General features: G+C 39.3%; 1 protein-coding gene and 2 long non-coding RNA genes across 11 annotated transcripts; 1 reads left to right on the top strand and 2 right to left on the bottom strand.

Moving 5' to 3' along the window:
* Positions 1–22,567: 22,567 nt before the first annotated feature.
* LOC120886347 (uncharacterized) lies at positions 22,568–113,979 on the bottom strand. Of its 2 annotated transcripts, XR_013430071.1 has the most exons (4): positions 113,712–113,979; positions 113,362–113,503; positions 108,906–108,972; positions 22,568–22,703 (listed from the first exon to the last, which is right to left on the bottom strand). It is a non-coding gene; the product is annotated as an uncharacterized LOC120886347 (long non-coding RNA). The 2 variants fall into 2 exon arrangements; XR_005729299.2 differs by lacking the exon at positions 22,568–22,703 and having other exon boundaries at positions 108,700–108,972; positions 113,712–113,977.
* LOC110596973 (uncharacterized) lies at positions 53,447–58,848 on the bottom strand. Its single transcript, XR_002482824.3, has 3 exons — positions 58,733–58,848; positions 56,096–56,183; positions 53,447–55,989 (listed from the first exon to the last, which is right to left on the bottom strand). It is a non-coding gene; the product is annotated as an uncharacterized LOC110596973 (long non-coding RNA).
* On the top strand, positions 58,429–75,008 carry Tmem200c (transmembrane protein 200C). Of its 8 annotated transcripts, none has more exons than XR_005729287.2 (3): positions 59,674–59,811; positions 62,678–64,923; positions 69,788–75,008. XR_005729287.2 is itself a non-coding variant. In XM_040275061.2 (3 exons), the coding sequence occupies exon 3, from the start codon at positions 62,778–62,780 to the stop codon at positions 64,653–64,655; it is 1,878 nt and encodes a 625-aa protein (XP_040130995.2). In that variant the 5' UTR covers positions 59,679–59,811; positions 60,319–60,418; positions 62,681–62,777; the 3' UTR covers positions 64,656–73,434. The 8 variants fall into 8 exon arrangements, 7 of the variants coding, with proteins under 7 accessions (XP_077886478.1, XP_040131001.2, XP_021575809.2 ...); XM_040275061.2 differs by adding an exon at positions 60,319–60,418 and having other exon boundaries at positions 59,679–59,811; positions 62,681–73,434; XM_021720132.3 differs by adding an exon at positions 60,319–60,418 and having other exon boundaries at positions 59,679–59,811; positions 62,678–73,434.
* Positions 113,980–114,210: the final 231 nt, after the last annotated feature.

The raw sequence follows: 114,210 nt of genomic DNA, 5'->3' as shown, positions 1-114,210 counted from the left end.
CTTTTCATCTTCTAAGGTCTTCTTTGAAATTTTTCTTTAGGGTTCTGTAATTTGCATTATATAGATCTTTCACCTCTTTGTTAAGGTGATTCTAAGTATTTTATTTTATTGTATTGAGTCTACTGTGAATGGGGTAGTTTTCCTAATTTCCTTTCTGAGGATTTTTCACTAATATACAGAAATGCCTTTGATTTATGGGTATTGATTTTATATCTTGATATTTTGCTGAAAATTTTTCTGCTGGAACTTTTAGGGTCTTCTAGGTATAGAATCATATCATCAGCAAATAGTGCCAATTTGAGCTCTTCTTCTCCTATGTGTATCCCTTTAATTTCTTTAATTTTTAATGTCTGTCTAATTGCTCTGGCCAGTGTTTCAAGAACTATGTTAAATAGAAGTGGTGAAAGAGGGCATCCCTGTCTTGTTCCAGTTTTTAGAGGGAATGCCGTCAATTTTTCTCCATTTAGAATTATGTTGGCCTGCAGCTTAGCATAGATAGCCTTTATGATGTTGAGATATGTTCCTATTATCCCTAATTTTTCTAGTGTTTTGAACATAAAGGGATGCTGTATTTTGTCAAATACTTTTTCTGTATCTATTGAGATGGTCATATGATTCTCATCTTTAAGTCTATCGATATGATGAATTACATTTATTCATTTCTGTATATTGAACCAACCTTGCATCCCTAGGATGAACCCCACTTGATCAAGGTACACTGTATTTTTGATATGTTTTTGTATTTTATTTGCCAGAATTTTATTGAGAACTTTTACATATATGTTAACTAGAGATATTGGTCTGAAGTTTTCTTTTTTTTTTAATGTGTCTTTGCCTGGTTTAGAAATCAGAGAGAAATTGGCCTCATAGAATGAATTTGGAAGTTCTGCCCCTTTTTCTATTTCCTGAAATAAATTGAAGAGCATTGGTATTAGCTCTTCTTTAAAGGTCTTGTAGAACTCAACTGTGTATCCACCCAGTCCTGGGCTTTTCTTGGTTGGTAGACTTTTGATGGTGTCTGCTATTTTGTCACTTGAAATTGATCTGTTTAAATTGTGTATATCATCCTGATTCAATTTGGGCAAATTATATGACTCTAGAAATTTGTTGATGCCTTTGATATTTTCTATTTTATTGGAGTATGAGTTTTCAAAATAATTTATAATTATCTTCTGTATTTCTGTAGTGTCTATTGTGATATTTCCTTTTTCATCACATATGTTAGTGATTTGAGTTTTCTCTCTCCTCTTCGTTAGCATGGCTAAGGGTCTGTCAATTTTATTTATTTTTTCAAAACCAACTTTTTGTTTTGTCATTTTTTTCAATTGTTTCTTTTGTTTCAGTTTCATTGATTTCAGCTCTGATTTTAATTATTTCCTATCTTCTGCTGCTTTTGGTGTTGGTTTGTTCTTCTTTTTCTAGGGCTTTGAGATGTAATGTTAGGTCATTTATTTGTTGACTTTTTCTTCTTTTAAGGAATGAACTCCATGCAGTGAACTTTCCTCTTAGAACTGCTTTCATAGTGTCCCAGAGATTCTGATATTTTGTGTCTGTGTTCTCATTCATCTCTGATTTTTTTAAATCTCTTCCTTGATGTCTTCTGCAACCCATTGTTCATTCAGTAGAATATTATTTAGTCTCCAGGCATTGGAGTGGATTTTATCTCTTACTTTATCATTGATTTCTAATTTCTTTCCATTATGATCTAATAGAATGCAGGGTAGTATCTCTATTTTTTTATATTTGCTAAGAGTTGCTTTGTGATATAGTATATGGCCTATTTTAGAGAAGGATCCATGTGCTGCTGAGAAGAAACTGTATTCTCTCATTGAAAGATAAAATATTCTATGTATGTCAGTTAAGTCTAAGTTATTGATTATATTATTAAGTTCTATAATTTCTTTGTTCAGCTTTTGTTTGGAAGATATATATAGTGATGTAAGAAGTGTGTTAAAGTCTCCCCAAATTATTGTGTTGTGTCTATTTGACTCTTGAACTTGAGAAGAGTTTGTTTGATGAATGTAGATGCTTCATTGTTTGGGGCATATATATTTATAATTGTTAAGTCTTGTTGGTGTATGATTCTCTTGTTCAGGATGTAGTGTCTTTCTTTATCCTTTTTGATTGACTTTAGTTTGAAGTCTACCTCATTTGATATGAGGATGGAAACCCCTGCTTGCTTCCACAGTCCATATGAGTGGTATGATTTTTCCCAACCCTTCACCTTCAGTCTGTGAATGTCTTTTCCTATGAGATGAATCTCTTGGAGATAGCATATTGTTGGGTCTTTGTTTTGTTGTTGTTGTTTGTTTGTTTGTTTTATCCAATCTGCTAGTCTATGTCTTTTGATTGGTAAGTTTAGGCCATTAACATTCAGGGTTATTATTGAGACATGATTTGTATTCCCAGACATTTTTGTTGATTTGGGGTATTTAACATATAGGGGTGGTCAGTCAACTGGTGTGGTGGAATTGGTCACTCAGCTACCTCAGTCGCTGGAGGGTGGGGGAGTGGGGGGATGTAGAGACACCGAGTCAATACACAGACACCAGGAGCTGGTGAGAGAGCTGGCAGGTGACAACCTCGATCCCCAGGCAAGCTCATTTAATGCAGAAGTGATTACAATTGATATAGAATGCATCTTCCAATCATACATAGGCAAGCAGGTCATACAACAGCTAGAAACCAATCATCTTATGATTAATGTAACTGCACTATGAGGCAGCTCTAAATATTGATATGCAGTGGAAGGCAGTCTGGAAGGATCTTTGTCCTTAGGGGAGGGGGCCTTATGAGTCGGGGGTTTCATGCCTTGAAATACTTAACTCTCGGTTTCCTGGCCTTGTAGCCTAGCAATGCTAAACTCAAGCACTGAGGATGTGGTTTCACTGACAGCTTGCTAGAGCAGAGCACTCCGTCCTGCAGATGTTCCTGTCGGGCCTGTACGAGCGTAGATTTTCCTAGCACTCTGAGCTGCTCATAGCTGCTAGCTGCAAACTGAAAGTTATTCCAACATAACATGACTTGGTTTCTCCCCTGATTATATTTTCCTTTAGTGTAATCCCTCTCTCTGCTGATTTTCATTATTGTTTTTCATCTCCTCTTCTTGGAATATTTTGCTGAGGATGTTCTGTGGTGCAGGTTTTCTAGTTGTCAATTCTTTTAACTTTTGTTTATCATGGAAAGTTTTTATTTCATCCTCAAATCTAAAACTTAATTTTGCTGGATATAAGATTCTTGGTTGGCATCCATTTTCTTTTAGAGCTTGGTATATGTTGTTCCATGATCTCCTGGCTTTGAGGGTCTGGTCTGCTGAGATACGAATTGAATTGGTCTCCCTCTGTATGTGATCTGATTCCTCTTTTTTGTGGCTTTTAAGATTCTATCCTTATTCTGTATGTGAGGCATTTCATTATAATATGCCTTGGTGTATCTGCTGTAATTTTGTACATTTGGTGTCCTGTAAGCCTCTTGTATTTGGTTTTCCAATCTGTTCTTCATGCTTGGGAAATTTTCTGATATTATCTCATTGAAGAGATTGTGCATTCCTTTGGTTTGAAACTCTGTGCCTTCCTCTATCCCAATAACTCTTATATTTGGTCTTTTGATGCTGTTCCATAATTCTTGGATGTTCTGTTCATGGTTTCTAACTATCTTCATTGTGTGATCAACTTTATTTTCCAGATTGTATACTTTGTCTTCATTATCTGACATTCTTTCTTCCAAGTGATCTAGTCTGTTGGTTATGCTTTCTATTGAGTTTTTTATTTGATTACTGTATCCTTCATTTCAAGGATTTCTGTTTTTTTCTCAGAGTCTCTGTCTCTCTCTCTTGAAGTAATCTTTTGCTACCTGTATTAGCTCTCTTATTTTTTTTGTTGGAGTGATCAATTTTTGCCTGTATTTGCTCATTTAGGTCATTCTTTAATTCACAGATTATTTTAATTATGAACCTCTGAACTCCTTGTCTGATATGTTATCAACTTTGCTGTCCATGGGTTCTGTTATTATAGTGTCCTGGTTTGTTTGAGGCAGTTTCCTCCCTTGTTTTTTCATGTTGTCTATGTGTCTTCCTTTCTTGCAGTGTGGATCTGAGATAATACATTTTCTTCCCTATATTCTTGCAGTATCCCAGATTATCTGTACCTCACCTTGATGTTGGGCTTCCAGACCCTGCTGATGTCTCTGAATGGATGCTACTACATCCTGGACCTGGGTCCTGTGCAAGTCAGTATGCATAGATCTGGGCCAGGCCTGGACTCCAGTGGTAGTCTGCTGGTCAGAAGAGGTGGTCCTATGCCAGAGGCTGGGCTCTGGTAGGTGCCTGCAAGAGGAAGGGTAGACCTGCACAGGCCTGTGTGGGTAGATCTGGGCCTCTGGGCTTGACCTCCTGCAGTAGTCTGTAGTAGTCTGCGGTCTGGTGACAATGGTCATAGGCCCTGCTTTGGCGGGTGTCCACCCTGCCAGTGGGTAGACTGGGCCTATTGTGAACCTGGGTCCCATCTGGGATGGTGTGGGCGGTCCTGCAGTAGTCTGCTCAAGACCTGACTTTCAACATGGTCCTGTCAATGAAATAATTTGTTGTGAATAAAGCTAGATCCATATTAGCCAAACTCTTCCTGGTATTTTATCTCATGGCAAGGCACTGAGGGCCAATGTGATCTGTGATAATGTGGATGTGACCAGAATCTGCATGGCCTAACCCAAACCAAGCAGAGTCCTCACTTGGATGAGGATGTGAACAAGGGAGAAGGTTCTGCCATGATTGTTATGCCAAACTTGGGATATCTACCCAAATACTTTTGGTTTAATCTACGTGGAATAAATATGTATTTAGGTGCTTGAGGGTAGGTGATAAGAAGAAAATCTAGTTTATAGAAATAACTCTATTAGGCAAAATATTACTTATTTAATGTTTTAGTTAGCTTTTTCACAGCTGTGACTAAAAGAACTGACAAGAAGAATTAGAAGAGGAAAAGTTTATTTTGACCCTCACAGTTGCAGAGGCCAGTCCCTGGACAGCCAGTTCCATTTGCTCTGAACCTGAAATGAGGCAGAACGTCAAGGTGGAAGAGTGTGGTGGAGGAGAGCAGCTCAAAACATGGCCACCAGAAAGCAAAGAGAGCTCCACTCATCATAACTAAAATACAAAACCCCAAAGGCATGCCCTAAATGACCCACCTCCTCCAGCTACACCCCACCTACCTATAGTTACCACCCAGCTAATCCTACCAGTGGATTAACAGGCTGATTAGTTTATGGCTCTCATAACCCAATCATTTCACCTCTAAACTTCCTTGCATTGTCTCACACATGAGCTTTTGGGAGATACCTTTTGCCTAAACCATAACACTTAATAATTAACACAATCCATTCACCAAACCTTTATTGAACATCTACTTCTGTGAGTCACTATGTTCATCATACGAGCACGAACAATTACATAGGAATGTCTGATCTTTGCATATGCAATGAACATCTATTTGCCCTATGAAATATAACCCTGTGACTTGGGATTAGTCCAAGGAAGGAGGATTGCAAGTTGAAGGCCAGCCTGGGCAACTTAGTAAGACCTTGTCTCAGAATACCTACTTCATGTATAATCAGAGAAGTGAAAAATTGTGCTCTATTTGTGTACAATGAATCAAAGGGCATTCTCCTGTCATGTATAACTGATTAGAACAAATAAATTTAAAATTTAAAAAAGAATATCACCAACCTCAAAATATAAATAAATAAATAGGGCTAGGGAAATAGCTCCGGGGTAAAGCATCCTGTCTTCAATTCCCAGGACTACAATAAATAAATAATAATAAATGAACAAAAAGTCAGAATTAACAATATGTTTCCTAAACTGTGAAAAGCCTTTAACAGATGATCACAGACACTTTGCTAAGGTATTTTAGAAGTTGTGATATGTTTGAGTCACATCAGGCTTCCTAATCCTTCTGATTATATCCCACAAAAAGATCACAACCCAGAAAACATTCACATATTTGTTCAATTGTTGTGGGTTTATTTATCTTTTCTTTTTCGGTGTGTGTGTTTTTGTTTTACTTGATATTGTGCCCAACCCATTCCAATGATTTCATGACCAATGGGTTATGACCGAGTTTGAAAGCTCCTTTCTGAGCTCTTGGCAGCAGGGCCTCTCAGTCCCTGACTGTAAGGAAAGTGACCACGACACTCAGAGCAACCAAGAGATCTTTATTGCAGCAGTGCAACAGAGGAGAAGAGAGAGAGGGAGAAGGGGAGAGAGAGAGAGAGAGAGAGAGAGAGAGAGAGAGAGAGAGAAGAGAGCACGTGTGCAAAGGAGACAGAGCAAGAGAGAAGAGAGAGAGGGGCCTGGCAGGAGCGAGTTTTTATAGCCCAAATCTAATGGGGTCTCTGGGTCTGCAAGCTGCCTTGTTGGCACACAGGGGGTTAAGTGCTCGGCCTTTGGAGGGTGGGGGGACAAAGCTCTTAGCCTTGAGCGGGGGAGCTTGGGCGTTTGGGCTTGAAACAAACAGGTAATAAAGAACCAGACAGAGGGTTTGAGTGGCCAAGTCATCCTGCAGCTAACTTTGTTTGGCATGCCCTGCAGACAGCTTACTCAGCCTGTCCTGCACCTAACACTGACTACACGTTGGAATCACTGTGAGCTTTTTAAAAATGCTGACGTCGGAGCCCTAACCCAGACAACTTGTGCCAGAACCTGCAGGAGAAGCCTAAGTACTTAATGGTGATTTTTTTGTTGTTGTTGTTATTCTATGTTTAAATCCTCTCTATGTCTTTAAAGTGTTGTGAAGATTAAGAATTATTACATGATTTAAATATTCTTTTAAAATCACTACACCTTTAATCGTATAAGCGATATATATACCTAATAAATATCTTAATAAATTTTTTTCTTCAATTATGAAATAAAAAATAGATTATAACATAGAAAGTAAATCTCTGGGTTCTCCCTTTATCCCACACTTCTACCATCTGAAGGTAAACATAAACATCTCATGTGCCTTCCCCCAAATTGTTGGATAGGTACAGAAATCTATTTAGTTACACTAGATTTATGTTTTTGGATAATTTTAATAGAGTGTCCAGTTATATAAAGCTCTCTTGGTATTCTGAGGAGGATTACATTAGGTTTATGAATTGTAGGGGGAAATGGTATGTTTACTTATCTTTCTATCTAATAATTTGTTAGATCTTTGTATTAATTCATTTTTATTCTTTCTGTCCTTCAAGAAGTATAATAGGATTTTTTAATAGGTTCCACATATTTCTTATTAGATTTATATCTGGGTGTTTTATGTTTTTATTATATTAGAAGTGAGATAATGTGCTCCATTATATTTCATAGCTAAATACTACTTGTTAATTGAAAAGCCACTGCATGTGGGTATTAACTTTGAAACTAGTCCTCCTAACTGCATTATCTTCTGTTTCTAGTGGGATTTCCCCAATTGATTCTTTCAAATCTTTTCTAAGTGAACATCTATACTGTTTAAAGATAGGAATAATTTTGTCACCTCAGTTGAAGTACCAATGCCTCACTTATTCTCTTATCTAATTGCATTGACCAGTAAGTACGTTCAGAACAACAAATTTCAATTTGAAAGCTTACAGAAAGCAACATATATTATTATGTCGATGCTTTATAGCTAAGAATCATGTGTATAAAATATTCAGGCTTGTGAAGAATGAAAAAAAAAACCAGAAAACTTGAGAGAATGACTTTTGATAGTTTTCTTCAATTGCTTTCTTTCTTTAGAAGTCTTTCAATTATAAGGAAAATTTTATTCCCCCCGTGTTTGTTAATATCACAGTTAAGATTGTGTCATGAATATTCATAACAGATTTTTGCCCATACTCTTTTGCTGTCACTGTCATGTTTAATTTCAGTGTTTTGTAGCTTTTCAAAAAATAACTTAGAATTTGTTATTCTTTTTATTCTTTGGAATGGTTTAAATAAAGTTGAAAGCATTCCTTGAATCCAATTCACATAATTCAAATTAGACATCTGATCTTGCTGTGTTTTAAGCTTCTGACAAGTTCCTAATATCTCTCCACAATAATTTATCTTTTTTAGTAGAGCTCCCCAGAAAAATGCAGGACATTTGATTAAATTTTAATATCAGAAGATGAACTCATACATTTTTAGTATAAGTATGTCTCAAGTATTGTTTGGGTCATACTTATGTTATTTTTTTTATTTTTATAAAAATTCAAATTTCTATTTTCGAAGCCTGACAAGCCCAGGGTCATATGCTTTCTTGTGGTATGACTTTGGCAAAAACTATATTCCTGGAAATTTTTATTTTCACTTAATTTTTCAAAAGCATCAACAGAGTGGTCTCTGGAAGCATTTCCTTCTTTCTAAGTTTGCATTTTCTCTCATTTCCTTTATTGGGTCAGTTAGTAGTTTGTCTATTCTATTGGTTAAAATAAAGGCCATATTATATGTTCTTTGCCTCTTTTTTAATTAAAAATTAGAAATGTTTGTGTCTATATATTTCTTCTTTATGCATGCTTTCAGTTAATTTTTCCATTCCTAGGAGAAATTAAGGCAGAAGATAAATTTTGGAGTTCCCAGATCGTTTGGGCTGAGTGAGTAGAGTAGGGGATTTGAGAATGATTCTCAAGGAATTCAGCATGTACAGATCTGGTAGAGGGAATGTGCTCTAAAGGAACCCTGAGAAGGAGGAGCCAGGAGGAGTCAGAGCCAGGAGAATATCAAATCCCTCAATCAATTTGCAGCTCATTCATGCATAAAATGGTAATAATACAATTTGCCTTAGAGTCTTTATTATGCATGCAAAATCCCCAACCCACAGAAAAATGTTTAAGTGTGATTATTAGCAACCAGTCCCTCCACAGTAGGGATGAAATCTTCTGAGCCCATGTGCAGGTCTGAGTCCTGTTCTCTGTTTCTCACTCTTTTGTGGGTGTGAAGCTATTCTTGGTTGCTGGTCTCAGGGTCTCTGTCGCTGCCCTCTGCATTAGCTGCAAGCTCTACTCTTCTGTTCTAAGGGCCTGTGTATTAGTCAGCATTCTCCAGAGAGACAGAACCAAGAGTAGATGTTATCAACACATGAAAGGTGATTCACTGGGGGAATTAGCTCATGCAAATGTGGAAGTGAGATATGATCATGACAGCTCAAATGGACACCCTGGGAATGCCAGTAGCATGGCTCAGTCCAAGTTCAAAGGCTTCAGAACCAGGACCACAAATGATGCAACTCTCAGTGTGAAACCTGAGCTACTGCATAAGTCCCAGAGTCTGAAGGCTGGGAGCCTAGCATTCTGACATCCTAGGACCAGAGAAGAAGAGTGTGTCTCTGAGGAGACAAATGTCTCCATCTTGTCTCTGTTCTCTCCTGTTCCCTGGCTGATGGGATGGTGCCCACGCAATTTCAGTCAGTAGATCTTCCCTCCATCCACTCAGACTCAGACACTAATCTCTGAATACACACTCACACTCTCATTCCCAAAACAATGCTCTACCAGGTTTCTAGGCATTTCTTAATCCAGTCAAGTAGACATCTCCATTGTCACAGCCTGTCACCCTTTACCTTGACGATTTCTTCACAGCTGTTGCTTATTGCTGCTTCTGTCTCTGCGCTGCTCTTGGTTACCTGCATATTTCTCCTCAGAACTGGTTTCCTGAAGGCTCATTTCATCTGCTACCCACTCATTTCTTCTCGGGATTTTCCTTTCTCTTTGGTCTTTTGACTCAGGACAGCTACTGAGATACTGGTACCTCCAAAAAAATCCTCTACCAGGATGTGGTCACCCATGGTGCAGATTACAGTGTCTTTATCCTGGACTCAACTGACCACTAACAAAGCCTTCTGACCTGCTTAGCATTCACCCCAACTCCAGCTGCAATCCACTCCATCTCTCAGGGCTTGTTAGTTTTTGACAAGAGCAACTTAAAGGAGGAGAATTTTTTGGCATATGGTTTCAGATGTCTCAGTCCATGGTCAGCTGATTGCATTGCTCTGGGTCAGTTACTGCCCAGGACACTGATGAGGCTACAATTCCCAGAATTCCATCTCTTCCCCTCTGAACATGGCTGCATTGCCTAACACGTGAGCTTGGCGGGTACATTCCAGAACCAAACCATAACAGGCTTCTAGGGTGTTCCTGCTGATCCGAGAGCTGAGCATACCTCATGGGCATTACTGCACAAATTACTCTGTGAGTCTGGACCTGAGTATCCAAAGAGTGGTCATCCTGAGTATGCAAAGAGTGTCATGGCTACATAATCTGCTGCTGTGGGAGAGGAATAGAGTTCCTCAGAACTCTGAGCCTCTTCTTTGTCCTCCTTTGAGGGTCATGGGTTCAATCAACATGTAATGTACTCCTTGCAGTTTGTATTGCTACTGTTCCCAATAGCCACACATGGCTGATGCCCATCTCCCCACCCCCCACCCCCACCCCCATGTTCTGAGCAGATTACAGAACACTTCCATCATGATGAAAGTTCTGTTGGGCAGCACCGCTCTAAGGCACCATGGTGGAGACAGAGCCACAGAGCTTTGTACATCACCCTTAGAAAAGTAAAATCAGCAGATGAACTCCCGGATCCTAATACCCTTATTTCTAGGCATGACAACCCATCAGCCGCCACCAGGATTGAAAAAGTCCACAAGTGTCAACCTAGAAATCAAATCTTCAATTTAAAAATTTTCTATTGGGAAAGGAAGAAATCATACAGCTCCATTATGGGAACTTTGGTTTCAGGCTTCCCTTTGTGTTTCTAAAAGAGAAAACAAGGAAGTCAAAGCCTTCTGTTTTTCTTTCCATTGTTTTCCTTCTCCTCTCTGAACAGAGAAGCAAGTTTAGGAACAATGAATGCCCGCCCTTTACACAGCATCCAGCCCACCCCCAGCCTCCAGGATGCTCCTCAGAGTGGAAGAATTGTTGGGGGGAAAAAATAAAACAGAGTTGGGCTGGGATTGTGGCTCAGTGGTAGAGCGCTTGCCTAGTCTGTGTGAGGCCCTGGGTTCAATTCTCAGCACCACATATAAATAAATAAAAAGGGCCATTAACAACTAAAAAATATTTTTTAAAAAAGAGTCATCTTGTCCCTTAGGAAAAACTTGGGTAGTGTTGCATGGACCCAATGTCCCTAGCAGGGCAGCGCTGAGCCACAGTTGGTCAGTGAAGCCTGCCCTGTGAGTGCGGAGGTGGAAGGAAGAGGGAAGAGTGACCTTACCTTCCCTCTGCCCTCTCTTCTCAGTTCCTTTCATGTAAATAAGAAGCTGCAGAGCCTCCTGATCCTTCTCCCCTCAACACTTGAACTCCTCTGCTCAGCCAGAGAGTTGTCACTGCACTGCCGTGAGGGCCACACACCACCACCTGCTTTGCTCTTGGGGACTTTCCTGTCTGTGGACGGAGCATTTGATGGCAGCACAGAGAGTTCTCTGGAAAGGTTTGGCTGTTAGGGAACAGAATCGGAGCCAGAAGGAAATCAGAGCTGGGATCTCCTGGAATTTTACAGGATCTTCGGACTTCTCTTGGAAATTCTTTGGAGGCAGTTTAGGGGTTGGCTGCTGCCTCTGCTGACAGTAATATTAATAATAGCAACAATGAGAACATGGCATCTCCTCTCACTCATTTACTTAATTCCTGCTGTGACCCTGCACAGCATGTGCTTTTCATGGTCCTCACTTTACAGGTGGGAAACTGCACAGGCAGCTTCTGCCAGCCAAGGGCCCCCAAAGCCATCTCTAAGGGCTTTAACCTGTGGTCAGTCATGGGACCCAGAAGCAGGTACCTGGGCCGGCATCTGCAGAGATGGTGTGGTTTCTGAACCCCCAAGGGTGCCATATGTCTGTGTCCCACCCAGATGGCTGCCCTGCCTGTCCCACATTGGATGGCTCCTTGGGGCCAGCCCCAGTTACCCTGGGCAAGTTTTCAAAGCCTGTGTTGGTTTTAGCCATGGATCTCAGCAAAGCTCTCTTCTTGCAAGGCCATGGAGGATTTTCTGAGCCTCCTAACTGCCCATCAGTGTTCTTGTCATCCTAGGATTCAAGGTTCCTTGGTGCTCTCCAGGTATCCCCATGTTATCTATCGAGCAGCAGCTGCTCACTTTTCAGTTCAAAGTCAACAACCCTCTGAGAGTTTGTGTGACAGACAGAAAACAATTCAATGTATTAAAAATAAGTAAAAATTAACACTGCTAAAAAAATTACAGGAGGCCATTGTTGTTTTGAACTAGGCTTCTGCACTAGGCCCCAACAGATCAAGCCAAAAATCAAAATGGAATCACCTTGTGCTGAAGTTCCAAGGCACGAAACTGAAATTAAGCTGTTTATATGACCTTTGTTGAAAATGGGATTGGAAAGATAGCTGCTAAATTTGCTCAACAGGTCTGTTTTAATTGGCCTAAAAATGAAATTCTCTCTTCCTTAATCTTCACTAAAAGTAATCTAATGAAACCTGGGGTTAAATAATCAGTTATTTCATTATTGTTCTGACTCCTTCTTCTCACCTTACAAGAAAAATGACTTTAAAATGATCAATCCACTTTTTTGCTGTTGTTGTTTCTTCTTTCTCTAGCCATCCCTGTCTGTAAAGCCAACCTGCTCTGCGTGGCTCATTGGAACACTCATTCTATTTTGTGGAATGAAATATTGCCCAATTCTAGAATTGAAAATAAAACCAATTTAGATCTTTAAATTGTGGTAATTTTGTCCTTTGATAACTGAGAAAACATATTTGCCTCGAATATAGCTGGAAAGAGGTTATGATATATAAATACATATTCAAAATGAGTAAGACGATGACTAACACAGAATATTGGGCAAAGGACATAAATAACAAAAGAAAATTATACATAATCATATGAGAAAATATTCACTATTACTAGTAATCAGTTAAAGGTCAAAGCTCAAATAATAGGGCTGGGGTTGTATCTCAGTGGTAGAACACAAGCTGAGCATACACAAGACCCTGGACCTAATCCACAACACCAAAATCTAAAAACAAAAAATAATGACACACTGAAACACTTGTCAAGTGATGAGACCAGCTCACAACAAGACAAACACACACCTTGTCTTCCTTTCCTGACCCCCAATAACAAGCCATACCGAGCAATATGGTCTCATCACCCTCACCCCGACTTTCCAGTGATGGCCGGTGAGCCACTGATTGTTCAACACAATGCCAATGTCTTCATCATGGTTTGACCTGATTTTCCAGCCACATTGTGCTCTGATACCCAAGTCCTTATTTTCATACCACCCTTATGTCCTGCCCAATCCTCTGCAAACTTCGCTTCCTCTGCCAGAGTGTGCTAGCCTTCCTGGCCCTAGGTAACCTCCCTGAGCCATCTCAGCAACCTGTTTGGCATGTGCTTCAGGAAAACCAATCATTTGGCTCCTTTTCCAATAAAATGTTCCTTTCATAATTGCTCAACATTTATTTAAGGCCCACATTTGCAAAGCCTGCACAGGAAAGGCAAAACCTTTTTGATCAGTTGATCAGATACACTGCTTAGAAAATAAACTATTGGTTATCCGTTGGTCTTGGAGGACCTCACTTCCTCTCATCAAAGATTCCCTAACTGCTTGGCCTACTTCATTACCGTGAAGATCAATAACTCCATAATCTAAGTCTTCAACCTAGAGTTCCTCCCTCTATTCCAGACCTCTATAAGAGGAAGAGCTCACTTGGCTTTGGAATAAGTTAGACAAACAAATTTTAGAAGTTTGTTGTGTATTTCTTTGCTTCTCTTGATGAATATTGGTTGACAGCAATGTCAAGATGTGCCCTAGACCCTGTCACTACCAAAGACGAAGTCAAGGGTGTCTGGACCTCCCAGAACTCCTAGAACTCATCCCCTCTGCAGGTCAGGTTAGAAGAATTTGTAATATGCTGCTCCATGTATAAAATGTTGTGTTCTAGCATGTCATCTGGAAGCACCAGGGTCTTCCCATACCTTATAGGACTCGACTTACAGTAAATCCTCTGACCATTTTTTCTATTTGTACCTCTTCTTCAAATTTGACATATTTGAAATCAATGGGTGGGTACCAGCCCCTGCTCTCGGCCCACATCCAGCCACCTCCCACACCCACATGCCCTTTCTGCCCAGTTGGTACCACCACCCACCCCCTTATCCATGTCAGACACACTCAGGAGTTCTCTGACTCCTCCTCACTCATTCTCTTCTTGCATCTCATCAGTGACTGAATCTTATTGATTTTCCCCTTAGAAAACCTGGAAACTGTCCTTCTTCACCCTCATTGCTATTTCCTTATTTAAATTGTGTTAGTCAGCTTTTTATCACTGTGACCAAAATATCTGACGAGAACGACTTAGAGGAAGAACGGTTTATTTTGGGCTCACAGTTTCACAGGTTCAGTCCATGGTTGGCCAACTCTGTTGCTCTGGGTCTAAGGTGAGGCAGAACCTGGCGGAAGGACCTAGCAGAGCAAAATAGCTTAGCTTGAGAAGCAGCTGGGAAGCAGAGACAGAACATGAGGAGACAGAGACAAGATGTAGTCCAGGGCCACACTCCAAGTTTCCTACTTCCTCCTTGACTACAGTTACTACCTAGTAGTCCTCTCAAATTATTAATTTATCAGAGGGATTAATCCACTAATGAGGTTATAACTGTCATAATCCAATATTTAGAGTCTATACTTTAAACTCTAAATATGACTGCATTTCCTAATGCATGAGCTCTTTGGGGACATTTTTAGATTCAAACCATAAAATAAATGATAGTTTTCCTCACCCAGATTATTTATACAGCCTCCCAGTCAACCGCCCAGCCTCCAGCCTCCCCATTTCTTACATACATAGTTAAAGTGACCTTTATCTAATGCAAATTTGATGGTTTCCTTCTCCCAGTGAAATTTCAATATCTCCTTATTGCCCACAAGACAATGACCAAGCTTTTTAAATGCCTTAGAAGATTCTAGTAGTATGGACTTGTTTATCTCTACAAATGCCTTTTACAAAATGGAATTTTGTAATACAGCTTATATTGCTTATTTCAGTAGCTTTCAGTAGCTTAAATGCACCTGTACCTTCTCCAAAATCTTGTACATCCATTTTCCACTGCCCAAAGCTCTGTCTTCTCCCCCATGCTCCCGGTCCTGGGCTTGAATGTCACTCCTCAACGATCATCAAGGTCCCTAATAGCAGAATGAGTTGTTCTGGCACGACGTCTGGCAGCAACAGGGTCCTCCCACATCTTGTACATGGAGCACCCTACCATAAGTTCTTTTAATCTTTCTTTGTTCAGGCATCCCTGATTCTTTCTTTGCTAACTATAGGGTCTGTGACATAGCTTGGCATTGCTGTCCAATATTCACTGAAAGAATAAGAGGCCACACTTAAGGTGTGGCCTTGGACTATATCTTGTCTCTCTCTCCTCACATTCAAACAGGCTTTGCAAAGGGACAAAACAGTGAGAGTGGCCTTGCTTTATAACTAATGGTAACTAATTCCCTCACATGAGAGCAAGAATGTACTCATTCCCCTGAGAATTAACCCAGGATCAAAAGAGTAGTATGACCTCTTAAACATCTCCCTACACCTCTACAATATCACTCAAATTCTAGAATGTGTTTCCAAGGGGACAACCCATACCCAAACCACAACAATATTATTCTAAGAATCTATTAGAAGGAAATAAATTGAGATTTACATTCACCCAGATATGTGGAACAAGATTTTCTGCACAAATATGTTTTTAATGTTTATAGTAGAAAATTCATAAATGAACCACAGAGGAAAGAACAAGGAAAATGCATCTGCGTAAAAACATGAGAAACAGTTACAGTATATTTCTGCCAGATAAAATTAAGTGGAGAAGAAAGTAGGACACACAGTTGTATTTTGCAGCTTCGTAATATTTTAAATCTTTGGAATTAGCCAAAATGCAAATATGTTTTACCTATGAGTAATGGGATCATGGGCCATTTGCATTTTTTATGCACTTTTCTAAATTTTCCAGTTTTTTGTCATTGAACCTTAATAAGAAATATTTTTCTAATTGGAAACATACATGTGTGCATGCTCTTGGAGCCTCACAGACATGCACATCTGGGTTCTGCAGTATCTAAATGCCTAGAGTCAGAAGACAGAACTTTGGATCCCACTTGGATGATGATTCTGCTGGGCTGTGATACTCCAGAGGAATATTCCCATACACCAAAATTCTGCTGAGCACTTCCTTATGATGTGCAGACACCATGAACTATACTTTACTCCTCCTAGCTGTACTTAAAATTTAGGACCTTCTGTCCCTCACTACAGAACACTTCCCTACCTCTTCAGTGAGCTTTATCCAACGTACAAGCCAGTGTCCCTCAAGTGCTTAGATTGCTCCTTTTCCAAACATGCCTTCTTATATGATCTTCCTGTGGTTTGGAATTATTTTGTTCCCTGTAGTTTGAGGTGTTGGAAGCTTAGTCCCTGCCATGTGGCAATGTTGAAAAGATAAAACCTGTAAGAGGTGAATTGGGTCAATGACACTGCCTTCATGAATGGATTATCCTTGTCTTTCGTAGTAAGATGAACTTCCCAGGGGTGAGTTCCTGCAAGAATCTGTTATTTAAAAAATGAAGCTACCCTACCCTATATGCTTGGTCTCTTTTGTGTATAACCAGTTTCCTTTCCACTTCTCTGACATGTTGGGATCCCGCACCAGGACGATGGCACCAAGCTGTTTAGCAATTCTAGCCACCAGAAACATGAATTAAATCAAGTTCTTATAAGGGACCTAGACTCAGGTATATTGTTAAACTAAGTACAAAACAAACCAAAACAGATCTTAACCTTTGGATTACTGAATACACAGATAACTTTGTGCTCCCAACATAGTGAATAGCTAGATGTTCCACTGACCAGAAGGCAAACCGGAAACCAAAAGATGCCTTCTGAATCATTTATATCTATCACTTATTTTGTAAATCAGAAAATTAAGACCACTCACAGCAGGAAACGGTAAAGCTTAAACCAGATGACTTATATCTGCTACATGGAACGCAATGGTAGAAGCTGATCTCTAATCTGTTTCCTTTGGAAACATGTTAAAATTTTTAGGTAACTAAAACTTTATCATGCTGCTTAACTACATGCCATTTACCCACGGTAAGCCTGAGAGAAACATTTTTCTGGGGCATCTGGGGCACTCATACTGATGTGAATCTTTAGAGAGACATTCACAAAATGGAATGATGCTTGTACCATTCAGGGATCTCAGTCTCTCTCCATATGTTTAGCCAGTCCTACATATTCCCAGTGCCTTCTGTTGGCCACTCTGGAGCACTGGCCCTTTGCCTCTTCTCTGGCCCCAGCCTCGACCACTGCTGATCCTAAAACCATCAGTCATGTTTCCAATGCTTGCTAATGTTGCAGGCTGCCAACCTCAGCTGGTACCTCCCGGGTCTTCCCCAAGCGCGCTGATGTCCCTTGTGCTCCAGATGCAGCTCTTGTCACAGTAGGAGCTGCTGGCACCAATCCTAATCATTCCTTCCTCTTCCAAGGTCTCAGTTCTTTCGTGTTCATCTATTCTTTTAGGGTAGCCTGCTCGGCCCAGGTTTCTGATGTGAGTTTTTGAGATTATGGGCCAGGGGGGACACTGATCCTGCCCTATTTAGACTCCCCCTACCTAGTGGCCTCAACCAAATGTATTCAAGCCTTCCTTCTCTCTGTGTTCATTTTCAGGATTCTCTTTGATTCCTCCTACAAATAGACCCTTAGTTGACCTATCCTGCTTCAGGGCTCCAGGCACACACAGGCATGTCTGAATCATCTGAATCTTAATATTGTTCAAGACAGAATACTTGATGCATCTTCATGACTGTGTTAGGCCAAAAATTCAGAATGGAGGAGTGTCCCCTTGCATCCTTCCAAACCCTGATGAGAATTGTGACTTTTTCCAGTCAGACTCACCCTCTCCACCTGCCCTCCATGGAGAATCTTGCTTTTGCTGGCTTGATTCTTAGGCTTGTGCGACAAAGAATTGGAAGGAAGGGAGTGAAAACAGAAGAAGCTCCCAGGTGAGAATTAGGAAGACTTACTGACGATTGAGAAAAAGAGGAACTTAAGAAAAGTTGCTGCAAATAACTTGTTATGGTTTAGATGAGGTGTCCCCCCAAAGCTCCTGTGTGAGACAATGCAAGAAGGTTTAGAGCTGAAATGATCGGATTATGAGAGCCTCAACCCAATCAGTGCATTGATCCACTTGAATGGATTCACTGGGTGGTCATTGTAGGCAGGTAGGGTATGGTTGGAGGGGGTGGGTCTCTGAGGACCTGCCTTTGGGGAATATATTTTGGGAGCCTCTCTCTGTTCAGTGCCTCTTTGCTCAGTCTTTCTCTGCTTTCTGGTGCCAGGTCTCCATCTGCTTTCCTTTGGCACACACTTCTACCAGAGCTTTTGCCTCACTTCAAGCCCCAAGGAATGGAATTGGCCATTTATGGACTGACACCTCTGACACTGTGAGCCCTAAAATACACTTTTCCTGAACTAATTGTTTTTGTCACAACAGTGGAAAATCATACTAAAACACAAGTTGAGTTATTTTTCCAAGTGTTTGGTCTAATGATGTGCTACTACTTTCTGGGTAATCTGTCTCATGTAGGGTCACATGTAGATCATGTGGTTTGGGAATTCAATAAAGGCTATGTAGTATATTTGTTGGAAAAGTATTAGAGACTATGGGGAACAATTTACTCCTGTTTTTACCATATTTTATTTGTCATAGAAAATAAAATGCCAGGACAACAATGTTACTTGGATTTGGGGACAACCTGTTAGAAACCAAGATGAAAGAAAATAATCTTAAGAAAATACCTTTAATACATATTTATGCTAACCATCCTAGAAATGCCACAAGACAGATCTGAGAGTTTATGCTAGCTCTGGAGACCAGTGTTTGAGACTCAAGATTTTGCAATTTTGCTTTTTCTCATCAGCCAAGAGGGTATATCTTAATTTTCTCATTAAAATATCATGTAGCGCTTTCTGGTTTCCAAGTGATTTCTCACCTATTAACTAATTTGAGTCTTCAGAACAACTTGGAGAGACATGGAATATATCATGACTTGACTTGGAGATGCAAATATTGAGGTTCAGGAATATGTTAAATAACTCACTCAAAGTCATGTGCCCAGAAGGAATTGTTGATGGTGATGAAAAAAAAAATGTTCAGAATTCAGATGAGATAAATATCCCTGAAGACCTGATGAGACTCAGTTGAATGACTCAAGTGTCTCTGATATGGTTGGAAGAGTGGGAGTGCTTATTAGTTGATTTTGAAAGGAACTGTTTAGATTAATATAATATTCAGTCCTGAAAATTAAGGAAATCAGGTTGCTATTAGTTTAACGACTCCATTCAGTGATTCTCTAACACTGTGGGTTCTTCGTGTTCTGAACTGCAGTTCTATCATCAAAAGAGCAAGGAAACCATGCAAATCCCGGAGCTAACTTTAGAGTTTGGTAATATTTTATAACAGTGAAGCAGGATTTCTGAACTTATCAACCATGCTGGAGGACGAGGATGAAAATTCTCAAGCCAAAAACCTAGCAAAGTTGCTGACAGTAGACTTTACTGCCAAGCTGTCTCCTCACACCGAAGTCATCAGAGTCTGCATTGAAAAGAAAAGGGGAAAATAGTCCTGAAAAACCTTTCTAACTGAAACATCATATTAAACAATATAAGGCAAACTCAGAAAATCAAGGGTTGTATGTTTCCCTTTGTACATGGAACCTAGCCAGGAAAAAGGAAAAGAAGGGTGGTGGAGGTTTCGGAGGATGTCTCATGAGAATCGAAGGGAGATCAGAAGAGCAGAGGAAAGGGACCAAGGGGAGGAAAATGGAAAGGAAAGGGAAAATAATGGGGAATGATATTGTCCTAATTATATTGTTATCCTGTGTACATGTGTGAATATGTAACAACAAATCCCACCATTCTGTGCAGCTATAAAAAAAATTCTCTGGTTGACTGTTACAAAGATACAAAAAAAAAAAAATAGAAGGAGTGAGTAGGAGTGAGGTGACCATTGTTTTATGACCCAAACAATGTATCACTAGGATTCTTATATAAATGTATTTGAAAGCAAGAGAACCCCAGACTTCTCTCTTCTTGGAATATGTAGTCATTTCCAAATTATTTGGAAAAACTCTCTGTTATGGCTTGGATTGTGAGGGGTCTCCCTAAAACACATGTGAGATGATGCAAGAAGGTTGAGAGGTGAAATTATTGGGTTATGACAGCCTTAACCCAATCAGTAATTCATTCCCCTGGTGCAAATTAACTGAGTGATAACTATATTCAGGTGGTAAAGGAGGTGGGTCCCTGGGAGTGTGCCCTTGGGGTATATATTTTATCTTTATTGAGCAGATCGCTCTCTCTCTCTCTCTCTCTCTCTCTCTCTCTCTCTCTCTCTCTCTCCTTCATAGTGACCACATCCAAAGCCACTTTCCTCTGCCACACTCTTCCACCATTATGTTCTCCCTAACCTCAGAGAACAAGGAATAGTGTAGGCAGTCCATGGACTGTGACCTCTGCAACCATGCAACATAAAATAAACTTTTCCTCCTCTAATTTTTTCTTGTCAGGTATTTTGGTCACAGCAGCAACAAAGCTGGCTATAATACTCTCCTATTAAATACATCAGCAGTCAGAGCCCTGGTGAGGATCCAAAGATCTGAGGTCTGACCTACTACTATGTCTACAAGCAGCATGACCTTGGAGAAGTCCTAAAGTCTATCTATACTTCACTTGGTCTACTTGAAACAGACTCCTCCTTCTCTTTGGTGAGGGGGAAAAAGTGTCCATAGACTATGGGTCATTTTTTGGATGTAGAAATGTGTGATGAGATGAAACGCAAGAAGTGGTTATCTGCATACACCTGGAACACTGGCTCTTCTGTCTTCACAAGGTGACCATGTGCTTACCTTAATGACTTACCAGGTGAGAGCAGCACTAAACTGGTTACTCCACTTCCTTTTCTTTTATTTGGACACTTTCCACTCACCTCTCAATCTCTCCTTCAAGCTTTCTCACCCTCAAAATGACCTTTTATGTTTCAATGAAAACTTTCTTTCAATGGAAAACTCAGAACTCATTACCTCCACGTACAATGAGCTTTGTGATACATATTAAATTACTTTTTATTGGTAGAAACAGCATATGAAGTCGTATGAATTTACCACATTTCCTTCATTCCCTTCTAGCAAGAGTCAGTTCTTCAAAGATCTTTGTTTTGCCAATGGAAGTTTATTGAGCTCAGGGTTCCAGAGACTGGGAAGTCTACACTCACGGTGTTGACATTCGACTGGTGTCTGGTTAGGACCTTCTCACTGCATCATTGTCAAAAGTATCACATGGCAAGACAGAGCAAGCATGTTAGCTTTGGTCTCTTCCTCTTCTTATAAAGTCACTAATACCATCATGGGAACCCCACCCTCATGACCTCATCTAATCCTAATTACTTTCCAAAGTTCCAAGAACCATTAACTTACATGCTCCATATCAACTCTTCTGAGTCAGTCCAAGTCAGCTTCAGCACAACACTGATTCTCAAGATGTCCCTTTGTGGATATCCAATGAGCAAGTCTGCAAACTGCAAAGGAAAATTGTATGTGTGTATGTGTAGGTGTGTTCAGAAACACAAAGCTGAGATTCAGAAAAGTTGATAATGAGGCATCAAAAATTATTTGTAAAGCATTCTAGAAAGGAAAAAATATGGAAAACAAAATGAGTTTTGGTGGACACAATCATTCAAACCATCGTGATATTCAAACATGAGTTCTAGAAAATTTTGCTGTGTAATGTGAGATCCAGCATCTGCCCTTGCCTTCATTCTGAAATCTGTAATAAAAATCTTTGATAGGTTGTATGTGTGTTGGTGTATAATGTGCTGAAACTGACCATAAAACCATCTGGATACATTTAAATTATATACTGTTACAGAAATTCTTTATGTGACTTTTTGTCTGTATATGTCTAACCTCTTTCTCTAAATTATATACTCCTTGCAGATAATAAGTTAATGCTATATAATCATTCTCTGTATCTAGCATATTGCTCATCACCTTGTTTCATATGTGATACTCATTAAGAAAATCATTCCTTGATTGACAGGAAAAGCATGGTTGGCAAGAATTTTGACGTTGCTAAAAGGAACCAATATTTTGCAATGTAAGAGGATCAAGAACTTCAGCCAAGGACATACTTCTGTTGATTTTTTAAAGGTATTCTAGTATCAAGGCATTCTGTGTTCACATTAACATTGGAGGGAATAATATAGTAGTATTATGTTAAGTGGAAGATAAATGCCTATAAACCACTATGTGCAATGAATGTCTTTACTTCCCAGCTGAACTGTGCAATGCAAGCAAAACAATCTCTGAAATGGCCCTACTTCAGGCTTTGTAAAGTTGTTGAAGAGGAAACTAACTGTGGACTCAGATGATTCTGAGAAGTGGCATACTGGTAAATCTTTAATGTTCAGGGAAAGAAGACAGAAGAAAAAAAAACACCTGGTATATGGCATTAGTCATTTCCATGGTGTAAATATTCTCATCATGGCTAATTTCAAACTACCAAAGTGACATCACTGAAATGTAGAGTTGGAAAAACATGCCCCAAATCAACTCTTCTGAGTCAGTCCAAGTCAGCTTCAGCACAACACTGATTCTCAAGATGTCCCTTTGTGGATATCCAATGAGCAAGTCTGCAAACTGCAAAGGAAAATTGTATGTGTGTATGTGTAGGTGTGTTCAGAAACACAAAGCTGAGATTCAGAAAAGTTGATAATGAGGCATCAAAAATTATTTGTAAAGCATTCTAGAAAGGAAAAAATATGGAAAACAAAATAAGTCCAGTTGACCAATGAATTTAACACATGTATTTACAGTATTATATTTGCAAAGTATTATAATCACAAACTGATTGAATTTCATTAGTCTATCAGGCTAATGCAATACAGCAGGTGAGTCAGAACACCAAAATTATATACTGTTAAGATTTTAGAGATCAATCAATTATCTCAGTGTAAGGTATGAGATTCTGGAAAATAAACAATAAGAATTATGCCATGTCCATTATTTGAAGATTCCTACTCTGCTTGGCCCACATCCTTTTGCATTCCCTACTCCATTGGAACTCTTTCTGTGCTTGTCTTACCCAAGGCCTAAGATGTGCTAACATGCATGGGTCTGGTGACCCACAACACTGATTATAAGCTTAAAACAGTTGAGAGTTTGCTGTGAGTCAATTTTGTTTATGCTTTCAGGCAATATCTTTCTGGTATATTCATTGCTGTGTGTATGTGTATGTGCATGTGAGTATCAAAAGATGCACCGGCACACCTGTTCTCCATCTCCAAAGGTCAGTGGCTCCCTCTTCCCCCAAGCCTAAGCCCTGTCCTTAGCACAGGCAGAAGAGGCTTAAGAAGAAGAGTTCTTATTCATTCTGATAAGGCTGGCCTTTTCTAATCAATAAGTAGAAACATCTACTCTAAAAGGTACAAGAACCTCATTGATAGAACTCATGCACAAAAATAATTACTACAAATGTCACAGAAAATCCCCCAGGTTTGAGTGTATAAACTAATGTTGTAAGGTGTAAAATAAGGTGGTCTTTTCTCAGAAGGACCACCAAAGAGGTCAAAGACTGAGCATGGTATGCTTTGCATATTCCTGTGAATTCATATTTCTAATGGTCGGTAACACTGACCTTAGGATATTCTTGACCCAGAACTTGTCTAGCCTTCAGAATTTTAATCTCTCAGAAGAGAGAGCCAAGTTCATGGGACTCTGAATGAAATACTAATGAGAATTAATAACAGTTCTGTCTTAGGTCTGTCTTAGTCCATTTTGACTGCTGTAACAAAATATCTTAAGTTGGGTACCTTATAAACAAAGAAATTCATTTCTCACAGTGCTGGAGACTAGGAAGTTCAAGTTCAAGGCACTAGCAAATTCAGTGTTTGGTGAGAGTCTTCTTCCTAGATGGCAGTGTTTTTGCTGTGTCCCCACATGACATAAGGAACTAGCTCATTCTCTGAATTCCTTTCTGTGTGGGCACTGTTTTAGTCAGCTTTTTCAATGCTGTGACTAAAAGATTTGACAAAAGTCATTTTAAAAGAGGAAAAGTTTATTTGGGGGTTCACAGATTCAGAGGTCTCAGTCCATAGACAGCCAACTCCATTTCTCTGGACTGGAGGTAAGGCAGATATCATGATGGAAGAGTGTGGTGGAGAGAGGCAGTTCACATAATGATCAGAAGCAGAGAAGGAGACTGCACTCCCCAGATACAAAACATAGACCTCAGGGGAGGGGAAGAACAGAAGTTCGGTAGATTAGACAAAGGGGAATGAAGGGAAGGGAGGAGGGATGGAAATAGGAAAGACAGTGGAATGAATCTGACATAACTCTCCTATGTACAAATATGAATATAGCACAGGGATCTCAACACAGTGTACATCCACAAGACTGGGATTCGAGAATAAGATATACTTCATGTTTGTATAAATATGTCAAAAATATAATCTACTATTATGTAGAAACTAAAAAGAACAATTGATATGTGTGTGCATAGGTAATTATTTAGATAGATACGGATATATCTCAAGGCACACTTCCAATGCCCACTTCCTCCAACTACACCCTATCTGCCTTCAGTTACAGCTCAGTTAATCCTCATGAGGGGATTAATTCAAAGCTGGGGTCCAGTCCCTCATAACCCAATCATCTCGCCTCTGAATGCTCCTGTGTTGTCTCACACATGAGCTCTTGGGGGACACCTCACATCCAGCCCATAACAGGTACTAATCTCAACAATGAGGGCCCTAAGCTCACGGTCTAATCATCTCCCAAAGGCCTCATATCCTAATGTCACCTTGGGAGTTAGGACTGGAAATTTAAATACATTTTTTAAAATTACATAAATTGGTGGGGTGGGCACACATTCAGGCTATAACAAGAACACAGCAAATGAACTTGCCCAACTCACATGACTTCACTGGGCATCCCATGCATTATATTTATATAAAAAATGTCAGTCTTGTGTCAGGAAAAAATGATCCAGAACAACTTGCTCTTGTCGTACACTGGAACAAACAGATATTTTATGGAAGGGTTTGGCTGCCTTCTTTAATTTTTTTCCAGGGCTGAGGATATATATATATATACACCCACACAAATTCTTGATAACAAAATTGGCTCTGTACTACTTTTATTTAGCTGAACCTTTTGCCACATTTACTTTTCCGAGCCAAGTTGGACTGTGTAAGCCAAATTTTAACTCAGCATGTAAAACAAAATTTTCTTGTAAATCTAGTCTCTAAAACATCAGGGGAATGTTTAGATTAAATTTAATAAAGTTTATTGTATTGAATAAAAATAAAGTCCATACACAGAATTTTATAAATGCTAATCATGTCTTTCTTTCAGATCTAATTTATGTATCAAAAAGTTCAAAATTATTCTAGCTTCTTACTTGATTTTGTTGCTGTTTTATCCTATTAATGCTTTTCCCCCTTAAATTATATCTTACGTCCTACTAATATTGACTATAACAGGTATCGTTTATAATTTGGTTTATAAATATTTACTGGGTATAACATTTTCTTTTTCTCTTCATCATTTTGATTCACATGTCATTTTAAGCAACTTATGGATGGATTTTATTTTTTAAAATAAAATGTCCTAACTAATGGATAGGTTTAACCCGCAATTGTAATTAGTCTTATGTTTGAATTTCTATCTATATTTTACATTGTTTTCTTTTATCATCTGTTAACTCTTCCAGCATTTCTCTCTTTCTCTTGTTGAATTGATAAGAATTTCTATATTCCAAACTTGTGTCTTATATGGAAAGTTTTTAAACTAGAGAATATATTTATATTGCTTTTTAACTTTTTATTTGAGAATAATTGTAGATCTTCATGCAATTGTAAGAAATTATCCAGAAAGCTCCTCACCTAGTTTCCCCAAGTGGCAACAATTTTCATAATTATAGTGTGGTATCACAACCAGGAAATCAACTCTGACAAAAAGTGTTGACTTCATTCAAGTTTCATCAGTTTTACATGCATCCAATTGTGTGTGTATGCATGTGTGTGTGTGTGTGCACGTGTGTGTTTAGTACTTTGTGATTTTATCAGATGTGCACAATTATGTGATCTTAAATATATACACACCAGAATATAAATTTAGAATATTTAATAAGAGATAGGTTTTTTTGTTTGCTTTACTGAAATCATAACCCCTAGCTACATTTTTGTACTTTAGAATCTCTTGCTAATTATATTTACTAACATATTTTATGAATTTCTGTATTTATTGTGGTCTTTTTCTCTTACGTATCTCCTTTTTTCATGATAAAATGCAATCTTTAACAATGAAGGTCTGTAGTTGACAAACTCTCTTTTTACTATATGTCTGAAGATGTTTCCATTTTGTATTCAATCACAGTGGTAGTTAAGAAGGGTATAAAATTCAAGGTTGAAAATTATTTTCATTAGTATTTTGAAGATGTTAGCCCACTGCTTTCTGGCATTTATTGTTGGTTAGAAATCTCTATAATTTATATAATCTATAATTTCACTCTGAAATGTCAAGTAATAGATTTATTTAAGTTTACTATTTTAGGTATTTTTAATGTGAGGACACATTCTTCCATCGAGTCTGAAAAGTTTTTAGCCATTATCTCTTCTAAAGTTGTTTTTCTACTGTTCTTTCTAGTCCCTTTTTAAAAATTCAGTCTGACATTTATTGGAGATTGTCAATCTATTCACCATATAGTTGAACTTCTGGGTCATATTTTACTCTTGTCTCTTTAAGCTGAAATCCAGGCTAATTCTCCAGCAATATCCTCTAGTTCATTGATTCCCATCTCTTTTTTAAAAAAAAAATTATTAGTTGTTCAAAATGATTCCCATCTCTTATAGCCAGTCTATTATTTAAATTGCTTATCAAATTTTCAAAATTGTCATAACATTTTTATTTATGAAATTTTCAAAAAAAGGATTCTAAGCATATCTACATGTTCTTATTTTATTTCTACCTACTTTTTTTCCACAATCTTATTCCTTGTATGATTATTATCCCAGTATTTATATTTGAGCATTATATACTTATGAACTTAATTCCTGTTAAAGGTTCTGTTTTCTTAGCATTAAATGTTTTTGTGAATTTTACAAATCGAAGTCTTTTGAAACCATCAGGTCCCAATGGATCATCATCATGGTTGTTTGGGTGTGATTTCTCCCTTCCTATGAGCCCTAAACTCGGTCTAGAGGTTTGGTTTGGGAATGCATTAATCCACCTGCCTGTCCCATAGCTCAGGGTTAGATCTTACATTATTATCCAGACCTCAGTAAGTTATCCCAGTTTCACTCCCCGTCAACAAGAGATTTCACGAGGCCCCTTCTTATCCCACGGTGTCGGCATTCTCCACGGTCTACAACTTTTTAAAACCGTAGCTTGTTTGCAGTGATTTTCACAGTTTCTCCTTCTGAGTGTTAGTACCATCTAGCCCCAGGCTCCAAGCACTGAACCTGATGTGGCCCCCACCTCAGGCGGATGACTCTCTTCTCCTTTACCCTGAAGGTAATCTCTATAATTTATATAATCTATAATTTCACTCTGAAATGTCAAGTAATAGATTTATTTAACTTAACTCTTTAGGTATTTTTAATGTGAGGACACATCCCTGCCCCTGTTTCCAATCCCAGGGAGCAGAAGGACCCCCTCTTCAGCCTAACTAATGTTTTTATGTTACTCCATTTCGGTCCAAGAAAAGGTTTATGTAGAATTTTAAGATAGCTATGGTAATTTGGTGGTATTATTATTATTATTAAATGCTTGAAACACAGAGGACACTATGAAGTGTGAGTTTACTGCACTGTCCTTCCCATTTACAACAATAAAAATAAATATCCACTAAGAATCTATGTATCAGGTATTAGGTCTTTTCATATCTTACCTCATTTAATCCTTGAAACTTCTATGAGGCAGATGCTATTCTGTAACCTCATTTTATTTTATGTAAGAGGGACTCAATAATCTCTAGAGTTTAAATAGCCTGTTTCCTGATATGTGTTCTGGCAAAATGTGATTCAACTCTAAGTTTGTCTGACTACAGAGTCTAAGATCTTGACCTTGATATGATAAAGATAAAATAACGTATCTTGATAATAACCTGAAATGACTGGCTTTATGACCTATAAAAGAGCCTACAGAAGAAGGAAGGGCATAGAGTAGAATTCTCTGGTACTGGTTTCAAGTTCAAATTCTTTTACTGACTATCAGAATGACCTTGGGAATTTACTGAAGCTACCTGGTATTTATTTTCTCTATAAAATGTGGTAACAATGAACTATTCTCCCTAATTCCTTAGGAAGGTAAAAACAATGGATCTGAAACCTCTTTTTAAAAATATAAAACGTTATACATATACATATATATACTATTTGATATTGATTTCAATCTCCTTTTTCTGTATGAAAAACAAGAGGTGTCATTAGCAAAGTTTATATTATTTTCTCTGACTATATTGCCTTACTCTTGCCCACGCAAGAACTCATTTGCTACTTCTCTACCCACTCATGAAACCACATGAGATCTTACTAAGGTTTATCCCTGTCACTTTGACATTTCACTTCCATCTTTAATTTTGGAGATCTCACTGTGTATTCGCTGATCTAAATCGCTTATAAACCTATTAATCTCTTAACATTTTTTCCATTTGGAGAAGGAATCTTTCCTCTACCTCTGGTTTCTTATTAAGGTAATTTTTTTTGTAGCCAAACAAATACTGTCTCCACTTCACTTCCTACCTGATGGTAAATGTCTTGGTTATTCCATAGCTTTACATCATCATTTCTCCCCTCATCAAGAAGGAACAGCCTATAATGGAAAGACCAGATCACAGAGCCAAGTCTTCCCTGATGTAGCATCTACTAGTGACCCGACAAGGGCCAGGTTCACAGGCTCCTTGAGCTTCGGTTCCTCTATCCTGAAGATAATGTGTCAGTCCTAAAGGAAGGAGGCAATGATTATTAAAGACCAAGTATATCAACTTCTGTGTCGAGTGTCTGGCACATAGCAGGGTTTTGATAAATAAAAATCATCCTTATTGAAACCTGAAGCCCAAAAGCATATGTTGTCAGGTTCAATAAAATAGCAGTATACCCTAATTTTCAACCTTGATGGACCACAATGACTCATGGCTCCAACAAACACGTGGGCTTCACTTTCCACATAAGGGACGGTCCTTTCTGAAGCTGCTCTGAAGTCTTTGCAAGCAAAGAAGTAGAGGATCCTTCAGTGTATTGATGGTGAGGGCAATTAAGCCTCCAGAAAGGTCCCAGGTTCAGAATCCATCAGATGTGTCCTTTACAAACGAGGGACAAGATGTTTGCGGGACTCATTGCTGTGGAATGTGCTGTTCAGCCAAATTCAGATCCATCCCTGAGGAGTCGATGGGCCTCTCCATGTGGGAGTGGAAACCCCTATGGATATGAATTTCATGTTTGTTTGTAATCATCTGACACAACCTAAGCCTCCAACGTTGCAAGACAGAAGGAGTATCAGACTGCACAGAATAGTTAGGAAACCCTGACCTGAGCTTACCTAGGCTGTAAAAAAAAATGGGGGTGGGGGTGGGAGGGAAGCCAGGGTGTAGGGATGACAAGGATTCAGTCAAACAGAACTGAGAAGAACAGAAAGAGTGGAGGAGAGGAGGAGAAGGGAAGCTACAGAGTCTCATCACTTAAAGGAATCACCCCTCCCTCCATCACCACACATGAGCTGTCTTGCTAACTGTGCATTCCAAAAGCTTGTGCTGTCAGGTTCAATAAGGCAGCAGCATACCCTAATTTTCAATGTTGATAGATAATGGTGACTCGTCACCTGTGCCAACCAACACACAGGCTTCATTTTCGACACCATTGGTAGTCCCTTTCAAGCTTAATTCATTTTTAATCAGAAAGTTGCACTGGTGATTGTGATTGCCATTTCATGGCAATAACAGATCATTTTCTTCCTAGTGGAAAGGAGATATAATTGTGGCTTACTCTTTCATAACTATCTATATTTGTTTGCTTCGTAGATTTCTCTCCAAGTCCCTGACTCACATCCTCCCAGAACACAAAACGCAAGCCTCCTTTTCTTTTGGTCGAGACTGACGTTCTCATACAACATTTCATAATAATCTGTTCAAAGGGCACATTGAAAATATACGAAGAGTATAGGAAATAAAGTTGTTGAGAACTAGATATTATAAGCCTCAAGCTAACAAGCTGGCTTAATGAAGAGCCACAATAGCTTGCAGAATCAAATTCAGACTACAGTCCTTTCTTCTCATACCGGGATTTCCACCATGTTCAGGGGCTGCTCTGGGGAACAATCTTTAATCGCGTTACTTCTAAGCTTCTTTTTCCTCCACTTCAATCAGAACAGAATGCATGAAATAAATAACATCAAATTTAAAATATGACAACTTAATATCCATTCTAGATGCCATTGCTACCCCTTTGGGCCTGTATTATACCCAAAAATTTCAATAACTTCTTGAAAGACTAAAGAGGTTTCTGCCCAGCACTTACTGTTATTTCTCAAATGTTTGTTTAACCATTTTCCTATTACACCTGAGAGAAAATTCTTCGGTGAAACTAAATTTAAGTTTCTATTATCCCCGAACACGTGCCCAGGTAGAAGTTTTGTAAAACTGTGATGAAAAGTATTCTAGTATTGACGCGCAGCCTTGAAAACATTCTGTCCTCCGAATAAGGATGTGATAACAATAAGATAAAAGCTCTGGCTTCCCAGTTAAATATTACCTTCAGCTAAGCACCAACAACCTTTCTTTTAGAATGCACTAAAATAAGTCCTTCACCGCTCCTTCCCACCCACAACCCTTGGAAGTTTCTAAGGAGTCAGAGTCATAACCTAGATGTCACTGAAGCCTTCGCATCACTGAAGCCTTCGCATTCCCTAAGAACTATATCTGATTCTGCTACATTCCCTGGAGAAGTCTAAAGCCCAGCAACCTGTGGGTTCTAGAAAGGTTTACATTCCCGGGGCCACATTTTCCTTTGTTTTCTTGCTAAACAGATGTAAAATTTAGCTTCCACACCCACACCCAACTATGCAAAGCTAATTCTATTAATGATTGGAGCATCATTAGGAAAGGTCACATGTTCCTCATGTTTCCAACAACATAATGTCCTGAAATACACGTCCCTGACCTTAGATATCCTTTTCTCCACCCTTTCCTCTAAAGGAGGTTTCTCACGGACCCTTTCTTCACATATGACCCAGTCACCTCTCCTCATCCCTACCTGCTATACCTCCTGGGCCACCCTCTGAGTTCCTCCCCATAATTCTTCCTCAAGATTTGCAGAGAAGTTCTGACTCCCTGAGCTCTGCTTCCAAACACACGGAGGAGTTGCACCCGTAACCGTAGCACTGGGTCCCAGGAATCCTCTCCTTTAGAAAGACTGTGTGATTATACGCATCATTTTGATATCACACAGAACGCATTTCTCTCCACATTTTGTGTTAGTCCGATTTTTTTTTCCTGTGACAAAAATACCTGAGAAAAAAACAAGTTAAAGGAGGAAAGATTTATTTCATGGTTTCAGAGGATTTAGTCCATGGTCAGCTGGCTCCCTTGTTTCTGGTCCCCGTAGGAACCACTACATGACAGAAGGGGTGTGGAGGAACAAAACTGATCCCCTCACCGTGGAGGGGAGGGAGAGAGAGAGAGAAGGAGCCATGGACAAGATATAGCCGCCGAGGGCACACTTCCAAAGACCTGCTGTCTTCAACTGAGGTCCCACCTCTTATAATTTCCACAGACTCCCAATAGTCCTTTCAAATTATGAAGCCATCAATGGATCAGCCCACTGATGAGGTTACAGCCGCCATGATGTCATCATTCCCTAAATCCTCACCTCTGATCATTGTTGCATTGGGGACCAAGACTCCAACATATGAGCCTTTGGGGAACATTCCAGATGGAAACCATAACACCCTTGTCGTGTTTTTAATCGTGTTTTGACATTCTCCATCTTTTTCACTTTTTGACAGAGACCATCAAATCTTTTTTGCAGTTTATAAGGCTTCCGTCTCAATTTTATTGGCATAACAAATAAATGTATTTGCCTCCCAAATGGAAATTTTAGAGAATGATATATTCTCCCTTACAATTTGACTGATAGCTAAATTGCCTGCAGAGGGACTGATAGTAATTTTATCTTCTTTATAGGTTCTGTTTGTGTGGCTGTGAAGCGTTCTTAAGTCTCGATGAATAAATGTGGCTTTAGGAAGCATAGAAAAAAAAAACAGGTTCTCCCATATTTAAGAGTAAGGAAACATGGCTAATTAATTCCTGACACTGCACAAGGTGTTTGCATTAAAATCAGTATGTAGTTTGAGAAATGCTCCAGAAATACGGGATGAACGTGTATGTTAGGATACACCAGTGGATTGTTTTTGTATCATTTTCTTTAAACATACAGAGACCCCATTCAATAGTTGTTTCCTTTCATGATGGAATTCGTCTTTTTCCCAAGTCATAGGTGATATGCAACTTGACGTAGTTTATATAAGGGACTTAAGCATCCTTGGAATTTGGTATCTATGAAGGGTCCTAGAACAAATCCCCCTCAGATACTGAGGGACAATCTTATGTTTATTGCACATTAATTAAAAAAAAAAAGAAGTTCTCACTAAATGGAATTTTAAAGAATATTTTTCATGAATATATGTGACCTTCTCAGGAGCTTCATTTGAGGAAAAAATCTAATCACATCAAAGTATCCTTTTCTGATACCCTCTAAGTTATCAACTACCATGACCAAGAAAAAATGTTTTTCCCTCCTGCTATGGTGAGCATCAGTGGTTGAGGCTGGGACGAGAGAAATAAAAATTAATAACCTGTTTCCTTCTGTTCTGGGTGAATGTTTCTCAAGCTATGGCCCTGGATCAGCATTCCCCAGGAAGTGATGACTGAATATTTGGTTGTATAGCTCAACACCTAGGCTCCTTTCAATAACATGAGGTCCCTCTTGACTATCACTACTTTAAAATATTGCAGTAGGGCTGAGGGTGTAGCTACGTGGTAGAACCCTTGCATACCATGTACAAAGCCCTGGGTTCGACCCCTAGCATTGCAAGAGAAGTAAATAAAATAAAATACTGCCGCAGGCATGGCTTAAGACGCATTTCCTCCTTTGTGTTGTTAGGTGAACTTTCCTAAGTATCACATGAACTATTTTCATCTGAGGAATATTGGAGGTAATTCTTTCACATCAGTGCCTGATGAGGCTTAATTACTTAATGCTTACAGGGTGGTTAAAAATGAAAAATGAAAAATGTTTAAATGTCAACTGCACCTCTGTCTAATTGTATTGTAAGCACTTAGCTCCGACACTTGCTGAGAGTTCCTCTTTCAACCGACAGCTCTTCTTGCACGTTGGTAGGAAGGCAGGAGCAGATTTTTTTCTGACTGCAAATCAACCATTCATCCATCATTTCTCTCCCTTTTCCAGTATAGACATAAAAGTCCAGTTTCCTAGAGGGATCCTTTAATATCTTCTAGAAAGCCACACCACGTGGTCAATTTTATAAGAAGATACAGATTCCCACAGAAATGCCACGCCATCTAGTATTATCGGAAAATCAATCTGAACTGTCTACCTTTTAAAGTTTAACTACTTTTCGATAAACATCTCTCTGCAATGTGGGGCACATTTCCCTAAGTCTACTCAGGTTTATTGGGAATGACTTAACGTTTTCCCACAACTCAGGGTCTTGATTCAAACAAGGAGCAACGTGCTGGGATGTAATGAGGTGATTCGTCTGGGAGCTGACATTCCTGAGCATCAGCTGCCCCAGGAGGGCCTTGCCTCTTGCAGTCTTTTTGTATATTTTCTATCCTTTCTCTACCAGGCAAACCATTCCTTTATCACATATTGTAACTGATATTATTTTTTTTTTGCCTTAATAATTCCCCATTTGTTATATTTGACCTATTTGGGTAGCTTATTAAGTTGTGAGAATGGTATGTGAGCCTGAAAGAAAGAGGATCAAAGGATCAAAGCGAGGAGAGGAGACAGCCTCTGTTTTGAGTGAAGCACTCTGACTTTAATGATCTCTATTAGGACCACAGGGAAAAATTTTAGAATGCAGACATTACAAATGAAAATGAAAATTGTGAAGGAATGTATCTTTACCACTCCCCCCCACACACTGTATTGGTCTCTAGTGCTACTATGACAGATTTCCACAAACTTACCTATTGAGAACAGTGAAAAGACATTATCTGTCAGACATGGAAATCAGAAGTCTGCAAAGGGTTCCACTCAGCTGAGGTCGAGGGGTGGTCAGTAGGTCTGCTTCCTTCTGGAATCCCTAGGGGAGAGCCTGTGGCCTTGACCTTTCCAGCTTCAGGAAACCCTACTTTCTTGGCTCAGAGCTTCCTTCCATCTTCAGAACCATCAGTGTGGTGTCTTGCGGTGTCTCTCTGACTCTGACATTGCTTTTGTTTTCATCTCCCCTTCTCTGACTTTTTTTTTTTTAAAGGAAGAATTGAATCTTTATTTTACCATAGAGTGTAATATTTTAGTTTTCATATACAATATTATCTAACCTCAGTATTGGAAGCAATATCAAATCAATGGTATGTTCCTTCCTTGATCAATTTGGCTCCTTGGATCTACCTATCATGATTTCAATTTGATATTACATTTTGAAGGATCTACCCATAATTATTTCAATTTGATATTATAATTTTTGCTACTGATCCAGCATTCTAAATTTTCTCATTATTCAATCTCTCCCTTTCCAGCCAACCTCTAAATACATGCCACTTGGTCACTTGTTCTCCAAAAATTACTCTCTGCCATTTACCCACACATACACACACCATGGTTTCTTGTATATCCATTGTAATTGGGTATGGATTTGAGTTTTCCTCATGGCAGTTAATAACAAACTAATCTCTCTGTCCTCAGTACAGAAATCTCCCAGTCAAGAGGGCTGTATAAAGGACTGTTACGGTGACACTGGATCCATCTTGATAATCCAGGATAATCTCCTCATCTCTAAATCCTCAACTATATGCTTTATAAGGTAACACATGCACCCGTTCTGGGGGATGAGGATATGGGCATCCATGGGGGTGGTGCTTACCACACTCACCAAACACAAGTCTCTTTAGAATTGTGTTGGACATTTTTTCTAATTTTTAAAAATGTCACCAAATTCTGTAGAGCTCATGCTTAGATCAGGACATAGAGATTGGCTTATATTTCCTAAGGATGTAGGGGGTCCACCTGTATTTCCTGTCGGGATGTAGGAATTCACATACAGTTCCTGTCTGGGTGTAGCCACTTCCAGAGCCTCTCTTAGCCCCACTACACCTGAGAAGCCCATTCAGGGAGGCCCATCTATACCCAAGTGTGTTGTCTGGTGTGGATATTAGAAGTAAAGCTTGATTACATGGAGGAGACGGATGGGTGCCTCTTCCTTCATATCATCAACTAGTTAGAGACACTTGTCACCTACTTTACATATATGTATGGCCCCTTGTTATGCCCAAATGAAATACAGAGAATGCGCATGCCTGTGTTAATAATCTGTTTTAATTATATAACAGCTGATTTCTAAGAGTTGGCTAATTGAAGAAAAGAAGTGTTTCAGATTTACCCTGAAAGAGGGGGAAAGAATCAAGTCACACAAACCTAAAACTACATTTTCATTCATTCATTCATTTATCTGGATCACATGGCGTGTTGGGAACATAGAGATGAACTAGAGAGATTAAGTAAGAATAAGTATTACCAGGTTTATATTCCCATTTTGAAGCTGCAGAGCAAGCAAAGTCAAAAAATTAAAAAATATGATTGAAGATTATCATTGGGACCATGATATATATAAAGAGCACTGGTGTTGCCAACAAGTTGAACTGTGGGAAAGGCCTTTCTAAGTAGGAACAGTTACTCTGAGATCTGAAAGAGCTAAAGCCAGCCATGTGAAGAGTCAGACTGACTGTTCTTGACAGTTCTAGACTGTTCTAGGGGAAAAAAAAGGCAAAAATCATAAGGTAGAAAGGAAATGATAGTGTTGAAAGAATGATTTAAATATTAGTTTGGCTGGAGCTCAGTAAGGGTGAGTGGTGGTATAGGGAAAGGGGAACACAAAGCAGATTTAGCAAGTCCTGAAAGTTTCCACTTTTTGAGGTAAATAGGAAATCATTAACTCTTCAGGCAGAGGAATGATATGAAGCGACTACTGCTTTTCTAAGACCATTCTGGCTGCTCTCTGGAGATTAACTTAGATAAAAACAAGAGCTAAAACAGGAAAATCACTTAAGTCACCTGGCAAGACTTAAAAAGATGGCGGATGGTGCCCAAGGACCATCAATGACCAGAAGGGGACATATCCAAGATTATGATCTGAGAGTGGAATTGACAAAAAAAAAAAAAAAATGCTTGTGGATTTTATGGGATGAAGAGGAAAATTTTAGAATTCCGAGTAGTTTTTATTTGGTGTGAGGATGGGAGCTTATGAGCTGGATTATTAAATGTCATTTCTCAATAAGAGGAAGATCCAGGGAAAAACAGATTTGTGGGAGAAAGTTAACAATTCTCTTTTGGATGTTTTTCTTCAAGAGGCCTGATAAGCACACAAGTTGAATGTCAAGTAGTTTGTTGGATGTACAGCCCCTAGCACAAGAGGAAAGCAAATGCTACACTGATCTCGTCTTGGCGTTAGAGCTCTGGCCTTAGGGCTCCTTCCTCTTCAGGCCTGTGCCCTGTGTCCCGGGCACTTTCTCATACCTTTATCCCACTTCCTGAGATGATCAGGTCGATGGAGAGGACGTCCTTGGAATGCTTAGTATCTACTCGGCTCTTCGGCCTCATGTCACTAGTGTGATGTCACCAAAATAACTGAATATCCGAAACTGTCTTTGGGTCCCTACATACACTTCATGTGTGACTGAAAGAAGATTCTCAGTGCCCAGACGATGCACAAAAGGCTTGTTGGTGAATGATTTCCTCTAATTACCTTGTTTTTTTTTTTTATTGGGGCAAGAATAAGATTACCAAGCATGAATCTCATTTTTCCTTCAAGTAAAGAAAAGTGACTTATAGATCTGCAGGATAGGCCAGTGTTTCTCAGACCATGATGAATCATTGTGGATTTTGTGAAAATGCAGATCCCACCCAGTGGGTCTGGGGTGGTGCTTGAGATTCTATGGGTCTAATAGGCTCTCATACTCTCATGCGTTGTTGCATTTCTGGCTTTCAAATCACATTCTTTGAAATAAGGAAGTACACATAACTCACCATCTTCCTATTGAATTGAGCATCCTCTCCTGAAATTGGCAACATTAATTGAGCAAGGCTTCCAGAGCCTAGATGCTGTCCCCTATAGGTTTCTACAGTAATTATTTTGTATACTATCGGTTGACACTCAATATTGTTAACTTGATAATTAACATCAAGCATGCCTATGTGTCTTATTTTCCCAACAAAACTGAAAATGTCTAGAGATCAAGGATAAAGCCATGTAAATTTTTTTACACACTTAACTCCAAAACTCCATTCCCATACATTATACGGGACAACTGTCCAAGAAACATTTGTTGGCTGACTGCTGATTAATTCTTCTACTAGAGAATATGAATCCATGAGCATTATTAGTTAGACTTGCAAAGAAATGGCAATGTAGTGTTTGCCATGAAGCTTACAAATTAAACCAGACAGAATTATAGTCATGCCTGCATGTAATAAAGAGACAGAACACATATGCAAGTGTGTTAATAACCTGGGTTAACTGCATCATGGTATTCTTCTAAAAGTTGGGCAATTGAATAAGGAGGGATTTCAGAGCACCTGAACTTCTAGCTGCTTCTCAATTATAAAAGGATTACATAAAGCTGTACATCCTTGTTAAAAACAAATGAAATGATAATCACAAATATTACCCCAAATAATAAAGTAACCTTGAGTAGATGCTTGATGTGAATTATCTGGAACATTTTCATAATTGTTTTTTAATTAATTGCACCATGATATAAAATCTTCTCTGCCTTTCAGCATGCATGGAAGCATAATATCATATTTCCTTCCCCAGAACTCATTCACAGTTGAACAGTTTGTTCAGTATACCACAGCAATGAAAAGAACACTTAGTTATATGGGAAAACAGCCTCTGTGCGGCTGCCACTTTGGATTTAGGGCCGAATTACAGTCTGCAATTAAGATGAAGGCCATTGTCTGAGTAACTACTGTCTTTCCAGAGGCCATTGTTTCCCTCTATGCTCACTGAGAAGGCAGTTTCTGGCACAGAACTCTGGGGATGGCCAGCTCTGTGCTGCTGCAAATGGTGGCCCAGACCCAGTCACGGCAGAGAGGGAGTAACCACAGTGGATTTCTCACTTTTCAGAAGTGTCATTCTTTAATAAACACCTTTCAAGCATCTAATCTGACTTAAGTTCAATACTAGGCTCTAGGTAGATATACAGGGATGGGACCTGCTTTGTAGGAGCTCAAAGTCCAGGAAAATGTAGCTAGGAGCAGGATACACTGTGTCCCCAAATCCCAGAGAGTGCTTGGATTGCAATAGATCTTCAAAAATATTTCTTAAGTAAATGAATGAGCAAATATATGGATAGATGGATGACTTTAATGGGGAGTGCAGATGCATACATGAGTCATTTCTAGTTAATATTTTACAGAGAACTGCAATTTATGGAGTCCTCAGTAAGCCATGTGCCAGGTACTGCCCTACAGATGAGCCACATTATTTATCTATATTTATTAGTTCTTACAACTATCTCCAAGTGGTGATTATTATACCACTGCACATGCAGGCATAGTGTGGAGGGAGTTATACAATGTGCCCACGTTCATGCTCTTAATGAAAGAATGAGAGCTTGGATTGAGATCTACTGACTCTAAACTTAACCACTGTATTCTATGGTTCTCTCTTCCTTCATAATGCCTGGGAGCTTCCCAATTGTGGGCCCCAAAGGGAAAAAGAAAAGCAGTGAGTATTTTCTTCCATGGGTCATGTTCAACGTGATAGCAAAAGCAATGTTCATTATGTTGTGAGATTGTTCTGCTTTTTTCAGGGACGACCCAAAGAACAAGCCCTGAGCTAGCTCACCCCTTGGTTAGAAAAGCTAAGACAAGATAACTTTCCCTGGAGAAAATTTCAATATTTATTAGTAGGCAGCAGTCAGGTGGTACTTCTTCTTTAAAACCAGCTACAACAGAAATTTTCACCTTGAGTGATGTTTAATATTGAGAATCTGCTATTGGAGCAGAATTGTAGAGCTAGGGCAAAAAAAAAATCAAGATTTTTTTTTAATAAGTAACATTTTTCAGTGCACTGACTTCCAAATAATATTTAACATGCAATTTATTTAAATAACAAAGGAAGAGTGTGTATGGACCATAAATATTAGAAGTGAGTCACAGACTTACAAATTCTAAAGATTTACACTCGGATGACTTACCCAGTACTTACCTTCGGAGGGGGCCATAGAGTTGCAGGTGTATTAGGTACTAAGTCTCCCAGGAGAGCAGAGGTTAGGATTATTGAACTGTCAGGGAACTCCCAGAGTTCCAAACTCTCGGAATGGAAGAGGCTAGCAAGAGAGATATGGCCTCATCCAAACCAAATTTCACCTCTTTTAAAATTCCACAGAGGACTTCCACCATGCTTTTTCTAATCCCTTTTCTCTACGTTCTACACAGGTGCTGAGTTGTTGCCACATTTTGTTGGACTCCCTGCCTAGAATGAAGCAATGCATTTTGAGAGGGGTGTCCCTCTTGATACTTCAGGCCTTGCTATGCTAGTGAGTAGAAGAGGATTTAAAAAAAAAAAAAAACAGTTTAGAGCAGCAGTTCTCAAAGTCATTCCCCGGTCAGCATCATCAGCTGGACCAGGGCTCAGCTAACTTTCTCTGTAAAGGGCCTGAGAGTGAATATTTAAAGTTTTGTGGTCCCAGAAACAAAATTAAGGATATTACTTATGAGTACTTATATAAACAAAAAGAGAGAAAATAAATTCCACTAAGTTTTTATTGACGAAATTCAAGCAACAATACTTAGTACCATTGTTTGTGTTTTGTTTTTGCTTTTGCATACTGGGAATTGAACCGAGGTACCCACTAGCACTGAGCTACATTTCAGTCCTTTTTATTTTTATTTATTTATTTATTTAAATTGAAACAGCTTCTCACTAAGTAAGTTGCTGAGGCTGACCTCAAACTTGGAATTTTCTTGCTTCAGCCTCCTGGGTAGCTGGGATTTTAGCTGGACCATTTGGGCAGGATCTGAGTACAGTCATTTGTAATGCAGGTTTGCTATTGAGAAGAATGTAATTCTTTTTTATGTTTGGGAGGTGGTGGTTCCCTTAATTGGGGTTCAAAGTTAGTGAGTACTATCAGGGAATCAATTGCAAAGGCTCTTTTGTGTGTGTGTGTGTGTGTGTGTGTGTGTGTGTGTGTGTGTGTGTGTGGTGTGGTGTTGGGGATTAGAACCCAGGGCCTTGTGCATGCAAGGCAAGCACTCTACCAACTGAGCTACTGCAAAGGTGCATCTACAAAATTCACAATTAGTTTTCAGGACTTTCAAAAACTTGGATTTGGCCCTCTGACTACATTTGAGAACCTGTTAGAAATGTAAATGACAAGAGCCACTCCAAATCTACTAAATTAGAAAATCTGGGGGTAGGTCCAGTGACTGGTGTCCTAACAAGTCCTCCAGGGAATTCTGTTTTACAAGAGCATTTGAGAGCTGTGGTTTAAAATAAATGTTGAGAGCCAGGCATAGCCCCAACCACAGTATTATTGCCTGTGAAATGGGCATTTCTCAATCATAGCATTTGAGCTGTACTTTCCAATTGCCATTAACTTGATGAGTTTGAGTGTATATCTATCTATCTATCTATTTATCTATCTATCTATCTATCTATCTATGTGATGTTGGGGATGAACCCAGCACCTTGTGCATGGTAGACAAGGGCTCTTCCACTGAGCTTCACCCAAACACATCTCATTAAAGTAACTTTTTGGGTTTTAGGCAACTCATTTGAGAACTATGGCATGCTCACCCATATCCACTCAGCTTTCTAAACAGAGAAGAAGGAACTCCTCTGGGAAGTGGCCCGAAGCCTGTGAGAAGAAAGAGCCTGTCACCAGAGCTGTAGGGAGAAACTCTCTGACTTGATTCTCTGCAGGTAGCTCTAGAGATCACTAATGGAAGCTGTGACTTATCACCCTTGCGATTGCTACCTCAGAGCTAGCTCTGGCCGGTGAGAAATAAATGGAGCTACAACATAGGTGCTGTTTCTTGATTGAATTGGTGGTCTTGGTGCTATAATCATTTCACACAATTTATAAATAATATTTTGGTAGCAAACACAGCAGAAAGAAATATAGAGACTGTCCCCTGGGTTAATTCCCACTCTGACTCATCTCTTTCTCTCTCTCTAAAACTCTACCTCAATTTCTCCATGCATCTGATGGAAGTAATCCAACCCCACTGTCAGTAGTGTTTTGGGAATAACTGAAGTTTGTAAAGGTCTCCGCGGTTGACAAATGCTGAGGATTATTATTAGGTATTATCGTCCTGAAAAACTGACAAGCCCATGTTTTCGCTGACAAGAAGAGCACAGAGAACCTATTATTCACACGGCATCTCTCCTCTGGCTGAACAGACCTCTTCTGTGTCCATCTGGCACTTTGAGGCATGCTGAATTTTTGTGCTAAAAATTCACATAGCTCTTGAGACCCATTGGATGGGAAATCTCTGTAGACATTTTAAACAGTGCCTCTACCCGCCTGATCCTGCTCCACCCACTATCCAAAAATTCAGATTATTAGTCACTTGGAGGTTAGACAACGGATGGAGAAGGGAAGATGTCTCCAAGGAGGGCTTTAGTCAGTCTCCTGGGAGGCGCGTCCATGTTTCCTATTATTATCAATCAGTTCACCAAATTAGCTGGATGATCCCTAGGAAGTCCTAAACACCCAGAACCAAGTGAACAAGCCAGAGATTTTCACTGTGCTGTTTTAGAATTATGGAGCAAAACCAGAAAGGCTATAAAGTGGAGAGGAGATCCCAAATCCTCATACTTTAAAAAATGTTGCCTAAGACAAGGAACTTGGTATACTTTGCCCTCCCAGGGAGCTCAGAATTCTTTTTTGTCTCAGGATTCTTTCTTTCTTTCTTTGTTCTTCTTTTCTTTCTTTTCTTTTTTTTTTTTTTTTTTTTGTATGGGGGATTGAACCCAGAATACTTTACCACTGAGCCACATCCCCAGCCCTTTTTTATATGGAGACAGGGTCTTACTAATCTCAGTAAATTGCTAAGGGCTTCACTAATTTGCCCAGGTTGACCTTGAACTTGCAATCCTCCTGCCTGACTGCCTTCAGAGTCACTGGGATTACAGACCAGCGTGTCCATGCCGGCTTGTCTCAGGGATCTGATTGGCAGCTTTCAGCTTCAGTACAAACACCCAAGTCTAAGACCCAGACAGCCCAGTCTGCAGTGTTTAAGGGAGGATGGATTGCAAGCGTTTTTAAAAGGAGATTGAAACAGAGGAGGGGAAGGAGAGTTTAAGAAATGTATCCCGAGAAAACAGGAAGCCCTGTCTGCTTCAAAATCAAACTAATAAGAGGACAATTTGTTTTAACTTGCACCGAAACAGACAAAAACAATAGGAAAAGAAATATTTATGATCTGAAGAAAGCAAAGCCATGAAAAGAATTCTATAGAATCAAGAGAACTATAAAATACTCTTTTTAAAAAAGAGAAAATAAACTGTTTATATAGGCTGTTAGGGTTCAGAAAATGATACCCCAAAGTGAAGGCCTCAGAAGTGAAGTTTCTATCTCCTTCTACTGCTCTCCTGTCTCTTGCCTCCTTGTTCTTCTTCCGCTCAATTCATAGGTACCAGAATCCTTTTTCTCTAAAGTGGATCATAGGAATAAGAACCTCTTTCCCTGAAAGCTGATCACAAGCCTAAAATTATTGCTCTTAATTTTCCCCCAACTTTCATGGTAAGAGTTGGCTATAAAGAAATTATTTGACCTACTTTTTTGATTATAGGTCATATGGCCCCCATTCTAGAAAGGGTCCCGCCCCATACCCAGAAGCAAGAAGTGCTACAATGAAGGGCCAAGAAGAACTTAAACAGACAGGATTTGCTGGATTTACCCTCTCAGTCTATTTCCATATCTGAAATATTAGAAACATTTTTAAATATTAAATATACTACAGACAATACAGGAGACTGTATTAGTTAGCTTTGTGTTGCTGTAACAAAATACCTAAGAAAAACAATGTCAAGGAGGAAAGACTTCAGCTTGTGACTTCAGAGGTTCCAGTCCACAGTTGCTTGGCCCCATCACTGCAGGCTTGTGGTGAGGCAGCACGTCATGGTAGGGAGGGTGTGGCAGAGCAAAGTGACTCGCCTCATGGTGGCCAAGTAGCAGAGGGACAGAGAGAGAAGAGGAGGGTCCTGGGGACAAAATATACCTTCACAGGCATGCCCTCGTTGACCCACCTCTTCCAACTAGGATTGACCCCCCTAAAGTTTCCACCACCTCCCAATAGCTCCACCAGCTAAGGACTCAGCCTTCAACACACGAGCCTTTAGGGGACACTCAGATCCAAACTATAATAGATAACAACCCTTTGGTATCTACACTGAAACATTTTTCCTATTTTTTTGGTTTGCATTTTCCTTGGATACTAACTAAGACACTAAAATTTTATATAGTACAAACTGCCAATATATGCTTTTTCATGTTTTAATTTTTCTGGTGGAAAGATGCTCACCATCCTGAGATTCAGTATGTATTCATTTGCATTTTCTTTGATTTTCTTTTAGTGGCATAATTATTTTTCTTTTAAATGTTTAATCTATCTGGAACTCATTCTGTAGTGTAAAAAAAAAAACAGGGACCTAACGTTTATTCTTTTTTAACTGAATAGATAACATAGGAATATTTGTTTTAAAATCTTGACTTCTGACTAAGTATCACCTTTTACGGGTTAAAATCTCTTCACTGGTTTACCTAGCTCTATAATTTAAAATTACCTATATTATTTTAACTATTCAACTGTTAAAATTTTATAATATATTTGTATCTACATGCCTTTTAAACCCCATTTTTACACTTAAAAAATTATTATAGATTCACATGAAGTTGCAAAGATTGGGCAGAAAGAGTCCAGGCACATTTTACCCTGTATTTTCAGTGGTTCATCTTACTTAACTGTAGCACAATATCAAAACCAGCCAACAGACCTTGGAGCCATGTGTGAACAGAGTTCTGGGCCATTTTATTACCTGTGTAGTTCATGTAACCACCACTGAAATCAAGATTCAGAACTATTCCATCAACCCAAAGATCTCTTCGCTACACAGTTCATAGTTAATCCCACCTCCTTTCTTCCCCACCATAGGTAACCTTGATAACCATCCATTTGTTCTCCATCTTTACAACATTTTTTTATATTTATTTTTTTAGTTGTAGTTGGACACAATACCATTATTTCACTTTTTTATTTTTATGTGGTGCTGAGGATCAAACCCAGGGTCTCGCACCTGTGAGGCGAGTGCTCTACCGCTGAGCCAAAACCCCAGCCCCTCCATCTCTACAAGTTTGTTTTTACAGAATGTTACCCCGAAACAATAACATAACAGGAACCTTTGGGGGTGGGCATTTTTCACTCAGCACTTGAAATCCTTCCCAGTTGTTGCCTATGTCAATTGTTGGTTCCTTTTGGTTGTTGAGTGGTATTCTGCAGTGTGAATGTTTGTATGACCACATCACCTTTGAGAAACATTCCTATCAACAGTGTGTAACAGATCCAGTTTCTCCTCACCATTGCAAGTGTTCAGTATTGTCACTGTTCTAGTAGGAGTAAGTGAAAGCTCTTCAAAGTCTTGATTTGCATTGTCCTAAAGGCTAAGGATGTTGACTGACCTTCTTTTTATGTAATTCTCACCCATACATCTCTTTGATGAAATGTCCATTCATGTATATTGCCCATTTTCTCAATGGATTTTTTTTTTTACTTTGAAGGGTTTTAATGGATTTTAACTTTTTAAAGAAATTTCTTTAGTTAGAGGTGGGCACAACGTCTTTATTTTACTTTATGTGGTGCTGAGGATCGAACCCAGTGCCCCACACATGCTAGGTGAGCTCTCTCTGCCTCTGAGCCCCAGCCCCAGCCCATGGATTTTAAATTTTAAGAGTCCTTTGTATATTCTAGATATGATTCCCTTCTCAGAAATGTGTTTACAAATATTTTCTCACTGTCTACAGCTTAATTTTTTATCCTTTTAACAGGGTTGTTTGCAGAACAAAAGTTTTTAATCTCGATGAAGCCCAATTTAACAACTCTTCTTTCTTAGATTGTGCTTTTTCTGTCATGTTTACAAACTCTCCACTAAGCTCATAACCCAGATTTTTTCCCTCTCTCTGTTTTCTTTTTTTAAATGACAGTACTAGAAGGGAAATAGTCATATTTTTTTTAGAGAGAGAAAGAGAGAGAGAGAGTGGAGAGAGAGAATTTTAATATTTATTTTTTAGTTTTCAGCAGACACAACATCTTTGTTGGTATGTGGTGCTGAGGATCAAACCCGGGCCGCACGCATGCCAGGCGAGCACGCTACTGCTTGAGCCACATCCCCAGTCCCCTCTGTTTTCTTCTAAATGCTTAAGAGTTTTGTTTCCTTTTACATCTGATCCACTTTGGTTTTCTTGTTTCAGGTGTGAGGTTTGGTCCAGGTTTGTTATCAAAATGGACTCGTGTACTTATTTATTCAATTACAGTTATATTCATTTTGGGTAAACATTTTTAATCCAGAAATTCTCCTTCTAAGATCCTTCTAAGACTTTTCCCAAAGGAAGTAACTAGTCCCTGCTCAGTACATTTTTTTTTCCAAAGTAACTTGATTGCTCATACCTCCTTATTTTTATATATAAACATTAGAATATTCTATTTTATGTTATCAAGATACAAGTTACATAGTATAAAAATAATCTTTTTAAGTGTATAAATCAAAGGATTTTTAGTGTCTTTGTGGAGTATTGTAACTATCACCACAATCTCATTTTAGAACATTTTTATAGGCCCCATGGAGGGCACACCCTTATGCACAATTGTAGTAATTCCTTCATTCAACTTTCTCTTTAGATCTTACTTCTTTAGACTTTTTATATAAAAGAAGTGGTAAATTCCAATATGTGGCCTTTTGTATCTTTTTTTTTAACCACTGAGCATGGTTCAGATCATTTACATTGTAGCATGTGTCAGTACTTCATTCTTTTCTATTGCTGAATTGTATTCCTCTGAATAGATATGACACAGTTTTGATCATTCATTCACTAGTTGGTGGATATTTGAGTTGTCTCCATTTTTTAAGTTATCATGAATAATGCTGTAACGAACATTCACATACAAGTTTTAAGTACAAATATCTTTGCAAGTCTCTTGAGTAGATCCCTAAATAAGTTGATAAGTTAAAAAGGAAACTCCAGCTGGGTTTTGACCGGATTTACACCAAGACAAAGGGATAATTGACACCTTTATAATATTATGTTTCCAAACAGAAAAATGGCATGTTCTTGCCTTTTATTCAAGTGATAGAAACTCCTTCCAGTTCTTACTTACATAAGCTCCTTCATTAATGGGAGGCTATTAGTTTTAATTCAGTTGTGATTACTTCCCTTTTGCCCACCAATCCATTCAACTGTCCTGTATGTGAAAGGTGTGTGATAAATACTTGCCAGGCATTTCCTTTGGTGTTAAGGATGCAAATGAAAATGAGAGCAGATGAAGTAGCTGCCCTGGTTGAACTTACTTTCTAGTAACAAAGGGACAATTTGCTGGATACCTGTATAGCTGAAAGTGGGGTAGCACTGACAGTGGTTACTGAAGGAGAGTGAGAAATGGAGGGATCGTTGTCTAAGTCCAGGCTGGGGCTATCTTCCCAACCTGGAAGGCCTCTGAGATGCATGTCGCCCACCGGTTTTTGTTTTGTTTTGTTTTTAAATTTTTTATTCTAATTTGTTGTATAGGACCGCAGAATGCATTACAATTCATATTACACATATAGAGCACAATTTTCATATCTCTAGTTGCATACAAAGTATACTCACACCAATTCATGTACTTAGGGTAATGATGTCCATCTTATTCCACCATCTTTTTACTCCCTTGCCCCCTCCCTACCCCTTCATCCCCTCCCTCCCCTTTGCCCTATCTAGAGTTCCTCTAATCTTCCCATGCTCCCCCTCCCAACCCCACTATGAATCACCCTCCTTAATATCAGAGAAAACATTCAGCATTTGTTTTGGGGGGATGGGCTAACTTCACTTAGCATTATATTCTCCAACTCCATCCATTTACCTGCAAATGCCATGATTTTATTCTCTTTTATTGCTGAGTAATATTCTATTGTGTGTGTATATGTGTGTATGTGTGTGTGTAAGTCAATGATATTCCATTTACAGCCATGTATATATATATATATATATATATATATATATATATATATATAATTTTCTTTATCCATTCATCTACTGAAGGGCATCTAGTTGGTTCCACAGTTTAGCTATTGTTAATTGTGCTGCTGTAAACCTTGATGTGGCTGTGTGCCTGTAGTATGCTGTTTTTAAGTCCTTTGAGTAAGAATGAGGAGTGGGATAGTTGGGTCAAAAGGTGGTTCCATTCCTAGTTTTCCAAGCTGTTGGAATAACTTTCAGTTTACAGCCAGCAGCTACAAGCAGCTCAGAGTGCTTGAAGAATCTACTCTTGTTCAGGCCTGACAGGAACTCTTGCAGGATGGGGTGCTCTGCTCTAGTGAGCGGTTAGTGAAACTACATCCTCAGCACTTGTGGTAGCATTGCCAAGCTACCAGGCCAAGAAACTGATAGTCAGGAGCTTCAGGCCATGAAATCCCTGACTCAAGAGGCCCCCTCACCTAGGGACAAAGACCCTTCCAGACGATAGCAATATTTAGAGCTTCCTTACAGTGCAGTTACATTAAGCATAAGATGATTGGCTTATGGATATTATCTTGCTTATGTATGATTGACAGGCACGCCCCTCCTGAACCCTATAACAGTTGTATGCATTCCAAAAATAAATGAGCTACTGGACGTCGACTGAGGTTGTCACCAGCCAGTTCTCTCACCAGCTCCTGGTGTCTGTGTGTTGACTCCATGTCTCTGCCCCCTGCAACTGAGGTAACAGAGTGACTAATTGACCACACCAGTGACCAGAACAACCACACCAAGGAATCTCCATTCTGCTTTCCAGATTGGCTGCACCATTTTGCAATCCCACCAGCAATGTATGAGTGTGCCTTTTCCCCCACATCCTCACCAACACTTATTGTTGTTTATATTCTTAATGGCTGCCATTCTGACTGGAGTGAGATGATGTCTTAGAGTAGTTTTGATTTGCATTTCTCTAATTACTAGAGATGTTGAACATTTTTTCATATATTTGTGGATTGATTGTATATAATCACCCACCATTTTACACTAGCATGAACCTAAGGTTTTTTCCAACGCCTCAAGCTCACAGTACTGAGAAGAAGGGCTGTGACAAAGCATGAATGTGTAAGTCTTTGCTAGTTGCCTGCTAGAGGGATGAGTCACGCTCTCAGAAATAAAACAAGCTTCAATAAAGCCAATGATATCCCATTTACAGCCTTATATCAGTTTGTAAGATAGTCTCATATGTGTTATTTACATTATGCAAACTGTTGACCCATATGATTGACAGCAAAATTCTAAAAACTATTGCTGCTTTTATTTGGGGGCTGTAAGAAAGGTGGTGTCCAGGAAGAAACATCTGACTCTGAAAAGGAGTTAGAGAAGAGAAAATTCCCAAAGGGGAGAGTGCATGCAGGTGATGGCTTTGACAAGAAGGAAGCAGAGTCCCTAGGTTTGCTGAAAGAAGAAACGCGAAGCCCAGAGGCTGTGGAGATGGTGAAGGACCTCTGGCATAGAAGAAAATGAGCTTCTCTTCAGAGGCACAGGGAAGAGACTTTCTGTCTGAGAATCCCACAGATTGGAGGCTGCAGAAAGGACCAGCCTCACAAGCATCCTAGAGAATTCTGCAAACGGCTAGTCCATCATCATCAACCTCATGCAGAGACACTGTGATGGAAAATGTTAGAAAATCTATAGAATGACTATAACTGATAAAATGCCGACGGTAATTAGATGTGAGCCTATCCAAACCGGGTTTATGTAAAGAAATATTTATGTTTCTTCAAAAATGGGCTCAAAAAGGGTTGAACCTTTTCTCTGTTTTAAAATAATACAGGTCCCTAGGTACTTGTCCCTGTATGGATAGCAAGCTTTCAAATACAAATAACCAGGAGAGAAAAATCCCTTGGTGCTCCTGAGCTTCTGCATGCTCACTAATGATCAGGAGAAAGGAGTAAACAGAACCCTCGCTAATGGTGAGACAGAATGAAGGAGGTGCCATAGACGCTGTAAGGATGTTTTAGATGAAGAAAATGTACTAGGGAAAAAAATGACATTAAGCTGGGGAAAATGCCAACTAATACCTCTGGGGTATGTCCAGAGAAACAAGGTAGCTAATGAGCTAAATAAACCTGAAAAGCAGCATTGCTGAAAGAGGCCAGAATGGACCTAGAATAAGAAAGAAAGTGGGTTTTTACAGCATCATCTTCAAGGTCAATAGGTTAAGTGGCAAAAATGGAGGATCTTAGCTACCTAACTGTCATGCTGGCTAAGACTGTGTATTAGAAATTATATTCTTGAAAAATCCATAACTAGGTCAAAGCCTAATTCCATACCTAGGCTCAGATAGAATGACTCTTAGGGGGGAAAAAAAACTTATATCAGACAGAAGTTCACTTATTAAGGTTTACTTCAATAGTATTCCATGTAGGTTTAATGTTTCCTATATTTCCATGTAAGAATGTAATGTTAGGTGATCTATGATTTGCATTAGCCTTCTGTCACTCTTACAAATAGTTTAGCCAACTTATTAAAAGTTTTATTTGGGCTCATAGTTTCGGAGGTTTCAGCCCATGATTGATGGACTCCATTGCTTTGGGCCTGTGAAGGTGTAGTGTAACAGGATCATGGGGTGAGCAAAGCACCTACCTCCTGGCTGGGATGAAAAACAGGAAGAGAAAGGATCCGAGTTCCCAGTATCCCCAGATGATCAGAAGACCTCTTGCTAAGCCCCGACCTCTCCCACTTCCCAATACAATCCATAAGTTTGGGTCCAAACCTTTATCATGTGGGACTTTAATGGACACTTATCCAGACAATAGCATAATTCAATCCAAAAGAAGTTCTGTATATCAGTGTTTCAAGAAGAACTGAGAGGCTGGGGTTGTGGCTCAGCTGTACAGCACTTGCCTAGCATGAGTGAGGCACTGGATTCAATCCTCAGCACCATATTAAATAAATAAAAAAAGGTATTGTATCCAACTACAAATACACACACACACACACACACACACATATTTTAAGAAGAACTGAGATTTGCAAACATCCTATCTCTTGATGAAGTCTGGGAGTTACTAATGTAGAAACAAACTCATACACAGTATACATAGAGGTACAAACTCAAGTACAGTTAACTTTTCCATGTTTGGGGCATTATGACTTTATTACATTATGTAAGCCAGTATCTCATTAAACCAGAGAAAGAGAAAAAGAGGCCTAATGAATGTTATATAAATGACATATTCCTAGTAAGAATATAAGGTATTGGAAAAACAGGAAGGAATCCTTGAAAGCCATCTAGTACTTTCTTTTAAACACATCATTCAATACCAACTACTCAACATTATGCATCATTTAAATAGTGCATTAATATGTATTGGGTCCAAGAGGTTATGCAATATGCCCTTGAAATTTTTATGGCTGCAAAAGCAAAGAGAGAATAAAATTATCTAGTTTGACTTTCTACATCTTTTAAATACATAGGACATGTCCAAGTCTCTACCTTGCGTGTGAGGTGAGGAGATAACCCAAGAAAAGGGTAGAAAATTCATTGTTCCAACATGACTTAGCCCTGTCTTGCTTGAAGATAGAAAGTAGGTGTCATTTTGATGTCTCTATAGGCCAGAAAATCAGAGAGCTATTTCCATTGATAAAGTCTTGCAGCCTTATAATTTCTTTAGAGTTGAGAAGCATGGTTTTTTGGCCCTACCCTGGCCAACAATCCTCACCTGTGACTTCAGTTGACAAGCTGCCAAAGCAATTCCTTCACTACTTACAAAATGTAAGCTGTAAATTTTCTGAGTTCTCACACTTTTATAATAAACCATTACACAGATCTGTATTCTGATGGAGTAACCTCTCAAGGTGACTGCTGCAAATTAGGATCTTTCCTAATTCTTCTCCTTGGGTTGAGAAATCTTAGACTTGATCATATATGTAGTTATCTCGCTAAATGGGAAAATAATTTCCTTGACAAATAAATAAATAAAATAAAATAGAAGTGGGCTATAGCACTGATTGGTATCAAATTTCTAGAGAGTATCATTTTCTATCATTACATTAATATTAATGTCATCAAAGTCAGAAGTTATAAGTGATTGGAAATAATTTGAAGGAAATCTGTGACCCAGCCATACTTTGAGAGGTGTATATACTAAACTCTTATACAATTTGCTTTAAATTCTCAGCTCTCTCTATAGACCTTCCTGTAGCCAAACCTAGATCTGTGGGAAGGGAATGACTTTGGAAAATAATAAAAATCACAATAATTTTCTGCAATACTATCTCTGATTTTTCTGCATATCATTTTCCAATATACCATGCCAATATCTTTCCTCTATAGAAAGCTGTGTAATTGCTTCCCTATGCCTGTCAAGAAGGGGTGTTGGCATCTTTCTCACTAGAAAAGAAATATTTGTTATGCTTTGCCAATGTAATGATACTTCAATCTTCTTCAGTATAAAGAAGCCAGCTCAGATTGTTGTAAGATTTTATAGAAATTCAAAACTAAATTTAGTGTGAAAAATGTTGTGAGCTTTTCCCCTTCAGGGAAAAAATATATCTAAATATTACTTTGAACTTATTTTAATCATTTAACTCATCTATTATGGTTCTGATATGATTGGAAGAGTTCCATTGGGTAAAAACATGGGATGGATACTAATTTATTGGTTTTATGGGTTAGACTTGTATATTTTTTCAGATGGCAATTGATGGAGGCAGTTTTCTCTTTTGTTTTGACTCTCTGTATCCCCAAAGAATATGAATGCATTCATCTTGTAACAGATGTTGCCATCTGGGATCATCTGGAAGATGTGAATACTAAAATGTAACTAGGTGACACCCCTTGAAATGAAATTTAATTATTCGTTGCGGCCTGTTGGCCTCTTCATGATTTTGAGCCTCAAACATTACAATTTTATAGGTACATGTTTAATAACCCAGCCGTGGGGATTCCAAAAACATTCTGAGGGATCTAGAGACCCACCTTGGATTCTTAAACGGCAGCACTCAAACCTTCAGTCCCAATAGCATGGGTGTGACTTAAGGAAACCTAAGTCAGAGCATGACTACCCTGAGACAGTGAGGGTCAGAAACTAAAGAGGTAAGAATGGGGACCAGGAAGCCCCTGCAACCTGGTTGGGACCTGTTTGGAACTGCAAAGCAATTTAGAGGCCTTTCTGTGTCTGTTGGATCTGACCCCACCCACCTCATTTCACAGGTGGATTTTACCCTCCATAGTAGCTCCAAGGACCAGTGCAGGGCCTGATGGGTAATGAGCACTCTATAAACACTCATGGTCTTCACCAGCACCATTCACATCTGACAAATGCCCTGCAGGCCTCAAGGCCCATATCTCCAGCAATATCCACAGTGATGGCTCCAAGATTTCTGAATAGAATAGGCTTAGGAATAGTGGTGTAGTTGGACGAGTATGTAGCAAGTACCTGATTTTCCTTCCATCTGTTCATTTGGGGTACTCCATAGGGAGGGTAGAGGTGCTGGGGCTTCCAGCTACTCAGCACTGCTGCTGATTTCATTTCCTTACAACTGCCTTAAAAGAGAAGAGTTATGTCACTCCTTATGGATAACCCAATTATTCAGAGACTTAAGTAATTTTCTCAGTATCACAGACTGGGAGGGGCAGTTACTTGAGCACAAATGGTGTGAATTCAAAGAGCAATTCAAGATCGGTAAATATGACTTTCTTTTAGAAAGTTGGATTTAAGCCCCAAATCCATCAAGCTTGTTTCTTAAGCAAATGCATAAAGTTTCAAAAGCCACCAAGTTTTAGCTTTGCTCTTCCATTTGAGGGAATAAAAAAAATATTCTGCTGCCTTATGTAAGAGATATGCATATGGACTCAGATGTCACATACCTCCAGGGTCACTATTTGAAACACATATTTAAAAGCAGCAGATTCTTTCACACACACACACACACACACACACACACACACACGCACACACACACACACACACATACACACACACACACACAAAGCCAGCCAGAACAGCAAAGATTGGGATCAGCTAAGTTCTGTCACTCCATTTCTCAAAGTTTTATGGGCACACAAAACACTTAAACACTGCTAAAAAGCTGATTCTGACTCAGTTTAGGATGGAGCCTGAATCCACATTTCTAACAGGCTTCCAGGGGATGCCAATGCTGTTGGTCTTTGGACCACACTTTGAAGAGCAAGGGGCTGAAGTGCCTGACCACCCTTTCCCATGCTAAGCTTCTGAACATGTGTCAAACACCTGCTGGGCCGCCTAGTACCTGGGCCCTGTCTTCCCTGCCATTTCACATGAACCTTTAAGCCTATCAATGAGGCTATGTCCAGATCATTCTGCTCCCATATCTGATCCTGTCTCTTCCCTTCATTACCCACATCCATTCCAGGTCAAAGTAGGAGTGAGGGGAGAATCCAGACCTATGAAGTATTCCTTTTCTATTTTTCTCCCCACAACCCTGCCTGATGATCTTTTCTTTCTCTTCTAAAGTCCTTCAGCACTTAAACATTTTACCTTTACGTACATTGGTCACTGATTTGAATTAGATTATACACTAATAAAATCATGTCTTCTCATTATTTTCTTGGTTTATTCTGTTTCAGTTTCCAGCTCTCTATGGTATGTCAGCCCTTAGTGAGGCCTTTTCAAAATACCGAATTTAACCTGTTCTCTCTTACCATCCCTCCTGACCTCCTGACTAGTCCTAGAACTCTCTTTAAGTTTCTTCATATCACTCGTCAAGATTTGAAATTTTCTTTTTTTTCTTTCTTTCTTTTTTTTTTTTGTTGTTGTTCATTTACTGTGTATTCTCTGTCCCCTCCCTTCACCCAGGAGAGGGACTTTGCATTGATTACCACTCTGTCTCCAGTCCCTGTATTGAACAATAAATAATCATTTCATGAAGAATGCAGGAACCACAGAGCTGGGCATACAAGAGGTGTTAAAGAAAATGATTACTAGATGAATCAGAGAGCTGTCATCCAAGGAGTAATCTGGAAGTCTTATGATTTTTTTTTTTACTTTTGAAAACTAGCTCTTTTTCTGTTTTCCTCTCTCTTATGTACCCACGGTAGCTAATATCACAATTAATTTTGAAAGAGCAGACATGTGAGTCACTATTAACTCTCAGTAATAGTATATGTAATGTTATAGATTATACAAAATAATATGAACATTAGGGTGGACTTCCACAATGTTTTGGGAACACAGGGCAAATTTAGGAGTGGGTCTCTTCTTGTCCATTCCATCGACAAAGCCTTCTCATCAAAGCCCTTACCAAGCTCAGCTTTCATCTGCTGCCAGGCCTGCCAACACACTCTAGTCTCTCATCTCAGACCTCAATTATTTTGTAAGGCACAGAATACAGCTTTTTGGTGTACACGGAAAATGGTAGAAAATTCAGGCTATTTGGGAAAATTGTATGTACAAAAATGAACCTACTTGTTAGAGAAAACAACCTCTGGTAGTTCTCCAGTTGAGACTGTGGTTATTTATAATAATATGAATGAGTAGGACAGAAATGAAGGCTGTCCCTGCCACAGGCCATTTGTCTGGAATAAAGGAAGAAAACCCTGTCTGATGTGTTCTAAAGAAGGTTCCTTAGATTTTGCATTACTTCTTGACTTTAGACTTTGTGGTGGAGTATCGAGGATTGAACTTCTTTGATATCTCTTGAAAACACAAGAAAAGGACTGGCTTACGACCTTGATATTGATAAGAGTTTCTCTTTGGTCAAATATGAAGTTCTTAAAAGTGAAGCTGGGTTGTATCTCTTCAGAGGTCATCTGTGGGACCCTGGTGACTAGAGGCACACACCTGTTCTACACTGCAGCGTTCTGTTGGGGAAGGCTAGAAAGGCAAACCACCTAACCTCTAACTACAAGCACCCGTAATGATACCCTCTGCCCAGCTCTGGAAATGCCATTCTAAGACTTTACAGCTCTGTTGCTCCATCCAGTCTTTGCTCTTACTTTCCCTTTCCTGCCTTGTCCATTCCCAAAGACCTCTGGTGAGGCGTTCTTTAATCTGCTCCTGCTCTCATATTTTTCTGTCTTCTCAGGTTCTTTTGGCTTTACATGTACCACTACCAAGGTAGATTGTGGTTGACTTGCAGATGAAATATTAAAGTTCAACTTTAATTTCAGATAAACAACATATTTGTTTTTAGCAGGAGTATACCCTGTGCAATATTTTTAGTGGTTAATCCTAGTGACTCCAGTTGTGCGCTTAATGTATTGTTTGCCTTTGTCATGCTTTTTTTTCTGTCATTTTACTTTTTATTATCAGGGATATGAAGAGGGTAGAAGAAGGAACAAAGAGGAAGAATGAGGGGGTCTCAAACTGGAGTGATGATTTCTCTCTTCTTATGTAGAGATGTCGTACAAAGCATGGAGAATCATTTCAGTGAAGTCCTCAAACTTCTGGTCCCATGTGTTGTGTTTTCCCAAATTTCTAAGTTGACCTGGGAAGTGACATGAGTTTGAAATCAGAGCTCTTGAGCAAACTGAAATTAAAGTATCCCAGCTTAGTTGCAAAATGAACAAAGTAGTAATGAGGAGTGTTTTTACCCTGCAGAACAGGTTCTCTGGAATAGGATCTCTGGCATGCATCATGTGGATAGGGACAATTCAGTCACAACAGCCAATCCTGGAACCCCTTATAAGACATGAAGTGCACACTGAGTCCCATGTAGATCCTAATGAACATGAATGGCATCAATTTGGGGGATGTCAATACTAATGACGGCTTAACTAAGTTTAACAAGAATTTTCAAAGGGCTGAAGTTTGGTTTATATCAACTAAAATTGTTTAGACCTCATCACAACGCTATGTGGAAGGTAGTGTCATTATCCCCATCATGGATGGGAAAACTGAGGTAGGCAAGATTAAATGATTTAGTTACTTAACTAAATTAAGAAGTTAGTTAGTGGAGGAGATAAACTGGTTCCAGGACCTACTCCCCTAAAATCCCTCTGTTTCTGCAGCCTCAACAATCCCTGAAAGCAAGCAATTAAGCTACTGGCATAAGCAAACTCTTCCCCATGAGCACACTCCTGACGATGAGAGGAGTCTGAGTGTGCCCTTGGCAGGTCACTCTCTTCCCTTGAGCTGTCCAGGTTCCACAGTTGGGTCAGCCAGGCAAGGTTGATGAAATAATGAGGGGACGTAAATGAGTTGTGAATAAATTATGAAACCGAATGCATTGCATAAGGATTCTTTTTAAGAAAGCACAAATGAAAGGTTGCAGGTCAGAGTTTAATCCAACTAAACTAAGCTAATCTTTTTCTTCCTCTCTTTTCTCCCTCCAAGGCTTTTCCTTCATGACCATCCCTGTTACAACCTGCTCAGATATTCTGCTGAGCTCTGAGATCTAGAGACATCAGCGAATGATTATAATTAGATAGCCTTGGCCCTTCTGTCCTCAACAGGATGAAAGTGGTGTCCCACTATCTCAGAAATCATCCAAACTGAAATGTGAAACCAGAAGGAAAATAACTCCAGAGGGCCAAGAGGATCATTGTTCCTTCAAAAAATAACTTGACATAACTTGAGAAGTGCTGGGAATGTCTGCAAATGCCCTATTACAGAGGGAATAAAGTACTCCACTGGAAACAGATGTGATGTGTTTGATTTCCTCTGATACTCTGAGCTGAAAATAAAGAAAATTACTTAATATGCTAACTCTCTGGTTAAATGGAACAGTCACAGTTTCAAAGAGCTCAGTTTGGAAAGAAGCTTTTGAATAATAAACCATATATTCTGTTACAATCATCAACATAAGAAAAGGCTAGTCATGTCCCAAGACCCATTTGTCCAAAAAGATCCTTCTCCAAATCCCTCAGATGAGCTTTAAGTGTGCAAATGATGGCGATTATTTATGCAGAAATTTGAAACTATTAATGGCTTAATCCATCTAAAATCCTAATGAAGTTCTTTGATAATATTCCTGTTTGTACAGCCCAGCAAACAGAGGATAGCAGGCGGCGCCCACTGTGTTCCTTAGCAGCAAGCTATGTAATGAAATGAGACCTCAGGCCCAATCTTTGTACAGAACACCAGATTATTATCAGGACTCCAGAAATGTGGACATTCAAAGCCAGAAAGGCTTTAGAAAACAACCGGACCTAGTTGAGTTATTCCTCCTTTGCAGCAATTTCCCTAAAAGGAAACAAGCCAATGTGGAATTTTTAAACTTTTCTTTTATTATAATTTGTCTTATAATATTCTAGATCTGAGTAGGAATAGTCAGGTGGAAGGAGGTGGGTTCTGAACACTGTTCATAATCTAGATCCACAATTTGATGAAAAGGATGACAGAGGACACCTTTTAAATAGGCAGGTGCAGGATTACCTTCAGGACAGATTTTTCCTTCATCCTTTCCCATCTCCACTGTAGCCTCATATATCTTGATACACATTTCTATCATCAAATCTATGCATTTTGTGTCTTTATTGCTCTTTTTGAAACGTATTACTCTAGGCTTAAACAAGTGGATGCTGTGTACATTGAGATCAATCTTGTAATTAGGAATTCGGGTGGCAAAGCCCTCCTGAATGGGTTTTTATGGACCCCTAAAACAGAAAAACAGGATATACAATGCCCACCCACCATCTCCACCGCCAAAATATTTGTCTGGATCCCAAATGCCAGACAGCACTTGCTTTATCTGCTCTTCTGTGCCTCTCTTTCCTGAGTCCTGGCTGCCTCATTTCAATAGATAATTGAAATCTTTCTTACTTTCTCAATACTCCGTGGGGAAATTCCACTTGGAAATTGTCTTTCCCCTGTCATTTTTACTTTATAGTTAAGAGGAGAGGGATGAGCTGGGAATCAGGATTCCTCTCTCTCCCCTTTTTTTTCAAATGACGTAGGGAGTTTGGACATCCTCCCTACCCCCATCTCCCCTCTTTGATGCCTGATTCCTTGAGAATTATAGTTTTCCTTTTAATGCTTGCTGATTACCACATATAGTAGAGCAGCAGGGGCTACCCAAGGAGGAGCCTCGGAGCAGATTCTAATCTCTGATCAGCCCCAGCTGCCCGCGTCCGGGGGAGCAGCCGTGATCCCCCCCAAGGCCGGTCACAAAGCCCAGCTGAGCTGAAGCGCGATAACATCACACAGAGGCTTCCAGAGTCCGCGGTGCGCCCTGCTCTGCGGGGGCCGCTCCACTCCACCGGGGCTGAGTTCGCCAGGGGACAACTTACGGTGTTCACCGGCTGTCCACGCTGCAAACTCCCAAGTGGGAGGGGGAAAAGCAGCCAAGGCAGCGTCGCGACGAAGAGTACAGGCAACAAAAGAGGAGAGAGAAGAGGTGCGGGAGGCAGGCAGAGAGAGAGACTGGGACACTATCCCGGGCTCCCCAAGAGCGCCCCTCCGATGCAGATGGGGAGACTCTCCGGGAGGGGCGGATCTTTCTTGGGGCCCTCTCCGGCCCGCTGCTCAGACAGGTAGTTGGGAGAGAAAGAACAAAGGTGCCTGCGAAGGCAGGCGGCGGTCCCGGGGCGCCCCGGCGGCGGGGAAGGCCGAGACACCCCGCGCCCTGCCCTGCGCGCTGGCGCCCCGACTCTGCGGTCCGAGCGCCTGGCGCCGGTGCCTCCTCCCGCCTCCCCTCTGGCCCCTCGTCGGGGGACGCTGCTTCCGAAGGGACGGGAGGCCGGCTGGAGAGGAAGTGGGGGAGCGGGGGAAGGCCGCGGGGGGGGGGGAGCGCCGGGAGGAGGCGGGGGGCGGGGCGGGGGGCGGGTGCGCCCCTGAGCCGCGGAGTCGGGCCGGTACCGACTGCCATCCTGCCGCAATTTCCCTGTGTCATGGCTCCGGTCTCTTAGCAACAGCCGCCAGTCCGGCCGCCCGGAGCCGCCGCCGCCGCCGCCGCCGCGGGCTCAACTCCACCCGGCGGAGCCCGGCGCGCCGCAGCCACACAAAAGAAGCTCAAGGGCCGGGGACCGCGCGGCTGCAGCGGCCCGCTCGGGGGCGCCCCGGGAGGGGACACCAAGAACTGAGGAGGAGCGCCGGAGGGCAGAAGGGCTCCGAGGCAGGATGCTGGATGCGGAGGACCTGACACTTCTTGGAAACTCTTGGAAATGGCTCCCGCCACAGCGCCGGAGGGGGCTGCGAGCCCAGGGCGGACGCTCGTCCCCGCTCGGCTGCTGAGCAGCGCTCGCGTGGAGGGCCCCGAGGCGCTGTCCCTGCGCCCCGCCGTCGGCTCGGGCTGAAAAAGTTTCTCCATGGTTCCTTTGTGTCGCCCGAGCGCCCGTTCGCCGGTCCCGAGCTTCCCCGGTCTCCCAGGGTAAGTGAGCGATATTGTTTGCGTCTAGTGCTGCCATTTTGAGCACTTCTGTCAGTCCCCAGCCCCGGAGCTGCCCCTCCCCAAACCTCCCGTCCCCAAGCTCCGATTTTCCCTTCTGATGTTCTGGGAGAGAAATTTCCCTGGGCGGGCTACCGGGGATGCGCTGCCCAGAAACAGCGAGTTCAGGATTGCCCTCACTTCGCTCCTGCCTGTCTTCTTTCCAGAAGCGGACTCGCAGCTGCTGCACTCATGTGACTCCAACAGAAATAAGCAGACCAAAGAGAAGGGCGAGGGGCGCGCTGCCCTGCCCGGGAGGGGCTGAGGGTCGAGGACTTGGGTTGGGTGCCTGGCACAGCATGGCGCTCGCAAGCCTGCGGGCTCTGAGCCTCAGTCGCCGAGTGGGGCTTAATCCATCATGAGCGGAGAACTTGAATGTCTCTCTTGGAAGCAGTTGTATTTTTAGACATCACTCCTTTTCTCCCCCCCACCCCATCCTCCATTCCTTAGCCACGGAAAGATCAGCGCCAGGCAAGTCATTTGCGAGGGCAGACAATCTCCACTGCTAAGTTTGCTTTCTTGCATTAAGTCTAAAGGAAAAACCTCAAAGGTGGGTCTTCCTGGGCTCCTGACCTTTGTCAGTATTTCGTCAGATGGTGATAGGTTGGAAAGGGGTTAAGCTTTCAACAGGGCTGGAGGAATAATAAACTAGGGAACTAATTGGTAGCTATTAAACTAATTCTAAAGATCTTCTGTAAACGATTGTTGAAATCCATCTCAATCTTCCCCACATCCTATGCCAGCCAAAGCCGCCTTTCCGAGGAGAAATACATGTGGGTGCCTTCCTCCCCCAAGACAGTCAACATCCTGGTACACCTTATCAATGCTTAAACAAAACATAAGCCCTTCTCTCCTGGGAGAGCCACCCTACAGACTGAGTCTGGATTTGCTTCTACAATGTCTTGTCCTTAAAGCCTTCTTGAAGATAACCTCAGACCTCCAGATTATTAAAGATCCTGGAATCCAGGGGCCAGTTAAAGTAGCAGCCTCTAAGTTGCAAGTACATAAAAAAAAAATGTTATTATGGGTGGTGTTAGTGTCCTTCCACCCTTTACATACAGGTACATACACAATGTTTGTACTTATTGGTACAGCTCCTTTGAAGAAAAAAATTCTAAAGGCTTGCAGATATGTTCTTTCTACTGACCCTTCCTTAACCTACCTAGTGTTTCTTTTTACTGAACCTTAACTAAATTCCAAAGAGGTATTGATTTGCAGACATTCTAAAGAGCTGATTAACATCTGCTTTCCCACATGGAGAAAAGATCCTGCCTATATTGATACAATGAAAGGAATTAGGGGCCAAGGCTTTTCACCCAAGCAACAATTAAAAGCAAAAATTTGCCTAAGTAACCCTACATTTGCAAAGGGTAATTTATTCTAAAACATGATTTATCTTAAAAAGGCTAAAAGACTTGTGAAAGATACTTACATCTTTCAGATTCACGCAATGTCCTTAATTTGAGCATCTCTACTATAGGAGATAACACAACCAATGGGACAGAAAATGTTATACTCTGAGGATTCAGAAAGCCTGGAATTTTAAGAAGCTGACAGATAACTACAGATAGGGCCTCTGTGATTTTTTTTTTAAACTTGGACTCTATTACAAACAACTAAATAAACTTCCTCAGGATAATCCATTGATTATTGCTACTATCCCTTCCCAAAAATGACCTCATGAGAAAAGGATGAAGAAAACAGCTCTCACTTGGGGAAATGCCATCCTATAAATCATCATTATTATGTCGACTGCTTCACCTAGTTAATTGCCTACTCATTTGAATGCTGGGATTCTGTAGACTGCTCTTGGCACATTAATAAGGGGTCAGAAAGCTATTGTGGCAGTTTTATTTTTTTTTAAGATTGTAATTTTCCTACATGAGGAAAAGATTTTTCTCTTGGAGATTCCAGGGGACTTCTGGAATTCCCTGATGAAATTAGCACAAGATACCTTTAAGGAAGTCCCTCTGAGGGGAGGAGAGAAGGCCAGAAGGAAGAGCTCAGTTACATAACCATTACCTAAAACTAAATATTCCACCCCAAGAAGCTGTTCAGATGTTGCAGAGTAAAGATGAGAAGGCTTGAGAAGGATCTGCTTGCCTTTAGCTGTAGGAACAAGAATAGGTGAGAGCAAACTTTGTGAAGGGACTTATTGTCACAGTACTGAAATATGTCTGGTATTTTCTTAGCAATGAATTCTGTTAATTATCTGGAGGAAATAAACTGTCTTCCTGCCAGTGTATGTAGCCTTTCATTTTCATCCGTGAAATGAATTCTTTGCACCTCCATACAATAGTAACTTTCATGACTATTTCAATAACTTTAGGCTCCACATTGAGAGACTCCTGGGCTTGCCTGAAGACTTGCCACTTCTGTGGCCCCTCCCTTGGGAAATCTTCTGTGTCCAGTGAGACAAAGGAAGAGAAAGACTCTTGCCATGAGAGTCCTCAAGTCCCCAAACTGAGTATCAATTATTGGCACGTCATTGACTGCCAGCCAAGAGGGTTTGAAATGAACATTGGTGGATTACCTATGTGTGGGGGATGGGATGGGGACGGAAGGAGAAAACTTCTCAAAATTATTTCATCATCACCTGTCAGTTATGGCAACAGTGCTTCTCTTCATTTGTATCTACCCACTTTTGGTCTCTGTGCTGGGCGCTTAGATTAGTGGGTAAAGGTTCAGGAGAGTGGGTGGTGGTCACATATGAGATGGGATCCGGGATCCTGGAGTGGGGCAATTGCAGCACGTGGGATGTTGCTGCAGTCAAGCCTTCACCCTCTGACTGTCTTCCTCTGCTTTGCAGCAGGAGGAGGTGGCGAAGCAGCTAGTGGGCAGCTGGCGCCCCCTCTGCACAAGCCTCTGCCCCAGCCCCACAGGCGAGCCCCTATCTCCACGAGTTCGCCATGATCGCCACAGGAGGCCTTCTGAGGATTTCCGCCAGAAAGCAGGATCCGCTTCGCCCCCCAAGCCAGGTCCCTAAGCGCAAGAGGAAAACCAAGAAGAGGCGCAAGAATGACGTGGTAGTGGTGAAAGGCAAGCTGAAGCTCTGCTCCATTTCCGGCCTTATCGCCCTCTGCGGGATCCTCGTGCTACTGGTGGGCATAGCCATGGCTGTGGTGGGCTACTGGCCAAAGACCAACACGGCCAATAGGGAGGGCAGTAAGCAGCTGCTGGCTGCGGGCAGTGCCAACCGCGGCCTAACCACCACCGCCAACAGCAGCAGTGGCAGCAAGAACTCGTCCAGGACTCCGGTGGGTGTCAACTCCAGTTCCGTGGGCGTGCCCAGAAGCACGCCTCCAGCGCAGTCAGCCGCCCCTCCCTCATCCTCTTCCAAGTCGGTGGGCTTCTTCTTTCGCATCTTCTCGGGTTACCTGCACTCAGACAAGCTCAAGGTCTTTGGGCCGCTCATTATGGGCATTGGCATCTTCCTCTTCATCTGCGCCAACGCGGTGCTGCACGAAAACCGAGACAAGAAGACCAAGATCATCAACCTACGTGATCTCTATTCCACCGTCATCGACGTGCACAGTCTTCGCGCCAAAGACCTGGCTGCAGCTGCAGCAGCGGCTGCTGCCGCCGCTGCCTCCTCATCGTCCTCGGCTCCCACCTCGGCGCCCCCTGGGACTGTGCCGCTCAACGGCTTCCTGAGCTACGTGCAGTCGCGGGGACTGGAGCTGAAGCCCGGAGGCTGTGGAGGTTCTGGGGACACCTTCGGGGCGGCAGCAATGCTGGCCAGGGGCTCCTGGCCCCACCCCGCGACACTGGGAGGGGGCGGCGGAAGGGCCCGGGGCGCAACGTCCCCACCCGACTTGGCCTCATCCCCGCGCTGCCTGCGAGAGCCCCCGAGCCTGGCAGAAGCCGTGTACAGTATCTACCGCGAGCGCTCCGGAGTAGCGGGCCGTCACCGGGCCACCACCTCTGTGGCTACGGCAGCCGCCACTACCACCGCGGCCGCCAGCGGCAGCAGCAGCCCGGCGCCCTGCAGCCCACCGGAGAGTTGGGGGCGCCAGAGCACCGCCAGCTCCCTCGTGGGCTCCTCGCTGAGCGCCTTCGCGCTGCTGCCCTTACAAGGGGACCGCGACAGAGACGGGGAAGCGGAGGGTGCTAGCTGCAGCTGGCAGAGGCCACCCGGGGAACGCGGCTCCCGGGAAATCCCACGGGGCGAGGTTGAACTGAGTTTGACCGACCTTCGCGGCGCGGAGGGTGGCGCGCACTGGGCGCTTGGGGAGCTGGATGAGCCCGGGGGCGCGGCGGCAGCGCACACCGCCAGGGGGCAGGGAGGACGTCTGCCCAGGACCGGCAGGTACGCGGCCTTGAGGCGCCGCAGCACTAGCGGGCTCCCGGACTACCGGGCCCCGCCATCCCCTGAGCCCCCGCCCTCCCCGCGCGGTGCGGACCTGGACTCCAGCCTTCAGGACACAACCGCCATCCCCTCGCCTCCCCTGCTACAGGAGGACTCGTCCCGTGCCAGGCGGGACTCGGGGAGCTCCCAATCAGATGACCTGTCCAGCAGTAATAAGGGCTACACTCCCCTGCAGGAGGCCGGCACCTCTTTGGAGTCGGTGGTGGAAGTAGTAGCCAGTAAAAGGCAAGACTGTGAAGATGCCACCGCTTTGAGTGCGGAGCAATGTCCCTCAGAGAGTCCCAGCCAGGAGCAACCCGCGGCCGAGCAACCTCAGCCGGTGCAGAGGCAGTTTACAAACAAGGAGAAACTCTTCATGATTTCCCAGTCTCATGCCACAGGCGTTGAAGATGGAGAGCTAGAAAGCACTGGCATTTAGGGGGGAAAGAGGAGCCACAGTGGGGAAAGGAGAGAGAAGATGGAAGAAATACTCATTTGGATTAGTGCATTAACAGCTCCCCAATTCCTTTGTGGACTGGTCTGAGGAAATCATCCAATATCCAAAGAGCTGCAGAATGTTATTCTTGAATTGCATTCACAAGATTCTTGTAGATAACTCCAAGCAATTTTTTTTTTAAAAAAAGCTAACTAGTCCTTTTATGTCCGATGGTGATTGTATGTTTCATGAAAACCAAATGTATTAAAAGGTCAGCAATCTAGTTCATTAGATAAAATTCTCTTAATTTTCTTAGGATCAAGATAATATATTTTTTACAGTAACTGTGCACTTTACTCCAGTTTTTGTTTGTTTTGTTTTTGACCCCTAATTTTCCTAACCCTTGTATTTTGGGGCTGATTTTGTGGATTGCTGCTTGTGAATGACAAGCTTCCTGCCCCCCTCTCTTTGTGGAGCTTTGAAGGGTTGATTTGTTTCAGTTTTCTTAGAATTGATCTTTCTAAATGAATTCAAAGCCCAAAGTATAAGTAATTCAGGAAAGAGCACTCTCTTAGCCCCTTCCCACTCTGCTCATGCAACTGTCCAAAGGCCTCTTTATTTTTGAAAAAGGGTATTTGCATTTTTATACTAGGGTATGTTGCAGAGACTAGAGTGATCCAGGAGTTAGATGGACTGTGAGGTCACAATATCAAGTACACCATACTTTATTGAGTATTATCACTCCTGTATTGAAAATAGCGTCAATATTTAAAGTCTTTCCTTTTTTTAAATAAAAGAAGTTTCCAAACAAACAGTTAAACATAAGATCGCTTCATTTTCCCTGGGAACTAAATACTGCTTCTAAAACACAGTAAACATTTAACAGTTTATCTGATGAATCTAAAATAATTTGCTATGATATTGCTACTTTGACTGTAGTTATCTTCCCCCCCAAATATGAGTGAAAGTATGAGGACATCATAATAGTTTCCTGGTATATTTTTAACTTTTAAAAACATAGGACAGTACTAAACAGTTGGGAGTTCCTCTCTTGAGTAGAATGAACCAATAAATAAATAGCACTTTTCTATGATACTTTAAGTTAACCTCCCAGCATTAATTTATAGAGGACCAGGTTCTGTATTCCCTTCCCATCTTCTTGGATTTCATCATTTGATTTTGGTTTTTTAGTTTTTGGTCTTGAATCCATGACCCACATAGGCAAAAAGGTAGTGTTTCAGTACTTAACAGATTATTTACATTTGGTGTTATTAAAAGTCAGCTAGTCAATGTTCAAGAACAGGAAAGACAAATAATTACAATTCCATTGCCTCTTCCTTTGAGTGTTACCTGAGGAGAATTGCTTTCTTTTTGGCTATTCAGATACAAGTTCTTTACACAGAGGAGACTATTTCTGCAGAAGACTAAAATACTGATTTCAAAGGAAAACCAGTATAAGATGTGGTCATGTTGGTTTTGGTGCAGAAAGCAGCTGGTCCTGCAGAAAGATTGCATATTCAGGATTGATAGTGGATCCCAGCTCTTGGCATTTGCTATTTTTTTGAACATGGCACAGATGCTGGGTCTTCAGCATCTTTTCTGTAAAATGAAAACAACTTGACATACCTTTTAGAGCTTTGGGGAGGAGATAATAAGGCAGGAGAGGGATTATACATGAAGAGCCTATTAGACTACTGGCCCAGAGTATGTATGCAAGAAATGGTGGCTTTTGTAACCATTACTACCGTTATAATACATTGTCTGAATGCATGCTGTAGAATAATGAGATTGGACTTCATTGAAATCTGGAATAGCCACTCATTCTCCAATAATCTTAAACAAATCACTTAATCCCTCTGGGCCCTGGAGGATAATATAATCTCTATGATCCCCTTCAGCTCTAAAAGCATTACTTAAATTCAGAGTATTGGTTTTATCCTGGATACAATCATATCATATTTGTGCACAAGACTTAGCGAAGAGTGAATATAATTCTTCATAAACTTCCACTTATGTAACAGTCTGTAATGATTTTTTTAAAAATCTGGTTACCAATTTGGATCTACATTAGGTTAATAACTCACTTAAAGGCTCTGGGTTAACTTATTGAGCTCTCTATGGCACAAAAGTGAGTTTACACTATCCAGAGTGACAAGCAAGAATAACAAGACCTCCAGGTAGGGTTAAATTTCAGCAGTTCCAATTGTATTAATGCACTTTACAAAACAAACAAACAAACAAAAAAACAAAAACAAAAACAATATTTCACTATGTTTTCTCCATTGTACTGAAAGTGTGTTATTTAAAAGGAAAAATTGGTTCTGGTGTTATACAATTCTAATCCAGTCCTCAGAAAATACATTATAATGATATTTATCAAATAATAAAGCCATCATTTTTTAGCTTAACTAAACAGGGGTGAGAAGAATAAGATTTATTCTTTATCCCTTACAAACTTTAGAAAATTCAGACTAAACAACTCATTATACTTACTAATACTGATTGAGTAGTTATATTAGTCAGATTAAATAAACATGTGGCTTCTGTTGATCTCACACATCTGAGTGTTTTCTGAAATTAAATATTTTCAGCAAATTAAATGACTTTAAAATCAAATCATTTCTATCTTTTAAAAAAAATTTTTTTTTTGGGGGGGAGCGGTTGTAGAGGGACAGCATGCTTTTATTTTATTTTATTTTTTTATTTTTGTATGCAGTGCTAAGGATCAAACCCAGTGCCTCACCCATGCTAGGTGATCGCTCTGCCACTGAGCCACAGCCTCAGCCCCAAGTCATATCTATCTTAACCATTGTGCAGTTTAACCAGTTTTTTTCCCCCACCAGATTTTTTTTTTTTGCTTGAAGATAAAAAAAGAATCAGTTCAATTCTCCAAATTTTGGGAGACATCTGGGATATCATCAGACTTCAGGATGAATTCTTTGCAATGATAACTGTGAAAATTCACAGTATTAACTTGCATAGGAGCAAAAATCTTTTGCAATAATAGAGCTAATTGTTATTCAATATTTACTGTGGTCTAAGTTCTGTTCTACCAGCTTGACATATATTATATCAGTTAATCCTCATAAAAACTTTATTGAAGTAGGATTGGTATTATCCCCACTTTACAGAGAAAGATATTGAGGTCAGAGGGATGGAGAATTTACCCATGATTACACAACTGGTAAAAGGAGCTAGGATTTTGAGAGTTTTGACCATTGTATGAACATGCTGGAAAATAAAATTAGCATTTTTATAAACCATTGAAATACTTCATACCTCTTTGGATTTCTACTGAATCCCTTTCCGGAACAATTTTTAGACATGCAGAGCAATGGTAGAATTACAGTAAGAGGTAAGGTTGGTGTTTGTGTTTTAGTCTTTGGACCAACAAAAGACTTTTTTGTTTTTTTCCTAAGGGACTTGGCAGGCTTTTTGGACCTAATCAATCAAAGGGCATATTTGGAGGGAACTTAGAATCCCCCACCTTGTACTTACAACCACATGTGGTATGATTCAGTGGCAACAAGCAGTGGCAGGCCTCAGGTGCTGAAATAATCATGGAAACTGGCAACAATCCTCCCCCCATTTCTATCATGTTCAGGGATGATCGGGGCATGTTACTTGCCCTTTCTGTATCTCAGTTTTCCTTTCCATACAATAAGAATAGGAATGGTATACCACAGGACTGGATGCAGATTAAATTAATGCATTTCTCTGTAAAGTGCTTATAACAGGCTTGGGACATAGTGTTATAAAAGTTTCATTTCTTTTATTTCAAATAGAACCAGCTGCTAAATAGAATTATTTCATCCATCCTTCCTTTTTATTAGCAATCACTTTAGGTTTAAAAGCTTAATATGTAAGGCAACATAGCATAGTGGCTCGAGTGTGACTTAGAGAGCTTCCAAAACACTGAGTTTTGACATCTATTAAGTGGAAGTAACAAATGGCATTTGACTTATAGAATTAATTGTTCAAATGAGGGCTAAATAAATTAATATGTTCAAAGCACTTAGAACAAGTTCTGGCGCACACACAAAGTCTAGTAAATATTAACCAGTAAGGCAAAATAATTAAGGAAATGTAAATATTAGACTAAATTCATTATTCAGTTATTACAGACACAACCTTAACTTTACTGTTCTGAAACATCTTAATAACTTAGGTGTATCAGAAAATAAAATAGAACTTAAAAACTGAAAACTTGTACTCCTGCAACAGTCCCTGGTAGAAAGAACATAAAACAAATAAGAACTAGACACATGCTCCTGTGGTTCATGACCATGGTATTGTATGACAATGAATGAGTTTTCAAATTTCTCATGTGACTGCATTTTGTTTAGGATTAGACCATTTCCATTTACTGAAGCTGGTCACATCAGAAGGGTCAGCAAGCCCCTGAGGTCCCAGTCCTTGTCTGTCAAAAAGTCCCAGAGGAAAGATCAGGAGTTTTGTTTTGTTTTGTTTTGTTTTGTTTTGGTACCAGGGATTGAACCCAGGGGCGCTTAGCCACTGAGCCACATCCTCAACCTTTTCTATTTTTTATTTACAGACAGAGTCTTACTAAGTTGCTTAAGGTCTCACTAAGTTACTGAGCTGGCTTTGAACTTGTGATCCTCCTGCCTAAGCCTCCAGAGTCAAAGGGATTACAAGGAACTCCTTTGAGTTATTTAATTTGTCTTGAAAAAAGTATTTCCTGTTAATTGTCTCTTCACTCATTTTGAATTTCTCATAAAAATGCAGTTTTGAATATGTTTTGCGGGGAGTTAGAGAATTAAAAAAAATTTCAAACAATATATTGTTAGTGCAAACTAAGTAAAAGGATTTGTATTTTATTAAAACAGTATTTTTGCAAAGATATAAAAATTTGTTTTATAGTCATGCAATTTATAAATAAGATCTTCTTGCATTAAGGTTGCAGTTTAAGGTGAATGCTTTCCTCATTCATAACAAAGAAAGAATAGGAGTTGACATAGATGGAGTTGGATTTTGAGAGACTCAGACTATTCTTTTAATTTTGTTGGGGGGAGGCTAAAAAGTCTTTGGATGAATATTTGAATATTCAGAATAAGTTTTTTCATGAGTAACTTTGAAAGTCATTCTAAGACTTTTTTTTTTCTTCTTCTTTCCAGGGAAACCATCTTTGAGGTTTTTTTCTTCAAAAAGGAATGAGTTTCTTTAAGTGGATATGAAAATTATGTTTTTTCTATTAAGCCACCACAAGTTGGGAAGCCCCACTTTAGTCAAACAGCTGCCTGCTACTCTCCAAATTGCTTTTTCTCTGTGTGTCATTTGTCTGTGATGTTTACAAAGCACTGGGCTAGTGTTGGGTCCAGCTGGCTTGAACCACAGTAGGGTTGTATATCAATGCCCAGAGTTTTTAGCTCATATCTCCGAGCAAGAGGCCACTTAGGGCTTCTACTATCTGAAAATATATTGTTATTCAACTTTAAGTTGGCTCTCACCCTGCCCTTTCAATAATGCCAGCTCAGATGTAGTCCTGCATGACAAACAGAATGTTTGTTATCTCATTACTAAGATAATATATTGAGGTCAAAAGACTAAAAAAGCTCACATAGATACACACCTGGGCTATCACAAAGACTGCCTGTCTCCCTAACCTGTGCTTCAGATCCTACCTTTGACCAAGTGCTAGAAAGAGCAGGAGGCTGGCTGTGGATAACAAGAGAAGACAGGAGGAGGCAGACCCAGGGTGGAAGGAAAAGAGAATCCCTTGAAAGATAAAACAGATAAAGTCATGCTAGAATCTCTAGGAACCTTTTCTTGGTCTTATGAAAGAGCACATGGTTACTCTTGTTTGTGGATCATTTTGTATCTAGACAAGAGTTTTAAGATGACAAATTATAATAGCTTTTACTCCTCAGAAAATACTCTTTCAGCAAATGCATGGCTAGACATAAATTTGTATATTTTTCAATATTTAATAAATTGTGTTATTGTCAATTCTCTTGATACTACTAGGTACTAATGGTCTAATAATGTTTAATGATTGAAAGGAAATCTATGGGCAAATTTACAATTGTTTTTAAGTTGAGAAACTCAATTATCTTTCTATACTTTCAAAGGAAGAAAATCCAAAGCTATTATTAACCAATGCACTAGGTCAGTTGGAGCCAACCAGGTCAAAAAAGTTACTTTGGCTCAGTGTAGGATTTGTAAAACTGTTTTGTTTTATGTGTATACTTGCATTACCATTTCATTTTGTAAAGATCTAACTTAAAAGAAAATAACTTCACCTGTAGGGGTAAGTGGCTGTGGCCCAAGCTGCTTTCCTCTTGGTGGAATATACAAATCGTTTTCAGATCAGTTCAAGATGTATTCCAAACTGCTTATCATGTGTCAAATAGGCATTGTGCTTTCGGTACAAAGGAGGAAAATATGAACAGTAGCATCTCCACCTGCAGGCATTTGCAGTAGAGTTGTTTTTTGAGACAACACATCACCAATAATTTCAGTACAGTGTAAGTTACACATTGCAAGAGTCACATGGGCCTTCGTGCTACATCCTGAGAAATGAAGAAATGTCAGGTAGGTACAGAAAGGTGGGCAAGGGGTATTGGCATGAATATTTGCAAAAGGCAAACTCAGTGCAGCATTCTAGATTTTCACAAGCTAACTTAGATTGGACTTTCCTCTGGTGTCCCCACAGGAGCTGAGTGAGGTTTTTATTTTGAGAAGAACAGATCAAAATTATATATTTCTATATCTACAGATATAGAAAAATAAATATCTTTTTATATATAGTAGAAGCATATTTGAAATTAAGATTAAAGTGACAAGGACATTTAAATACTCATATTCCCTGCATTTAGATATTTAATTATTCCCTATTTAGGACTGACTTCTACTAACAGGTCTTCCCAACTAAGAAGTATCAGTACATGGAACTAACAAACCACATTCATATTGGAACTAAGCTATCTTTATGAGAAAGAATGATTTTGGTTGAATTACATATTGCTTGAAAAATAACATTTAATTTAAAACTCCAAGTTCTGGAAATTAGGTCTTTATATGGGCATATAAAGAGATCTAACTTGAAAGAAGAATTTGTCACTTGGCAATGTTTTGTGTACAGTTCCTGGATGGTGGGTAATACTGTGTTCATCCTTGTGAAGTGAACATTAGAGACAATATAAACTTGGGGCCTATTTTATCTGGCTACAAGTCATTTTTCATAATCTAGTTGAGATAACTGAATGTATTTCTATAGATTCCTCTACTGATTTGAAACATGACTTATGTCGCAGAAAAAAATAACTTATTTTTGTTAATAGCAAGCATTCCATTCTTATTTTTCCTTACATACGTGTTCAGACCCAGATATCATGTTGCAAATGAATTTTCTTTGTGGACTGGTACCAAAAGTCTATGCTCTTTGATTTCTAAAGAGCCAGTCAACTGGGGAATCCCTGAAAACAAATTTGGCCAAAATAATGCAGTATAAATGCAGCTTTGTTTACTTACAAATCTGCAAAGAAAACATATAAGCAAAAAATGCTTTTCAAGAGAAATATTCTATTAAAGCAAGAGATTATATTGGTTTGTTTGAATTCCCTACATAATTACTTGATTCTTCAGAATCTTTTTAGACTTTTAGTGCATACATAATCAAGGCAAAAGTATAAGATGTATTTATTCTTTTTTCTAATCCACGTAAGTAAGAATTTTGCAAAAGTACTTTATATTACAGTAATGTAATGTAAATTGGATGTTACCAATTGAAGTTTTATTGCCAGAGTCACTAATAAATCTTTCCTAGAGATATAGTTATTGGTAAGACGTTTAAAATTTGGAAATGCTGGTAGATAAAGTGCTGGATAGATATGGTGAAGTAAATGATGTCTTAAAGCAAATAGGATCCTTGATAAAAAGCAAGAAAATTCAAAGGATGAATCTGGTGACCTAAATGCTAATCCTTCTGCTTATGTAACCACACAGCTTGGTGTGTTTGGAACACTAAATATGACTTCCTTGCTTGTTTATTTGATTGTATAATTTCTTCCATTTGTATTCCTAATTTCATTTCAGCTTCATGCCTGAGAACATTTCTTGATTTATGAGTCTTGCTTGGAATTACTACTTTAGGGAAAAATGAATGTATTAATAACAATAATAATAATAACAATAGGCTTATTGGAGACCAAAAAGTAATTTGAGCAAATCACTAATAATATAGTAATTGTTTGTTCCCCAATTTTTTAAGATATCTTCTCGTGTAGAGAACAAATTGACTGATATCTTTTTGAATCATGCTGCTGAAAAGTCAAAACACAGTTAAATTATATGCTCACAACTTCCCCATTCCTATATCCCACGGATGTTGGGCAATAGAAACTTTATTCTATTATACAGTATATTCTGACTAAGTCAGAGATGTGGTGGTGAATACTTTCTGAGATTTCTTTCATTATTACACAAATGAAAATGAAATTTAATAATGCTCTAACTGCCTGATAAAAAATGCCATCTTTAATTAAGTCAATGGCAATTAAACATAACACTTACCAATAATTTGAGCAGAGCATCTGGCCAGGCTGGAAGAATGAATCATATTCAATGGAAGCTTCAAATCATAGCAAATAAATAAATAAAGTGAAAAGAAAAAAATCACTTCAGGCATGATCAGGGTCATGAGTAAAAATATCCAAGTTGTTGTGTGGCAACTCCTAATACAGCATAATTTTAGAAAATTATTTAGTGATTGTATAAATGTGACATGCCTGAAAAAATGCTAATTAAACTGGTTTACACAATGGTTGAGATGTATAATTATTTAGCCATGCTCCCACAGTCATTTGAAAAGAAATTGTAAATTCCAGTTCTAAAAGTCTGTTTTGGATTATAAACACTGGAGCTGAGGGTTTTATGTAGACTTTTCTCTCCATTGAAAATTATGATATCTGGGTAGTGTCACAGGGGGTGCTTCACTCTTCTCTGACTTCACTGACACAGTTTAGGAAGAGCAACCTCAACAGTAATGATCTACATCCTCTGGTCTTTGCCCAACAACTTTCAGCACACAGAAATAAGATATTAGATTGACCTCCAAATGAATAATCCAGTCATTGTAACTTTTGATTCATAAACTCTCCTTACAACCTTAATGGGAGCTGATGGAGTAAATGGTTGCAAAGATGAACCACAACGCCCTGTTAAAATCCAGAACATTTTAACCATAATGTCTAAAACAAATGAATGCCTGAGATTGATTTCCAGATCCTGGCTTGGAATTGTCAGCTTGGGAATCTACAAGTTGAAATGTTGAAATGAAAATGAGGATGGATGATAGAAGCACTGGTAGAACCACTTCCTGGGATTTCAGTTGCAAAACTTATGAACTGAAGGAGATCCCAGAGTCGTGCTTGGTGTGTGTGCACACATATGTGCATCAATGAATGACCCACTGAAGCATAAAACAGACTATCCTTGAAACTTACTGCTTTATTCCAAGGTCCGTAAACAAGACAAACAAAAAAAAATGCTTTTGCAAATAAATCACATAGCATAGTAACAAAACCCTCCCTTCAAGCAGATAGTAGGACTGATAAGCCTTGGGTGACATAGGTCTTATGGCAAAGTTAAGAAAATCAACAAATTCCAAATTATAATTTCTGCCTAGAATTCTGCCCTAGCCCAGGCTTGAGAATTAACTTGATTGTATTTATGTTACCAAAGCAAATACATGAGACTCAATGACCACTTTCATGGTCAGTTTTTATATTTTATTTCGGTTTTTATATCAAATGGTTTATCTTCTCATTATGCCTACGATAGTCAATATTATGACCAAGAGTGAAAACCTATGTTCTGTTATTCTGGCCCTTGCCACAAAGACTTCATAAGGCTAGAAAAAGGCCCTGCAGAATCAAGTGAACCAAACCAATGTCAATTTCACAGGCATTGGAATTGATTTCAAACTAATTTTTCATAATTAAATTAAAATAAACTAGGAATAATTTATTATGCAACTGAGTTGCTTAATTTGAATGTATGTGATCTCCTCCTTCCTACTCTAATTAGCAAGTTCAGAGATGGTCAAAATAATTTTGAAAGAGCTTATGTTTGTTCTAATGCCAGTTGAGGGTGTTTTTATTGGGGGATTTGCTATGAAGAGTGTTCAAAGAACTCCAAGTTTAATACCAAAAACACTGATTTGTGGAGGTTTCATACACTTGATGTGAACTAGATTATTTTCTCTGCTTTCTAGTCTTCCTAGAACAGGTCTGTGAATTTCTGTTTGACTTTCAAAGCAGAATGTACTTCTTATTCACAAAATAAGCAAAAAAAAAATAGCTATAGCAATAAAATTTTTATCTGATCACAACCACATTATGCCTAGGGAAGTTCATTTAAATGGTATTGTTAATTTTCCCATCAGTTTTGGTTTTTCTTCTTACCACAATAAAAAGCTCAAGACTGGATCTAATTGATATAAGGTGATGGGACTTTTTCAACTGTCAAAAGAACAATCAGTTAATCTAGTTTAAAAACAACAACAGCAACAATTTACCCTGCTATCTCCTTGCTGAACTCCTGCACTGATCATGATCTTATCTTCCTTAACTGTGTGTTGCTGTGTTAGGGCTCTAGTGAGCAACACAAAACCATTTTAGGATGAGAACTATTTAAAATATATTAACACCCATTTTCAGGCAGCTTTGTGTAAAATCACTTTCGTATGCTTTTATTCCCCAGATGACTCAGATCTATCTTCACATTTTTATGTTTAGTGTTTGTTCTAAAATTTTAGATTTCCCTACATCTTGCGCCCCCTACTGCTGAGTAGGAGTGTAGTACACTCCTTAACACAGGCCCTGTTTCAATAGATAATCTGCTTTTTCTGTATAATGAATGCCCACTCTTGCTGCCCCACAACCCTTGCCAAGATGTGATTTAGGTAATACATCTCCTTCCCATCACCATCATTCTCATCAATAGCATAAGTTCACTAGTCCGGTAGCATCCTGAAAATAAAACAAATGCCTGTCGTAAGACTCACTGAGAAATTTTCTTAACTAAAAGCACTAATGCCAGCCACACCTCCTGCCACTGATCCTTTTATTTGTCCATTTTTTTTCTTTTAGAAAACACATACCTTAAAACTTCTAATTTTCAGACCTCGGATTTAAGAATGGAGGTATTAACAGAATGTATTTCCTGACTTTGAAATAAATGTATTCTGGAGGATATATAGAGAACACAGATATGCAAATACATACTTTTAGTATGTGACATTTTATAGAGAACATAGTTGCTTAGAATGTGCATTTTCAACTTTGAGCTAGTCCTAAAAAATTTTTCACCTGCAAAATTAAATAATGAGTACACCTAACTCAGAAGGTTTTTGTGAGAAATAAATGGTATAAGGAAGATAAGGCCCTGTGTCTGGCATATGGTAAGTCCTCTGGCATATGGCTATTATTACTGCTAGTCAATAAGGACATTATAATCATCATTAATTATCTAGGTGTCCTGGTCTAGGCACTCATCTCTTAATCACTCAATACTCAGAAATTTCTTCATCTAGTTTGATGTGGCGTTTTAAGTCAGCCAGATTCACTCAGAAAGCAGAATCACTAAGAGTAATGGGACAAGGAATTTTATACAGCAATGGGATCATGAATGGTTGTAGGAAGAATTGAGGTAAGAGAAGGTGCAGGAAGGCATTTCGCATTTCAACCTGAGAAGCTATGTATGTGCAGACACCAAAATGGAATTGCCAGTTGAAGACTCATGGGGCCACAGCCAGAAGTTGTGCCACTACTGAGTATAAGGAGATAGTCCTGGACTGTTTTTGGTCTGGTCACCAGTCTGAAAAAGGTCTGGATGGGGAGGCAAGGAGGACAAAAATAAACCAGTCTCACCAGCACCTTGCAGTCTGCTACATCCTCATCCAACACAAAAACCTCCCAAGGATAATACCCACCATCTTACTTCCACCTTCTGCTGGTTGGTCTTTGGGCCAACTCTAAGCCAAAATTATCCAAGACAACATATTCTGAGAAAATAGGTCCAGCCGAACCAAGTAGAAACAGTTTTAAAAAGCACCAGAGTCCATCTGTTGTCAATTTGTCACCCATATACACCTCTTTAACCATATTTAATTTCCAAATAAAGATCTAGCAACATACATCAAGCTTCTACCTAACACAATATGACTTTCTCGTATACCTAAAAACACACCACATCTCTCTGTGAGAGAGGATATAGATTCAGTGTATTCTTCTTTGAGTTATATGTGTTCCTCTTGCAACTGAGTCACACTCAATGTTCTGCTATTCTGCAGCCTCAATATTGACATGTAATAAGGCGAACTAATATTAACGGATCAAATTAGATGGTAAATGAACTGGAGTGAAATATAGAAAAAGAAGTTTCCATGTTTTATATTTCCTTCACCTTCAACAAGCACATTGGCTAGTTATGATTTCTTTTCTGGTGGGTGACTCTAACCTTTATTCCTAAAAGATCTGTGCCAGGAGCTGTCCTGCCTATATCAGGCTGTTACACTTTTTCATTGCAGGACAGGTAAATGCTAATAGGCACCATCAGAATCTCCTGCATTCTGGGCACCTTTCTCCACTGTGTAGTAGCAAACCAATTCCCTTGAGAGCAAGAATGAATTACACCAGCTAGTACTGTACCTCCATTCTTTGCCTGTAGGTTCCAAGGCATGCATAACTCCTCGAGTCCAGATGGCAATCTCAGCTGACGGTTCCACACCAACACTGTGTTCCTTGATAGAAGGAAGCATTGCTCTCTTGGGACCTAATATCTTTAGATCAGCAGAACCCAAAATGTTTGCAGCTATCAGAAACAAAGATTTCACAAGTAAATCATTAGGGACAACAGCATGAGGAACCCTTTCATTTCTACCCCTTGATTTTTGAACACATGAATGGTGACCAGGGGAGAAAGATGAATACATACTGTTTGCTGACTCAGAGAATCTACCATGTTCCAGAGAATATTAACTTAGTTTGTAGAATGTGGCCGTACATAAAGGGGTTGTGACTAAGTCTTCAAAGGGTCATTGCAACGGTTCCATCAGACCAGATATTAAGATGGAAACTGGTGAATTTTGTGCATCTGAGTCCATCGACAAGCTACATTTTCTGTAAAATTATTTCTATTTGTAGAATCAAAACTATGTGGGATACCATGATGGTGACAACAGCATTTTGAAAGTCCACAGATGGTGATATTTGGCAGAGCATTTCAAGCAAAGAAGGCGAATCCATAACCAAAGTGTCTGGGAAAGATGAAAAAGTTCTTATGATGGGTGACAGTGACGGTTGTAAAACAGTGGGAGTCTACTTAATGTCGCAAGCAATGCACTTGAAAATGGGTAACATGGCAAATTTTACATTAGGTACATTTTATCTGAACTTAAAAAAAAATTAAAAAGTGAACAAAGGGCTATCCATTATTCACTCCTAAGTATGAATTGTCAAGTGTCTTCTTATAAATACCTGAATACTAGGAATGGGTGTTGTGACCCAAGAGGAGAAAGCAAAGGTTGTACATCTGGAGCCAAGGATGCTGGCCCAAGGAGCTGTGATGGAGAGACTTGTGATGATCTGGAACAGGCTTTTAATTTATTAGACATTATTTGCTGATGATATGATTCTATACCTAGAAGACCCTAAAAGTTCCACCAGGAAACTTCTAGAACTAGTAAATGAATTCAGCAAAGCGGCAGGATATAAAATCAACATCCATAAATCAAAGGCATTTCTGTATATCAGTGACAAATCCTCAAAAAGGAAAACTACCCCATTTACAAAGCCTCAAAAAACAAACAAACAAACAAACAAACTTGGGAATCAACTTAACGAGGTGAAAGATCTCTATAATGAAAATTAAAGAACCCTGAAGAAAGGTGTCAAAGAAGACCTTAGAAGATGGAAAGATCTACCTTGCTCTTCGATAGGCAGAATTAATATTATCCAAATGACCACACTACCAAAAGCACTATACAGATTTAATGCAATTCCAATCAAAATCCTATGACATTCCTCATAGAAATAGAAAAAGCAGTCATGAAATTTATTTGGAAAAATTAGCAAACCTTAGTAGGAAGAGTGAAGTCGATGGCATCACAATACCAGACCTTAAACTATACTACAGAGTAATAGTAACAAAAACTGCATGAAATTAGCATCAAATCAGACTGGTAGACCAATGGTACAGAATATAGGACACAGAGACTAACCCACAAAATTACAATGATCTTTTATTAGACAAAGGTGCCCAAAACATGCACTGGAGATAAGACAGCATCTTCAACAAGTGGTGCTGGGAAAACTGGAAATCCATATGCAACAAAATGAAATTAAACCCCTATCTCTCACCATGCACAAAACTTAACTCAAAATGGATCAAGGACCTAGGAATTAAACCAGAGACTCTGTGTCTAATAGAAGAAAATGTAGGTCCTAATCTTCATCATGTGGAACGAGGCCCCAACTTCCTTAATAAGACTCCTGTGGTGCAAGAATTAAAATCAAGAATCAATAAATGGGATGAACTCAAACTAAAAAGTTTCTTCTCAGCAAAAGAAACAATCCGTGAGATAAATAGAGAGCCTATATCTTGGGAGCAAATCTTTACCCCTCACACATCAGATAGAGCACTAATCTCAAGGGTATATAAAGAACTCAAAAAGCTAAGCTCCAAATAAATAAATAAATAACCCAATCAATAAACGAGCCAAGGATCTGAACAGACATTTCTCAGAAGACGATAAAATCAATCAACAAGTATATGAAAAAATGTCCATCATCAAAAGCAATTAGCAAATGCAAATCAAAACTACTCTAAGATTTCACTTCACTCCAGTCAGAATGGCAGCTATTATGAAGACAAACAACAATAAGTGTTCGAGAGGATGTGGGAACAAAGGCACACTCATACAGTGCTGGTGGTACTGCAAATTGGTGCAGCCAATATGGAAAGCAGTATGGGAGGTTCCTTTGAAAACTGGGAATGGAACCATCTTTTGACCCAGCTCTCCCTCTCCTCAGTCTATACCCAAAGGACTTAAAAATAGATACTACAGGGACACAGCCACATCAGTTTATAGCAGCATAATTCCCAATAGCTAAACTGTGGAACCAACATAGATGCCCTTCAGTAGATGAATGGATAAAAAAAATGTGGCATATAAACACAATGCAATATTACTCAGCAATAAAAGAGAATAAAATCATGGCATTTGCAGCTAAATGGATGAAGTTAGAGAAGATAATGCTAAGTGAAGTTAGCCAATCCCCAAAAAAACAAATGCTGAATGTTTTCTCTGATATAAGGAGGCTGATTTATAGTGGGATAGGGAGGGGGAGCATGGGAGGAATAGACCAAGTCTAAATAGCGCAGCGGGGTGTGAGGGGAGAGGAGGGGCCATGGGGTTATAAATGATGGTGGAATGTGATGGACATTATCATCCAAAGTACATGTATGAAGACACAAATTGGTGTGAATATACTTTGTATACAACCAATGATGTGAAAAATTGTGCTCTATATGTGTAATAAGAATTGTAATGCATTCCGCTGTCATATATAAATTTAAAAGAATTATCAGAGATTATCTGGGGAGCTTCGGGGAGTGAGTGGCAGAGGAGAACAGTGACTGTCCCTTGAGATGGCTGCCTGATGTGCTGCTCCTGCCTCCACAGGAACACCTTCAATCACAGACCCCCAGTGTCCATGCCTGCCATAGCTTATTTGGTTTCCTGGCTATAGCCTATGAATATGGTGCACACACCTGACTTGCGTTTGGCCAGTCAGATTTTTTTTTCCTCCCGAGGTCTTGTAACTGAGGCCCAGGAGCTGCCTGGCCCCTGCAGTGCCAGGCCTGGTTATGTTGTTGTTGGTAGATGTGAGAGGTTTAGTCAGTCCCCCTTAATTTCTCCTTTATTTTTTCTATTCTTGCTTGCTAGAGTTGGCAACGGTGCTTTCAACTAAAAGACCTTAAATGAATACAAGGGAGGCTCAGGGGACTCCCTGTAGCTGAGTTTAATGAGCATCTCCTCTGCCTCATGTTGATTGCCTTTTGTGGTTGCTATTGGGAGGGAGATGAAGTAGTGCAGACTGTGAGCACACTCAGCACCCCAAAACAGGAATTTTGAGAGGAGGGGTACCAGGGATTGAACTCAGGGACACTCAGCCACTGAGCCACATCCTCAGCCCTATTTCATATTTTATTTAGAGACAGGGTCTCATTGAGTTGCTTAGCACCTTGCTTTTGCTGAGGCTGGCTTTGAACTTGTGGTCTTCCTACCTCAGCCTCTTGAGTCACTGGGATTATAGATGTGTGCCACAGTGCCTGGCGCAAAACAGGAATTTTTGACAAAATGATTCTACTTATTCTTGTAACAAAGACTCTAATTATATTAAGTATTTTCAAGAAAAAAAAGTACTTTCAAGGAACAATCAATAGTCATTCAAATAGAAACTGATAGAATACAAGTCTTACAAAACAAAATGCTTTGAACATTCCTTTCAATTTTAACATAATAGGATTCGACTCTTCTAGCCTGTTCTTTGTCTCAGGGGTTCAATACTATGTTCGATGCTTCTAAATTGAAGAATAGATACCCTGTGTAAACTTAAAGATCATCATTAGCTTCTAGATCACTGTAATAGATAAATACTTTCTTTCCTCCCAGCCACTTTGAGGAATATAGTTATAAATAAAGAAAAAGAAAATTATTTATAAAATTTAAAGACTGTAGTACAGTCGGCCCCTTGTGCTTGCAGTTTTTGCATTTGCCAATTTAACCAACTATACATCAAAAATATGCAGAAAAAAATTACATATGTACAGGATGTTATACACTTTTTTGTGTTATTACATCTTAAACAACACAGTATAACAATTATTTATGTAACATTGACATTACTTTAGATATTATATGTTATCTGGAGATAATGTCAAGTACACAGGAGGATGTGCATAGGTTATATGCAAACACTATGCCATTTATACGAGGGACTTGAGCATCCCTGGATTTCGTTATGGGGGGCATCCTTAGCTGCAGATGGAAATCTACCTTGGATATAGATGGACAACTATTGATTGCTCATTGACAAAAAGAAGCCCTTGCTAAACAGAATTTTAAAAAATATCTTATTAGACACAGCTGGCCTCCTCAGGAGCTTTATTTGAGAAAAAAAAATTTAGTCAGAGCAAAGCACCCTTTTCTGATACCTCAAGTGATATTGTATCTCCCTTGAGGCCTGATTTAAAATACAGTTACAACATAAATGGATCTAGTCTGTCTGCTGTGGTGAGCAAAGGTGGATTAGGGCCAGAGCAGAGAAAAGAAAAATAATCATCTGTTTCCTTTTGTTCCATGGCCTAAGATGAATGAATAGTTAGTTCTCAAACTATGGGCCCCAGATCAGCAGCATGAGCATCCCAAGGAATTTATTAGCACTTAGATTCTATGGAATCAAAAACTTCGAAAGTGGAGCCCAACAATTTGTATTAGCAATTTTAGCAAAACTTCCAGCTGATTCTACTGCATGCTCAAGTCTGAGAACCATAACCCGAGACCCAACATGAATGCTGGTCAGTCCTCTTTCTAATATGCTATCCTCTGATTCCCAGAAAGCTCAGATAAGGAAATGTGCATGGTGAGGAAAGAAGTCACTCTGAGTGGACAATAACAAAACCAGGTGTGTGTACTTTTTGAAGGGCTGGGAGGACAGATATGAAGGGGAAGGGAGGGGAGGCTGGAGGGAGAGGATGTCATCAGAAAAACCTTAATGCCAAGACCCCTAATAATTCCCATCACAGTGACTCATGCCAACTCCAGACTTACCTGAATGGCCAGGATTCTTAGGGGACCACAGGACCAGGTGGTTCACTCCTGCCTTTTTACTTAGAGCTGCAGTACTCACAGCCCTGTGAGTGACTGTCTCCCCACGGATACCCATCACCTTGAGTGTGCAGACTTAAAGTAGAGCACCCCACCGTGTTGGTCAGCTCAGGCTGCCATAGCATAGAACCCCAGACTGGGTGCCTCAAACAACAGAAATTGATCAACTCATGGTTCTAAAGGCCAGAAGTTCAAGATGGAAATGTTGGGCAAGTTAGGCTTCTCCTGCAATCTCTCTTGGGGTCCTGTATATGGCTGTCTTCCCCCATGTGCTTACATGGTCAGACTGGATTAGAAACCACCCTAATGGCCTTGTTTTACCTTAATCACCTCTTTAAAAGCACTAATTCCAAACACAGTTACATTCTGTGGGACTAGGGGTTAGGATTTCAATCCATGAGTCGTGGGGAAGCAAAATTCAGCCTATTCTCACACAGAGAGAAATGAATTCTTCTGGGCCAGCCTTCCATGAGATCTGCCACTCCACTACCTCCTTACAGTGGATACCTGAACCTTCCCTGTCCAAATCAGGCACTGAAATTTCCTTGCAGAGGAAATTAGGGCTGTATCAAAACAATACAAAGATTTAAAATCATTGTTTTCATTCCATAACATGAAAACCAAGTGGACTCTTTAGTTGACACAAGAATATTTTTACATACCAACAAAAAAAGTGTTATGCAGTAAAGTTCCAGTGTAAATACAACACGATGAAAATGTCTTTAACTTTAGACCTTTTGTGGCCAAATAAGTTCTCTCTGGATTCTTTTTTCATTGTCCAGGTACCTAGCAACCAGCTACCATTGTTTTCTGTATCTTTCATGAGGGTCTCCACTCTTGCCTTTGGGCTCACCTACCACATCTCCAAGCCCAGAATGAAAATCCCCACATGGCTCACTGCTAGGAAGTCTTGCTTCTTCCAGTATACAGAATACAAAATGCTTGCTGTCTGTAGCTTGTTACCCAGGAAGGGTGTTTGCCTCTCTCTGTTGACATGGGGCTCTGGCTCTCTCTGTCTGGGTTTCCATCTAAAAATTGTACCTTTGTTATATTGTAGGGGTGGAAGGGTTGTACAGTCGACAGTGTTTGGTGGGCAGGGTGTCTATCTCAGTCTCTGTAAACCTTTGCATACAGAACCTGAGACAAGGATGCGCTTGCAGATGGTTCATCGCCTTCTCACATACTTGAGAATGTATGATGTCCCAATGTGCTAGGCTCCTAATTCTTAGAAAATATGCAACTCAAATCCAAAGCCTGCACTTTACATATAGAGCAGGGATCCCAAGCTTGCCTAAAGATCTTTAAATGCTCACTTATCTTCATTGGTACTTGGTTCTCATGTTTTCCAAGTAATATAAGAGGTTTGTGGCTTTTGAAGAGTATGCCTTAGCCATTTAACAATACACACATATACTAAAAGTCTATTGAGGCCCTGCATTTCAGAGACTCATCACTGGGGTGAATGACAGGTGGGCACAGGACATAGTCTCTGAGAAGATAAGAAACACATGTTTAACAAATTCAATATTCCAGGAGGCTCTGTACCATAGAGTTAAGAACCTAAAGCAATATGTTACTGAAAATGAACTTTTAAATCATTTATGGGAACTTTGAAAAACCAAGGCAGATACTGCATAGCCTAATATTGAAGAAAGACAGAAGTGAGCTGAAATTCTATGGACAAACTTGCAAACCTAGGTTAGGAGGCCATTCCAGGTTCAAGGAAACAGAGATATGAAGCAACAGGAAGCGCTGATGATGGGGAGAGGAAGAGAGAAAGAAAAGGAAAAAAGACTTTGCAGATTTCAAAGGGAAGTTCTTATTTGCTGTAACTATTTCTATAGCTGCTACATTTCCGCTGTGTTGTGATTATTTATAGACAGTCAAAAGATTCTGTCTTTTTCATGTGTAGGTTCCAATTAAAGTCTGGCAGCGATTCATCAGACCCGTGAAGGCAAAGCTGTAACTGTGTTAGCGTCACAGATAACTCCTGCAACCTGGCGCCTGCTCCCACATCTCAATTTCTTGATCAATAGAAAAAAAAATAAAGATTTGGAGCCCTTTATATTTTTAAGGTAAGCTGTAAAAGGACTTGCCCATGGAACCTAGTCTCTGGACAGAGTCTCGTTCTCACCATTGGCTTCTCCATGTGTGTCCAGTCCCATAAGCAGAAACTCCTATCCCAATAATGTGGTTCCTTCTTTATTGAGCAAAAAATAGATGTTCTGAGGAATATGAATTTTTCTCTCTGCTTCTCAGTTCAGTGATTCCTGGCAACATCAAAGAACTGAGACAACAAAATGGGATGCTTTGTGAACATAGAGATGCTGGGTCCTTCAGTCTCTTTTAAGAAATAATGGTGTCAGCAACACCTCTCAGCTGAGATTATCATCATCACAAACAGCCCCAACCAGCTGGAGAAGAGCCAGTTATTGCACGGGCCTATATGCCATTTTTCAACCAGAGCACATCTGGCATTTGAAGATGTTAAGATTTCCTGTTATTTTGTAATGATGACTGCGAATCAGGTATTTGGGGAAAGGGAACAATAAAGTACAAGGAAAACCTGAAAATTAATCTTTGCTGGGAAGAGATGACTGTTTAAATAATAAAGAACATTCATAAGAAATGCACCTCTACAAATTATACCCTCAAACCATATGACTTAGCGATGTCGCCCGTGTGTGTGTGTGAACAAAAATGAAGTAACTCAAAACTCGACAAATTGTACAGTGTTACTTCCATTCCCATCTGCAAGCTGAACCCTTTTCCCTTGTCTTTTGAAGTGACCACCATGTGTGTATCCTGACCTCAGAGAGCCAGATGCAGATCTCTAAGTGTAACTGTGGGAAGCAAAAACAGGAGTCAAGCTGATTGCTTTTGAGAGTCCACATTTGAGGATGGATGGACTTCACATAGCTCAGCAGAAGGTTCTTGTGGGTCCACCTATGAATTGGTATGTGAACTTATTGTTCAAACCAAGTGCGATAGCCCCGATAGGGTCATTAGTTTACATAAGCTTATTTGAGTCAGCGTGGTGACTGAAAAAGTAGGTGTTCATTCCGAGTGTGAGAGAATCCATCCAAAAATGAAATAAAATAAGACCAACACTGTAGTAGATCATTGCTTTATAAGGTAAGCTGTAAAAGGACTTGGCCAGGGAACACAGTCTCTTGACAGAGTCTTCTGGTTCTCAACCAGAAGGAATTTTTGGTTGCCTAGGGGATATTTGGCAATGTTGAGACATTCTGGTTATTGCATTTGTAAGTGTGTGTGTTTCTGTGTGCATGTGTGTGTGTGTGTGTGTGCGCACACATGCACATACAGTAGCCTGCTTGTGCACCAGTGTCTGATGGGTAGAAGTACCATTAAGCATTCCAAAAAACATAGGACAGCCCTCCCCTATTATTTGGCCTAAAATGTCAGTGTCCAAGATGAGCAATACTATATGTGGCTATGAGTGTCTTGCAGCTTCCTCTATCAAGAGATGGAATCCATTTCCCCATATCTAACCTACCTTGACTAATAGAATGTGGTAAACATCATGTTCAAATGCCTGAGCTGAGGTTTCAAGAGACCTTTTAGCTTCTGCCTGGATGGCTAGGATGCTTCTTGGATATACTGCTCTGAGATCATCATGCCAGGAGAAAGCCCATGATGAAAGATCAAGTGGACAGAAAGACCTAACTGTCCCAGATGCACCCTCAAGGTCAACAGATGAAATGCCAATGGATGCACAGAGCAGGGTGAGAAATAATAAGTGGCTGTCTGAAGTCACTAAGGTTTGGGCTGTTAGGCTATGCAGAAATACATAATTGAAACATCTCTAATAGGTCATTTTGGGGTGGACAGAGCTTACTTCCCCTAAGTTTCTCCAAGCAGTGGTCCAACAGGTATGTCTAATAGACCTACCAGTCTGCCCCAGGGAATATATGTAACATCTAAAGCTATTGCTATATCCTTCACCTCCACAGACATAACCATCCAACCAATTTCTTTGGGGATTTCTGGAAATCACTCTTTGCTAATGAAAGCATTCTAACTAGGGCCTTGCATTTAGTTATTACTCTTTGTCTTAAGTCAGTAGCAATTGGTCTGTATTGAATGGGAAGTAAAAAAGAAAAAGTGCAGAATGAAGATCCTAAGTAAACCTGTTAGTAATTGCAATTTTCCTTAATTCCAGAGGAAAATCCCAGGAGCGCGCGCGTGCACACACACACACACACACACACACACAGATTGTGATTTACCTAAATGGACTAGAAGAATGAAGGGAATGGCATTCCTTATGGCATCTGTGCTGCACAATGACAGTCCTTTGTAGGAAATGTCTACTCAGGAAGATGCCTAGGATCCACCCAAATATGCCTTAAGTGGTGCTGGGATGCTTCCTGAGTTGGTCCAGTGCTATTGCACAGTCTGCCTATAACTTTTGTCTTCTTCAGACCCGTACAGCTCATGGACAGCTCAGCATAGATTGTCCCCTCAACAAATTGTACAGCACAAGAAATCGGACTGTAGAATTCCCTTGACCACAACCTCCAGGCACCATTGTCTGTTCCACAGGAGCAGGATCTGTTGAAAGCTGGCCTCCCAGGAATCTGGGAGCCTAAGCAGCAGCACTGAGGGAATATCTTCTGGGCCTTGGGAGTGTGGCATGGAAGCCCCTGTGGGGTGAGAACTCACTAGGTGGAAACCTGAATGAGCTGCGATGGATAGTGGCTCAAGCTCCTCAGCTTTTGTCCTGCTCTGTCTTCCAGGACTGCATGATGGAGGCCAGGCAGCTGAGATCTTTCCCAGAGAAGGACACAGAAATGGAAGAAGGATCACTGATGAGAGTAGAGGAGAAGGGGGCTCTTGCAGATCCATCAGCAATTGGACCATGACTTTGGGAAAATGAGAGCAACTGGCATGCCTCTTCTCATCCTGCCAACACCCAGAGCCAGGTCTCCTTTGGTTCTTTATGCATCAGGACATTTCAACTCTAGCTGCATGATAAAATCATCTGGGATTTATTTTTATATAAAAAAATATTTAAAAGCCTAGGTCTGGATATACTCCCGGAGTCTGATCAAAATGGTCTGAGCTGGAATGCTGGCATTGGTAGCTCCTAATGTGCAAGTGATTTTTTGCTAGTTTGATTTTTGGTGGGAAACTACTCTAGGTTCATTCTGTCTTCTGGGTTGAAACTTTTGTCTTCTTCAGACCCTGGACAGCTCATGGACAGCTCAGTGTGGGTTGCCCTCTCAACATTAGCACACAAAAAAACTCACAAGAGTCCCGTTGCGCCCTCTGGTGTCAGTCATGGTGTTGTACAATTTCTAAGGAAATTTCTTTTATCAGCACATCAGAGGGAAGAAAAATAAGAGAATACAGATATACAAAAGAAGAAACATACACAACTCACATGTGATCTTCACTAATTAAAACTTGAATATATCCTTGCAGATTTTTTTGGTTATTGTTGTTTTTTACAAAAATAGAAGCAGATTGTATAGGCTATCCTCTTAATTTGTTCATAATTATATCACAAATGCATTTTCATGTAAGTAAATTTAATTCTAAATCCTCTTAATTATTTGCACAATTGAATAGAATTACACATGCAATAGTAGTAAAAATATCTAACATTTATCAAACACTTATTACATGACAGGGTCTCTGTTAAATATTTGGTATGGATAATGTCTTTTTATACTCCTATAAAGTATTACAATTATTCCCATCTTATAGATAAATATATTGATATTATAGAGATTTGATAATTTCCCTAAAGGTGGAAACATAATCAAATATATAAACATTTTACTCTGTATCACCAGGTATATTGAATCTGTCCCTTACTATTGTAATACTTAATGATGTTTCTTTGGGGATCATAATTTGTCATTCTCTCTCTCTCTCTCTCTCTCTCTCTCTCTCTGTCTCTCTCTCTCTCTCTCTCTCTCTGTCTCTCTCTCTCTCTCTCTCTCTCTCTCTCTCTCTCACACACACACACACACACACACAACCCGGTCATTAGATTTTTTTCCTTATCATTTATACAAATCCTTGGATAGATTCACAGATCAAAATATATACATTTTAGTGGTTTTATACTTATTATAAAACTTTTCCTCCAAAAAATGTTTCATTATACTCTCAGTAAAAGACTAATGGAACAATGAAATGTGTGCTTGTGTGTTTTTGTGTTTAAAATTGTATCAACTTTAATTTTCTAATTATGGCAAAGAATATACTAGTATATACAATAGTAGAATGTAGTAGTATATTATATATGTATGTGCATATGTATGTATGAGTGTGTGTGTGTGTATATATATATATATATATATATATCATAAATCTTCTGTATCTTTGGGTTTTATATCCACAGATTCAATTAATTGCAAATTTAAAATACTTGAAAAAAATATGTGTGTATTAAACATGTACAGACTTTTTCTTGTCATTATTCCTTAGACAATTACAGTATAACAACTACTTGCATAACATTCACATTGTATTAGGTATTATAGGTAATTTAGAGTTGATTTAAAGTACATGGGAAAATGTAGAGGGGTTATATTAAAGTACTATTCCATTTTGTATAATGAACTTGGGCATCCTCAAATTTTGGTATCCATGGGGGCTCCTGAAACCAATCCCCATGGAATCTGGGATGACTCTGTGGTGTATATATGTGTGTGTGTGTGTGTGTGTGTGTGTGTGTATAAAATCACCTATTTAAACAAAAGCTCCTTAAGTAATTTTTAAGAGTGTAAAGAAGTCCTGAGACCAAATATTAGAGAACTGTTGCACTAGCAAAGAAGTTTGAGCACATTTCTACCTTTCTTGGATGGTACCCCTTCTTTTATCCCTGTCTTCTTGACCCCAGACTCTCGCTATAGGAGCCCCTCTCTCCTGTTGAAAGGGCCATTTTAAAATTCTGCATTTTCATGTCCATCACTCACTTGTGCCAAAGGAACTAGAATGAAGGAAGGTAATCATGAAGATAAAAGCCACAATTAATGAAATAGAAAACAGAGATAAATAAGAAAATCAATGCCAACAGTCTGTTCTTTGAAAAAGATGAAAAAAACAGACAAGATTTGAAAAGGTTAATCAGAGAGAGAGAGAAAGAGAGAGAGAGAGAAGATAAGAAATATTAGGATGAAAAGGGACTTAATTATAGGCACTTCAGAGATTTAATAGGTAAGAATGTACTAGGGCCAATTTAAAATCCATTAAACTGAAAGTTTCAACACAATGGGAAAATTCTTAAAATACAACTTACCACCTGACTCTACAAGAAATAGAAAATCTGAATATTCTTATAATCATGAAGAAAATTGAATCAGCAGTCAGAAACCTCACAAAGAAAACATCACAAAGGCCCATTTGACTTTACAGGTAAGTTCAAAGAACAACTAATTCCAAGCTTATACAAATTATTCCAGAGAATAAAGGCTAGTAGAAAAATGTTAACCCTAAAAACTAGACAAGAAAGGAAAAAGAAAGAAAAACATCAACAAAAATCCAAATAAAAGCTTTGTCAACTGAATCAAGCAGTGAATGAAAAAGATAATATATCATGACCTAGAGGAGCAATAAAGAGAATAAAATCATGGCATTTGCAGGTAATGGATGGCATTAGAGAAGATGATGCTAAGTGAAGTCAGCCAATCCCAAAAAAACAAATGCCAGATGTTTTCTCTGATATAAGGAGGCTGACTCATACTGGGGTATGGAGGGGGAGCATTGGAGGAATAGATGAGCTCTAGATAGGGAAGAGGGGAGGGAGGAATAGAGAGGAGGCAGGGGATTAGCCAGAATGGTGGAATGTGATAGATATCATTATCCAAAGTACATGTATGAAGACATGAATTAGTGTCAACTTTATATACAACTAGAGATATGAAAAATTGTGTTGTATACAAATAATAAGAATTTTAATGCATTCCACTGTCATTTATTTTTTAAAAATCAATTTAAAAAACATTAGGAAAGCAATCATTGAAGACCTTGCCTTAGTAGCTTAGAGGGAAATCACATCGCCATCTCAAAAGATGAAATATGCTACCAAGAAACTCCCCTTTCATCATGAAAAGTTGTGCAAGTGTTCTATGACCTGATAAAGATTATCTTTTTTAAAAAAAAGCAGGCATTGGGGTTGGGGTTATAGCTCAGTGGTAAAGCACCTGCCTGGCACATGTGAGGCACTGGGTTGGATCCTCAGCACACATAAAAATAAATAAATAAACAAACAAACAAATAAATAAATAAGATAAAGGCGTTGCTTCCATCTACAACTAAAAAAAAATTTAAAAAGCAGCCATCATTTTTAATAATGTCATAGCAAAAAAGATTTCCAACAAAATAAAGATACCTTCTCTCATGTTCCATGTTGTGCAGCAGAATTAAGTAGAAAAAAATGAGGGAAGCAAAAATAAATAAATCTATAAATAAAATTTTGTATGTTTAAAAAGGAAATATACAGCTCATTATTTATTGATTATAACATTATCCACAAAAATCCAAATAATCTACAGAAATTAAAAGTTTGGGAAATTTTCTGGGTACACAATCTATCCATGAAAGTTAATTGTGTTTCTACCTACAAGCAACAATCAGTTTAAATTATACCATTGCAAATAGCAAAATGAAACAACTTTGGCCTTTTTAAAATTTTCTTTTTGGTATTTTTAAGTTTCATTGTATGTCTAGATTAAAGATGTTATGTGTCCTGAGTTTCACTAGGTTTCCTGGATCGGACATTCTCTTTCTAAGTTTTGTCTCAGCTTGATTTTTATCTCCTTCTGGAACCTTAGTTAAATATGTTAAATCTCATTCAACTCTCATTTCTTTTGTTATTTTTCATATCTTTTTCTGTTCCAAATCCTGAATAATGTTTTAGATCTATATTTTCATTTATTAATTTTCTTAGTATATTTTGTCTAATGTGTGCAAGTTTAAAATTTTGAATGACTCTATTTTTCAGTTGCAGAAGTCTAGTTGGTTCTCTTTGAAATCTGCATGGTCATTCTGAATAGACTTCTTTATTGATTATAACATTATCCACAAAAATCCAAATAATCTACAGAATTAGATTTTTTTGTGCAATTTTAACTTTTTCTCATTTCCTTAAACACATTAAAAATCTCCTATAAACTGGGTATGATAGCTCCAGTATCTGAAATATTTTGTGGGTCTCTTTCTTCTGCCTGTAGATTCTGTCATTCTAGGGTGTTGATTGTTAGGAATTCTTTGAGTTGTGAGTTGATGTTTGCTTCTGTCTGCTGCTTGAGGAATGTGCTAACGCTGTTCTGTTCTAAATTGTCTTTTTGAGATCTTGTTGGGAAACATAGGTAATATGTACTTGGACCAAAAGCCTGTATGAAGACAAGCTTATGGACAGGAGAGATTTCCTCCTTTTACCCAGCACCAAGGGGAAGATGACCTATTTCATCTCTCGCCTGTGGTAAGGATGATTTCATACTAACCTTGACGAGGTAGAAGCCCCCTGCATAAAACTAGATTTCCTCACCCTGGGCAGGACCTGGCATCGCCTCCATAATTTCTGTGTGAACCCAGGTAATTAAACTGCAACCCTCCGGGTGAAACTGGCTTTAGTAGCTCTTTACCAGGTTGGGTTCCAGTTTTTACTCTGCTTTTTGTGTCTGTGGATTTCTTAATTATCTACCATATCACAGTTCGTGAATTTAGATAATTTACTTTCATGTTATCCAAACCTCTGTTTGTTCATACTGGAAGGCTATCCCAGGTCTCCAACCACTAATACATTCAGAAATAGAAACCTCAGCCTTGCCCCAAGTTTCTTGCTTTCAGCCTTCCATCTGTCCTGCTTTTTCAATGACTCTTTTTTTTATTATTATTTTTATTTTCCCTTTCTCCTTGTACTGATTTGTGATTCATTTTAATGATTTGCGATTCACTTAATAATTTAAAAATCATAATCTTTTAGCTCTTACCTTCAAAATGCTACCATGTCCCATTATCTTAACCTTGTTCCTGAGCAATAGCAGAACTGGAGAAGAAAAAAAAATCCAATGATCTCTCTCCAAATTACAGTATTTAGGGATAGTAGAGGATAGGAAAGGCAGCAGAATACAACAGACACTAGAATGGCAATGTGTAAATCACTGATGTGATTCTGCAATCTGTATATGGGGTAAAAATGGGGGTTCATAACCCACTTGAATCAAACTGTGAAATATGATATATCAAGAACTATGTAATGTTTTGAAACACCAACAATAAAAAAAATTACAGTATTTAAAAAATAAATCTCTATTTCAGCTCACTCTTTATGGTTTAATTATTTTTTTCCTTTGTGTGGAAAATATATTTTTATTTTATGTAGATGTTTACCAACATTTTTATTAATAATAATTATTATTATTTTTTAGAGAGAGAGGGAGAGAGAATGAGAGAAATTTTTTTAATATTTTATTTTTAGTTTTTTTTTTCAGTGGACACAACATCTTTATTTTTATTTTCATGTGGTGCTGAGGATCAAACCCAGCGCCCCGCGCATGCCAGGTGAGCGGCTACCTCTTGAGCCACATCCCAGCCCAATCATTATTTTTAATTTCTCATTCTGATCATTGAAATCTCCTTGTTGGACCAAGGGGAGGGAGGAGGGAAGAGAAAGGGGAAATACTGAGGAACGATATTGGTTAAATGATATTATTATATTGTGTGCATGAAACAACAAATCCCACCCTATGTACAACTACAATGCACCAATAAAAATATGAAAAATAAAATATTATTTAATAAAAGAAAAAATAAATCCCCTTATTTCCTTATGAGCTCAGCAGTGCTTGGAAAAGCATGCTTGTCATAATCTATTCAGAATCTAAACCAGTATGTGAGTAAAATGACCCAAGCTTGTCATAATCTATTCAGAATCTAGCAGCATGTGAGTAAAATGACCCTTCATAACATCTGGTCTTCAGTATTGCTGGATGACAGAAGTCTAATAAATGGCAGGTATTATTGATTCAGAAAACACAGCTTCTATACCATGGAGCCCCATGGAATCCAGTTCTAGAGTGCTGAAACATTCATAAACAGTTATTCAAAGAAGCTGACAAATATAATTGATTGTCGCCAAGTTACATGGATTTTTTTTGAATCAGCATTTTTAAATTTGGACCTACATCTACATAATGCAAACTTGTTTTGACACAGCTGCCATTTCAGATTCAAATAACAAGATTTGGTTTGGAGGAAGCAGTGTACTTGTTAAAGTTGTCCAACAGGGAGGGCAGTGCTGATGCCACTTACAAGGCTGCTTCCTGGGGCAACAACCTTTCTGCCAGCTCACATCAAAACACACATTTAGCACGAAGGGGAAAATGACCTTTCAGCTCGCCAGCCTGATTTTCTTCCTCTCTCCTTCTCTCCCTTTGCTCCTTTTCCTAGCTGACAACATTGTATCTGTATCTTAATTTTAAAGGGGGACAAACCACTAAGAATTGAAGGGGTTCTTTAGTATCAAAAATTTCCAAGATAAAAAAAAAGCATGTCTTTTTACTAGGAATGAAAATGGTTTTGTAGTGTTCTCCTATGGGCTAGAATAGGTGATCCATTTGATATCCTTATAATAAGATGTGCCCTTCTATTTTCATTCCTCTCAGAATGAATTATTAAACACACTCCTATTGTTCCTCTGTAAGTCCTGTATGCAATGTAGAATTCATCTTAGGAAAAAAAAAGGAAAAACTGGAAGTAGCAAGAAATAATGCATCTGAGGCTTATGATTCCTGCCAATAGTAAAATAATCCCTTATACTTTATACAAAGATGTCTCTTATTCTTTTTATTTCCATCTTTACACAGGTAATTACTCTTTAGAGACCTCTTCAGACATCTTCAGGCCAATGAGAATGTCCGATAATTTCTAATGGGTTTGCCTCTCTGTTCTTTCTGACATCCTACCTAGCAGAGCACATCTGCCACAAAATATCAGCAGAGGATGAATTTATTAAATATTAAATACTGTTTTCTGCCTTTGCAAGTGCTTGTCCTATACAAAATTCTCAAATGGTGCAAATGTACAGAAAAATAACAACAAAAAAACTTTATAAACCAAACATAAGCTACTCCTTGGTTTCTTACAAGTGGTTAACCACCTGCTGCTGTTCCAATTGAACAATTAGTATGATGGCATGTCTAAATAGTTACTTTATGGAAACTTAAGACAACTTGTTCATAGGATGTACAAAACTTATTTGTCCAGTAGCCAATAATTCAACTTGAGAAAATAAAATAGATGTTTTATAAATGTTTTCTTGCTTTTTCCACAATCTATGCCTTTGCCTTTACATACAAGTAATTGGAAATACAGATTTCTTTTCACCTATTTTACATCACCTTGAAAATTTTCACTTCTATAGTTTGAAGTCCTTGAAAAATCTCAGAGGCGGTTGGTTTTTCTTTTAGTGCCATCTACTGGCTCAGTCATCTCACTGGTTCTGATCTGTAAGCTTCATTCAATATGCTAAAGATTTTTTAATGCCTACCTTCACTCAGAAACTTTATTAAAAGAATTTTATTTCACAGGTACCTTATATTTGTTATATCTGAATTCATGGACCCTTTTAAGTTAACTCCCAAAGTTAAAATGTCAAGACTTCAAGTCATGTGTATGCATCTCTATTATATTATTTTATATTCTATATTATTAAAATGTGTTGAGCCTGGCAGGTTGACTTTTCTATTTCCCTTGATAGTTATGAAATTTTAGAAGTTAATGGTAATGATTAATCATTTAATTTCGAAGAAGAGATTTTTATAATTTATTTTTCTTTGTTCTTTTTAGTGAAGAATAATAGACTGTATTTTGACATGTTATACATATGTGAATATAAGTTATTCTAATTAGGATCCCATTCTGTGGTTGAATGTGTTGTGGAGTTACACTGGTCATGTATTCATATATGGACATAGGAAAGTTCATATCTGATTCATTCTACTGCCTTTCCTAATTGCATCCCCCACCTCCCTTCCCTTCACTCCCCTTTGTCTAATCCAGTGAACTTATATTCTCCCACAACCCCACTGTGAGTCACCATCCGCATATCAGAGAGAACATGTAGCCTTTGTTTTTTTTTTAAGATTGGCTTATTTCACTTAGCATGAGATTCTCCACTTCCATCCATTTACTGGCAAATGCCATAATTTCATTTTTATTTATGGCCAGTAATATTCCACTATGTGTGTGTGTATAGTATATATTATATAATATTATATTATATATATTATATATATACATAATATTTTCTTTATCCATTATCTATTGAAGAGCACCTAGGTTGGTTTCATAGCTTAGCTATTGTGAATTGAGCTGCTATAAACATGGATATGGCTGCCTCACTGTAGTATGTTGATTTTATGTCCTTTAGGTATATACCAAGGAGTGGGATAACTGTGTCAAATGGTGGTTCCATTTCTAAGTTTTCTGAGGACTCTCAATACTGCTTTCCAAGTTACACTAATTTGCAGCCCCACCAGCAATGTATGAGTGTATCTCTTTCCCCTCATTTTTGGCAACATATATTGTCACTTGTATTCTTGATAATTGCCATTCTGACTGGAATGAGATGGAATCTCAGTGTGGTTTGAATTTGCATTTCTCTAATTGCTAGAGATGTTGAACACTTTTTCATATATTTGTTGACCATTCTTATTTCTTCTGTGAAGTGCTTGTTCAGTTCCTTTGCCCTTTTATTAATTGGGTTATTTGCTTTTTATTTGGTGTCAAGGTTTTTGAGTTCTTTATACATCTTGGAGATTAATGCTTTATCTGAGGTTCAGGTGGCAAAGATTTTCTCCTCTTCTCTAGGTTCTCTGTTCATGTTTTTGATTGTTTCCTTTTCGGGGAAGAAGTTTTTTCATTTGATACCATCCCATTTATTGATTCTTGATTTTAGTTCTTGTGCTTTAGGAGTCTTTTTGAGGAAGTTGGTTACTAAGCCAACATGTTGGAAAGTTGGGCCTACATTTTCTTCTAGTAGGCATGGGGTCTCTAGTCTAATGCCTAGGTCCTTGATTCACAATGAGTTGAGTTTTGTACAGGGTGAGAGATAGAGTTCAATTTCATTCTGCTACATGTGAATTTCCTCTAAGAAGCAAATTTTAAAGCTACAGGAAAAAAATGAAAGCATTTTATATGTGGTTTAAGTAACTCTTTCAAACCTCAGAAAATAATATTTGCACTTATTTCATACACCATGAAGCAGGTAGATTTGAACAGGGGATCCCTGAGTACTTCTTGCTCTGTCATATCTCATTATCAGTTACTTTGTCCCGGCTTTTTGTAGTCTATGATTAACACCTTCTGAAATATCCGGTGTTCATTAGTCTTATTTATTGTATTGTTTCAAACAGACGTCTCTCTTCGAGTTGTAATCCAGATGCTTTCCAATAAAGGGATGTTTCTCCACCTCTGTGCTTCATCCAGCTCTGAATGATGCCCGCAACTGGCTTGCTGGGCCGCTGGCACACGGAGCTTCTCAGTGGTTGGTGGAACATTGGAACACATCCTCCCCTTTCTCTGCTCACTGATGAGATATAATTTATGTTGATTCAACTCTTCACAAATTGCCATCTGTCAGCTTTGCTTTCTCTAATCCCCCAACCCCCTTCCTTCATTGCATTTGGTTGAACTGGCAGAAGCTCAGGTGTTGGTTTGGAGGAAGGTCTCTCCATCCATAGTGAAGATCTGTTTGACATTTACACCTCCTTCATAAAATTGCCTTTTTTATAATCTCGACGGTGGCAATGCTTTCATGTGGCTTTTCATTGTCCTCTAAGGCACAGGAAATCAACTGGGAGCACCTACTGACATCTCTGGTGGTGGCCTGGATGAAGCAGCACCCTGGCATCTATATTTTCTAAATACTCTCTTTGTTAAGAGTGCACTGGTCTTGCTTATGCTTTCAAGAAATATATATGTGGAATATTCACAGTGAGAATATCCAGATCCCTGTTTCGTCTTTTGCCTGGAGCAGAGATCAATTTTATTGAAGATTTTCATCCCAAAGGAACTATCTTCATATTCTTTGTAAAGATCAGAGCAAATAGTTCTATAGCTCTGGAATATAGGAAAAGTTATTTAATGCTAATTAGGAAGTAAACAAATATCATTTAATTAATAAGAATATTAAGGCACGATGGAAATCTCTAAGTTGGCAGACTAAAATTAAAAACAAATAAATCTTAATGTTTTTAGAAGTGCTTTCCTTAAGCCATAATTTCTCAGCTTTGACATTTTGGGCCAAATAATTCTTTGCTGAGGAGAGCTGTCCTATGCACTGTAGGATGTTTACATCACCCTTGGCTTCTACCTACTGAATGTCAGTAGTATTTTTCCCCCAAGTGACAACCAAGAATACCTCCAAATATTGTCATATATACCTGGGGATGGGAGCCAAATTACCTTCTCTAATTGAGAACCACTGCATTGTAGATGAACATTCGTGAAAGAACAATATTAAAATATGAGCCATTGTCCAGAAATCCAGTTAACTTTCAAATGATTTCATTGTAATATAAATTTAAAAAAAAATGAATAGGATATAAAAATGTAAAACTTCAAACTGGAGAAGAATATGGAAATATTTCATCTAGAAATGAAAACTAAGATGTAGTTCATGGTGGTGGGTTCTGGAAGTCGCCCCCCACCCCCACCCCGCAAAAATCCCCCAATTCCTGAACACAGGATTCATTAGTCAAATGTTCTAACAGAGATCTTTCTAATTATGTATTTCTCCTTTAAAAAATTTTCTCCTGTGAAAGTTGTCATGGATTGCTGCTGGTGATTAACTGATTTTGGAGTCACTAATAGAATGGGTAGATTCTGAGCAATACAAAAAAGAAACATTTCTCTAATGGGCTCTGTGGATGTCATGATTTTTGGCCATGGGCCTTCTGAATACGCACTTCTTAAGGGTCTGTTTCCACTTGAATTTTAGGCATTTTCTGGAACCAAAGTCTCTAGGTTTAAAGCATCCATCAAACTATATGAAATGGCAGCTTTGTTATGGTCTTCAGCCTGACCCCAATTAAACATGGGATTATAATTTCATTTTAGTTCTGAGGAAAGTTTCCCATTGGCCATATTAACACACACAATGAAACTCAATTATAACAAAGTTTCTTTCTTTTTTTTTTTGAGGAGTTGGGTTTAGCATGAGCTAAATCATGCCTATGGAATATGAAAACCCATGCGACAAAAATCTAATAAGACACGGTTCTGAAACAGAAGTGTAAGTCTATCCTAAACCCTTGCATTATAGAAGAATTACATTGTATACAACTATTCAGGCTGCACAATATCCACAACTTAAAATAACACCTGCCTCGGTAATTGTGAGCTAATGGAATCAATCATGTCCTTTGTCACAGAGACAATATTGTATAGCAAAACATGGGTGACCAGACTTTACTAAACCTTCATTTATGCATCTATAAACAGCAAGATAATGCAAGTTCTTGTGCCCACTGGCTTTGTTATGAGGGTTACATGAGATATTAGATATGAAATACATGGGTCTGTATCTGGCACGTATCAGCAAGGGCTCAACAGCTCTTAGCTTCTATACTTTAATTATATGATAAATACTGTTGTCACAGGGGCTGTCAGGTGAGAGTGTTACCTACTTCTCCTCTGGGGGAATAAGCATCAACCCAGGTAACATTGATATCGTGATCCAGGATTTGCTATAAGTGCCACTTCTCCATGCTTTGAGAGTCAGGTAAGTACGTGATCATTTGGCAAATGCCGTAAGAATGAGAAGCAGCACATTATATACTCATATGCAAAGGTAAGGACTAGGCCTTTGAAGATGGATTCTGATATATAAGTCTGGATGGCTTATATATAAGACAATGGAATTTCAATAATCTCTACATCAGTGACCTCAATATCTTTTTGATGCTTTCATTCTTTGCTTTTTTCCATTCAGGAACTTTCTTTAGGAATCTAATTTACTGATAACTATAATCATGCATTAATTGACTTAGGACTTTAAGATTCTGAACATGATTGTCCATCTTCCTTAAATAGTGACACTTAAACAGAGACACTCAGTAAACGTTTTGATTGTTAAAAATGTTTAAAAATGCATATAAATTAATTGCATTCCAGGAGAATTGTATGAGAAAATCCTCTTCTATAGAAGATGAAAAGCCTATGAGAACTATTTAAAGCATGGCTGAAAGATGTCTCCAAAAAAAAAATTTTTTTTTCCTGCAGTGGATTCCCAACGTTTTATAAATTTTTTAAAAAACACTTCCCACAAAATGGTAGCAGAGGTCAACAAAAATGTTTCTAATGTCTCAATAATCAGGGGGATAATACAAAAGAGAAATGTTAAGAATTACTAGGTATTAATCCAGAAGAACCATCATTAGAAACTTGCTTAGGAATCTGAGCTTTGGTTTGGAAATTTTCTTGTCACATAACTGCAGTTTCCCTATGGTGTAGGCTGGCATTCTATAAAAAGTCTGTTGAGTCTTGGTAGTAAACTAGGAAACGAAGGGAGGGAGGAAGGGAAGGAGGACTGGAGAAAGGAGGGAAGAGAGGGGGCAGGACAGGACCAGTTATTATTAGAAACCAAGTCCCCCAAAGCTTGTGTGTTCACTAGTGTCCTAAAACAGCACCCAAATTTCCTATTCCATGGGTCAAAAAGCACTCAAGATTTGTAATGAAGGGAATGGAGTGAAGAGGTGGATTGTGCCTCTTTCATCCAAAGGTTGCTTGGTGCTTGAAGTTTTGAAAACTTGCCAAGTCAGATACTAGGAGAGGTCCTATCCAAGAGTTAGGATACACATTTAGCCCTTTGAAAACACTGGTGCTTGGAGACATCCACCTTCGAGGTAGAAAGCCATTCTGACAAGGCAAACTAAGCTGGATAAACGACAAAACATGAGTTGTTTTTGTTTGTTTGTTTTAATCAACAAAGAGTTAAAGACATGGAGAAACTTCAAGTTAAATTTTAGAATGTCATCAACCCTTGAGAGAAGACGAGAGACCCCTAACTGCTTTCATACCTGGGGAGCGTCATGAAGATGCACCTCTGTAGATGGGAGTGAGGAGAGCCAGCTGTATTAATCTGCTCAAACCGCCATCACAAGCATGGAACTGTGCGGTTTAAATAACAGGTATTTACTTCTTCCAAGATCAAGCTGTTATCCAGGTTGGCTTCTTCTGATTCTCTCCTTCTTGGCCTGCAGATGGCTGTCTTCTCCCTGTGTCTTTGTGTAGTCTTTCCTTTGTGCTGTCTTGTCCTAATTTCCTTTTCTCATAAGAACACCAGTCATATTGGAATAGGGCCCTCCTGAAGAACCCTGAAGAACACCAGTCTGACTTTAATGACATCATTAAAAACCTGTCTCCAGCCAGGCATGGTGACACACATCTATAATCCCAGCAGTTCAGGAGGCTGAGACTGGAGGATCGCACGTTCAAAGCCAGCCTCGGCAACAGAGAGGCACTAAGCAACTCGGTGAGACCCTGTCTCTAAATAAAATACAAAATAGGGCTGGGGATGTGGGTCAGTGGCTGAGTGCCCCTGAGTTCAATCTCAGATTAAAAAAAAAGAAAACAATAAAAAAAAACACCTGCCTTCAGATACAGTTACTTTCTCAGGAGCTGGGGGTTAGGGCTTCAACATAGGAATTTGGTAGGGACACAATTCAGCCCATTAACACCAGTCTGACTTTTTGTGAATGTTTAATAGGCACAAGTGGGCTGGGTCATGTGGTCAGAATTTCAACAGCCCAGTCACAGAGCAACTTGCCTTCCTGCAGATCTTTCCCACAGGTGTTCCCTGATGCTCTTGGGGGAAGTGTATGAGTTTCTTGTTGCTGAAGTAACAAATTACCACAAAGGTAATGAGCTCAGGGTAACATGAATGTTGTACCTTACATTCTGTAGGTCAAAAGTCTGACACAGTCTCCCTGGACTAAAAGCGAGTTGGGACAGGACTGCTTTTTCCCTTAAAGCTCCAGGGGACAATCCATTTCCTTGACTTTTCCAGCTTCTGAGTCTTGCCTGCACTCAATGGACCATGGTTCCTTGTTCCACTCTCAAAGCCAGCAGCATCACACCTCTCGGACCCAGCTCCTGTCATCACTTCTCCTCTGACTCAGCTCTTTCTTCCATTTTCATGGCTTTTGGGATCCCACTGTCATTATTCACCTAGATAATCCAGAATAATCTCTCTCTCTCTCTCTCTCTCTCTCTCTGTCTCTCTCTCTCTCTCTCTCTCTCTCTCTCTCTCTCTCTCTCTCTCTTTGTATTGGGGATTGAACTCAGGGGCACTTGACCACTGAGCTACATCCCTAGCTCTTTTTTATATTTTTATTCAGAGACAGGATCTCACTGAGTCGCTTAGGTCCTTGATAAATTGCTGAGGCTGGCTAAATTGCTGATCCTCCTGCCTCAGCCTCCTGAGCCTCTAGTATTATAGATGTTTACCACCACACCCGGCATAATCTCTTTTTCTTAAAGCCAGTGGATTAGCAGATATGGTAGTTAATTTTAGGTGTTCAGTTGACTAGATTCAGGGATTTGTAGAGAACTGTAAAGCATTCTTTTGTGTCATGTCCATGAGGCACTTTAGGAGGAGACTGGCAAGGAAGTCAGTAAATGGAGGGGAAAGATCCACCCTCAGTGTGGGAGGCTCCATCCAAACCTCTGGGATCTTGATAGAGCAAAAGAGGTAATTTCCTCTCCCCAGGAGCTGGAGCATAATCTTCTTTTCCTACCTTTGAACATCTGAACTCTGGGGCTCTGGCCTTAGGACTCCAGAACTTACAACACCAGTCCCTGGGTCCTCAGGTCTTTGATCTCAGACTAAGAATCACATCACTGGTTTCTCTGGTTCTTAGCTTTGTGACTTGCACTGAGTCACACTTCTGGCATCCTAGGGTCTCCAGCTTACAAATAGGCTATTGTGAGAATTCTCAACCTCCAGGATCAAGTGAGTCATTTACTCTCTTAATAATTCATTCAGTCAATTGATATCTATCTTATCCATCTATCATCTAACTATCTTTTATTTTTCCAGTAGCAGGGATTGAACTCAGAAGTGCTCAACCACCAAACCACATCCCCAGCCCTTTTTATATTTTATTTAGAGACAGTTACTTAGAGACAGGGCCTCATGAAATTGCTGAGGCTGGCTTTGAACTCAGCCTCCCAAGCTGCTGGGATTACAGGCGTGCACCACCACGCCCAGCAACTATCTACCTTTCTATCCTATTGGTTCCGTCTCTCGGGAGAACCCTGATTGATACAACCTCAATTCCATATGCAGCCTTAATTTCCCTTTTTCATGTAACGTGGCATATTTGCAAATTCTAGGGTCTGGAACGGGAACATCTTCAGGAAACTGTTATTTGGATATATCACTAGGTGATATATATTACTAGGCTGAAGCAGGACCAGAGAGTTGAAAGACATGTCCCTGAAGGCATGAAGTGCCTCTTCCAAGGGCAAGACAAGTGCCTTCCAAGAGAGATTGGAGGCAGGAAAGCCTTGGGGAACTTCCCCAGGCAGCAGAGGCCTCCACAGCCTCTAATCAGTGCTGGGCAGGAGGAGAGAGCCACACTTCCCCATGAGCTGCAGCAGCTGGTGGCTGGAATGGAAAGGAGAATGAAGAGAAAGCAGGTGGTTCAAACACTAAATGAAAGAGTTCTCCAGGATCTCACTGCTGCGTGGGTCCCAGGCCTTGCAGCAGAACAGTCCTGATGCTGGCTTACAGCATGTGAAACTGGTGGTGAATTGAGTCAAGCTAAAACTGTCACAAAACTCAGACCCATCACTTTTACAGGTCAGACTAAATCAGCTCCTTCCCCCAACTCTGGCAACCTGACACACAAGCAGGGGCAGGATTTTTTTTGCAGAATGAATATGACTTACTTTCATCTCTAGCATTCTTTCATACACAACATTTAAATAAAACCCAGTATTAGTAGATACACCCAGGGGCAGAAAAATGTGACCTATACTCAGAAATAGGAAAGACTCAATAGCAGAAGATGCAGAGGTCACTGGAGACTGGAATGACCAGAGAGCATCTTTAATGTAACTCTGACGAAGATGCCAGCTGGTGAGGACTCAATGAAATACACACCAACACTGAACTCTACTGAGTAAATTTGTTTATCACGGGGATTTGCTTAGCAATCCTGAAACCACTTTGTATGTGTACTAGGGCTGAACAACAACAAATATATATATAAATATATTTTATATATATTATATATATATGTGTGTGTGTGTGTGTGTGTACATATATATATATAATTTTTTATAAAACGAAAGTCAGTTTCTCTCAAAGACAAAGTTATTAATTAGGAAAGGAGGAAGGCAAGCATGAATCGAGAGGCACTGAATTAGAATTGGAGAAATTGGCATGAATTCATGTTTTTTTTTTAAAAAAGCATACTCAACAGGTGCATAAATTAAGAGAGAGATATGTACATGCATATGAATGGGTTAGTGTAAGTACATATATTTCCAATGTATCCACTGAGAGGGTCTGAAGGCAGTAGGGGCAAACACTCAAGAGTCAAACATGGTATCTAAATTCCATTCTCCACCAAAGGAATCAGGGCTTCTTAGACAAAGAGGCTGGGGCAAGACAAATACATGATGAAACTGGGCAAAAACTTGGCTCCAAAGAAGTAACGAAATACTCAAAGGAGGATGTAGGATTCTCCAAACACAGACATCAACCTGAAATAGTTTCTAATGGCCAAAGCTGGAGCCATTTAAATAATAAAATAATAGCGTTTTATTAAAATCCATAGAATGAAATACATATTCATGAGTCTCTACTGACAAAAGTGAATAACTGAATAAAGAAGAGAGGGAAGAGAGGCTGCTCTTTCTGACAAAATTTTAATTAATAAGTATAGGAGGAATAAGAAAAATGGAAAATTGTTCTTAGAACATAACAGGAAAGAGCTATTCAAGGGATGTTAAAATTAGTGTTCAAAAGTTTGAAGAGAAATAGGGTATTTGCACAGTTTCAAGGTATCTTCTTAAAATTTTTTTAAATTTAAAGAAAAAGATTTCCTTAATAGTGGAGAAACCTGAAGTCAACACTTTTAACAAGTGAGGAAGGTCAATGTCACTAGTAAAAAGTACATCAATATTACCCACTGCTGTTATAATACACTGAGAAAGGCACATTACTTCTCTAGTATTGGCTGATAATTTATTACCTAAACCTAATCATGAGAAAACATCAGACAAATTCAATTGTGGGACAATCTACAAAGCCTGCACTCTTTACAGTTGTCAAGTTTGGAGGCATATGGTGCACACCTCTAATCCCAACTACTTGGGATGTTGAAGCAGCAGGATCATAAGTCTGAGGCTAGCCTTTGTAATTTAGACCCTATCTCAAAAAATAAAAAGGGCCATGGATGTAACTCAGCAGTAGAGCATCCCTGAGTTCAACCCTCAGTAACTGGGGAGGAGAGGAAGTAATGAAAGACAAGGAAAGATGATTGAGGAACTATCATAAATTCGGGAGATTGGGGAGACAACGAAACACAAGGTCAGATCCTGATTGGACCCTGCAGCAACAACAGCAAGTCCAACTAGGAAAATCTAGTGATGTCCAAATAAAGCCTGTCATTTTGTTAAAAGCACTGTTAATTCTCAGTTCTGATCCTTGTACAATTCTGACATCAAAGGAATCAGGAGAGACTGTACAGGTGCTCTCTACTATTCTTGTAACTTTTCTGTAAAACCTAAAATAATTGAAAAATAAAAACTCAAAAGGCCACCAGAGGATCTAGTAGAAGAGATTGGTAACATACCTGAAGAGAAGGACAATTTCCACAAAGACATAAAAATGATTTTATAAAGAATTGAATAGAAATGTCAGAACTAAAACAAAATCCCAATAATGGGGTCTTTCATAGCAACACTCCTTCTGTGATTGTTTTGAGTCTGGGTACAGGCAGTTGGAGAGAGGTGTGTATGTGCGTGTGTGTGTGTGTGTGTGTGTGTGTGTGTGTGTGTGTGTGTGAGAGAGAGAGAGAGAGAGAGAGAGAGAGAGAGAGAGAGAGAGAGAGAGAGATTTCCCAGATATTTCTAACTATAGCCAAGGTTTAGAACTACTGGGCTTGTCTAATCAAATTAGCATTAAAACATAAAATACATAGTGTGTTGGGGGCTCCTAAGACTATGTTTGGAGATTTGCTAGGGACTCATGGGAATCAGCATGTAGGTTTGATCATAGCAATAATTCTTTTCAGCAACATAGAAAGGATTTACATCCAGATCAGAAGAGAACAAGCCACGGTGGAGTCCAGAGAAGCCATGTGCAGGCTTTCTTGGGGTCTCCCCCTCCTATGAGGGGCCACCCTGAGCATCTCCTTTGTCCAGTAAGAAGTGTGTGCTCTTTCTGCCCAGGGAAGCCCATTCAGGAATCAAACGCTGTCTTTAGAAAAGCCCAAAATTTTAGTGGGAGTTGGTCATATAGGTACCACTCTTTAGTAGATATCAAAATTCCAGGCTTCCAGAAGCAATTCAGGTCTTTAGCATACAACAAAATTATTTGTAAAGACACAAATACAGAAAGTGTTGTTTGGAAGTTTAATTGATTTTAAGGAACTGTTCACTAGTCAAGTTCCTGGATTCCACAAGGAAGGGCCAGCCTTGATGGCAGGACTTTCTAAGGATGCATCTAGGACCAGCTGTGGGAACGCTTCCTGCACATGCAACAACCCCCTCCCCATCATCCAGGTTTACTGAGCACTTCCGTGAGGACAATCACTGTACTAGCAGTCATGATATATATAATCACATATAGTCCTTATCACAACTCTGTGATACAGAAGCCATCTTCATTTTATAGCTGAGAGAGTTTGAGACATGGTGATTTTTCTTTTTACCCCAAGAGAAAATTTACCACATCACAAAGCTGGCAAATAGATAGCTGTCATTCAAGCTGAACTGTGTTCAGTGCAGACATACGCTTGTTCTGAATCTCCATTTCTCCCCCTTGATATTAGACACAGAAAATAGCCCTCCTTCTGTTTTTCTTTTATATTTATATATTTTTAATTCCCATTTTTATCAATTAGTACATTATAGTAATACATAGCACTGGGGGGGGTTCATTTTGACGTAATCATATAAGCATGGACTATAATCTGCTCCACCTCAGTCCCCAGGACTCTCTCTTTCCTCCTCCTTCCCCCTATTTCCCTTCCTTACTCTATTGATCTTCCTTCTATTTATTTGTAGATTTTTTTTTAAAGTTAGTGCTTTTTACATAAAGATGACATTCAATGTGGCATATTCATATATGTACATAGGATAGTCTGGTCATTTCTTCCCAACATTCCTTCCTTTGCCTGTCCTCCTCCTTCCCACATTATTTCCTTCCTCCTATTCCACTTATCTCTCTTATATTATCATGGGATTTCTCCCACTTTTTAAAAAATTCTTCATTTTTCTTTAAAACTTCAGCATGTGAGAGGAAGCCTTCTGTCCTTGATTTTCTGGGTCTGGCTTATTTCACTTAGCAGGATGCTCTCCAGTTCCATCTATTTACCAGAAAATGCCATAATTTCATTCTATTTTATGAAGGAGTAAAACTACATTGTGTATATATATACCACGTTTTCTTAGTCCATTCACCCGTTGAGGGGCATCAGGAGCCCTCCCTGTTTTTACCATATAGCACTTTTTAAAATTTGTTTGTTTATTTATTTATTTTGAGGCTAAATGATGATGCCTCCAAAAGTACATTGAATGAAATTTTACAAATTCCATTTTTTCATTGTTATCATCAACATAAGACTTTTTTTTTTAAAAAAAGAAGAGTCTTAAGTATATCAATAAATATGGCACTTGAAAAACAAGTTAAACCATTAGAGGTTTCCTAAATTTCTTTTCTACATTGCAATAATATATGAATTTCACAAACTCTTGTTAGTTTGATTTTTTTTTTTTAAAAATCTAAGCATCTGGGCTTTTGCTTTTCATATACTTCATTCTTCCTATCCTTGAGCATCTGAACTTTTCCCCATTGGTTAATGATATAATGGACAACTCAAAGCTGCTGACAAGTCACCAAAATGTTCAAAAAACGTTTCCACAATTTCTTTCAAGCTCTATTTCAACAAATATTAAGCTCGATTTATTATTCATTATTATTATTACCAGCACCACTAAATATATTTCAACTATTTTTTTGTAAGAAATAAGTAAAAAAATAAATATATTTCAGTTAAATGGAAACTGAAATGTGAAAGAAAAAGCTTCTCTGCTCTGTGCCGAAACAAATTCTCCTTTTGTACAAGCCCTAGCAGGTACCCTGGTTCACTGGAGCCCCCAGGAACAGGACATGGTAGGTTGATCCACCCAGGAAGCTGCTTGTGAAAACTTTAAAGAGGAGCTATGTTAGCCTGTTTTATGTTGCTATAGCAAATGCCTGTCACTAGTAATTTATAAAGAATAGAAATTTATTTTGCTCAGGGTATTAGAGAATGGAAAGTCCAATGGCTTAGCACAGGAATCTGGTGAGGGTCTTTTTGCTACATCTCAACATGGCGGAAGGCACCACATGATGAGACAGAGCAAGTATGCTAGCTAGGGTTCTCTTTCTCTTCTTATAAAACCACTAATATCTTCATGGGCTCCACTCTTATGACTCCATCTAATCCTAATTACCTCCCAAACTCCCCACTTCCAAATTAATTAACATATGAGTTTGGGAATTATGTTTCCAAAACATGAACTTGTTGGGAGTGGGGGGACTCATTCAAATCATAACAGGAACTGTCCCTGTCCCACTCTTGTGGTGAAATCATACCACAAGGGGTCAAGCAATGGCTGTTGCATGGTTTATGCTGATTCGTGCAAAGATGTTCATTTAGCATTTAAAAATGAAAGATAACCTTAGTGAAATTAAGGGTTTATGTTTGTAGAACAAGAGTTTAGCAAACTTTCCATAAAGGGCCAGAGAGTAAATATTTTAGGCTTTGTGGACCATGTGGTATCTGTCTCAATGACTCAGCTCTGCTTTTTACAGAGCAAGTAGACTGGGAGTATATGCAAACAAATGGACATGGCTGTGTTCCAATAAAACTTTATTTACAAAAACAGGCAGTGAGCTGGATTTGGCTTACAGGCTGCAGTTTTCCAGTGCCTGGCAAATGTTCTAAAACATTAGTTGACTTTGCTATGGCTCATCTTTGTCTCAAGATACCCAGACATCTTAGTCCATATTGCAGTGCTATAACAGACTACTGCAGACTGGGTAATTTATAATGAATAGAAATTTATCAGCTCACAGTTCTGGAGACTAGGAAGCCCAAGGTAAAGGACCAGCATCCAATGAAGTCCATCTCGTTCATCTTCCTGTGGCAAAAGGGTGATAGAGAGCAAGAAGTTGAACTCAGCCTCAAGCCCTTCTATAATTGGCATTAATCCCTTCAAGAGGTGACCTAAACACCTCCCATTAGGCCCCACCTCCCATTAAGGAAAACACCTCCCATTGTGGGAGATTAAGTTTCCTGTACATGCTTCTTTTGGGGAGACATGGTCACACCATGGTAACCAGGAATCATTAGCTCCTTCGTTCATAATGGACTTTATTTTATTATTTCTACCTGCAGTGCAAGCAGGGCCTCAATAGAGTTTACAGATGTGAAATGCAGAAGATTGATTTATATAGTTAACTTTCTTTATGATGGGGGCCAGGACTAATCATTCTCTAATATAAAAATGCAGATAGAGCTTGTGTATGCTAATCAATAACACACAAGCCAGTATATTTGGCACACTGCCACATCCTACATGGAGGATGGCTGTGATCTGACTGCTTTTGCAAAATGTACTCAGGTACAATGACAAAAGGAGTATCTCCACATGCCTCTATGCTGCACTACAACCGGGAGGAAGCTAGGCTATAGAATCTGCAGCAGTCAGATGTGTCTCATCACAAAGATATTCTTGGGTGACCAAAATGTACAAATACAAGTGACATCTAAATAAGGCTTTCAAGTCACAGTAGCTTTTTCCTAAATACGGTTTGAATTTCAAAATATAGCTATGCTTATTCAGTGATCGATTTGTACAAAATACAGATGCCATAAAACAAAATTTGAATTTTAACTATAGTATCTTGAGTATTCTCCCTCTCTATTAAAACCATGGCCAGCTGTATCAAAGAGTAATTACTGCCAGTAGGTGGCATCTAGAATCTAGAATAATACTGTGGACCTATATTTAACATCAGACTTGCTGATTTATGAGGGCTCACCCTCTGATGTTATTTATATTAGATCATTTTAATTTCCAACCCCATTTATTGCAGTTAAATTTAAAAATTTCCACTCAGGAAATTTGTATAAAGTTAAAAAGGAAAAATAATCCCTCCATTTGAACCTGATAATTCTACTGCAATTCCACATAATAAGCAGACTAATGTTCTGAATTTTTAAAGTGGATCTCATTTAAAGACATTAAACACTAAACACAGGCATTTCAAATACAGTTGGTCCTCTATGATTGAATAAAGCCAAGTTGCTAATTGCTGGAGCACAACCAAAAGATGTAATGAGCAAAAACACCAAACACCCTCCAACTTGGATCAATTCCATGGGAGTCAATTGAGTTTAAAAGTTTCACAAATAATTAAATTACTGAATAGGATAGACCAGAAGAAGAAAAACAACAGATTTAATTCTGTTCCTTAGAGCTCAATTTGCTTTTCAGTTGACTGTACTTAGCTATCTACAATTGCAACAAACTAAAGTCATTAAAAACCCATCCATTTTCCTACACAATCTCATCAGAACATCAATGGTTTCACCACGTATAGATAATATACTTTTTAGAAGGAGGCAGATTGCCAGACTCAACTCTTCCTTTTCTCCATTGGGCTTATCAGGAAGTCAGTGTGTCAGATTATAAATAATTAGAGGTCAAGAATATAAAGAATCCTTCTTAAGATATGTTTTCTAAGTGGTTATCTACATAGTTTGGTGTTGAAGTTTGAGTTACTCAGAGTGATTGCAGAAATAAAAGAGCATTCTTGGAAAAGTGAAGGGCAAAGGTCTAAGGTGGGGGAAAGAATAATCAGAGACTTGTATCTTACTTTAATCGGGGGCCATAAAACAGCCAAATCCCATGTCATGCTGCAGTAAAGGTTACATCAGCACTTCATCAAATATTTATAGTGTAAAAGAAGCCCTGCAGTCTGACTCCAATATGACATTAATCTTCCTGCTTTCTTTATCCCTCATTGCATCCTCTTACCTCACCCATCAACTAAATGTGTTCTCTGGTGCAAGTCTGATAATGGAGATAACTGACTAGAGAATATTGCTGTAATCAGAAATCTAGACCGTACCACAAATATGCAACCTCATGTCAGATCCTAAGGAAGCTGCATTGTGCCTTCTAAGTAAGGGGACTGACCATTCCGGATTTCCCCAAACTGAGGACCTTATTAGTATGGAAAGAGAGAGATCTTGTATGAGCTCTTTAGCTGCATCTAAGTACCCAATTTATACAAGTGCTGATTGACAGGAGAAAAGTATAAAAATGTTATGAAATGTACAGATATGTGGGCTCTTCACAGGAGAATCAATTCCAAAGGAAACACTAAAATATGATGCTTTTATACTTTTTAGACAACAAACAAATTTGTGAAAGAATGATAGGATAGATGGATCTCTGGACTAGCAAATTCTTTTTTTTTAATATTTATTTATTTTTTTAGTTCTCAGCGGACACAACATCTTTGTTGGTATGTGGTTCTGAGGATCGAACCTGGGCCGCACGCATGCCAGGCGAGCATGCTACCGCTTGAGCCACATCCCCAGGCCCTTGGACTAGAAAATTCTAGGGACATTACTAAGAGATGTATGTGGTGGGGTTAGAAGCTCATGGAACATAAAGACTACTCTGGCAAGTTTGGTTATTTGGGTGAATTGAAGTCACAATGACAAGTCTGTATTTTCCTGATGTGGTGTGTGAAGAACATCCCTCCCAAAAGAATCTTTATGGCAGGACACAATCAAGGACACGAAGAGAGAGCTTACAGAATGGGAGAAAATATTTTCCACCTGCACCTCAGATAGAGCATTAATCTGAGCATATATAAGGAGAATATATAAAGAACTGACAAAATTTAAGAATCAATAAATGGGCAAAGGAACTGAACAGGCACTTCACAGAAGAAATAAGAATGGTTAACAAATATATGAAAAAATATTCAACATCTCTAGCAATTAGAGAAATGCAAATTGAGACCACACTGAGAGTCCATCTCATTCCAGTCAGAATGGCAATTATGAAAAATACAAGTAACAATATATGTTGGCAAAGATGAAGGGAAAGAGATACACTCATACATTGCTGGTGGGACTACAAATCGGTCCAACCAAACTGGAAAGCAGTATGGAGAGTCCTCAGAAAACTTGGAAATGGAACCACCATTTGACCCAGTTAACCCACTCGTTGGTATATACCTAAAGGACATTAAATCAACATACTACAGGGATGCAGCCACATCCATGTTTATAGCAGCTCAATTCACAATAGCTAAGCTGTGGAACCAACCTAGGTGCTCTTGAACAGAATGAATGGATTAAGAAAATGTGGTACATATACACAATAGAATATTACTCGCCATAAAGCAAAATATAATTATGGCATTTGCCAGTAAATGGATGGAACTGGAGAATCTCATGCTAAGTGAAATAAGCCAATCTTAAAAAAAAAAAAAACAAATACTAAATGTTCTCTCTGTTGTGCGGATGCTGACTCACAATGGAGTTGGGGGAGAATAGAAGTTCATTGGATTAGACAAAGAGGAGTGAAGGGAAGGGAAGGGAGCTGAAATTAGGAAAGACAATAGAATGAATCGGACAGAACTTTCCTATGTTCATATATGAACACATGACCAGTGTAAGTCCACATCATGCACATTCACAAGAATAGAAAATTATACTCCATGTAAGTATGATATGTCCAAATACCTCTACTTATATAAAAATCAATAAAAAAAAGAAAAATATATTTTACTGTCATATATAACTAAAAAGAACAAATAAAAATATTTTTTCTGATCTCAAAAAAAAATCTTAATGTCTTGCTGAGTCTAGGAAAAGACTAGCCAAATGTTCTTTTCTGAAGTTATTGTTCCCCATATGATTTTGGTTTCAAATCATCAACATTCCAATTCAGCATATTTTATGATGGCACTTTCTTGAATCCTTCTCTGATCATGGAATTTTCAGTGTTAAGAACAGGAAAATTCTAGATGAACCAGGACAAATAGGTGACCCCATTTTCAAGAGGCTTATGACATCGAGAATGAACTTGAAGTCTTCCTTTATAAAAACATTTATTCCATTTTAGTCATATAAGAAATCACCAAAAGTAGGATATTAGATTGAGAGTTCTACCACACAAGGCTTATTGCTATTAAAACAAAGATCACTGTTTAATACCCACAAGAGTCAGATGGCTTTTACATCATCCCAGACGTTTTTCTTACTCCCAACTGTCTAGGCTCATAGGTTTAGGAACAGTGGGACAGGGTGTCAGAGAGCTAATCACTCAGAGAACTAAATGTGTATATTTGGAACAGCATCTCAAATCATAGCTCTTTCGGGTACTCTTTCCCTCTGGTATTGCCCATTCTGTAATATTCATTGAAAACTCATTTATGCTCAGAAGAATATAGCAAAGCAGCTGAAAGGAGTTCAGGCAGAGGGATTCAATCAATGTAATTACCATTCTTTTGCAGGAAGCTGCTCTGGATAGCTTGAGAACTGTCAGGTGGGACTTGAAGGCTTCACTGCTTGCAAAGTCTGTGCTCATTTCATGCAAAGCTCTCTTCACAACTTTAGGTAAGCAAGCAATTTACAAACAGTACCTGTAATTGAGAGTAGGCTGAATTGTCACCCTTATTGCAACAATCTAGACAGTAGCAATATATGATAGAGCAATTAAGTAGCCAAAGTTACTATAAGGTCCCCATAGGTACTATACATGGAAAACTCAACTATGGTTGTTCTGTTTAGTATTACCCATGCCACACAAAATGCCTTTGACAAGATCCCCTCTGATGAACATCTCCTCACCTTAGGCCATGGAGAGAGGGTAGAGGATTTCCCCTTGAGGCCTGTGTTGCATGAGATCTTTCTGCTTCATGTCCATACCTTCCCATTCTGCTCACTTTTGATCTGCTGCTCACCTTTCCTAAGATCACCTCCAAATCAGGACTTGTGCTTGCTAAAGTCTTGGTGCTTCTTAGCCACCTTTCTTTTGAAGGGATCTTTGAGCATCTCAGTATTTTTCTTGGGAAACTGGATTTGCAAGGGAGCATTTGCAGCCCTGCTCTGGGTGTGGTTTACATGCTCGTGCACAGAGGCCCCTGCCAGGAGAAGTGGCAGATTGGCTGTGTAGGCAGCAGCTTCGTGGCACCCAGAAATAGGTTCTGCAGGGTATGCAAATGCAAGCAGGGGCTGCAGCAGAATGGGCCTCTGGGTTCAAAACAGCAATTTGCTCCAAAAAGGCCAGCATTTTTAGAAAACAATGCTAAAGAGTACAGCAAAAAGTTCTTGCCGTGAAAAATGCCTC

This window comes from Ictidomys tridecemlineatus, chromosome 13, assembly GCF_052094955.1.
Source record: "Ictidomys tridecemlineatus isolate mIctTri1 chromosome 13, mIctTri1.hap1, whole genome shotgun sequence".
NCBI lineage: Eukaryota > Metazoa > Chordata > Mammalia > Rodentia > Sciuridae > Ictidomys > Ictidomys tridecemlineatus.
Note: the sequence above shows the minus strand (reverse complement) of the source record. Positions and strands in the feature narration are given on the sequence as shown.

What these genes read in the sequence shown, in the direction of transcription:
- Tmem200c (XM_078030352.1), top strand. Translation starts at nt 62,778, where the DNA reads ATGATCGCCACAGGAGGCCTTCTGAGGATTTCCGCCAGAAAGCAGGAT.